General features: G+C 43.4%; 4 protein-coding genes across 6 annotated transcripts; 3 read left to right on the plus strand and 1 right to left on the minus strand.

Moving 5' to 3' along the window:
• Nucleotides 1-50,701: 50,701 nt before the first annotated feature.
• Nucleotides 50,702-60,156, plus strand: acvr2aa (activin A receptor type 2Aa). Its single transcript, XM_072397605.1, has 11 exons — nucleotides 50,702-51,641; nucleotides 55,558-55,792; nucleotides 56,141-56,253; nucleotides 56,378-56,532; nucleotides 56,706-56,849; nucleotides 57,126-57,269; nucleotides 58,026-58,171; nucleotides 58,504-58,618; nucleotides 58,820-58,958; nucleotides 59,169-59,299; nucleotides 59,389-60,156. The coding sequence occupies exons 1-11, from the start codon at nucleotides 51,584-51,586 to the stop codon at nucleotides 59,572-59,574; spliced, it is 1,566 nt and encodes a 521-aa protein (XP_072253706.1). The 5' UTR covers nucleotides 50,702-51,583; the 3' UTR covers nucleotides 59,575-60,156.
• Nucleotides 60,157-61,935: 1,779 nt separating this feature from the next.
• Nucleotides 61,936-81,064, plus strand: epc2 (enhancer of polycomb homolog 2 (Drosophila)). The gene is made up of 14 exons (XM_072397606.1): nucleotides 61,936-62,416; nucleotides 66,823-66,982; nucleotides 70,900-71,045; nucleotides 72,142-72,348; nucleotides 72,418-72,566; nucleotides 72,823-72,952; nucleotides 73,401-73,595; nucleotides 73,695-73,781; nucleotides 77,979-78,100; nucleotides 78,847-79,163; nucleotides 79,243-79,343; nucleotides 79,554-79,710; nucleotides 80,025-80,211; nucleotides 80,595-81,064. The coding sequence occupies exons 1-14, from the start codon at nucleotides 62,264-62,266 to the stop codon at nucleotides 80,662-80,664; spliced, it is 2,181 nt and encodes a 726-aa protein (XP_072253707.1). The 5' UTR covers nucleotides 61,936-62,263; the 3' UTR covers nucleotides 80,665-81,064.
• A 1,163-nt stretch (nucleotides 81,065-82,227) lies between these two features.
• On the plus strand, nucleotides 82,228-107,572 carry LOC140319820 (kinesin heavy chain-like). 3 transcript variants are annotated; one of them, XM_072397608.1, is made up of 26 exons: nucleotides 82,228-82,555; nucleotides 90,208-90,295; nucleotides 90,490-90,563; nucleotides 90,639-90,743; nucleotides 91,348-91,396; nucleotides 91,479-91,534; nucleotides 91,715-91,802; nucleotides 92,089-92,213; nucleotides 93,987-94,091; nucleotides 94,369-94,517; nucleotides 95,107-95,255; nucleotides 97,140-97,309; nucleotides 97,390-97,458; nucleotides 97,540-97,746; nucleotides 97,832-97,978; nucleotides 98,077-98,265; nucleotides 98,967-99,084; nucleotides 99,183-99,259; nucleotides 100,916-101,025; nucleotides 101,150-101,251; nucleotides 101,973-102,033; nucleotides 102,124-102,195; nucleotides 102,838-102,942; nucleotides 103,439-103,655; nucleotides 103,746-103,910; nucleotides 104,997-107,572. In XM_072397608.1, exons 1-25 carry the CDS (start codon nucleotides 82,424-82,426, stop codon nucleotides 103,901-103,903), a joined length of 2,922 nt encoding a protein of 973 aa, XP_072253709.1. In that variant the 5' UTR covers nucleotides 82,228-82,423; the 3' UTR covers nucleotides 103,904-103,910; nucleotides 104,997-107,572. The 3 variants fall into 3 exon arrangements, with proteins under 3 accessions (XP_072253709.1, XP_072253710.1, XP_072253708.1); XM_072397609.1 differs by having other exon boundaries at nucleotides 105,275-107,572; XM_072397607.1 differs by having other exon boundaries at nucleotides 103,746-107,572.
• arhgap15 (Rho GTPase activating protein 15) lies at nucleotides 107,389-120,809 on the minus strand. Its single transcript, XM_072397610.1, has 13 exons — nucleotides 120,686-120,809; nucleotides 117,418-117,592; nucleotides 117,275-117,346; nucleotides 115,160-115,300; nucleotides 113,094-113,183; nucleotides 112,468-112,566; nucleotides 112,214-112,349; nucleotides 111,165-111,299; nucleotides 110,026-110,124; nucleotides 109,679-109,756; nucleotides 108,289-108,423; nucleotides 108,027-108,132; nucleotides 107,389-107,572 (listed from the first exon to the last, which is right to left on the minus strand). The coding sequence occupies exons 1-13, from the start codon at nucleotides 120,697-120,699 to the stop codon at nucleotides 107,389-107,391; spliced, it is 1,464 nt and encodes a 487-aa protein (XP_072253711.1). The 5' UTR covers nucleotides 120,700-120,809.
• Between the last annotated feature and the right edge of the window lie 14,191 nt (nucleotides 120,810-135,000).

Below are 135,000 nucleotides of genomic sequence, written 5' to 3' on the forward strand. Positions count from 1 at the left end.
GGCATTCAGAAAGATGGCGAACGCAGAGCGAGATGAAGCTGCGTCCCTCTCCATCTGTGATGAGCTGGTTATGGAACAGACGATGCACAACGTTCTCCATCGCCTTGTTTGACAATCTTCAGGATTGTCGTCTAGCAGCTCCTACACCACGCCTAAGACAATCCAAACTCTGTTCATGTGTCGTCCCACGATGGTGGAATGACCTACCGAGCGCTACCAGAACAGGGGCGTCCCTGTCTATCTTCAAGAAGCTCCTGAAAACCCAGCTCTTCAGAGAGCATCTCCTATCCCAGCACTTACCTTGTACTTCCCTCCCCCCTCTATCTCTGCACTTTATCTTTCTGCACTTCCTTCTATGCCTGCACCCTATCTCTACTCTGTCCCCTCTGACAGAGTCGGACTCCTGGGTTCCTTCTATGTAGCTTATTGTTAGCTTATTGTTAGCTTTTTATAAAGCTGTTATATCTTCATTTGTAAGTCGCTTTGGATAAAAGCGTCTGATAAATACAGAAACAGAAACATAAACATTTCTGATGGCTGCGACAAAAACAGTAACATCATCTCCTTCGACTTCCGGGTGACGATCGCAGGAAAAAATCTTAATCATGCGCAGAACGCTTGATCCGATCTACTGTCATTCACGTTCAGAGGGCATTTGTATTGAGTTATCTCGGGTCTTAATTCGATCGCAAGTAACCCGATCCGATTCGATTTCTTGTCAGATTAAGGTGTCTATATGAATTGAATAACTCAATCTCATTGTAATTCAGCCATTAATCTGATCCGATGTCCCGCATGTAACATGTTTCCTTCTTTTATAAAGCGCCAGATTACAACAATTGTCATCTCAAGGCACTTCAATAATATAGTCCAATTCAAGCCAATTGGAATTCAATTCAAATAATCATAATCCAATGAAATCCAATTAATTGATTTCAAAATAATCCAATTAATTCATATGGAGCCAATTCAAAAATAATATCCGAGCTAAGGAAACCAACAGATTGCACCGAAACTTGTCTTCAGTCCAATCTCCCGTCCTGAGCCTGAGGGACTGTGGAAAGGAACGACTCCCTTTAACAGGAAGAAACCTCTGGCAGAACCAGAACCAGGAAGAAACCTCTGGCAGAACCAGAACCAGGAAGAAACCTCTGGCAGAACCAGGAAGAAACCTCTGGCAGAACCAGAACCAGGAAGAAACCTCTGGCAGAACCAGAACCAGGAAGAAACCTCTGGCAGAACCAGGAAGAAACCTCTGGCAGAACCAGAACCAGGAAGAAACCTCTGGCAGAACCAGGAAGAAACCTCTGGCAGAACCAGAACCAGGAATAAACCTCTGGCAGAACCAGAACCAGGAAGGGTGTCCATCCACCTCGACCAGCTGGGGTTTGAGAAGACAGAAAAGAGGGAAAAGAGGGGGGAAAAACACCATAACACCATTCAAAGGATACCTGCTGGAACAGGGAAACACAAGTTAATAACCACAATGTCACATGGACAGAAAATCATTTGAGAAATTAAACAGGAGGAAAAAGAGAGCAAAGTGAGGAAAGGTGTGACAGATGAGGTCCTCCAGCTTCCCAGACATTTACTGGCAGCTGGTTCCACAGAGAGGGGCCTGATAACTGTTCTGAATTTAACAGGGAACCAATGAAGAGAAGCTAAAACTGGAGAAACATGATCTCTGCTGTTAGTTCTCATCAGAACTCTGGCTGCAGGGTTTTGGATCAGCTGGAGGCTTTCAGAGAATCTGTGGGACAGAACAATAATAAGGAATTACAGTAGTTCAGTCCTGAAGGAACAGATGCATGGAGCAGTTTCTCTGCTCTGAGACAGGATGGTCCTGATTTTGGGAATATTACGAAGTTGAAAGAAAGCAGAAACCTGTTTTATTTGTGCATCAAATAATAAATTCTGGTCAAAAATAATAAATAATTCCTCCCTGGAGAACTAGAAGCCAAGGACCATGTGCTTAAACCAACCGGTATTTTGACTACAATCTGTTTCATACATTGTCTCGAGTTGTTAAAAAGGGCAGAATATGTCACCTTTAACCATTTTTTGTCATATGTTATTACCCTTGGGATTATTTGTCTCGCTTGTGTTTTCACGCCTGTGGACGCAGCTCCTCCTGCAAACTTAAAATCTGGAGGCAAATGACCAGCTGAAATCACATTGAATCTCCCGACGCATCAGGTATGGTGATGAGCTTACATCAGTGAATTAAATCTGTGAATAGTGATGATTTTTATCATCATATTTCATCAGTTCAACAATCAAACACTGAGAAGCAGTCCAAATACTCTCTGAGATTCATCCTCAGAATCTGGGTTACCTGCCTGTGAGGCGGTGAGGTCGGTGAGGTCACTCAGGTGTAACAGGAAGTGGCTGTGAGGGTTCACCTGACCCTCACAGGACAGTCTGAGTGGAAACCCCCATTAGGAGGAGGAGGAGCGCCTCGGTGGAGCCCATCACATTAATTTAATTAGCTCTTGTTAGTGCTGATTTAATCATGAACACAGGCTGCTGCTGTGCTCCATATTTTCTGAGATAATCAGATTGAGACGTTGCTGCATGAATCATAAAACAACTTTTTTACTCTCACCATGAAGGAGCAGCAGAAGAAGAAGAGGAGACCACCCAGAGTTTGCATAGACTGCAGCTCAGAACAAAGACTAACTCTGGCTTTAATCCCCAGGAGAGGCACAGCAGTTTAACAGCAGTATGGACTCAAACAGGTCTGAAGTGATGACATCAACACGGCATCTCAGTAATCATGAGTTAAAAACCAGAGACTCTGTGGGGACAGAAATCCCGGCAGTTCTCTTACACACCAAACCAATGTCAACAACCAGCAGATACAGCAGGACTTCCTGTTTTGTCTCCTCAGGTGTTTGGAAAAAAATCTGCACCTGAACACATCATGAAAACAGTCACCGACCAACAACTACAAGATACAATCTCCACCTGCAAGGACACAACTCTTCAGAGCAGGATTTCAATTCAGTACAGTTTTATTTATGAAGCACCAAAGCACAATAATGTTATTTCACGGCACATCAAAGATACAGTCCAATCACAATCCATCCATTTTCTATACCTGCTTAATCCGTCGGTCGGGTCACGGGGGGCTCGAGCCTATCCCAGCGATTGGGCGAGAAGTGGGGTACACCCTGGACAGGTTCCAGGGTGGGACAGGTCCCTAGAGTGGGATAGTGTAGTGGTATGATTGCCACCTTTCATGAGGGTGGCCTGGGTTCAAATCCCCCACAGGGAAGGTACTACTTCCAGTAGGGGTCCTTAGGCAAGACCCCCTTACCCTATCTGCCTGCCTGTAAGTTGCTTTGGATAAAAAAGTGTCTGCCAAACACATAAACAACACAACAAACTCACAGGTCACCAGTCCATCACAGGACCACACAGAAACAAACGACCATGCATGCCCACACTCACTCATAAGGGCAATTTCAAAGTTACCAACCTAACATGCATGTTTTTGGACAGTGGGAGGAAGCCAGAGTAGAGAACCCCCGCATACACGGGGAGAACATGCAAACTTCACACAGACTCCACACCACCACCAATCACAATCCAATTCTTTTAAATGTTGTTTATTTATATTATATCAATATATTAATGTTTATATTAATTTTTTAATAATTCATTGTAATGCAATCATAGTCCAATCAAATCCAATTAATCAAATTCCAAATTAGCCCAATTTATACAGAGACAATTTTAAAAAGTAGCCTAGTTAAGGAAACCAACAGATTGAACTGAAACTTCTCTCTGATCCTGAGCTGCAGGAGGCGACTGTGGAGAGAAAAAACTCCCTTTAACAGGAAGAAACCTCCATCAGAACCAGAGCCAGGAAGGGTCCATCTGCCTGGACCAGCTGGGGCTGAGAGGACAGGAAAGAGGGGACAACAAGCAGCGTAACACCAGGCCAGAGACACCTGCTGAGAGAGAGAAACACAAGTTAATGACAGCAATGATGTCATCTGTACATGGAGGGAGGAGAGGTGCATCATGGGAGCTCCCCCAGCAGGCTGGGCCTATAGCAGCAGAACTATGGGATGTTTCAGGCTCACCTGAGCCATCCCTAACTATAAGCTTTATCAGAAAGGAAAGTTTCAGCCTGATCTTAAAGGTAGAGAGGGTGTCTGCTTCCTGAAGCCAAACTGGCAGCTGGTTCCACAGAGAGGGGCCTGATAACTGAAGGCTCTGCCTCCCATTCTGCTTTTAGGGGCCTGATAACTGAAGGCTCTGCCTCCCATTCTGCTTTTAGGGGCCTGATAACTGAAGGCTCTGCCTCCCATTCTGCTTTTAGGAGCCTGATAACTGAAGGCTCTGCTTCCCATTCTGCTTTTAGGGGCCTGATAACTGAAGGCTCTGCCTCCCATTCTGCTTTTAGGGGCCTGATAACTGAAGGCTCTGCCTCCCATTCTGCTTTTAGGGGCCTGATAACTGAAGGCTCTGCCTCCCATTCTGCTTTTAGGGGCCTGATAACTGAAGGCTCTGCTTCCCATTCTGCTTTTAGGGGCCTGATAACTGAAGGCTCTGCCTCCCATTCTGCTTTTAGGGGCCTGATAACTGAAGGCTCTGCCTCCCATTCTGCTTTTAGGGGCCTGATAACTGAAGGCTCTGCCTCCCATTCTGCTTTTAGGAGCCTGATAACTGAAGGCTCTGCTTCCCATTCTGCTTTTAGGGGCCTGATAACTGAAGGCTCTGCCTCCCATTCTGCTTTTAGGGGCCTGATAACTGAAGGCTCTGCCTCCCATTCTGCTTTTAGGGGCCTGATAACTGAAGGCTCTGCCTCCCATTCTGCTTTTAGGGGCCTGATAACTGAAGGCTCTGCCTCCCATTCTGCTTTTAGAAACTCTGGGAACCACAAGGAAACCTGCAGCCTGAGAGCAAAGTGCTCTGTTGGGGAAATATCCAACTGTGAGATCTTTAAGATGTTATGGAGCTTAGTCATTAAGAGCTTTATATGAGAGGAGAAGAAGGATTTAACAGGAGTTCGTAGATTATTACGTATGGTAAGAATGTGGAACAGTGTTCTTGGTCAGTCGGATCACGATAAGTTAAGTTTTTATTCTTTTATTCTATTTTATTAATGACTCATGGTCACATTATCGTTCTCCAGAGGTAATTCAGTTTAGTTAGTAAAGCAGTTTAATCTCCCCTCTGGTTTTTACGGGGATTATGTGTCTGTAGATGAAAACAGAGGATTACTGACAGAACAACAACATGTGTCATCTCTTCTGCTTTTATCAGCACGTTGAACTTCTGTTAGTCTGTTTTAAATCTTTACACCATCAGTAATTTGATGTAAATATACATTATTGTTGATGATCATTAATACAATTTGAATGCAAACAGCACCGAATTCTCTCATTGGCTGAAACCTCAGGATGAGGAGTACTAAAAAAACTTTATTGAACAAAATGTCATTTTGATTTGATGGCCCAGCTTTTAATTTAACTCTTATAGCAGGGCTGTCTGGGAACCACAAGGAAGACATGCCTCAGTGTGTGTTGCGGTTGCCAACTCTCACGCTTCTAAGTAGCTCGGAGTCCATAAAACCAAAGATGAAAGAACACGTGAAATATTACATTTTCAAAATAAAATTACTGAATGTAAATCCAAGCTCAATATGCGGTTACAAAGGACCTGACAGTCTTTGGAAGAACATTGTTAACTAAAATGGAATCCTTAACTAGATGTATTTATCCTGCATATTCTATCTTTAAAGCTACCAGTTGAACTTCAATGTTATTTGGAAGAATCGGGTACATTACATCAAAATGTCAGAAATAGTCCAAGACTATGAAGATGCTGGCTTGAAAGCTATTGATTTTGAGTGTTTAAAGTGATTTAAAGTGGTTAAAATCTTTCATGCTAAACAAAAACTATATTTGGTACTGTCTCCCCAGAGGTATTTTAAAAAAATGGGTGGTATTGAATTTGTCCTTAAATGTGATTTTCAGGTTGGGAAATTGCCAACTAAACTGTCCTCATTCCACAAACAGGTTTTATTATGTTGAAAACTCATGTTCACACACAATTTCGCTCTTCATCAAACCCCAATATGGAACAACAGATATGTCACATGCAATGGCAAGTCTCTCTTCTTGGAACATTGGATGGATAAAAATATCTGGTCTATTACCCATCTAATTAATGACTGTTAGACAGATTTTTGTTTAAAGTATGATTTAACCTGCACAATAGCACAATTTAATAAAGTATATATATATATTTATTTATCTGGTAAGCTCCAAAGCAAAAGAAATCCACTTCAAGATCATGAATAATATCTATCCATCCAATTAATTGCTAAGAAGGAGATTTGGTATTGATCATAACAGCTGTGCTTTTTATGAAACTGAAATTGAGACGACTGATCATCTGTTTTTCCATTGAATATACTCTGGGTTCTTGTGGGAGGATCTGTAGGACTGGCTATCAACTAAAGTCTCACCCCTCTCACAAGAGAAAATGTTGTGTTTGGTGTTAGTTTGAAAAACTCCAAGTGTGATTTGATTGTAAACAACCTGATTCCATCCATCCACCATCTACCGCTTATCCGAGGGTCGGGGGGGCAGCAGCTTTAACAACCTGATTCTCCCAGCAAAATTCTTCATCCACAAATCCAATTGGGAAAAAAACAAAACCACTTTTCTATGCTTTCAAAAAGTGTCTTTTAGACATTCACCTAAGTGTTTTAAAACCGATGGACAGGAAACATGCACGTCTCTCCTTGCATCATGTGAAGATCATAAAATATTCACAGACCCCTGATGGGTATTGCAACCACATGTATTAACTGTTCGTTTTTGTTTTTTCAGTATCGGCTCTATTTTATTTAACAGTTTATTTTTTCTCAATTGTCTGTGGCTTTTATTTTTGTAAATGATTCCTTCTCAATTAAAAAAACAAACAAAAATCTCATGCTTCTGCTGTTGCTATAGACGCAACCCAACAACGTCAACTCCGGTTTCCTGATTGGCTGTTTAGCGTCCAATCAGGCTGCTTCCTCCTTTCCGTTACTGGTGTTATAAACGGTGACAAACCTATTTATTAGTAGTAATAAAAGTATAATAAAAATAGTAAGTAAGTAAATAAACAATATGTTGCTGAAAAAGACAACAACATCAATCCGACAGTCATTTTGCGCTGTTTTGACCAAATTTCTAGATATGGGCGGGGCTGCATGTCCAGTCCAGGCCGCAGCCGTTAGTTCTTGCATTGACTGCTGCCACTCACTAGAGGGGTATGCCAACAGGGCAGCCATCTTGGTACAGTACCACTCGCTCCCACAGTACATTACATCTATGAAGGAATGGTGTTTCTACACAATAAAAGTGATCATAAATCACTCAGTTGTTAAGTTATTTTCACAAGGTTTGTTTGTCAAATATCAGACAGACAGACATAGAACGAAAAGAACCCAGAAACCGTTCAGGTGTATTCAGGTCTTTATTTAAAGAACCTATATAAAATATTCAAATTAGTGTTTCCATTTTACCCGATTAGCATTCAAGCTTGTCTTTCAACTCTTCATTCATGAGGTTTTCTCTCATTCAGATCCTTGAGAGGAGCATGCACATTTTTCTTCGCCCTTCACTCCTGGAGCATGCTTTTCCTCTTCCTGCGCACCAGACTCTCCACTCTAGGCAGAGCTTCACTAAGTCTGGCCTTAGAAAAGTGGGAGAAGCAGGTAAAGCATAATTGTGGTCTTAGTGGAAAGAGGGATGGAAATGCATGGTAAAGTTTCAAACTCATCACTCACCGATGTAGCTGGCCCACATTCTTATTTCATCCCTCAGTCTCACTGTTTGTACCCTGGATATGAGCTAAGCTGTCCAAGTGACATAACACACCACAATATGTTTTAATGTGTATTCATGTGTATTTCAGTGTCTAAAATGAGTGGCAGATACAGGTTTTAATATGACCAGGGCTTTGATGCTCTCATGTGTTTGAAAACAAATATTGCTTTCAGATACTCACAACATTAGAATGAGGTTCAGGGAAATGCTGAGGCAAGTCCACTGGAAGAAAACCAGCATTTTTAAAACATCCAAGCACCCTGTATCATAGCTACATGTGTGACGTTTTTAACAAATCAACACATTTGGAAATCGATCCAAAATTCAGCGAATAATTCTACTCTAAGATTGGGGAGTATCTCTTTCCTTTGTAAGTTCATGCACCGCTGCCTCTGCTGCCCTGTACCAAGATGGCGGTGCTTTAGGTACACCCTTCCACAGTCGATATGTATATATGTCTATGGGCGGAGTGAGCAGCAACCAGCAGAAGTTCATTTTCATTTAAAGGGGCAGACACGAAAACTGAGCGCAGAGTGCGACAGACCGAGAGGTACAGAGAGGGCTGCTGTGCTTGATCCGTGAGGAATTTCACCAAATGATTTCACAGACATGTCATTAAGGTGCCTGGGACTTGTGTGAACTGGTGGAAAAGGGGCATAATTGTTCTCCTTTAAAACGCTTCATGAATAAAAACGTGCTAAAACAAACAAACTGATTCAAAATGGGTCCGATACAGTTTCCATTATCCTGCAGTTTATTTACGCTGAAACAGGAATCTTTACAATGCTGGGTGCTTTTGATAGTTCCTGTTTTACACGCTGTTGAATCGAATGTGTGTTTGATGTTTAAATCAGGAATAATAAAGTATGTGCACACCAGAACAAACCTTAGATTACTGACTGACTCTCAGCAGTGTGTTGCTGTGTTTTCATGTCTTTGCAGCACCTGAAGTTTTAATGAACAGAAACCTCATGAAATTAACTTGATTACTGGCTTTTCAAATAACAGCGCCTCCCAGCAGCAGCACCTCCCTCCTCATTATTCTCATATTAAAAGCAGCAGGATGAGATTAAAGCTGTCGTCCGACACGCCGCAGCTGCTCACTGATCGCTTTATGTCCATGTTTGCTTCTGCAAGGCCTCAGAGGAGAAAACGTTGAGCTGATGTCTCTGAAACAGACACACACAATACGAAAAGAAAGGAGCATGTTTGTCTGTTTCCATCTGGACCAGGTAAAGTGGGAGGTCACGGAGCTGAAAGGGTAGACTTTGTGAGAACAAAAGGAATTTTAAAAACATTTTAAAGGATTTTAGAAAATAAGAATACATTCTTAGACAGTTTAGAGGTTTTTGGAAAGAGTACGTCTGAAATAACAAAACATTTCTACAGATAAATGAGGACTTTTACTGCGAAATGAGGACTCTGGTGATGTGGACTTGTTATAGAAATGAAAATATCTTCAGACAGCCATAACACAAAGTACAGTAAAGACTTTTGAGATGCTTTCAGACTTAGATGACTGTAAAAAGAGGACAGTGGAAATTTAGTGACCTGTTGGATGTTTTAAAGACATTTCAGTGTATTCTATGAAGTTAGGAAGTAAGAACATGCACCATGAGGAGGACATTTCTGAGGAAGGTTTCGGACAGGAGCCCTGACAGAAAAGGTGAAACCTCTCTAGGACGGCCTGTCAGAAATTATATGTATGAGGAGAACCAAAGCTACTAGAGAGGAGAACAACTGAGTGTCATCAGCTGCTGGTTGGTGTCGGTGACAGGCATCCTCAAACTGAGTGACAGCTCCGGCAGCAGCTCGGTTTATCTGCTGCTGACATGGTGTCCTGCAGAGCGTCCTGATGGCTGTGTGGGTTTGAACACTGGCCAAAGGAACTTGGCAGCACAGCTCATGGTTATTAATATTCCTGAAGGCCTGAGAAAATCAACTTCCTGTCAGAGACCGTTGCCATGGCGTCTCAGAGTTGACACAGCAGAGCGACTGTAGTGTCATTGTTAGCAATCAGAGGTCCAACCGTTCTTAATGTTTCAGTTTGTGGTTCCTCCTGTCACACAATCTGAGAAAGACACAGACAGGAAGCATCCCCACTGAGGGACATAACAGCATGTTTGTTTCTGAGGACGTTTCTCACACACAGACGCACAATTCACTGGAGGGTTAATGAGCCAAATCATTTCACTGTTGTTGTGTGGAAGAAAAACATGCAACAGGAGCAAACCCAATGGCTGTTGGTCCAGCTCCTCTGTGCTCCAGCATCTACATCATCAATTATCCACAGAATATAATCTGTTATGTAATATGTCTAATTTATGATCTATAAACGATCATCCATAAACTATTAACTAAACACTATTTTAACAATCTATTAATTATAATCTATAATCTATAAATCTATATGTAGTCCTTCTCCATGGTCTGACCAAATTCCACCCACCCATTCATCCATTTTCTATACCCGTTTAATCCGTCGGTCGGGTCGTGGGGGGGCTGGAGTCTATCCCAGCAGGCAAGAGGCGGGGTTCACCCTGGACAGGTCGCCAGTCCATCACAGGGCCACACAGAGACAAACCTGACAAACAAATACACACAAGCTCAAATTCCACCCACGTCTGAGTTTTAGCTTCTACAACCATTAATGCTGCAGCTGTTCGGACCTGTCAGCTGCTTCCTCTAGTTACCACCACAACAGGAAAAGAAAAAGATCTCACAGACAGGGGCCTGCACCAGACCCTCCCACTCCCATCACCACCCATTTCGCCTGAACTGGTCTGCCCAGCATCCTACCCCATCACCAGGAAATGATCAAGTGACAGCTCTGCCCCTCACTTCACCCTCCTGTCCAATACATATGGCTGCAGGTCTGGTGATACAACCACAAAGTCAATCATCAGCCTTTGGCCTGAGGTGGGCTGATACCCAGTACACTTGTGGACCACCTTATGCTTGAATATTGCGTTAATAACAGTTGTGTTTCCAATCAATTCTCAGCTTAATCTGAAGCAAACTTATTACATCAGGGTTTTACTGAGCTTGCACATCAGTCCAAATGAGCCATATTGTGAAAAACAAACAGACCGGAGTTTGTTAAAGCTGAATAAAGCAGCAACTTAAAGGGATATTTGTTTTGTTTTTTAAAGTGGGGTTAGGTCTAGGGGGAAAAAAGCAGGAAATGAACCCTAATAGCAGTGACTAGAACTCTAACACCTGGAAATGAACCCTAACAGCAGGTCTGGCACTCTAACAGTAGTGCTGGGACCCTAACATCCGGGACTGGGACATTTACAGCAGGTAATGGGACCTTTATAACGGGGCTGGGATGCTAACAACAGGTCTGGCACCCTAACAGCAGTGCTGGGACCTTTATAACAGGGCTGGGATGCTAACGGCAGGGACTGGACCCTAACAGCAGGTCTGGGACCCTAACAACAGGTCTGGCACCCTAACAGCAGGTCTGGGACCCTAACTCTAAAGCAAATTAAGTCTGTCAAACAATTTGATGCAGAATTGACACGAGATAAGAATATTAAATAAAAAATTATAAGAAAATGACTGAGTAGCTCTTGTCCCAAACTGATATGAAAATTTAAGGTTTAAGTTGTTTTAGATTGAAAAGTTTTGCTCTTGTCAGGTCCTTGTTCTGAGTAGATTTTAGCTTGATGTTGGCTGCTTGTTTTAGCTGATTTAATCCCTGGTGTGCTGGTTATAGTTAGTATGGCTCTTTTGGGCAAATGTTCGAGCTCGGCTGCATCGTGTTGGGAATCAAACAACCAAGCTTGTGTCACGTCTGTCGGTTTTGTTGTGTTTTTGGTTCTTGATTTTTCTGTTGGGACTTTAGGTTTTTCATGTTTTAGGTTTCTTTTAAGCCAATGTTTTTCCCCAGTCACTCTTGCCCCGTCGTTAGGTTCATCCACGGAACCTGTTTTGCTCTCAGCTGCACTCCATCACCAATCACCTCCCCTCAGTATTTAGTTTCCAGGTTCCCTCATGTCAGTGCAAAATTCTCACCGTCGTTCATGTTTGTCTTGTTAATGGTTCATGTTCATAGTCTTCGCCATAGATCGTTTTGTTTTGTTAGTTTTTCAGAGTCTCAGTTCAAGTGTTTTTGACATTCCGGCTTTGTGTTTGTCAGAGTCCAGCAGGAGATAGAGGACACAGTTTATTTAACAACTACTTATCAGGAAACAGAAAAAACCAAGGGCTACAGCTAAAAATCACTCCTGAAACGGGGGAGACCAAAAAAACAGGTTATAATCACTGAGAATAATAAACGATTGGCTACAGAATCAAAAACTTTAACAAAACTCTGAACGAGGAACGCTCACTTCAGTGGACACAGGGAATAAATATTTCTGACTAAGACTAAGCAAGGTTCGGAGGGCTAGAGTGACAAACTGAAGGTTGTGACACACTGGCACCGGACACAGGGAGACGAAGACTATTTAACATATGAGGAGCCAAGGGGAACAGGTGGAGACACTCAGGGAATCAGGGAAGACAGTCAGACACTAGACACAAGAGGAAGGGCAAGTTATCTGAAATGAGAGGAGACGTCAGTATTTCAAAATAAAACAGGAAGTGACAAGACAAAACATGAAACAAAACCTAAATCCTGACAGTGTTCTTTGTGTTCTCAATAAATCAAGCTTTTACTTTCTAAAAATAAATCTGCATCCGGGTCCTTACCTTCACCACGCCACGCACCAACCTCACCCGTTGTGACAGCTTGAAGAAGTGGGCTTTGGTTCAGTGTCAAAGTGATTCTGCTGCTGTTGTTTCTGACCATTAGTTAAAGTTCTGTCAGTTTAAGTTCACGCTCTCCTTGCAGTGGAGAGAGTGAGCAGGTTCAAGTACCTGGGTGTCCACATCAGTGAGGACCTCACTTGGACATTAAACCCCACACAGCTGGTCAAGAGGGCTCAACAGTGTCTGTACTTCCTGAGGACGCTGAGGAAGTTTCATTTGTCCACTAAAATCCTCAAGAACTTTTACAGTTGCGTGGTTGAGAGCACCCTGACCAACTGCATTACTGCATAGTACAGCAGCACAACAGAGAGGGGTGAAGACAGCCGAAAAGATCACCAGGAAACCATCGCTCTACAGAGCATCTACTACCATAAAATCCACAGGAGAGCTGCCGGCATCCTCAGGGACCCACCCCAAACACAGACTGCTGACAGTCCTACCCTCAGGACTGGAGTGTATAATGTAGGACCTCACAGCTCAAAAACTCTTTCTTTCCAACTGCCATCAGACTTTTAAACAGCAGATAGCAGTCATACTATAGACAATATTTCACTACTTCTACCTCAGAAATTGCACACATTGGACTTGATCTCTTTATTGCACCTAGTACATTTAAGCTATTATTGCACTCTGCTGAACTTCTGCACACATGCACAGCTACTGTAGTGTTATTTCCTATTGTATATATTTAAGTATGTATATTCCTATTGTATTTTTGCACATGTTGCCCTTTTACTTCATTGGGCCTTTTTTACTTTATTGTGTCCTTTCAATCTGTTGGCATTCTTGCAGACAGCAAAGGAAGAATCTCATTGTACAGGAATATGAACAATAAATGCTTGAATCTTGATGGATGGATGGACCTACCTGCTGAAACTGTGTTAAACTTGGCTCAGAGGTAAGCAGCTCTCCTCATCATATTTCAACAATAAAACCATCCATCCACTGGCTCTGAGTCAATGTGCTCCAAAATTATACTTGTCCTCACAGAAGGGGACAAAATTACTGCTAGAGAACTCGGGCTGACAACCTCTAATTTCAGCTGGAACAGAGGAGAAGAAAGATGTGTAGAAGCCAAACTGTGTGGGCTTGTCTGAATGCTTTGCTCATGGCAGCCAGCAATTATCCAATTTCAAGGAAATGTCAGTAATGCCAGTAAGACTTAGAGCTGCTGCTTGCCTCCGTTTACCAAAATCCAAAGTTTCCTCAGCTTTGATCAGAGTCTAGCAGACTCAGAGGTCAGTCAGTGGACACCAAGTTTGTCCTCTCATAGTTTCTGTCCTGAGGTCTGAAATAAAGGAGGATCCGGTTCTGAGCAAACTGACCTCAGATCAGCCTGAAGTCACAGCTGTCATCTGATGTGTCTCTGTTCTGTACAGCAGAGACAAATACACAACCCTGTCTATAAAGCACTGGATGGCAGTGAAAACTGTTCACAACATATTAAACAATTAAACTGAGCTTCTTAGACTGATATCAGCAAGACGTCCTCTTGTTTGTCCATGCAGGCAGAAATGACTTGTTGTCACATTATAAGCGTCTCGACCTCCAGTGGTCATAAGAACAACAGCAAATGAAGTGTGAAAATAGCATGCCTTAAAGCTTCCATATTGATTGCTTTTAAGTGTTTAAACTCTATGGACCCATCTTATTTAAGTGAGCTGTTGCAGCTTTACACTCCACCCAGAGCCCTGAGGTCCCAGCTCCTGTTGGCTGTTCCCAAAGACAGGCTAAAGACCAGAGTTAATAGAGCCTTCTCTGTGGCAGCACCCAGACTATTGATGTCAGGTCCTCTCAGTCTTTAGGTCAGTTCAAATTCAGACTGAAAACACATCTCTTTTCCCTGGCTTTCAACACTAGCTGAAATGGAGTTTACCTTGTCTTGCTAATTTTATTGTTATTTTATTGCTAATTCTATAACTCATTTTATTTGTGACTATTTTATCTGTGATGCAGATATTCTTATTACTATTTGATTGGTGACTTTCTTAATCTGTGATGCAGATGTCAGCTAGAAATAATTCCTTATGGTATATTTTTTATTTATTTTCTTCCTTTAGCAGCAGCTAACGCTAACAGCTTAGCTAATGAAGATGACGTACACCAACTTCTAAGGAGTTACTGCTGCTCCTTTCTGAAAGATGAACATTATTGTTCCCACATTACTTTGTTATTAGCAGCTAACGCTAACAGCTGAGCTAATGAAGATGACGTACACCAACTTCTAAGGAGTTACTGCTGCTCCTTTCTGAAAGATGAACATTATTGTTCCCACATTACTTTGTTAGCTGAAGCTAACGCTAACAGCTTAGCTAATGAAGATGACGTACACCAACTTCTAAGGAGTTACTGCTGTTCCTTCCTGAAAGATGAACATTATTGTTCCCACATTACTTTGTTAGCTGAAGCTAACGCTAACAGCTTAGCTAATGAAGATGACGTACACCAACTTCTAAGGAGTTCCTGCCGTTCCTTTCTGAAAGATGAACATTATTGTTCCCACATCACTTTGTTAGCTGAAGCTTTCTAGCTGAACGGTTCCGTTCTGTAACTCAGACAACCTGCAGCTGTGTTTAAGGTGTGTTTCCAACACAACACCGGTCCTCTCCTCACTCTCGCTGTGTTAACGTTACATTATCGGCATGTTTCTGATAAAGATGGAGGTCTCCAGGTACAACTGTTTAATGAGGTTAATATATCCAAAATGTTTAAACGCAGTAATTAACGGTTCACATGCATTACTACGAGTTACGCTGTGCACATCTCCGACTTGGTCCATTACTGTTGATGAGAAAGCTTTGTTTGCTAGCATCTGCTGCTAACTTACAGCTAACTGCTAACTTACAGCTAACTGCTAACTGTTTCCCTCTGGGATCAATAGAGTAACTATCTGTATCTATAGAGCTGGAGTGTTTCTGACTGGAGGAACAGCTTCATTATGTCTGTGTTACTGCATTAAATCAGCAGGTGTCCAGGTGTTGATGACAGGTGACATAGGTAAACACACCGTAACTCTCCACAGCACCATGACAGTGTGTCCTCTGCCAGCATACAAACATACAGAAACTAACCCTTCACCAATGTCCTGTTGAGGCCTTGTTCGCTGAACCTCTGGGAGCTCTTTGACTCTGGTTCAAACGGATATAATTACACAGTTCAGTCAGAGTCACTTTCCTGAAAACAGACTATTCACAAATAGGTGTTAAAACAGGGCTGAGGCAGAGAGCCACTGAGCTTAAACCAACAGGTATTTCAACCAAAGTGTGTCTCATATATCTCAATAAGACCTTGGAAAATTGTGTCAAATTGTTAAATTGTGCATGAAAAGGCAGAATATGTCACCTTTAAGGTGAAGGTGGAGTTGTAAAAATAACATGTTTTAGTCTCAACTGGTGATTTTAAACCTGTTTCGCACATAGTGGTGAAAGCTGCAGTCTACTTTTACAGAGTTCTTCCAGCCTTGTCTATTTATTCAGTTGTATTCAGTACAATGTCAACTCAGATGAAAGTTATCAATGATTTTCTTTGAATTTGCACATAAATAACAGTTAAATACAGATAATGATACAGTAGCTGATATAATGATGAATGAAACTTTTAATAAGAGGTTAACATTCAGGAACTATATATAGATCAATAAATTTACTTAGAATTCCAGCTGACTTCAGTCTCTTTATGATCCCGATCAATGAGGCAAATTTCTCATCATCTGTGACTCCAGATATTTAATTTGAGTAACTTTAGTAAATTTGGTTCTTTCTAAAAAATATTTTGGCTTTATCTTCTGGACACTTTTAATTGAAACCATAGGATTAGATTTCCCTGCATCATGAGGTGAAACAATTAAAAGAAGCTCATTGTTTGTTTCCTGACAATATGTGTCATCATTGAATGGGAGCATGTCACTGTGGATAGATCATTTATGTTAAAGGAAAATACAACAACGGACCAAGAATAGATCCTTGAGGAACACCATAAAGTTTCCCCTCTATTTGGATTATCAATAATAGAAACATACTAGATTTTATCATCTTATCATTCATCACGATTATCACTCCTGTCAGTAATGTAGTGATCTCAAGTGTGGATTTAATATGGAACTTAGTCTTTGGGCGGCCCCAGCAACATTCCTGAGAGGTAATGTTTGTTCAAAGACACGGATGGGGGTTTTCCACACCAGGAAGAAACAGACATCACCTTATTTACCAACCGTTGTCCTTTGGAGATGATTTGGGGGACTCTCTCCCACCAGACCAGTTCGATAACTTATGTGGAAAACATTAAGGCTCTAATGCCAACTAGTGAAGCTTTCCCTGAACAATCAAAGGAACCCCTTTATATAAGAGTCAGGAGCTGCTGCTGAGAAACCAGACCAAATGTTTCTTCCTACATATCTGGACAGGTAAATCAAAGTTAACACCGATCTGCTTTGATCTAGCTAAACAGACCTCTCACACATCTACCAGCTATTTTCTTCAGATTCAATCTCAGTTGTTTTTTTTAAACTGTGTTAAATGTGTTGTATAGCTTTTTTACAAGTTCTTTAAGTTTTCCAGTGAAATCACAAGCTGCATTGGATGTAAATGTATTGACTTTGGAGCACTTTAAGCAACAAAATCTGAGGCTGCTTTAACTGAATGAAACCTGATTAACTGGAACACACACAAGCTGCTGTGCTCATATCTGAACCAACGCCCCGGACATCAGATGGAGCAGCAGCTCTAAAGGTGGTGGAGTATCAGATGGAGCAGCAGTTCTGTGGGTGGTGGAGTATCAGATGGAGCAGCAGCTCTGTGGGTGGTGGAGTATCAGATGGAGCAGCAGCTCTGTAGGTGGTGGAGTATCAGATGGAGCAGCAGCTCTGTAGGTGGTGGAGTATCAGATGGAGCAGCAGTTCTAAAGGTGGTGGAGTATCAGATGGAGCAGCAGCTCTAAAGGTGGTGGAGTATCAGATGGAGCAGCAGCTCTAAAGGTGGTGGAGTATCAGATGGAGCAGCAGCTCTAAAGGTGGTGGAGTATCAGATGGAGCAGCAGCTCTGTAGGTGGTGGAGTATCAGATGGAGCAGCAGCTCTGTAGGTGGTGGAGTATCAGATGGAGCAGCAGCTCTGTGGGTGGTGGAGTATCAGATGGAGCAGCAGTTCTAAAGGTGGTGGAGTATCAGATGGAGCAGCAGCTCTAAAGGTGGTGGAGTATCAGATGGAGCAGCAGCTCTAAAGGTGGTGGAGTATCAGATGGAGCAGTAGTTCTGTAGGTGGTGGAGTATCAGATGGAGCAGCAGCTCTGTGGGTGGTGGAGTATCAGATGGAGCAGTAGTTCTGTAGGTGGTGGAGTATCAGATGGAGCAGCAGCTCTGTGGGTGGTGGAGTATCAGATGGAGCAGTAGTTCTGTAGGTGGTGGAGTATTAGATGGAGCAGCAGCTCTGTGGGTGGTGGAGTATCAGATGGAGCAGCAGCTCTAAAGGTGGTGGAGTATCAGATGGAGCAGCAGCTCTAAAGGTGGTGGAGTATCAGATGGAGCAGCAGCTCTAAAGGTGGTGGAGTATCAGATGGAGCAGTAGTTCTGTAGGTGGTGGAGTATCAGATGGAGCAGCAGCTCTGTAGGTGGTGGAGTATCAGATGGAGCAGCAGTTCTGTGGGTGGTGGAGTATCAGATGGAGCAGCAGCTCTAAAGGTGGTGGAGTATCAGATGGAGCAGCAGCTCTAAAGGTGGTGGAGTATCAGATGGAGCAGCAGCTCTAAAGGTGGTGGAGTATCAGATGGAGCAGCAGCTCTAAAGGTGGTGGAGTATCAGATGGAGCAGTAGTTCTGTAGGTGGTGGAGTATCAGATGGAGCAGCAGCTCTGTAGGTGGTGGAGTATCAGATGGAGCAGCAGCTCTAAAGGTGGTGGAGTATCAGATGGAGCAGCAGTTCTGTGGGTGGTGGAGTATCAGATGGAGCAGCAGTTCTAAAGGTGGTGGAGTATCAGGCAGAATTGTCCATCTGCAGCTTCTTGTTGCCACAGATTATCTCATCTGGACGTCAGACTCACAGGTGGTGCCCTGCTCTCAATCCGCCTCAGATCCAGCTGCAGGAGAAAACATCTGTCCACTGATTGCTTTTTTGTAAGACTGATTAATGGGCCTAAAGCCCTGCTGCCAATCCTCCACCTTTCTGAGTAGTTTGTGTAACATGTGCAGATCAAAGTAAATCCTCCATCTGACCACAGATCAGTTTTACCAGACTGATCAGAAACAAGACTTATTTCCTGTATCTGTGTCACATGGCTGAGCAGCACTTTATGAGGCTAAAACATTGTATAACATCCAGGTTTACTCTCATCTCTCCCCTCAGACACATGCAGCACCGGCTGGTAATCAGTCACCTAGTTAGCAGGTCACTGCTCTTAGATCAGTTTGACTCACCACAGAACAGTTTGGCACTTTGCCTCAGTCCATTTTAAATGAGATTTGGCCCAGAGAAGACGGTAGTGTTTCTGGACCATGTTCATGTGGCTTCTTGTCTGCCTGATGGAGCTTTAACCTGCATCTGATGGAGCTTTAACCTGCATCTGACGGAGCTTTAACCTGCATCTGATGGAGCTTTAACCTGCATCTGATGGAGCTTTAACCTGCATCTGATGGAGCTTTAACCTGCATCTGATGGAGCTTTAACCTGCTTCTGACGGAGCTTTTAGCTGCATCTGATGGAGCTTTAACCTGCATCTGATGGAGCTTTAACCTGCATCTGATGGAGCTTTAACCTGCATCTGATGGAGCTTTAACCTGCATCTGATGGAGCTTTAACCTGCATCTGAAGGAGCTTTAGCCTGCATCTGATGGAGCTTTAACCTGCATCTGATGGAGCTTTAACCTGCATCTGATGGAGCTTTAACCTGCATCTGATGGAGCTTTAACCTGCATCTGATGGAGCTTTAGCCTGTATCTGATGGAGCTTTAGCCTGCATCTGTTGGAGCTTTAACCTGCATCTGATGGAGCTTTAACCTGCATCTGTTGGAGCTTTAGCCTGCATCTGATGGAGCTTTAGCCTACGTCTGATGGAGCTTTAACGTGCATCTGATGGAGCTTTAACCTGCATCTGACGGAGCTTTAACCTGCATCTGATGGAGCTTTAACCTGCATCTGATGGAGCTTTAACCTGCATCTGATGGAGCTTTAACCTGCATCTGATGGAGCTTTAAGCTGCATCTGATGGAGCTTTAACCTGCATCTGAAGGAGCTTTAACCTGCATCTGATGGAGCTTTAGCCTACGTCTGATGGAGCTTTAACCTGCATCTGATGGAGCTTTAGCCTACGTCTGCTGGAGCTTTAACCTGCATCTGACGGAGCTTTAACCTGCATCTGATGGAGCTTTAACCTGCATCTGATGGAGCTTTAGCCTGCATCTGATGGAGCTTTAGCCTGCATCTGATGGAGCTTTAGCCTACGTCTGATGGAGCTTTAACCTGCATCTGAAGGAGCTTTAACCTGCATCTGATGGAGCTTTAACCTGCATCTGATGGAGCTTTAACCTGCATCTGATGGAGCTTTAACCTGCATCTGATGGAGCTTTAACCTGCATCTGATGGAGCTTTAACCTGCATCTGATGGAGCTTTAGCCTGCATCTGATGGAGCTTTAACCTGCATCTGATGGAGCTTTAACCTGCATCTGATGGAGCTTTAAGCTGCATCTGATGGAGCTTTAACCTGCATCTGACGGAGCTTTAACCTGCATCTGATGGAGCTTTAACCTGCATCTGATGGAGCTTTAACCTGCATCTGATGGAGCTTTAAGCTGCATCTGATGGAGCTTTAACCTGCATCTGATGGAGCTTTAACCTGCATGATGGAGCTTTAACCTTCATCTGATGGAGCTTTAAGCTGCATCTGATGGAGCTTTAACCTGCATCTGACGGAGCTTTAACCTGCATCTGACGGAGCTTTAACCTGCATCTGATGGAGCTTTAGCCTACGTCTGATGGAGCTTTAACCTGCATCTGATGGAGCTTTAACCTGCATCTGATGGAGCTTTAGCCTGCATCTGATGGAGCTTTAGCCTGCATCTGATGGAGCTTTAACCTGCATCTGATGGAGCTTTAACCTGCATCTGATGGAGCTTTAGCCTGCATCTGATGGAGCTTTAACCTGCATCTGACGGAGCTTTAACCTGCATCTGATGGAGCTTTAACCTGCATCTGATGGAGCTTTAACCTGCATCTGATGGAGCTTTAACCTGCATCTGATGGAGCTTTAACCTGCATCTGATGGAGCTTTAACCTGCATCTGATGGAGCTTTAACCTGCATCTGAAGGAGCTTTAGCCTGCATCTGATGGAGCTTTAACCTGCATCTGATGGAGCTTTAACCTGCATCTGATGGAGCTTTAACCTGCATCTGATGGAGCTTTAACCTGCATCTGATGGAGCTTTAGCCTGTATCTGATGGAGCTTTAGCCTGCATCTGTTGGAGCTTTAACCTGCATCTGATGGAGCTTTAACCTGCATCTGTTGGAGCTTTAGCCTGCATCTGATGGAGCTTTAGCCTACGTCTGATGGAGCTTTAACGTGCATCTGATGGAGCTTTAACCTGCATCTGACGGAGCTTTAACCTGCATCTGATGGAGCTTTAACCTGCATCTGATGGAGCTTTAGCCTACGTCTGATGGAGCTTTAACCTGCATCTGATGGAGCTTTAACGTGCATCTGATGGAGCTTTAGCCTGCATCTGATGGAGCTTTAACCTGCATCTGATGGAGCTTTAACCTGCATCTGATGGAGCTTTAGCCTGCATCTGATGGAGCTTTAACCTGCATCTGACGGAGCTTTAACCTGCATCTGATGGAGCTTTAACCTGCATCTGATGGAGCTTTAACCTGCATCTGATGGAGCTTTAGCCTGCATCTGATGGAGCTTTAACCTGCATCTGATGGAGCTTTAACCTGCATCTGATGGAGCTTTAACCTGCATCTGATGGAGCTTTAACCTGCACATGTGGATGTTACAGTGAGCTGTGTTCACAGACAATGATTCCTGGAAGTGTTCCTGAGCCCATGCATTGATTTCCAGGACAGAATCGGGTCTGTTTATTCGGTCAATGAAGAAAAAACAAATAGAGGAAGATCTTTTTTTTCCAATTTCCATTTTTGAGAATAAAGTCAAATGATAGATAGACTGGATAGTACAGAATGCCTTGCATAAATGAGCTGAGGAAATTGTACCTCAGAAAACATTTTAGTAACAAGGAAATCTCTCTTTTAGTTCATAAAATAAGTAAGTGTGATGATAAGTAGAAGTACTTTACAGAGACTGTGCTGGATAGTGCATCTGTTTGGTAGGAGAAACCAAACAAACCTAAGTGGGTGGAACTGAGAAGTGACACCTTAAACTGAGTGGATTAAAGTGCGCCATCCCCTGCTGCATGTCAGTGGTATTGCACATTTAATCACTTCCACCTCAGTCTCATGGATGACAGCAGATGACTTCATCCATTATTCATACAGTCCACGGGCGGAGGTCAGGACTCTGCTGCTCTGTGGGAAAATGCAACCAGTCTCTAAGTGAAGCCAGATGTCCAACAGTCTCTAAGTGAAGCCAGATGTCCAACAGCTCTGCCTGCAGGTCAGGGTCCACTGGGTCCCTCACAGCTGAGAATGTATGAACCTTAATAGGAGTGTTTGGTGGCAGTTTGTGGTCCTGCTGTGTTTAGACGAGGTCTCTGCTCAGTAAATACTGCTCTGCTTCCACTCTTTGTGTGCACCTGCCCTTCATCCACCTGTTACCCCTGCTCCACCTGCAGCAGGTTGTTGTTCAGGAAGCAGAGAGGTGGAGAATTTAGACTGATTTCTTCTTACTAATTTTATTTTACCATTTTACATCATTCTCATACACATGTTATGTCATATTTATGAATGTTTATTCAGTTCGTCATTTCTTTACTTATTGAAGGTCTCAGTTCTTCTTCTCAGTGTTGCAGGTAAATGTCTGACCTCCTCATGCACCTCACTCAGGTCTGAATTTCAAGTTCTTATTCCTGGCTTCTTTGGCTCCATTTTCCAGGGTTTTTTCCTGGATATTTGGCTCCATTTTCCAGGGTTTTTTCCTGGATCTTTGGCTCCATTTTCCAGGGTTTTTTCCTGGATATTTGGCTCCATTTTCCAGGGTTTTTTCCTGGATCTTTGGCTCCATTTTCCAGGGTTTTTTCCTGGATATTTGGCTCCATTTTCCAGGGTTTTTTCCTGGATATTTGGCTCCATTTTCCAGGGTTTTTTCCTGGATATTTGGCTCCATTTTCCAGGGTTTTTTCCTGGATCTTTGGCTCCATTTTCCAGGGTTTTTTCCTGGATCTTTGGCTCCATTTTCCAGGGTTTTTTCCTGGATCTTTGGCTCCATTTTCCAGGGTTTTTTCCTGGATATTTGGCTCCATTTTCCAGGGTTTTTTCCTGGATCTTTGGCTCCATTTTCCAGGGTTTTTTCCTGGATCTTTGGCTCCATTTTCCAGGGTTTTTTCCTGGATCTTTGGCTCCATTTTCCAGGGTTTTTTCCTGGATCTTTGGCTCCATTTTCCAGGGTTTTTTCCTGGATCTTTGGCTCCATTTTCCAGTGTTTTTTCCTGGATATTTGGCTCCATTTTCCAGGGTTTTTTCCTGGATATTTGGCTCAATTTTCCAGGTCAGACCAGAACCTTGCTGAGCTGAATTTTTACCCTGGTTCCTGCCTGCTCAGGTTGATTCAACTCTTGAGAAACCTTCTATATACCTTCCCTCGCCCCCTGCTCGTCGCCTGGCAGAAAGGCTGGGCGGTGACATCACAGCAGCGTAGCAGCTAGGAAAGGAGCATCGTGTGAAACTCTGAGTGTTGTCATAACATGGAGCGGGCTTGCGATCGCTGTCCTCTGCACATTAGAGCTACCTTGAGTGTCAGTACTTCCTGTATGAGGGATAGGAAGTCTCTACAGGAAGCTTGTCCTGTCTGAGCTCCAGACTTGTGAAAACAGAAGTATTTGGGTTGACGCTCCGTTTCCCAGAGTCCAGGATCTGGTTCGTCTTTTTCAGCCTGTTAGAGCGACCAGGTGATGATCAGGGGAAGAAATGGTTTAAACTTCCTCCTCATTTTCCTCCATTTTGTTCTTGCTCTGCCTACTAGATGTAATTCCAGGCATTATGTGGGGCTTTGGAAAGCTCAGTTAGCTCCAACAGGTTAACAACTTTGCTGTTGCCATGGCTATACATCATAACAGATGGCGTTGGCAGACATCAATGCTCCAGATGTTCCTGAGGACAGAATTTTAGCTTCAGGAACACAAACTCTCCTCTGATCTGAGCTCTGTCCTACTTCATATTTCCGTGTTTTTGTTTTCTATCTTCTGGTTTCTTGGTTCAGTCTCTGTTCTGTGTTCCTGATTCTGTTGAATCCTTGTTTCTTGTCATTACCCCTAGATGTTCTCGGGTGTCTTGGTCTGTCCCCTGGTAATCACTCACCTGTTGTCTCTCGACTCATCAACCCTCCCAGTATTTACAGCTCTGTGGTCACCTCAACCTGCTAGCCATCCTTTATGGTGTCCGCATAACTGTTTACTCTGCGCACTTCTTTACTTGCAGTTTGTGTTTGTTCTTGTTATTCCTGATCACACTCATTCATGGTTGATCTGTCTTCATATGGGGAGGAAAAATAAATAAAAGACCCCAAAAAGCAGGTCTGGGATCTGAGGGAATGCAGAGAACGCATGGGAACAACACACACATCACTAAACCCACACTCCTGCCGTCACACAGCCAGCATGAGAAACGGTGTGTGGGTCAAGTTTGGTGTGTGCTGGTCTCTAATGGTCTTGAGTTTCAAAACATAATCATATTTTACATTTTTATTCAATCTTATCTTTATTGCTCTGATTTAATCTATTGTGCTTGTTTATTTATTTATTTATTTTTATTGTTTAAATTTGAAATCATGCTTTCTATCTCTACTGTTTTAATGTCTCTGTAAAGTACTTTGAATCACCTTGTGTCGCTGTTTCGGGGGCAGTGGAGGCGAAGGAGCAGGACCCAGATGCACAGACAGCAGCCAGAAGTAAACTTAAAGGGTTTATTGCAGGAAATAAGAATCACAGCAATGCTGGAAAAAAACTAGAAACTAAGGAACTAGAAAATGCACTTGGAAGATAACAAAACTAAACTCTGCAACACTCCGAAGGAATACTAATGACAGCAAGGATCTGACAAAGACTGAGAACAAAACAGGAGACTAAATACTGAGGAGAGGATGATTACTGATGAAACACCAGGAGAATTAGCACGGGAGATGGCGGAGGAGCTGGAGACTGACAGGGAACTGAGGGAAACAGGAAATGACAAGTTAAACTCACAGGAAACTAAACAGCCTAGAAACGAGAAAACCAGAATAAAAAATTAACCAGAAAAATACCAAAACAACAAGGATCGTGACACCTTGTTGTTGAATTGTACAAATAAACCCGCCTTGCCTAATGATCTGAGCTGTATCTTTCCTCAGGCCTGGTGTTACTTCAGCATCATGTGACCGTGATGTCAGAACCTTCCACAGAACTTCTTTATGACCTGTGGGTTCACTCTGACTTTTGCTTTCTCAGTTTTCTGTTTTATTCAGTTGGATCCTGATCTTTTCTGCACTTCTCTTAGTCTTATTGCTGCCTTGTCACATCTGGTTTCTTCTGCCGATTGCTCTGATCTGTTCATTAATTTTGTAATTAAACCCTCAGTACAGGTTATGAAATTAAAAAGGATTTGCATTAGAAATGAAATATATTATTATTATTATTGTTATACTGGTTCCCTTTGTTATTGTCTAATACTCTCTTTTTTTAAACATTGTACCACAGCTGACCTGTCAGGTCTTATTTATTCATATCTTCATTCCTTCATAGTTTTCTTCAATTGTTGTTAGTATTGTCTTTACTTAGTACTTAATCTGCTTAATATTTAGACTTTCCTCATTTGGACTGGGCTTTGTAGCTTTTTTATTGTACATTGACTCAACCTGCAGATGTGCAACATGTCAGTATGGATCACAGGAAGCAGTAAGGAGCTCATGTGTGATGAAACAGAGCTTCGTTAAAATGTGACGTCATCAGCGATCAACATGAAGCTGGAAGACAACAACAGAAACAAACCGAGGCTGCGCTAACAGATGACAACCACATGTAATTAACACTTTAATAAACACAGTGTGTCTGAGTTAATTGAAAACCTGGTTTGTAATGGTGACATTAGCAGCATAAACAGCTTTTTCTCCAACATATGACTAATGCACAGTCAGTTGTTCCTATTAGCGATTCGTCTCATCCGGCATTCATTTCATTATCTAAATGAGCTGCAGGCCTCGTCAAACCTCAGCTTTGATCTGTCTTAATTGTCCCGATCATCAAAGAGAGTCACCTCTTGCTGGGAATAGATCTGCCCTCCTCTTCTTCTTCTGCCCTCCTGGAATCCATCTGTCTGTCCATCCATCCATTCTTTATTGTTGGACTGTCCCACAAATTCTCTGGAAAGCCTTCTTTAGTAACATGTTTAATCTTTTATGATGTATTTCTTTGAAGCTTCTGTTTGTCTCATGGTTTAAACGTGAAGCCTCCAGGAAACAATAAATACTAAAAAACTTTCTTCCTGGATGACAGAGTTTTAAACCTTTGAGGAATCATTTGTTCTCAGCTGCAATAAAAAGACAGACAGCAGGATGTCCTGAGTGAGAGGAGTTCAGAATATGACTTAGAACAGCTGCAGATACCCTAAGTGTCAGAAGTATATGGACACCACATCATATCTATGTGCCCACATTTGTTCTGATGTTAAACTCAACTACATCTTTATCTGGCAGATGAACAGATTTTCCCATCATGCCCCTGTTTGTTTTGGCTCTTGATGACATCATCAGGTGAACAGCAGCAGCAGATTGTTTTTTTCCACCTTTTAAGTCGAGCATTAGTATGAAAAATAAGCCTCTTACAGGCTGGAGTGAAAATCCTCTGAATGTTTGAGCCACGGCCAGCAGCCTGTTCAGGTATCAGCTCAGTTTCAGCCACAAGCCGTGATGATGAAACATCCTCCCCCTCTTGTCCTGTTTGGATGCACAGCTTCTTCTGGCTGACTAATTAAATAGATTAATGTTTTCAGGTGGGAGCTAAACGCTGTTGATAAAGCCCAGTTCTGTCGCTCTTCATACACTCGGACAAACATCTGAAATGTATGAGAGCAGGTTGGTGAGAGGAGGTGAGCTCACGTAGAGCAGCTTACAGCATGAAATCCTCTCTTAGTAGAAGCTCTCTGCTCTGTGTGGCAGCAGCAGCATTAGATGCGTATTAAGTGCAGCAGATGCAGCTAAGCTCCAACAGATGTGTTTGGGTGTTGACATTGTTTGTATATAAAATCTGATAGATCAAAATGTTTCACTCCTCTAATAGGCTTTTATTTTCCTACATTTTGGAGCCCCCCACCCCCACCCCCGTCCAGTGGGCCTGCAGGATAATCACAGTCTCCTAGGATGCCTGACCCGGATGACACCTGAAGCTGCATATGGAACAGAACCACCTCCACATTCATCCTCAGGAGTCCCATTTTTGTGTTTATCTCACAGAGTTGTGCCATCTGGTTCTGCTGATCTGTGGACTGACCCAAACCACAGAACCATCCAACCACACAGAGCTTCAGAAACTCCAGCTGCACGTCACTCTGTAAAAAGGATTCAGTAAAGTGTTTTAACGCCAAGAAACTAAGGAAAACCAGAGGTACCATAGCCCAGAGAAGGAACCCACAGAACCACGCCCCCATGTTAAAGATGAACATCAGTCCCCAGGCTGTGAACTGGCCCAGTCCCATATCACCAGAACATCCTGATCCCTCAGTCCAGAACCTGAACTCTCAACAACTGAAGATATGATGCTGTTAATAAACACTGAATGTTGGTTGGCTGAAGTCCAGACCTGACCAGACCCTACAGCTGACACTGAATACAGCTGAAAGAATTTATCAACTTAACCAACTCTGAATTACCTAAAGATTCAATCATGGTGTGAAACATCAGCAAATCAGTGGTATAGGCTGGTCGGTATGAAAGGTAGGTGTGTGCGGTTTGCAGCCAGGTTCTACTGAGCCCAGGTGTTTCTGAGCAGCACCTGACAGCCAAACAGGAGAGCCTTCACGCAGTGGACATGCCACTGCTGGATCCAAGTTTCTGTCACCATCCTCCCTCTGTGTGATTAAAGGCTGTTTCTATTAAGCCGATGAGACCTGTGGGGGCCCGCTGGGAGCAGCAGGTACCGATTGGTGACCCTGTGGGGGGATGAATGGCGGCCTGTCCTCAGAGTGAATCCTCCTCAGTGAACCCCCTTGCAGCTCACACAGCCTCCTCGTTGTCGTCTCTTTATGAGGCCAGAAAAGAAGTGACAAACAAATGTGTTTTTCAGCAGTGAACAGATAAAGATTTGATCCGCATCGCTCCCCGAGGATGCCATTTGGGAGGATATGAATGTGCGTTTGATTTCATAAAGCGGCTGAGGATCCAGCCACACTGAGCTGCTTGTTGAACGTCGTCCAGATGTGCTGCCGTTCAGAGCTGGGCCATCAATGCCACCCTGTTTGCCTTGTCTCCAACACACTAAGGGGCCTCATCTCCACCTCAACCCCCCGAGAGGACAGTGGGTCCTAAGGGGCGGCAACGTGGCCAGACGCTGCAGGGCCAAACACATCATAAAATCTGAATCTGTTTCTGACCTGTTCTGACCCACACTGCCATGCTGCTTCCTGGTTAAATTGTGGTTTAACATTCCTTTTCAACAAGATTGTGAAGGTTTGTTTCTAAACTAAGTTTTCTATGATGGTCGGGGGGCAAGGGTGGAGGGTGTGTGTGTGTGTGTGTGTGTGGGGGGGGGGGGGGGGTCTCTACACCAGGAGCTGCTGTATGGATATAATCGAATATAAAAAAAAAATATAAAAATATAAAAGTGTAAACGGTCTAACATAAAATATTTAAAGACAACATGGAATTCAGCATTTGTGTCAAAGGTTATTGATTTAATGAACTGTGAAGGAGTGAGAGCTGATGGAGGTCAGTTTTACCATCTTTGTAACTTCTGCCTGAAGGTCAGGGTAACAATGACTTCATACGGTCTGAGGGGAAGGACAGTCCTGTTTATGCTTAGGATTTTAGCTGGACAATGAGTGTTGAACAGCCAACCCTTATCTCTTTATGGTTGGAAACATCCACAGTGTGTGTTCAGCCTAACGCTGCAGGAGGTGCAACTCCGAACTAACTCACCACAAATACATGAGCGCTCACTTCAAACTGTGGTCCAGCTGAAGGCTTAAATATGACGATAGTACTCAACATAACGATTTCAACAGGCAGGGGAAACCTCCAGAACAGCCCTGTAGGTTGAAATATGTTTTTACACCACAAAGAGTAGGAAGCACAGCAGAGTGAAGCTGGACCTGACTCACCTGCCTGGCCATGGTCCTCCTCCTCTGATGCAGGGGGTCCACATGCTGAGATGAACTGGATTACAGCTACAGTTGGGTCCTTATCTGAGGGTAATTATCCTTGGATATATGGCGGTGAATGAATGGAATCACTGGCCCAAAGCAGGTCATACCCCGGTACCATAGGTGGCGCTGTCCCCATTTCAGCTATCGCTAATAGAGCCACTTCCTGTTGGCGTCTTCACCGCCAACAGCAACAAACTCAGGCATTCAGAAAGATGGAGAACGCAGAGCGAGATGAAGCTGCGTCCCTCTCCATCTGTGATGAGCTGGTTATGGCACAGAGATGCACAACATTCTCCATCGCCTTGTTTCTTTCTTTCTGACGACAGGAATATCGTCTCCTTCCTTCCGGGTGACGATCGCTGGAAAAAATCTGGAGCAGAACGCTCGATCCGATCCGCTGTCGTCTACGTGCACGTTCAGTGCACGTTTGGATCGAGTTATCTCGGGTCTTAATTCGATCGCAAGTGACCCGATCCGATTTCTTGTCGGATTAAGCTTGTTACATGAGCTGAATAACTCAGTCTTATTGTAATTTAGCCATTAATCTGATCCGATTGCCCGCATGTAACCGCACTGACGGACTCACTGTGGATAACAGAGCTCCATAAAATGAAGTTTTCCTCTTTTAATGACAAAACAGACACATCTAATTGAGAAGAGATGGAGAAAGAAAAACGAGAGATGAGATGGATCTTAACAAGAGGACCTGAACTGTTCTGCTGAATAAAAGTTCTGCTCATTGATCAGACGAAATCTGATCCTCTGCTAAATGCAGCTGTTCTGATCAATGTTTGTAGAGGACCTAGATGCAGAACACAGGTACACTACTGAGGACTTTATTAAAATAAAACCATAAACTAACAAACCAAAGACCGGTGAGTATCTGACAGGACTGAGGGTCGAGAACAAACCAACAACAGCTGTGGTGACTGGGAACAGAAACCTGGTGAGAACAGAGACAGGAAGTAATGCCAAGACAGGGAACAGGAATCTTCAAAATAAAACAGGAAGTCACACTAAGAGAGGGAACAGAAGCCTACAAAATAAAACATGAAGTAACAACAACACTAGGAATAAGGGTCTTCAAAATGATGTTTGTCCTGTTGGATCTCAGAGCTGCATTTGATACGATCGATCACAGCATTCTGTTACATTGACTTGAACATGTTATTGGGATTAAAGGAACTGCATTAGGCTGGTTTAAGTCATATTTATCTGATAGATTCCAGTTTGTTCTTGTAAATGAAGAATCTTCCTCACACATTGGAGTAAGTCATGGAGTTCCTCAGGGTTCTGTGCTTGGACCGATTCTTTTCCCTTTATACATGCTTCCATTAGGTAACATTATTAGACAGCATGGCATAAAGTCCATTGTTATGCTGATGATACTCAGCTGTACTTATCTATGAAACCAGATGAAACCAATAGGTTGGTCAGACTACAAGCCTGTCTTAAAGACATAAAGACCTGGATGACTCAGAACTTTCTGCTTCTAAACTCAGACAAACTGAAGTTGTTCTCTTTGGACCTGAGCGCTTCAGGGAGACATTGTTTAGTTATATAGTTACTCTAGATGGTATTTCCTTGACTTCTAGTCCTACAGTGAGGAACCTGGAGTTATTTGACTTTGACTCACATATAAAACAGGTTTCTGCCTTCTTTCACCTTCGTAATATAGTTAAAATCAGGACCATCCTGTCTCGGTGGAGACTTTAACAGGCTTTAACTTTAACATTCTATTCTGAATTGAACAGCCTCCAGGCAGCATCTCTGACCTTCCACTGAACCGGGAGCATCAGTCTGTTTCGGTCCTCACTTCTGTCTACGCCACTAGAAAGCTGACATGACTCTGAGCTGTATCGATGCAGAGGGGAGAGAATCTCTGCTCCTCCTGAAACCAGATGCTGTGAACAGAGCTGTACAGTTTCTCTGAGGTATTTTAACCAGATCTCAGAGGTTTCATCCAGTCCGCCGGGGCAGAATCCTCCTCCTGAAACACATCTGTGTGCAGCTCCTGTGTGTTTTTGTTTGGTGAACCTTTGGATCTCATACAGATTAACCCCCCCACATCAGCTCCCGTGTGTCACCGAAGATGAGTGTGGTCTGATAATCTTCGTCCTAATGCAGAGACACCTGTCGTTGCTGCGGCAGCAGAGTGCATCCCATAATGTCTGTAAGCAGATTATCCTTTAATGCAGGTATTTGAGGAAAATTCATGCAGCTGAGTGCTTATGTAAGGTCTTCCAGCCTCCTGCCTTTTTGTTTTGGTTTCCCCTGCTCTTCATCCTCCTCCTCACTGAGGAGCCCCGAGGCGTCACACACACAGTCACACGTGCACAGATATCTGTGTCAATAAAATGCTGTTGTGCTCGCAGATTATCTGCTGCACACGAACCCGACACAACATAAACAGAACATAAAGACGACACATATAAACACAGAAACAACACAACATTAAATCTACACAACACATTAATAAAGAAACACAAAACAAACACAACAGAGACGTCTCTCTGTCTTTAGTTTCTGGGTCTCTGGTTGGTTCCTCTCTGCTATTTGTTGTGTAAACTTCCTGTTTTGTGTTTGTCTGCCTGTTCATTGACCAGCAAACTATTTTGTAGAGCTGAATTTCAGCTGAAACTTGCCTAACCTACATGGGTCGAAAGAGACCATCATGTACTGCGCACAGGAGCCACCAGCTGGCTGTTCACAGCTCAGTATTCTGATGTTCTGACTCATGTAGAAAGTCTGGTGAGAAGATTAAACTCTTCAAATATCCAAACCATGAGACTGAACCTGGGTCAGTTCAGTTGTAATACAGTTTGCTTCATAAACGTTTGAATTTAAGCAAAAACTTTGTGGAAACTGTAGCTTTGAAAATAGGTTTTAGTAGCATCCTCAGTATCCAAGCAGCTGTAACCCACACTGCCACATCTGTGATGACCGGTGAGGGAAGGGTGCTCTGAGGATCCCTGTATTCCGTTTTCAGACAGGTAGACACCAAACATCTTTTCAGACACACAGGTGGGCACCGTGACTGGTGGAAACGACTCAGGGTGGTGACATCGCCTTAAATCATCTACATGTGACTTCTGTTTCCTGTTCATCTCTGTGATATTTCAGTTTCAGAGTCATGTGAAGAAACAAAGAGATAAAGAAACAAACAGTAACTAAGAGCAGAGTCACAATGAACTCACAAGATGTAATCATAATGAGAAGGCCTCACACACACACAGTTAAGTGTTTGTGTTCTCTCACCTGTTCACCTGCGTACCTGTCCTCTAAGTGAGAAGTAAGGACCGTGTGGTCCACCGTATCAAACCCAGTAGCACCAGCACAACAGGAGACCTAGCATCAACTGTTAAGGTGATGTCATTGTGAACTTTTAAAAGAGCTGACTCTGTTCTGTGTTGAGATCTGAAATCTGACTGGAATTTCTGACAATTGAGTTTGCTTCGAAAAGGATTGTAATTGTATATAAAACACTTTATCAAAAAGTGGGCAGAAAAGGGCCGAAGCATGTTTGAAAGCAGCTGTGACCGACCCTAAACTAAGACAAATGTTAAATATGACAAAAAGACCTGACCCAACAGCAGTCAAGACCTCTTTAAGTATCTTTGCTGGAAATAAATCCAAAGGACAGTTTGTAGGTTTCATCTCTTGCAGCAGCTCAGAAAGAAAGGGTAGAGAAACTAGCTTAAACTCCTCTAACACAGCTGGATCTGTGGGAGCACCAATGTCAGGTGAAACTATGGTTATAACCAACATTTTGCCTGACCGATGTCACGTTATTAAGAAAGTAATGAAGAAAATTTAAACGGCTTGTGTTTGGGGCATCTGTTGGAGCAGTGGTATAAGAATTTAAAACATACGGATTGTTATTTAAATCAGTAGTTTTAAATGGTGAAATTAGTCCATTCGCAGTAGAAAACTGGGAATCCATTAAAGAGGCAGCAAAATAGCCAGCCGTTGAGGAAGTGATGATCTGGTGGCAATGAGCTGGGTGATGGGATGTCTCTGCAGACAAACAAACTGTGAATTGGTGGAAAAGTGGTCTGAGATGGCAGTGTCAGATATTTCTCTAAGGAAGACACAGAGCCCACTGTAATAAGTCCAAAGTGTGCCTGAGATTATGTGTTGGACCAGCAACTGATTGGATTAAATCAAACAACTCTAAAAGTCTTTTAAAGTAATCAACCAGCTGATTGTCAGGGCAACAAACGTCCCCACAAATTAAGAATTTGTCGTATCTGCCAGAAACTCAGACCGTAAAGTTTGGAAAATCTGCAAACCGTTTGGAAATAGTCTGGAAATAGCCTGGAAACCGGCTGGAAAGTGAGGATAACCTGGAATCAGCCTGGAAACAGGCTGGATAAAACCTGTAAAACAGCCTGGAAACAATCAGAAACGGTCAGACAATAGCAAGAAATCAGTCTGGAAACAGCCTGTAAAGTCTGGAGACTGTCTAGAAATAGCCTGGAAACCATCTGGAAACAGCTACTGCTACGCGCTGATGTTTCTCAGTATAATGTATTTCATCACTTCCTGTAACCTTGTTTGTGTTACATGGAACTTTTTGCGTCTTCGATTCATAAATATCACTGAATTTGTTCTCAGAAGTGACACATCGTCAACCCCAGTGCGCGATATTTCTTTTATTCCAGCACCCAATTATTCAGATCTTTGGTGTTTTGACACGTTTTCATTTTTCTGGGTTAGGGACACCCCCCCCCCCGTCTTCTCTTGTTCTGTGTGTCAGATGTTTAGTTACTCCGCTGCCTCCTTTAGTGACAATAGCACATGTAACAAATGTAGTCTTTTTGTTGTTTGGAGGCAAATTGTAATACCAGCTCCATACCGTTGAAAACCACCCAATATCAAGCCAAACCCCGTGTGGAGCCACCTACTGTAGATGATCCCGTTAGCTTTCCCCAGCTTGCCCCAACCGGCCAGGAACCCAGGCTGGCAGGGTGACGGTCAGGAATATGTGGAATGTTCTGGAAAGATAGTCTAATAATATATAAGAAACCTCTTCTTAAAATTAGAACTGCTTTTCATTCATCGTTGATTTTAGGTCAATGGTTTTATCAATCACACGTTTTATCCCCTGTCACTTAGTCTCACTCAAGTCACCTGTTTTCTGTTCCACAGCTGCACCAATCGCCTCCCAACAGTATTTAGTTTCCAGGTTCACTCACAGTTATTGTGAATTCCTCCCTTACCTTTCATGTTCACACCACGTAACATTAAGCCAGGTTTTCGCCACCATAGTCTTGTTGGTCATAGTCTTGTTTTGTTTTGCCACAGTTTAAGAATTTTTGATAATCCGGCTCAGCCACATCCTCTGTTTTTGTCTTGTCCTTGTTTTGGAATAAACCTTTTGATTTTAGAGAAGTCTGCATCTGGGTCCTCCCTTCCTCGCACCAAAGACCCTTACAGTGTTTCTCTTTCTCAGTATCTTTGAAGTGCCTTGAGATTACGTTTGTTGTAATTTGGCAATATATCAATAAAATTGAACTGAAAATGGCTGGATCAAACCTACAAATCAGCTTGGAAACAGCCTCGATAAAAACATTTTTAAAAACTGTAAAATAGCCTGGAAATGGCCTGGAAACAAGCTGGATAAAACCTGGAAAAAGCCTGGATAAAACCTGGAAAAAGCATTAGTATTGAGGTATTGAATACTGAGCAGAAAGCTGTACCTGAACAAGAGTTCAAGGATGAACATTTGAACAGTTAAAGTCCAGCTGAGGGTCCGTTGCCTGTCCTGGGGGCGTGGCCTCGGACTGCATGGTGTCATGTGACTGTCTGTGTCCCTGCCTCATCTCTACAGGAATTGTTAATTCCATCAGTACTTTCACATCAGATCTGATGTTTCTAAACTTTTCCCGAAGAAACCTAATTTCTTCCCTCCACCCCAGATTTCCTTCATGAAGTCAGATATATGGCATCCATCATGAAGCTCACACACACTGGCAGAAAGTTAATATTTGAGGTAAAACTCTGAACCTCAGTCATTAAAATCTCTTCTGGTCAGATAACAAAGTTCAGAGTCTGATGAAGCAGAAGATTCAAAGACACAGATTGGACTCATCTCTCGAACAATCTCGCTAATTGGAACGCATCTTGTTGGTCGTGTTGTTTTTGGCGACCTGTTTTAATTTTAGTCTTAGTCTAGTCTTTGTGTCATTTTAGTTTCTATTAGTTTTAGTCACTCTTTTTAGTCTAATCAAGTTTTAGTCAACTAAAAGTCTTAGCATTTTAGTTAGAATTATCTGTGGCTATTTTCGTCTAGTTTTAGTCGACAAAAACTGATGACATTTTAGTCTAGTTTTAGTGAATGAAAATTGTATTTTAGTTTTTTTTATTAATGCAATTCTATCTAACCCAGTCAGTATAGTATAACTACCTAGTAGTATAGATGAAACCAAAATTTTCTTTTAGCCAAACCCATTTCACAATTCAAACAAGGTTATCTTATTACTATATTATTGTTGCCTTATAGACTCAAGAATACATCCATTCCAGACACGGAAGATACTCTGATTTGAATATATATATACATATATAAATACATATATATTTTACCAACCAAAGTTGTTAGAAGTAATCACGAAACCCGGCTGACCCGCCATCACTCGATTTCTCTGTGTCAGTTGATTATCTGTCAACCCACTGCAGCTGCATTTTCTAAATAATGCAGCGCAGTGAGACACAGGAAACAGAAATACTGCAAAATAATAACAACAACACGACTAAATACGACGAGACGAAATTACGTCTAGTTTTAGTCAACAAAAACAGACATTTTAGCATATTTTTATTTTCTAAACCACATTTAGTCTTGTTTTTATTCGTCAACAGTATTGCATTACATATTTAATTATAGTTATCGTCACGACCAACATTTATGCTGCGTCTCATCTCGTTGTCGTCATGTGAGAAAGGTTCGTTGACGATGATATTTAGTCATAATTTTCGCTGACGAAAGCAACACTACTTGTTGGTTAACATCTGTGGAGCAGTCAGCATGCACACTCTGCCAGCAGGTTAGTCAGACTCTCAGCTTCTTGGCGTCTCCAAGAGACTTCCTGTCAGACTGTTTTCCGAGCAGTAGAAGAAGAACAGTGACAATGTCTCTTCAGGGAGTCCGGCTGAAGGTCTCTGTGTCACATGATGTTTGTCCCTCATCTGTGGAGACGCTCCCGGTGTCATTTGGAAGAATGAGGAAACAAATGTGGAAATAAAACCAGACCACAGAGAATAATTAAAGTGGTTATGCTCCATCTTTAGATTAATTTTTCTTAAGATTACTTTTTTTCCTGTTGTCATTTCCTTTTTTGTCTTTGTCTTTCCCTCAAGTTTTAGCTCTGCCTCGTCTGCTCTTCAGGAGAACTTTTTTGCCTCTTTTTGCCTAAACATCCACCAGAATCTGTCTGAACAGCTTTAGGGGAGAAATCATCTGGAGAAGCAGCAGATTCTGTGAGCAGAGGTCAGAGTGATCCAGATGTTTCATGTTCATCTGAAAGTCATGTTTTTACCAACATTTTAACTTTTCAATCACACTTTTTAAGGTATAAACTAATTCATTCATTTTGCTGTCTGTTATGTTGTTTGATAGCAGAAGTCTCCACTTAGATAAAACGGTTGTGTCCACATCCCCTCGTTCTCTCTCTAACTTTGGCACCAACTGATTTAATCAGAGTGCTTTTATTGTGGTGCTTTATGAGAAAGCACCAAAAACTATAGAAAGAGGTGAAAATCTTCCTCATGTAATGCTTCATCTCCACCACAAAGCAGATCTTTGATCTCAGAGCAAAGCTAAAGGACCAACAACAGCTCCATGTGGTTTCCAAGAGCCTCTACCTCTCAGTATTTACCTGCATGGGGTGCTGTGTGTGTCGGGGTGATGGCGCCGCCTCTACTCAGCAGCACCAACAATGATCTAATCCTCACCAACCACCCGACCTGTAATCAGCTCTAAACATTTGATGTTCTGTAATCTGACCCTTTTATCAGATTAACACAGATTTCATGCCTCAGTTCTCTGATTGCTTCATCACACTGTGTCTCGTGACCCCCCACCCGCCCCCAGCAGGTTAACGGCATCATGGAAATGTAAATAGGTCAACCTTCAGACAAATTGTGGGGATCTAAACGCTGATGGTTTCCATCAAACTTCTCCAACACAGATGCAGCATTACAGCACAACACCAGCATCCAGAAGAAACACTGAGGTATCCCTGGACCTACAATACCACACATGATGGACAATCCTCTGCTGCAGTTAAACCCCGCCCCCCAGCACTAATTTCCTCTGAGTAACATCGAGAAGTTCGCTTTCACAAGTAACCAGAGATCTCTAACCAGCCCTCAGAAATCCTTCAGGGATCAGACCAATCAGAAGACACTCTTCCCCAGGACAAAGCGCTCCCTCTTTTAACTAATTACAAACTATTTTGAGACATGAAGTGTGCAGAGCCAATGCAGATATACCCAAGATAAAGAGCTACTGGAAATAATCTTATCCAATTTAATGTGTTGTGCTGTGATGTATTTACTCCACATAGCTGTAAAGAAGGTCAGTAACTTCCAGCTCAGATATTAGCAGACAGAGCAGAGGATTTCTGTCCTGAACTGTTGTGTTATATCTTCTTCTGGTGACCCTAATTAATCCCAGAGTTTTCCTCAGAGATAAGTTAACCAGCTGACATCTGATGGACCTCTGGATTCATGGTTACCTTGAAAAACCTGATGCGCTCAGTTGTGTAAAGCTCACATTGATGTATCCAGGTTCACCTGAACAGGCGGGTTTACCTTAACGCACCATGGTGTGACCATGCAGGACTCCCTCCTCATAGTATGTTCTTTATTTGTGTTGACTTGTTTCTTTCTATGTTTTCTAAGATATGTTCGACCTCTAAAGTGTTTCTTCAGGTATGTGTGATGACGCTCTAAAGATGTTCTCTCTTACGACACTGAGGATGCTGTGAAGACGCTGCCTCTGAGAATGCTGTCTCTGATCGAGCCCTTAGGACGACTGTGAAGCCATCCACTCAAACACAGCTCTGAAGTTTGCAGACGACACCACCGAAGTGGGACTCATCACAAACAATGACGAGACCCACTACAGAGAGGAGCTCCAACACCTGACCCAGTGGTGTTCAGCCAACAACCAAGGTCCAAGGTCAAGGCCCAAGGTCATAGTGGACTACAGGAAATCCAGGAAGACAGAACACTCTCCTCTCTTCATTCATGGGGAGGTGTTAGAGTGTGTTGACAACATCAGATTCCTGGGCATTCACATCACCTGTGACCTGACCTGGTCAGTGAACACCTATTTTCTGGTGAGGAAGACCCAACAAAGAATCTTCTTCCTCAGGAAACCGAAAAGGGCTCTCCTTACAGCTGCTTGTGAACTTCTACAGAGCTGTGATCGAGAGCATCCTCTGTCTCAGTATGACTGTGTGGTACTGCAGCTGCACAGTTAAGGACAAAAAAGACTTGGCACGGGTGGTGAAAACTGCCCAGCGGATGGAGGGGAGTCTGCTACCGGACATGGATTCAATATACGCTGGCAGACATCAAAGGAAGGCCAGTTGTATTGCTGCTAAGCCCACCCACCCGGGATTAGAACGGTTTGTACCGCTGCCGTCCAGGAAATGGTACAGGTTCATAAACTCCAGAACCACAAGTCTGAGAGACAGCTTCTACCCAAGAGCTATGAAATCCATCCGCCCACCCCTCCTCCCTTCTGCTCCCCCTGCCCCCCAGCAGACCCTCACAGACTCCTGGACCCCCTGCAGACTCTCTCACACCGGGTTGCTGCACCTCAAAGATTGCTAAAGACTCTTTGCACTAATGGACCAACTGCACTTTATATTGTTTTTTTAAACGTTGATGCTGCTCTATCATCAGTGCAATAATTCTCACATTCTTAATCATTCCAGTGCAATAACTACAAGTGCAATATAAACAATCTGTGTAATCTGTACATATATTTTTGCATTTATACTATATCTTTTTGTACATAGGCCTTATACATATTTTTATTCATTTTTATGCCTTTTCATTTTTCTTACCGAGAGCACCACTGCAATTTTGTTAAGTTACATATTTAATTGTAACATAATGACAATTAAAAATCTTGAATCTTGAGGATGCTCTGAGGATGCTTCCTCTGAGGATGCTTTGTCTGAGGAAACTCTCCCTGAGGATGCTTCCTCTGAGGACACTCTCTCTGAGGATGCTTTCTCTGAGGATGCTTCCTCTGAGGACACTCTCTCTGAGGATGCTTCCTCTGAGGATGCTTCCTCTGAGGACACTCTCTCTGAGGATGCTTTCTCTGAGGATGCTCTCTCTGAGGATGCTTTGTCTGAGGATGCTCTCTCTGAGGATGCTCTCTCTGAGGATGCTTTGTCTGAGGATGCTTTCTCTGAGGATGCTCTCTCTGAGGATGCTTTGTCTGAGGATGCTCTCCCTGAGGATGCTTCCTCTGAGGACACTCTCTCTGAGGATGCTTTCTCTGAGGATGCTTCCTCTGAGGACACTCTCTCTGAGGATGCTTTCTCTGAGGATGCTTTCTCTGAGGATGCTCTCTCTGAGGATGCTTTGTCTGAGGATGCTCTCTCTGAGGATGCTTTGTCTGAGGATGCTCTCTCTGAGGATGCTTTGTCTGAGGATGCTCTCTCTGAGGATGCTCTCTCTGAGGATGCTCTCTCTGAGGATGCTCTCTCTGAGGATGCTTTCTCTGAGGACGCTCTCTCTGAGGATGCTTCCTCTGAGGACACTCTCTCTGAGGATGCTTTCTCTGAGGATGCTTCCTCTGAGGACACTCTCTCTGAGGATGCTTTGTCTGAGGATGCTCTCTCTGAGGATGCTTTGTCTGAGGATGCTCTCTCTGAGGAAACTCTCCCTGAGGATGCTTCCTCTGAGGACACTCTCTCTGAGGATGCTTTCTCTGAGGAAACTCTCCCTGAGGACACTCTCTCTGAGGACACTCTCTCTGAGGACACTCTCTCTGAGGATGCTTTCTCTGAGGACGCTCTCTCTGAGGATGCTCTCTCTGAGGATGCTTTGTCTGAGGATGCTCTCTCTGAGGATGCTTTGTCTGAGGATGCTCTCTCTGAGGAAACTCTCCCTGAGGATGCTTCCTCTGAGGACACTCTCTCTGAGGATGCTTTCTCTGAGGAAACTCTCCCTGAGGACACTCTCTCTGAGGACACTCTCTCTGAGGACGCTCTCTCTGAGGACGCTCTCTCTGAGGATGCTCTCTCTGAGGATGCTTTCTCTGAGGACGCTCTCTCTGAGGATGCTCTCTCTGAGGATGCTTTGTCTGAGGACGCTCTCTCTGAGGATGCTTTCTCTGAGGACGCTCTCTCTGAGGATGCTTTCTCTGAGGATGCTCTCTCTGAGGATGCTTCCTCTGAGGACACTCTCTCTGAGGATGCTGTCCCTGAGGATGCTTCCTCTGAGGATGCTCTCCCTGAGGATGCTTCCTCTGAGGACACTCTCTCTGAGGATGCTTTCTCTGAGGATGCTTCCTCTGAGGACACTCTCTCTGAGGATGCTTCCTCTGAGGATGCTTCCTCTGAGGACACTCTCTCTGAGGATGCTTTCTCTGAGGATGCTCTCTCTGAGGATGCTTTGTCTGAGGATGCTCTCTCTGAGGATGCTTTGTCTGAGGATGCTTTCTCTGAGGATGCTCTCTCTGAGGATGCTTTGTCTGAGGATGCTCTCCCTGAGGATGCTTCCTCTGAGGACACTCTCTCTGAGGATGCTTTCTCTGAGGATGCTTCCTCTGAGGACACTCTCTCTGAGGATGCTTTCTCTGAGGATGCTTTCTCTGAGGATGCTCTCTCTGAGGATGCTTTGTCTGAGGATGCTCTCTCTGAGGATGCTTTGTCTGAGGATGCTCTCTCTGAGGATGCTTTGTCTGAGGATGCTCTCTCTGAGGATGCTCTCTCTGAGGATGCTCTCTCTGAGGATGCTCTCTCTGAGGATGCTCTCTCTGAGGATGCTTTCTCTGAGGACGCTCTCTCTGAGGATGCTTCCTCTGAGGACACTCTCTCTGAGGATGCTTTCTCTGAGGATGCTTCCTCTGAGGACACTCTCTCTGAGGATGCTTTGTCTGAGGATGCTCTCTCTGAGGATGCTTTGTCTGAGGATGCTCTCTCTGAGGAAACTCTCCCTGAGGATGCTTCCTCTGAGGACACTCTCTCTGAGGATGCTTTCTCTGAGGAAACTCTCCCTGAGGACACTCTCTCTGAGGACACTCTCTCTGAGGACACTCTCTCTGAGGATGCTTTCTCTGAGGACGCTCTCTCTGAGGATGCTCTCTCTGAGGATGCTTTGTCTGAGGATGCTCTCTCTGAGGATGCTTTGTCTGAGGATGCTCTCTCTGAGGAAACTCTCCCTGAGGATGCTTCCTCTGAGGACACTCTCTCTGAGGATGCTTTCTCTGAGGAAACTCTCCCTGAGGACACTCTCTCTGAGGACACTCTCTCTGAGGACGCTCTCTCTGAGGACGCTCTCTCTGAGGATGCTCTCTCTGAGGATGCTTTCTCTGAGGACGCTCTCTCTGAGGATGCTCTCTCTGAGGATGCTTTGTCTGAGGACGCTCTCTCTGAGGATGCTTTCTCTGAGGACGCTCTCTCTGAGGATGCTTTCTCTGAGGATGCTCTCTCTGAGGATGCTCTCTCTGAGGATGCTTCCTCTGAGGACACTCTCTCTGAGGATGCTGTCCCTGAGGATGCTTCCTCTGAGGATGCTTCCTCTGAGGACACTCTCTCTGAGGATGCTTCCTCTGAGGATGCTTCCTCTGAGGATGCTTCCTCTGAGGACACTCTCTCTGAGGATGCTTCCTCTGAGGACACTCTCTCTGAGGATGCTGTCCCTGAGGATGCTTCCTCTGAGGATGCTTCCTCTGAGGACACTCTCTCTGAGGATGCTTCCTCTGAGGACACTCTCTCTGAGGATGCTTTCTCTGAGGATGCTTTCTCTGAGGATGCTCTCTCTGAGGATGCTTCCTCTGAGGACACTCTCTCTGAGGACACTCTCTCTGAGGACACTCTCTCTGAGGATGCTTTCTCTGAGGATGCTCTCTCTGAGGATGCTTCCTCTGAGGACACTCTCTCTGAGGATGCTGTCCCTGAGGATGCTTCCTCTGAGGATGCTTCCTCTGAGGACACTCTCTCTGAGGATGCTCTCTCTGAGGAAACTCTCCCTGAGGATGCTTTGTCTGAGGACACTCTCTCTGAGGATGCTGTCCCTGAGGATGCTTCCTCTGAGGATGCTTCCTCTGAGGACACTCTCTCTGAGGATGCTCTCTCTGAGGAAACTCTCCCTGAGGATGCTTCCTCTGAGGACACTCTCTCTGAGGATGCTGTCCCTGAGGATGCTTCCTCTGAGGATGCTTCCTCTGAGGACACTCTCTCTGAGGATGCTCTCTCTGAGGAAACTCTCCCTGAGGATGCTTCCTCTGAGGACACTCTCTCTGAGGATGCTGTCCCTGAGGATGCTTCCTCTGAGGATGCTTCCTCTGAGGACACTCTCTCTGAGGATGCTCTCTCTGAGGAAACTCTCCCTGAGGATGCTTCCTCTGAGGACACTCTCTCTGAGGATGCTGTCCCTGAGGATGCTTCCTCTGAGGATGCTTCCTCTGAGGACACTCTCTCTGAGGATGCTTCCTCTGAGGACACTCTCTCTGAGGATGCTTTCTCTGAGGATGCTCTCTCTGAGGATGCTTCCTCTGAGGACACTCTCTCTGAGGAAACTCTCCCTGAGGATGCTTCCTCTGAGGATGCTTTCTCTGAGGATGCTTCCTCTGAGGACACTCTCTCTGAGGATGCTCTCTCTGAGGATGCTTTGTCTGAGGACGCTCTCTCTGAGGATGCTCTCTCTGAGGATGCTTCCTCTGAGGATGCTTTCTCTGAGGATGCTTTCTCTGAGGGCATTGTCCATGAGGACACTCTCTATGAGGATGCTCTGAAGATCCTCACTCTGATGATACACTGAGGTTGCTCTGAGGACGTTCTCCACCTGTTCCCCTTGGCTCCTCTTGTGCTCAAATAGTCTGCATCTCCCTTTTCTTGTGCCAGTGTGTTGTTTCTACCATGAGCCTCACCCTCGCGTCTTTGTTCCACAGTGTCCACCGCCATAGCTCCCTTGAGCCTGCAGTCGAGCGATTCTCCTGCAGAGCGTATCCTTTGTTGTAATTTATTCTTTATCCATAGCTTTAGTTTTATCACAGTAAGTTTCATAGCCTGGTTTTGTTCCTCCGGTTTTTTGGAGTGATCTTTGTTGTCATCTTTTATGGTCATCTCCGTTAGCGGAGCTTTTGCATTCGTTCAATGTTAAAGTTTTATAGTTCCTCCTCTAGTGGAGCCATTTTGTGTTTTGTTCGTAAAGATTTTTGTGCTGCAGTCATAGGTGTGCTTATAGATAATTGTTAAGGTTTCATAGTGTCTCGGTTTTTGTTTAAGTCCGCCTCAGTTGGAGAGTGAGTTTATTTTGTTACCTTTAATAGTGGAGAGGTTTTGTTTAATTTTCATAGCTGCACTCTCTTCATCCATAGCTATTGAGGAGCGTGATCAGGAGTTTCACAGCCTCTTTGCTTTGCTCTGTGTGGAGATCCTCAACCTGCTGTTGTTTATTAATCAACACTTTTGCCTTGAAAAGACCCTGCATTTGTGAACGCGAGGCCTTGACAATAAATGGTGTGAAAGTAGAAGAGTTCAGATTCTCTCGTGTCACAGAAGCTCTGATCCGTAGAACCTGAAGTGGGTTCTGGAAGCTGTAAAACTGTGGACTGAGCTCCTTCCTCTGTCTTCTGAACTTTCCTGGTTCTGTCAGAAGGTCAGAATCTTTTCAGGGGTGGCTCATTAAAGCCAGAGAGGGGTTCACATTTAACCATGGCCAGAACCAACTCTGAACAGAACCAGAGTTCTGCTCAGAGACCAGAGCTGCAGCCTGTCCATAGACTGAGATTGAAATCCGGGTGAGAACAGGTTTGACTGTCCTTTGTTCTGTCTGGGGGGGTCTTCTCTGTTGGTGGCAGGTCTCAGACTGGATCAGAATCTCTGTCATAGATCCTCTCCTCACCTCTCAGCCAAACTTCAGCAGGGTGACTTCAGGTGTGACACCTGAGGGCAGGTGGGCTCTCTGAGCTGACCGGGCCCTCAGGTGTTCTGGGTCATGTGGTTCTGGGCTCTCAGGTGTTCTGGACCCTGCGGTTGTGGGCTGAGCTGGAGCAGAGCTCCGACGTGCTTCATCATGTCTGTGTGATGAGGAGACGCTTCTCACTGCAGCTGTTATCTTTAATTTCAGCTTCTTCATTATCAGCCGGCAGAGCGCTGCACATCCTACTCTGGTTGGATGGCAGCACAGCGGCCACATAATGAGCTCGCTTTGAAGTAATGAGACTCACAAAGACAACTGATGGGAGGGTTCAGGATAGAGGACAGGGGGTCAGGAGGTCACAGATAACAGCATTATCGCCTCCACTGCGATAACAAGCTTGACCTTGGACGCTGAAGAGTGAAAACAGAAGGCCTGAACTCCTTCAGAGGAAGTTTCACTCTGACTTCCACCTCATATAGAAACATTCGAACCTGACAATGTCAGCTCTGCCTGGTGTTAAAGAAGAAGATGAAGATGAGCCTTGGCCTGACACCTTCTCTCTGCTGTAACACATTAAACCAACAGACAGGAAGCGTAGCGACAGGAATACAAAGGCGGTGTGGAGCCGCTGATGCAGAAACAAAGAGGATGTTTAAAGGCCTCAAATGGCCTCTCTGCCCCAGCAGCCACTCGGCCTCACACATAAAAACCCTACATGGTGTCCACTGGCTGCCAGCTCACTTCCACAGACACCGGGTCACTTTCCTCCGTCCTGACAAAGCCGCCGCTCTGTCAGAGCAGGTCTGCACCAGGAGCCCGCCAAAGGGCCCCCGGGGTGCCGGGAGAGGGAGCAGGAAGTGTCGCTCAAAGTGAAGAATGGGCGTGTTTGGAGAGCCCTCGGGTGCGTTTGATTTTCATGTTGGCTATGGAACCAAGCGGCCGGCGGGGATGACACGCTTCCAGAACGAAGCAGCGTCTCTTAGCAACATCACCTCCAATGGGAGGAAGCTCAGGGCGCCGCCACAAGATTCGCATAAAGATACATTCACCATTTCACACTGAACGGGTCCCAAATTTAGCTTTATGCATTCCTAAATCAGAACCTGGTCCAGTTCTTCAGAGGTTCTGTTTATTGTGGATTACACATCCCTGCTGACAGTTTTTATCCTGGGGGATCACACCAGCTTTCACCCAAAACTGACACTTACTGTACTCCTTAAAAAGAACCACAATGCTGACTCAAACCATCACAGAACTGCCTGCATGTCTCATGGTTTAGGTCAGAATTCTGCAAACATAAACTCACCCTTAACAAGAAGAAGTTTTTCCTCTGTTCCTTCATCTTCTTGTGTTCTACTCAGCGTTGATGAAGACCAACAGTCTGTAGCGTCAGAACCTCTCTGCACGGTTGTGCTGTGTTGTAACATGTTGGTTTATCTCTGCAGACACTTCTCAGCATAGTGAGTTTAATATTCTGTAGTCTGATGGGTCAGAACATTCTGAAAACAAACTCATGTCACACGCTGAAACTTTCACATATTTAGCTCACTAAAATACATAAAGAACAAGTTAAAAACCAAAAATTAACTACTACAAGTTAGTTTGAATCGGAGACGAAGGATGATGGATGAAAAAAGACTGAAGTTAAATGTCTGACCATGATTCTTTAAATGAATTGAGGTTACAAATGATGAATGAATAAAAGAAAGCCTCAACATGATGTCAGACAGGAGAACAGCCTCCCATTGGCTCCCACAGAGCTCCGTGTTATGATGTTGGCAGCCTGAGCTGAGCGTTAAACAACGGTGGTCGACCTTCGGAATTATTCATTCATCTGAGCTCAGCTGGGGCTGCAAACTCACTTCCTATTCACACAGGAACAAACCAAACATGGAGGGTGTTGGTCCTGTGAAACAAACCCAGCAGAGCTCAGTGTCTCCTGCTGACCGCTGACATCCAATCAGATCTGATCTCTGATCAGAGCTGATCTCTGATCAGATCTGACCTCCAATGAGTTCTGACCTCTGATCAGATCTGACCTCTGATCAGAGCTGATCTCTGATCAGATCTGACCTCTGATCAGATCTGACCTCTGATCAGATCTGACCTCCAATGAGATCTGACCTCTGATCAGATCTGACCTCTGATCAGATCTGACCTCCAATGAGATCTGACCTCTGATCAGAGCTGACCTCTGATGAGATCTGACCTCTGATCAGATCTGACCTCTGATCAGATCTGACCTCCAATGAGATCTGACCTCTGATCAGATCTGACCTCTGATCAGATCTGACCTCTGATGAGAGCTGACTTCCAATCAGAGCTGACCCAAGTCCACACAAGTCACCCCCTGATGCATCCTGGATAATATGGGCAGAGCAAGAACAAATCCATGCACTTGGACCGTACTTTGAACTGGAACAGAATCTGGGCTGCAACTGACGATGTTTCACACAGGTGAAACCAACATCCCATTTAGATTTTACTTTCTGATGATTCGGCACAAACAAACTATTGTCTTATTGAGCGTCATGCTGAAACTGAGACCATGAAGCTGTGAGAAGACGCCACTTGTTCTCAGTTCAGCTATGGTATAACATCGCCCTCTGCTGGACATGTGGCATCAATGCACCTTTATCTGAAGGCAAGGCAAGACAAGTGTATTTGTATAGCACTGTGTTTCTCAATTCCGGTCTTCATGACCCACTGCCCTGCATGTTTCTTCGATGTTTCCCTCCTCCACCACACCTGATTCGAATGATCAGCTCTTCATCAAGCTCTGTAGTGGCCTGATAAGGAGACATATCACGCTGGTGATAGTAGGCTGACTTTGTTATTGCCTTAATGTGTTTTTCCAAATTTAGGTCTGAGTCCATCGCTAAACCCAGATTTCCGGCCTGGTTGGTAGTTTTTAGGTGTATAAATTGAAGCTCTGTGGTGGCCTGCAATCATTTCTCTTTGGCTCCAAAGACAATTATCTCAGTTTTGTTTTTGTTTATCTAGAGAAAGTTGTGGGGCATCCAGTCATTAATCTCCTCAATGCATTTACCAAGGGCCTGTACAGGCCCTCGGTCTCCTGGCGACATTGTAATATATATCTGCGTGTCATCTGCATAGCTATGGTAGTTTATTTGGTTGTTTTTTATAATCTGTGCCAGTAGGAGCATGTAGATGTTAAACAGAAGAGGTCCCAGGATGGAACCTTGGGGAACTCCACATGTGATTCTTGTCTGCTCAGAAGTTACCTATTGACACAAAGTACTTCCTGTTCTCTAAGTATGTTTTGAACCAGTTTAGTACAGTTCCGGAAAGACCAGCCCAGTTCACCAGTCGTTTGAGTAATATATTGTGGTCAACTGTATCAAAAGCAGCACTGAGATCCAGTAAAACTAAGACTGACATTTTTCCACCATCTGTATTGTTTATGTTTCTGTATTTATCAGACGCTTTTATCCAAAGCGACTTACAAATGAAGATATAACAGCTTTATAAAAAGCTAACAATAAGCTCCATAGAAGGAACCCAGGAGTCCGACTCTGTCAGAGGTGACAGAGTAGAGATAGGGTGCAGGCATAGAAGGAAGAGCAGAAAGATAAAGTGCAGAGATAGAGGGGGGAGGGAAGTACAAGGTAAGTGCTGGGATAGGAGATGCTCTCTGAAGAGCTGGGTTTTCAGGAGCTTCTTGAAGATAGACAGGGACGCCCCTGTTCTGGTAGCGCTCGGTAGCTCATTCCACCATCGTGGGACGACACATGAACAGAGTTTGGATTGTCTTAGGCGTGGTGTAGGAGCTGCTAGACGACAATCCTGGGACCAACGGAGGGACCCAGTTGGGACAGAAGCCTTTGCAAGAGCATCCAAGTAGATGGAGCCGTTCCATTAAGCTCTTTGTAGCTAACATCAGGGACTTGAATTTTGTAATACAGATCTGCTCATAAATATTAATGAACTTTGTTTATTTATACTGGTAGTTTTTTACCACCTAAAACAGCTGTTATAATAAAGTCGGTCAAATAAAATGACTTCAGTGTTTGATTGACGAGAGTCTGGCGGATTTCTTTAAATCATCTTTTTTTTTGTTTATTTATTTATTTATTTTTTAAACTATGTAAATTTATAAAAAGCATGGCATACAAAAAAATTGTACAGATATTTTTATTGTTGAGCTAGCTCTAGAATAGACATATCAATATGAAAGACTAATATACAGAATAATGAAAATAACAAGATGGGGGTCTCAGTATAGCAACATGAATAGGTCTATCAAGGAAAAAAGTCTTTTTCATATAGTGAAGAGATTTTGTGAATGTTCTGAGTTCATTCTTCCATCCATTAATATGGAGTTCAGTCTTTGCATATTTACATCCATGAATAAAATGTTTGGCCAACAGAATCAGGTTGTTCAACAGAAATTCCAAGTTTTTCTCCTTCAACAAGACACCAGTTTTAATTAAGCACATGTGAGCGTGCATTGAGATATTTTTCTAATAAATTCATATACATATTCACAATGGAAAAATAAATGTTCTGTCATCTCAATTTCTCTTTCAGAAAATCCGCACGAGTAATTATCTAAAGACCCTGTAAAGTGAATTCAGTCATTTTCTTCTAAACACATTAAATAGGTCATAAATGTAAAAAGTGTAAAAAGCATTTCAACCATTTAGATTGGAATTGTGGAGCTAGGCTTCACAAACTGCGTTTCGGGTCTGAAATCAGCATAAACCCCCTGCTGCTGCAGCAGAATAAATACATTCAGCGCATTAGCCTCGGTTAGCATAGCACGGTAGTTTGCAGCTAGCTAGCTAACTAACTAACTACTGTAACTAACTCCTCGTGTCTCCTCCTCGTTTGTGCATCTTCCCTGGATGCCACAGTGTCCAGGTAGTGGCTCCATAACTTTATTTAAATTTCCAACTGACAACGGCATCAAGAAACGGTGGATCGATTTTGTTAGGAGCTACTGTGGAAAGGTAATAACCACCACCACCACTCGTCTCTGCAGTGTCCACTTTACCTCCGATAGTTTCAACTATCAGCAGGTAAAGTCTGGATTCCTGAACAGTCCGTTGAGGCTGGTCAGGGGGGCCTTACCTCCCTGATTTACGCCCTCTCGTCCCGCCAGCAGCAGCTGCCATCATCACAGCCACCATGTGCCCATCAGAGAGTGGAAGTAAGGTTACGGTACGGTACATTTAGGCAATTAAATGCATTTTGCTGAATGTGCAAATCCTGAAAGTGATTTCACATGTGCACCCTGTCATGCCCATGTAATATTGGCATGAATGTAATCATGACATAATTTGGCCTAATTCCTAATCTGGCAGCACAATGGTAATCGACAGGTAATACATATTGCTAACTTGCATAAATAGGAGAACTACGTTACTATTCTGTTGCAGATGGTGAGGCACGAGGTTGTGCATTTTCATTGTCTGACTCAGAGTCAGAGTCTGGCTCTGACGGCTCAAACATGTAGGACCGCGTCACTGCCATGCTGTCGTTAACTCTGGCGTCCATTGCTGCTGTTGCTACGTTACACGGAGGCGGCCCCCCTCCCGCACGTGGTTCCAGCGGTGTTCCCCACAGTCCTGGAGCTGACAGTACTGCTCATTTTTACCTCATTTTGATATCCATATTTTATCAATTTAGCGTTATTCTTAATCATTAAAATTTGGTTGGGTGGTTAATAAAACTTTATTCTTTAGTCTGACAAATTAAAAAATATTATTTTCACTTTGTAGGAAGTTTTTAGATGGGTAGATTTAATTTAGAATTTTAAATGCCACTTCTTTGGTTTATTGTCTATTGGTCAATTGTAATATCAGAACGCACCTTGATCTGTTGAATGATTGTTTTAAGAAGGATGGGAATTTTCGTTGTATTATAGGGCTTGGCAGTGAAAGTTGAATTTTCCACAGAAATCTTGATAACTTAATATAATCGTCCAATAGGTGGGTGACAGACCAAATTCCCTTTTTCATCCAGGTCTTATATAGTGGCATTTATTTTTTCAAATGAAGTTAAAATGAACACTGTTAATTAGTTGGATCATCTTGTCAGAGATTTCCAGTTAGAAGGAAGGATATATAACTCTTGACAGGCTTTCCAGTTTAGTTAGGAGTACCCTTCCAAATATAGTTGTATCCCTTTGCAGCCAAGAATTAAGAATTGATTTAAATGTTTCTATGTTTTCACAAATGTTTTCTTTTCTTTATTAATAAATGTATTACCAAAGCCAAATTGAGTGACTGTTTCTAGAATTAATGTATGTTCTGCATCGAAACTGAATCGAGGAATAAAAGAAAGCTTCTCTCCGCAAACAAATCACTGTCGTCGAGTCTGTTGGATTAACTAGTTAACTAGTTCACCGCGTTGAACTACCAGCTCCATAGGGGGCGGGCCTTCAAGATGCTATCATTGGGAACACGGCTGCGGATTGGTGAAAAAAAGGCAGTTGGAGTTCCTGCTGCGCATCCCATTGGTTCCTGCTGGCGTCAGTCACGTTGAACTCGCAGCTGTGACAGATTATATGAAGGAAGGTTAAAATCAGAATAATCCCTGTACGGCAGCCATCTTTCCTCATCTGGTTCTAACAGGGGCAGCGGAGGTGAGCACGGAACGGAACCGGGCAAGAGGACGCAGACCCGGGATGTTTATTTGATCCCAGTCGGAGATAATCTCGCCGCCAGTTTTGGTCCCACTCCACGGTCTGTGCTTTTCATTTGGGCTCAGTTCTCCGTCAACCAGCACCAGAGCTAAGCTAACGGCTAGCCGGGTCAGCTAGCTGTCTGTTGACCAAGTTCTGGTGGTCAGCGGGGGACTGTGGGCTCCGGCTCTGGTTGGTGACACTGCTGCTGGCAGTGACAGCTGTTTTCAAGGGGTTAACTTCTTCGTTTCAGGGAGAGGCGAACCGCAGGTTTACCGAACATGGAGACGGTGTGCGGTCGGTTTCACACTCTCCCAGCAGTGTGACGGCTGTCCCGGAGAAAGGTTCGGTGTCAGCGGGGGAAAGTGGAGATTTTACGGAGTCAGAGACGGAACTGTAAACCCCGTGTGAAAAGTAAATCACTGCCGGGTCCTGATCAGAGGTGACCTGGTTCTGAACGGTTCTGACTGTATCCAGAACCGAACCGATCCCTGCCGGTCTCCCCGATGAAGAGAGCCGACTGTCGGACCATGATCCAGGCCTGTGCCCACTTTCACCGGTTCGATCCGCAGGTCTGGGCTCAGGGTCCGGCTCGTGTCACCGAGTCACGGTGAACGGACCGGGCTTTCGGCGGCTTTGGACCGGGACATGGTTCTGGACCTCCGGGTCCTCCGTCACAGACAGCTTCAGTTTGGGTTTTAAATCAGATACAGGACTGTGTCCGGAACCAGGATGGGACCAGCGGCCCTCAGCGTGTTCCTGATGTCCTGCTCACTGTGTGACGTCAGAGGTGAGTCTGCGCATCTGTTATCAGTATGACGTCAGAGTCGCCACAACAGGTTACTCTGACTCTTTGTCACTGAATGATCAGCCTGTCGGCACATGACATTCACAGCCTCATGACATCACAGCAACTACTTTAAAGATTACCTGAGGAACCATAATCAATACATTAACAATCAACCCTGTACCGGTGGGATATCCAGGCACAGCGCCACTCACTGCTGATCAGGGTATTCTGATTCAAAGGAGTGGGTTCGGCTCTGGGTTCTGAACTCCGATTCCTGTTTCATTGGATCGTTTTGAATCAGCAGAAATACGTAATCGTATCAGGGATTGGTTCTGGGCCCACTTCTCATTAATCTCACGTGCTCCCGCTGGGTTTCTTCATGATGCTGCACAGCTGGTTCTGTTCACTAACTGATCGGCAGAATTGATTATTCTAGATGTTCAGAAACGTGTCGCAGTGAGCAGGACGGAGAACCTCCGCTTAAGTATAATCACATCTTTCTAGGACTTTTAATTTAGAATTGATAGATTCTGTTTTTCTAACTGAGCTGGTCCATGTCGGCCCGTTTAGACTGCTGGATAATTCAGCCCACTCAGTGTTCTTCTATCAACACAGAACTTTTCTCCAGCTCTGAAGTGCACGTTATTACATTCCTGGTGTTCAAGTTACCAACATCAGTAGCTGACCCGGCTGCTCTGTCCAGAACCAGATGTTCTTCCAAAGTCTGGATGTCAGAGGGAGCTGTAGGCATTCTGGTTCTGTACAGAGAACTGTACTAAATATTTTATTCAAACTTCTGGGATGGAAACTGTCAGCAAGGATGACATCACAGTAGGGCTGCAGCTGTGGAATATTCCATATTTAATCAGATAAAACGCACTTTTGCTTCATTAAAGCCCAATTAAACGCTGAAGTTGTACTGTTACGGTACGCCAGCTCCATCTTGCAATGGGCGCACACCACAATGTTGGCCTTAATCTTTTAATTTAAAATGATCCCACACCTTCTGTCTGTTCCTGTTATTATTTTCGCTTTGCTGCGTTTGCTTATTTTCGTTGTTTTGGGTCCCGGCGTCTGCTGTTCTGTACATCAACGCTGTCCACGCACGTCACCGAAAGCCCGCTTCAGTCTTCTTCCCCTTTGCAGGGAACGCCTAGCCTGTGATGCCTAGGCCCGCAGGCCTCTTCAAATGCCGGCCTGTGGGCCACATGTGGCCCAGAACCAACTTCCGTGTGGCCCAGAACCAACTTCCGTGTGGCCCAGAACCAACTTCCATGTGGCCCAGAACCAACTTCCGTGTGGCCCAGAACCAACTTCCGTGTGGCCCAGAACCAACTTCCGTGTGGCCCAGCGTATCTTTTGACGGAATAAATTAATAAATAAATCTCTAAAAATCAGAGGCCTTCAGACATTTCTACACTGATGGATTAAGTTCCTACAGTAGTACGGACTATGAATGCAACACTGGGTTACCTAGCAACATTAAACCCATAATGTAGCACATTGTTGTTCTGAATAGGGTCGGGACTTGAACGCGTTAATTAAGATGAATTAATTAGGCAAAATTAACGCGTTAAAAAAATTCATGCATTTTAATCGCACTTGTTTTTGCACCGCGGAACATTTCTCACTGGATGAGTTTCAGGCATACCGATTATGCTGGAGCACCAACTGCTGAGCTCGCTGTGGATGGGAGACGGGGTGGGATGGGCGCAGCGTAGCAGTGGGCTATGGTCCTCGCTGCAGGTTCGAATCCGGCATCGGACGCCTTTTACTGCGTGTCATTCCCCCTCTCTCTGCTTTCTGTCTCTTTATCTGTCCATTAAAAAGGTATAAAAAAAGTATTAAAAAATACAAACAGATGGATGAATAAGAGCAAGGTTGGTTAAGAAAAACCTTGAAAAAAAACAAAGAAAAAAAAAACACCCCAAAAACAATGTTTTGTTGCTTAAGCTTATTATTCAGTCATTATTCAATGTTATACTAAAATCCATGTGAAAGAAATTGCTTCTCACTGTTCTCGGGTCAAATATTTATGTGATTAAAATGTGATTAATTTAGATAAATTAATGACAGTCTACTTTTGAAGTTGTATAAGTAGAATTCGCGTTCTGCCAGCATGTCTTTTTCCACATCATAACAGAAAATTGACAACGAAAAGCGCAGATGTAACCCCGCCCCATTCAAACCGATGCAAAACCGATGTTTAATATGTAATGAGTGCGTGGCGGTGTTAAAAGATCCCAATGTGCAGAAGCACCACATCAAGGAACGCCAAACTTCCTCCTCCCGAGGGATCAGCGCAGAGGGCTGCTAAAGTGCAGTTTGATTGCATGTTCCAACAGGAGCCGTGCAGCCACAGTGCGGTCATGCACAGCCCAAGAAAGAGCTACAGCAGCATCGTGGATAGCATTTTCATTATTTTATTATGTGCATTTTTAATTTGCCTTTGTCAGATCTGACTAAATAAAGAATAAATAAACTTTGGTTATCTTTCAAAACATAAATTTGTGTTCGATTATCTATCGATTTATTCAAGTTGAAACTGCTACTGGTCAAAGACCATTTCTGGCCCCATTCATTTTTTGTTTTGGTCTGAAAATCTGGCCCACTTGAATATGTAAGCCCTGCTTTAACCGAAGCACATTGTGTCACACTAGAAAGAATTTGTGCGAAACATGAGCTTTAAATTGAATTAAACGAAGCTTCGATGTGTTTCAGGAACACTTTCAGCTACTTCATGCTGCTCTCTGATCAGCTTCTTATCCTTTCTAACTCTGGGAACCATCTGATATAAAATCTGATTTATGAATCTGTTTGTTTTCCTGCCGGTCAGACAGTTGGCTGTCATTGGGTCACATGTCTGATGTTACATGTAAAGTTAATGTTATGAGCTGCTGTGGATGTTAAACCCGAGACAGAGAGGGAATACCTGACCAATCAGAAACGTTCAGCATTGTAAGCCCCTCCCCAGAGGTTCAGGGTGATCTCCAAAGTCCTAGCTCTGTGCACAGGTTCCTTATGGGTGTGAAATTCTTCTCTCAGAACTCTGGAGTTCTTGGTTCGTGCTTTTGAAACAGAGCAAGAAACGGCCCACTTAAAAACTTGGTTCCTTGAAAAGGTTCCTGCTGTGGAAATGCAGCAGATATCAATCTCACTGGTGACGATGTTCATAATGTTTTAACACCGTTATCAGAGTGTCAGTCGTGTACAAAGGAACATCGCAGCCACACACCAGGTAGCACCGTAGTTACCGAGCTGGGTCACCGCCTGACCAAACTTTGTTCTCTGAAACTGAAAACTAGTCACAATGCAGGTTGTTTCAGAACCGAGACAACACTGCTGTTCAACCCCCACAGCTGGAGTAAAACTGATCCCTGGGCAGATCCAGATGAAATGGATCAAATTTATTCTTTGACTCGCTTGGATGCCGAACTGAACTTCAGTTGGACCAGAAAGAGTTCTGATCAGCCTTTGTGCAGCTCTTCTGGCTTCATTTATACTAGTTCCTCTGGTTGTTTGGTACCTCGCTTCATCTCACGCTGATGGGCTTTTAAAGACAAACAGACAAGCAAATATAACAGCCAAATACACCTACTGAACAGTCACTGTTTCCCCCTTAAAGAACCAAACTGAACCCACCTGAACTCCCTCCTGACAAGCTGTGGAATAACTACTTCCCCAGTGTGGGGGATGGTACCCCTGCAGTACCTGTTGAGTAGTTCCAGGGTCAGTATGTGCTGATAAACCCTATGATGATTTATTTTAGGGTTAGGTGTTCCTGACCTTTGACTGTTGTCACTGTGGTTACCATGGTGAATCAGCTTATGTTACCAATGGTGATGCCCCAGGTTACAGTTGATTTGTTGGAGAACCAGAAAACCCAGAACCTGACAGAACCTTGTCTGCTCCACAGGTGCCATCCTGGGCCGAACAGAGACTCACAGGTGTGTCCACTACAACTACAGCCCTTCATCCTCCCCCTACTCCTCCTCGGGGCCGGACAGCCATGGGAACGCCAGCAGGGTGGTCACCTGCTCCGAAGAGAAAGACAAGAGGCTGCACTGCTTCGCCACCTGGAGGAACGCCTCTGGAACAGTGCAGGTGGTCCAACAGGGCTGCTGGCTGGGAGACCGCAGCTGCTACGACAGGTGTGTCTCTGATGGAATTACTTCAGCTCAGGCTGGGGTAGGGGTGAATGCTCAGGAAAACAGTATTAGTTTATATGTACAGAATCGGTTTGAACAGCATCAGTTTATACTGAAGCAGTTTATTTGAACTGAATTGGTTTATGCTGCGTCAGTTTTTCTGGAATCAGTGTAAATCGATTAGAACAGAATCAGTTCACAGCAGACGTCAATCCCTCCTTGGAAAGTTTACAGACAGTGAACAGGTTAACATGAGTATTGAACACACCTGTTGCAGTGGGAGCCCGTGTCCTCAGCCGCCACCTTGTCGGTGGCTCCTCATCACATGTTATACTGTTGTTCTGCTGACAGGAGTGAGTGTGTGGAGACAAAGGAGGCACCTGAGGTCTTCTTCTGCTGCTGCGATGGCAGTTTGTGCAACCAGAAGTTCTCCTACAGCCCCAGTAACCTGACCCCTACACCCAGTAAGATACACCTGACTGCTTACCTGTAATCTACACCTGTTCTCCTGTAATCTGTACGCCCCGACTGCTCTCCTGTAATCTTTATACACCTCACTGCTCACCTGTCTACCGTGTGTTTCCATAGCGACCGTTACCCCAACAACAGCGGCACCCCCAATGTGGCCTCCTCTTATATATCTGCTGGTTTCCATCATGGCCATCTCCACCATCGCCGTTGTGTCCTTCTGGATGTACCGGTACCACAAACTGGCCTATCCACCTGTCCTGGTGCCCACACAGGTGAGTCTCTGTGGTTTTGATACTAACGGGACCCGGATTCCACTGCTCTATTGATCTGCAGTTAGTTGTTGATCAGATACAGGATTCCAATCCAGTTAACTGTGGATCATCATCACCATCTCCTCCTCCTTCTTCTTCTTCTTCCCCTCTTCCTTCTCCTCCTCCTGCTGCAGGACCCTGGTCAGCTGCCCCCCTCCCCTATCCCAGGTCAGAAGCCCCTGCAGCTGCTGGAGGTCAAAGCCAGGGGGCGCTTTGGCTGTGTGTGGAGGGCTCAGCTGATCAGGGAGCAGGTGGCCGTCAAGATCTTCCCCATCCAGGTAAGAGCTACTGCATAGGTAACATATAGTCATTGATATGCTGCCGTTTCAGAGCGACTTCACTGTAACTATGATTTCCAGTCCACCTTAAAAAGCACCAAACACTGTGTGTGTGTGTGTGTGTGTGTGTGTGTGTGTGTGTGTGTGTGTGTGTGTGTGTGTGTGTGTGTGTGTGTGTGTGTGTGTGTGTGTGTGTGTGTGTGTGTGTGTGTGTGTGTGTGTGTGTGTGTGTGTGTGTGTGTGTGTGTGTGTGTGTGTGTGTGTGTGTGTGCGTAGCATCGACAGTCCTGGCAGAACGAGTATGAGATCTTCAGCTTGAGTGGGATGAGACATGAGAACCTGCTGCAGTTCATCGGAGCAGAGAAAAGAAGTGGCAACACAGAGCCGGAGCTGTGGCTCATCACTGCGTATCATGAGATGGTAACACTGCCCTGCCCTCCTCTAGGCAAAGAGGGAACTGCAGCTAGCACCTTAACAATAACACTGGCCCCCTCTGGGCAAAGAGGGAACTGCAGCTAGCACCTTAACAATAACACTGGCCCCCTCTGGGCTGAGACAGAACTGCAGTCAGCACCTTAACAATAACACTGGCCCCCTCTGGGCAAAGAGGGAACTGCAGTCAGCACCTTAACAATAACACTGGCCCCCTCTGGGCTGAGACAGAACTGCAGTCAGCACCTTAACAATAACACTGGCCCCCTCTGGGCAAAGAGGGAACTGCAGTCAGCACCTTAACAATAACACTGGCCCCCTCTGGGCAAAGAGGGAACTGCAGTCAGCACATTAACAATAACACTGGCCCCCTCTGGGCAAAGAGGGAACTGCAGTCAGCACATTAACAATAACACTGGCCCCCTCTGGGCTGAGACAGAACTGCAGTCAGCACCTTAACAATAACACTGGCCCCCTCTGGGCAAAGAGGGAACTGCAGTCAGCACATTAACAATAACACTGGCCCCCTCTGGGCAAAGAGGGAACTGCAGTCAGCACCTTAACACACTTAACAGACTGGAAACATCTGGAGGAAAGGAAGCTTTCTGTTGACACAAACATTTTTGTTTTTATATAATTTTACTGCTGAATTTTACAAGTGTAAACACAGTAAATAAGATCTATATTCTGTATTAATAGAATGTATGAGTGTAAGAAAAGTTATTTATTTATTTTTTTCCTCAGGGCTCTCTGACTGACTATCTGAAGGCCAGCGTCCTCTCCTGGGCTGAGCTGTGTCTGATTGCTCAGTCAATGTCTCGGGGCCTCGCCTACTTGCATGAAGACATACCTGGACACAAAGACGGACACAAACCTGCCATTGCTCACAGGTACCTGAAACACAAGTGAAAGAGAGAAGGATTAAAGCAGAGCTCCACAAACAGGAAGTGGAATCTGTCAGACTGAGGGTAGTACTGAAGTCACAGGGTTGTTTCTGTTTTTTCATTCCATTAAACAAACTGAATGATGTTACCTGTAATGTGATGTAGAAACCAGCTGTAGAGTGGTTCCTTATGTAAAGAAGGTTGGCGCATCTCCTCATTGGATGGGTCACACCACAGGGTCAGACTGGGATCCAGCCGGACCGACACCGGCCTCTTGGGCTGTCACCTGCAGGTGCACAGATGGAAGATAGGAGGTCTCACTCTGTGATCTTTTTCAGAGACTTTAAGAGTAAGAACATCTTGCTGAAGTCCAACCTGATGGCCTGCATTGCTGACTTTGGCCTTTCTCTCAGTTTCTCTCCTGAAAAATCTCCATCAGATGCCCATGGACAGGTGAGTCCATCTGTGCCCCCGTGGTGACCCTGTCCTCTCAGGACCAGGTGAATCGGTGGTTATTAAGTGTGAAATTGTTCCAGTTCTAGTGAAGGAGCCTTTGTCTGCTTATCTTCAGAGTTTAACTCAAACTCCACTTGAGAAACCTAACCCATGACGACAAACTAGTTTGATCCTGGATGTTTACCTTCTGTGTTTTAGGTGGGGACCAGGCGCTACATGGCCCCTGAGGTCCTGGAGGGGGCCGTGAACTTTCAGAGAGACGTCTTCCTGAGGATCGACATGTACGCTGTCGGCCTTGTGCTGTGGGAGCTCGCCGCACGCTGCAAAGCTGCTGATGGTAACGCACCCATAAGTCAGGAGAGAGATTCATGTTGGTTCTTTGGTAGCTTCCTGGTGGTTAGCCTTCAGACTGAGAAACTTCCAGAGAAAAGGTTCCTCACGCTGAGGCTCTGGCCGCTTCCAGCTTCCTGTTAGAGTCAAAGGAAGTCTACACTTGGTTTCAGAGCTATGTACCACTGTGCTGACTCTGATCCTGTCTCTGATCCAGGTCCCGTGGACGAGTACAGGCTACCTTTTGAGGAGGAGGTGGGTGAGCACCCGTCCCTGGAGGACATGCAGGAATTGGTGGTCCACAAGAAGCTGAGGCCCACAATCAGAGAGTGTTGGCAGAAACATGCTGTGAGTGACACTATATAATCCACCAAACCAGGAAGTCCAGGAACTGAAAATGTGTTCTGTCTGATGCTGGCGTCTCTGTTGTCCTGCAGGGTCTGGCGCTGCTCTGTGAGACCATTGAGGAATGCTGGGATCACGAGTCAGAGGCTCGACTGTCGGCCGGCTGCGTGGAGGAGCGCGTCTTACAGATGCAGCGGCAGATGAACGTCATGTTGCCCGAGGAGGTCGTGACCACAGTAACCAATGCTGACTTCCTCCCTAAAGAGTCGACCCTATGACAACGCTGAGGACCAATCGCTGAGGACCAATCGCAGCGGAGCAAGAACTGCAGATTCTGTCTCAGATCAGACTCCGTGGATGTTGCTGGTCGGGTGTCTGTGGCAGGTGGAGCACCATCTTCAGGCTTTGACCTCCGCTCCCGTTTTTTACAGTGAAAACGGCTTGTGTGAAACAGAAGGTTTCTGCTGTCATGTGATTGAATGAGCCAATCGGAAGCAGAATGTAGATCGTCCATGTGGTTATGTATTGATGAGTCCCAAGAAGCAGAGCAGCCGTTACTGCAGCACCTGGATGTGACAGCAGCTCCATCATCCTGAACAGTTTCACCTATTATTGATCAGCTGTGAAAGACGCGACCCATTCGGGTGGAGATGCTCTGCTGCTTCACTCTGAAGAATTGTCTGTTTAGTGTCTCATGGAGACGTGTGAGGACACCTGATGATTCATGAACTGATACATTTAATGATCTGCTGATCCTAATCAATAATGATCCTTAGTGACCTGACTTTGTTTCTTAAATTCAGCATCCTGACAATCAAGTGTTTGAATGTTTGTAAAAGATAAAAATACTTTTTCTAAAACGTTGAGTTGTCCAGTTTTGCATTGAAGAGACAGAAACAGCTTATTTCTGCAGTTTCAACTCCACTTTCTCTGGTGCCAGTTTGCCTCATTGCACCATATCATACAAAAAAAAAAAAAATCCAACAAATTACAGGTACACGAGGCGACTCGAAAGAGGGGGGAAAAAAAAACTTTTAACAGAAAGGAACCTCCATCAGAACCAGAACCAGGAAGAAACCTCCATCAGAACCAGAACCAGGAAGGGTCCATCTGCCTGGACCAGCTGGGGCTGAGAGGACAGGAAAGAGGGGACAACAAGCAGCGTAACACCAGGCCAGAGGGGACAACAAGCAGCGTAACACCAGGCCAGAGACACCTGCTGAGAGAGAGAAACACAAGTTAATGACAGCAATGATGTCATCTGTACATGGAGGGAGGAGAGGTGCATCATGGGAGCTCCCCCAGCAGGCTGGGCCTACAGCAGCAGAACTATGGGATGTTTCAGGCTCACCTGAGCCATCTACAAGGTTCTTCTCTTTAGTACATGAAGCCAAGAAAATTCCATTCTCGAGTAACTATATCGCTAGACAGTTTCTCCCTGAAGTGCTCGGGTCCAAGGATAACGACTGAAGTTTGTCTGAACTGAGAGTCAAAGTGCTGAGTCATCCAGGTCTGTCTTTAAGACATAAGTATAAGTGAAACCAGGTGAAACCAACCTGTTGGTTTCATCTGGTTTCATAGATAAGTACAGCTGAGTATCATCAGCAGAACAATGGAAATGTATGCCATGCTGTCTGATAATGTTACCTAATGGAAGCATGTATAAAGTAAAAAGAATCTGTCCAAGCACAGAACCCTGAGGAACTCCATGACTTACTCTAATGTGTGAGGAAGATTCTTCATTTACAAGAACAAACTGGAATCTATCAGATAAATATGACTTAAACCAGCCTAATGCAGTTCCTTTAATCCCAATAACATGTTCAAGTCTCTGTAACAGAATGCTGTGATCGATCGTATCAAATGCAGCACTGAGATCCAACAGGACAAGCACAGAAACAAGTCCGCTATCAGAAGCTAACAGGAGATCATTGGTAACTTTCACCAGTGCTGTTTCTGTGCTATGATGCACTCTGAATCCTGACTGAAACTCTTCAAACAGATTATTTCTATGTAAATGATCACAAAGTTGAACTGCAACTATTTTTTCAAGAACTTTAGACAAAAAAGGGAGATTGGATATAGGTCGATAATTAGCCAACACTTCTGAATCAAGAGTAGGTTTTTTTAATGTTTTTAATTACAGCAACCTTAAAAGTCTGAGGTACATATCCTGTCAACAAAGACAGATTGATCCAATATGGAAGTCATAGACACAAGTCCGCCATCGGAGGCCAAGAGGAGATCATAGGTTCAGTCAGGATAAACCCTCACCATGAACAAAGTGTACTGATAAGAACCTTGATATCAGTCAGGTCAGATGTTTACAGTGCTGATCCACTGGAACATAGCCCCTGACTTAAGTACTCATTGGTTGAATTTTAATGATCTTATTTTCATGTTGTGAACCGCTGTCATAAATTAACTGAACAGAGATAATGTAGGGGACAGATGTGGGAAAGTTGTACGGATGATGAAGGACTCAGAACTCTTTCATCAGGTCCAGTTTCACGGAGCTCAGGGGATGAAGTTCTTTTTAAGGGATTTATGTGTTCACTGTGAACTCCTGAAGAATTTTACTCTGAGAAACTTGCCGGCTTCCATACTGCTCAGGTAGAACGGTACCTATCTCACTGTTGAACATACCATCGTTGCATTGATCTGTCTGATTGATCAACTTGATCAGATTCTATCTGACACAGCCGTCTCCTTCTGCTGCGCGTGCACGCTCAGTTGGGTCTCGCATGTTTTGGGTCGCACCGCGGTGGCTGATGGGACGGTGGACATGTCCTCCATGTTGTTGGCGGCGCCGGGATCAGAGCAGTCCCGTGAAGCGGCCCCTTTGTCCCGTTAGAGTCGCACCGAGGAGCCCTCCTGCCGGATACCGGAGTGGCGTACACGTTCACATCCGGAGCGGTTTCGGGTCGGTATTGGTGGGCTCGTGGCGGTTCCACGATCCCTTAAACAATGAGTAAACTCTCGTTCCGGGCGCGAGCGCTGGACGCCGCCAAACCTCTGCCGGTGTACCACAGCAGAGACCTGCCGGACCTGCCGGACAGCGTGTCCATAAGCCGTGCCGTGCCGCAGATGCCCACTGGGATGGAGAAGGAGGAGGAGTTGGTAGGTCTTGTTTGGTTCTGGTTCGGAACACTTAGCTGTTAGCATTTGCTGCGCTGCAACGGGATACTCGACGTTTTTACGTAAACTTCTGTCGGTGCAAGTTGCTCCAAGAGCTTTTGTACGTAGTTTGCGTAAAGTCTATGAGCAGGAAGCGTAGATGACATAAAGTTAGTGACGATTGAGCGCTCAGTACGGCAATGATTATAAGTTTTGTGCGCAGTTCCTATGGTAACGGGGGACGCAGCTATTTGCGACAGTTAGCTCCAGGCAGCTACAGTTAGCTTAAGCATGCCATAGTTAGTATAAGTTTGCTACAGTTCGCTTCACCTTGCTACAGTTGGCTTCAGTTAATTTCAATTTAATTTATATACAACAAATTACAACAAATGTCATCTCAAGGCACTTCAAAGATACAATCCTATTCAAGCCAATTAGAATCCAATTCATTGTAGTAAAATTATAATCCAATCAAAGCCATGTCATTAATTCCAAATAAGTCCAATTCATGCAGAGCTCATTTTCTTTAAAAGTAGCTTAGCTAAGGAAACCAACAGATAGAACAGAAAATTATTTTTGATCAATCCCCCATCCTGAGCATGCATTAGGCAACCATCAGAACCAGAACCAGGAAGAGGACAGGCAAGAAGGCACAACACACACCATAACACCAGGCCAGGGATACATGCTGAGGAAGAGAAACACAAGTTAATGACAACAATGATGTCATCTGTACATGGAGGGAGGAGAGGTGCATCATGGGAACTCCCCCAGCATTCTGGGCCTATAGCAGCAGAACTATGGGATGTTTCAGGGTCACCTGAGGAACAAGCTTTATCATGTTCCTGATGCGGTTCTTAATTTTAACAATATTACGAAGGTGAAAGAAGGCAGTCCAAGAAACCTGTTTTATATGTGAGTCAGAGGACATTCTGGTCAGAAATAACTCCAAGGTTCCTCACTGTAGGACCAGAAGCCAAGGAAATACCATCCAGAGTAACTATATAACAGGACAGTTTCTCCCTGAAGCGCTCAGGTCCAAAGAGAACAGCTTCAGTTTGTCTGAGTTTAGAAGCAGACAGTTCTGAGTCATCCAGGTCTTTATGTCTTTAAGACAGGCTTGTAGTCTGACCAACCTGTTGGTTTCATCTGGTTTCATAGATAAGTACAGCTGAGTATCATCAGCATAACAATGGAAATTTATGCCATGCTGTCTGATAATGTTACCTAATGGAAGCATGTATAAAGTAAAAAGAATCGGTCCAAGCACAGAACCCTGAGGAACTCCATGACTTACTCTGGTGTGCGAGGAAGATTCTTCATTTCCAAGAACAAACTGGAATCTATTAGATAAATATGACTTAAACCAGCCTAATGCAGTTCCTTTAATCCCAATAACATGTTCAAGTCTCTGTAACAGAATGCTGTGATCGATCGTATCAAATGCAGCACTGAGATCCAACAGGACAAGAAACAAGTCCGCTATCAGAGGCTAAGAGGAGATCATTGGTAACTTTCACCAGTGCTGTTTCTGTGCTATGATGCACTCTGAATCCTGACTGAAACTCTTCAAACAGATTATTTCTATGGAAATGATCACAAAGTTGAGCTGAAACTATTTTTTCAAGAACTTTAGACAAAAAAGGGAGATTGGATATAGGTCGATAATTAGCCAACACTTCTGAATCAAGAGTAGGTTTTTTTAATGTTTTTAATTACAGCAACCTTAAAAGTCTGAGGTACATATCCTGTCAACAAAGACCGATTGATCAAATCCAATATGGAAGTATTGATTAAGGGGAAAACCTCCTTGAACAGTCTGGTTGGGATTGGGTCTAAAATACAAGTTGATGGTTTAGAAGAGACTATTGCTGTTGTTAGCTCAGAGAGATCAACTGGGCAGAAGCCGTCTAAATACAAATCAGGTTCTAAAGATACTTCTAAAGCTGCTCTACTTGATGATACATCAGTGATAATAATGGGAAGGATTCCATCAATCTTCTCTCTGATAGAAACAATTTTATTGATGAAGAATCTCATGAAATCATCACTGCTGAGAGTTAAAGGAATACATGGCTCAACAGAGCTCGGACTCTTTGTCAGCCTGGCAACAGTGCTGAAGAGAAACCTGGGATTATTCTTATTCTCTTCTATCAATAATGAATAATAAGCAGTTCTAGCTTTATGAAGGGCTTTCTTATACGTTATTAAACTATCTTTCCAGACTAAGACCCCTTTTCCACCAAATCAGTTCCAGGGCTCGTTTGGGGCCAGTTTGGGTTGGGTTGGTGCTGGTTCACAATTCGTTCAACTTGCGAACCAGCTGGTAACCAGTTTGCTTTTCCATAGCTCAGGGTGCTAAGGGGAGCCACGTCATTACGTCAGTGTTTATGTCAGTTACGTTGCTGCTTTTCTCCTCTTCAGGTGTTACTGATGCTTTACTTTGGCTTCTCTGGATGGAAATCCCATTTCCTGCAGCTGCTTTCTTACAGTTCAGACAAACACCGACTCCTGCTTCTTTAGTTGAACATTTTCTACTTTCAGACATGTTGCTTTGAGTTTTCTGTCCTGACTCTTTGACCTGAATGTTTCCCTTTTCCAACCTTCCTCTTTTGTTTGTTATTGATCCACATTTAAGACCACATTTATGACTGGGAACATCCAACATCTTTAACCATCTGAGCTGAGTTTCCTCCTTGGAGGAGTTTATAATCCTTTCCTTTGCTTCCACTGGCAGCTCATTAAACTCTGCAGGAACTTTAAACTGCAGACTCATTTAAATCTGTGCAGGTGTTTGTTTTAGAAAAGTAAATTACATGCTGATTTTGTCATATTTTTCTCAACTTCAGCCAAAAAAGCTACAACAATTAGATGACAAATTCTGAGGTACGTTTTATAAAAGGCAGAATGTTTAGCTCGTAATTAAAACAGTTCGGTGTCATATTTTTGATTTATTTATTTCTCAAACTGAAAAAGAGATGAATGAAAATGCTCAGTGTTGATTTGCAGTCGTGATGTTGTGGAGTTTCAGAGAATATTAACCTTGGTGACTATCTTACATGTGAAGTGTATAAATGCGAGTTAAAAAAGCCAAATATATTTTACTACAACTTAGAGAATGAATTTAAGGATAACATCATGTTATCTTATATGTTACACAGTATTACAGATGATTTCTAAGAACTGTAGACTATAACACACACATATATGAACAGAAACTGAAATAGTGTTGTCATACCGGTGCCAACATGTATTTCGATTCTTTTTGATATTTTTCCAAATAAAAAGACAAAAATGCCATTATTGACTTTATTTTAATAGAAAATCTTACTACGCATCAGTAAATAAAATAAAATACCCCAAAGACAGGCTTTTCTAATGCACAGACAACAGGATTTTAAACTAAATAAAATATAACATTAAATAATATAAATAGGCTATTTAAACCAGAGAAAGTGGTAGCTAATTGCAATGCAGCTTTAATTTTTTTCCAGAGCTACTTTTGTGGAGAATGAAGGGTGCTGACGTTTCTTGCTTTTAGCACTGAATGCTGTTTTCTTTGTTCTTGGGTATATAAGTTATTACCTGTCGTTCTCTGACCTGCTTATGCAGCTCTGGGGGCTTGTCCTTTAAGTGTTTTGCCAAGTTGGAAATGTTTCCACCCTTGGCCAGACATGATTTGTAACACCGTTTGCACAGTGGTGCTTAATGGCTCATTTGTTGTAAAGCCGAAGTAATTCCATAGAGCACTTCGCGCACCTGGTTTATCTACTAGTTGCGGCGTGGTAGAGGTTGCAGCAGCTGCCTTTCTCTCCCTGCTTCTGTCTCTCTCTTTCTCTGCTGAAACTCTCTCTTTCGCTCCAAGATGTTCGCTCGCCTGCTCGCTCCGGCTGGCTGGCCCCGGCTGGCTGGCCCCGGCTGGCTGGCCCCGGCTGGCTGGCCCCGGCTGGCTGGCCCCGGCTGGCTGGCCCCGGCTGGCTGGCCTCGGCTGGCTGGCCCCGGCTGGCTGGCCCCGGTTGGCTGGCCCCGGCTGGCTGGACCCGGCTGGCTGGCCCCGGCTGGCTGGCTGGCCTCGGCTGGCTGGCCCCGGCTGGCTGGCTGGCTGGCCCCGGCTGGCTGGCCCCGGCTAGCTGGCCTCGGCTGGCTGGCCCCGGCTGGCTGGCCCCGGCTGGCTGGCCTCATGGTCGTTTTATATAAAAGAAAAAGAAAAAACATAGCGGTCTCATCCAAGCGCAGTACAGTACCGTTTTAAATGCCTCAGTACCCTGGTACCAGTTTAGTACCACACACACAGACCTGAAATCACAGCGTCTTTATAAAACATTAAACCAGAAGATGATCACCAGCAGCTCTCCTCTCAGTGAGGATTCAGGGTACAGATGTCAGGTGATGGTGTCTCTGTGTTCCAGGAGCACCACCTGCAGAGAGCGATCTCCGCCCAGCAGGTGTTCAGGGAGAAGAAGGAGAACATGGTGATCCCCGTACCTGAAGCAGAGACCAACAACATCTACTACGACAGACTGTACAGAGAAGAGTTCAGAATTCCCAAACAGCTCATCCACATACAGCGTGAGTCCAACACCCGTTCTACACCTGAACTATACTCGGCTGAACTCTGAGAGTACAGAGACACAACCATGAATATACGAGCTACTGCTAATCAGAGTAACCATGAGTCTGAGCATGGTCTGAATGTCTGGAGTACTTCATCCCTTGCAATAATAATACATTTTATTTAGAGGCACCTTTCATGGCACTCAAGGTCACCTTACAAAACAACAACAACAAAAATAACTAAAAATAATTTAAAAAATAAAAAATCACCAAGAACAAAGAGAGTTAGAGAGAGTAGGCCTGTTTAAAAAGGTGGGTTTCAGATTTAAAGTGGAGAATGAGTCTATGTTCCATTCAAAGGGAGAAGCACTTGACAAGCCCTTAGGGTTTTTTTGGTTTATCCTGCACATTTGCGTTATCTACTGTATACTTTGTATGTTGTTTTTTTGTTGTTGTTATTGTTTTACTTTTTAAATATGCTGTTTTATATATCTTTCATGTACTAATAAAATAAAGTAAAAATTCAACAAGGAATGGAGGCCATCGTTGTAGTGGGTAAGCAGTTGATCAGGAGTGGACGAGTAACTGAGACTAGGGAGGCTGTTACTGCTTGTGGGGAGAGCTGCTAAATTAATATTTTTGATGTTGCGAAAAGAAATGAGCCGTGATTGTTTGACTTTGGAAAGTGTTAAACTAGCATTGAATGATATTAGCATGTGATCAGAAATGGGAAGGTCATCATCAAAACAGTTTAAAGGAGAACAGCAAACAAGATCTAAAATATGGTCTTTAGAGTGGGTTGGGAAGTAGGGCTGAACGATTAATTGGATTTGCGATAAAATCGCTTTGCGATTTAAGTGAAGTGGCTTTCAACACGCAAAGGGCCAAAAAAAAAAAAAGACAAGATGAAGATGGCCTCAGGCACAACCACGATAGCAGCCGACACTAAAGCAACTTTAGCGTCTAAGAGGAGTGGTACTTCAGTTAGACAGCAACAAGAGGATGCTGCACAGCGCCAGGTATCGTGAAAAACAACCCGACAAACTTGTTCCAACATTTTAACAAAACACCATAAAGTCTTATATGATAACTGCACGGCTCAAATGGCGATTAGCAGCGTATCGCATCTTCAACACAGCACCCGACAGGGTAAACAGCTGAGTTCGTCTACTATAACAGAAAGATACAGTCCCTGTATTTGCTGAAAAATACAAAAAGACAAGGAACTTAAAATTGAATCGCATATTAAATCGCAATATTTAAAATTGATTTGCAATTGCAATTAGATTATTTTTCCATATCGATCAGCCCTATAGGGAAGTCAATGTACTGTTTAAGATCAAAACTGTCCAGGCATGATGTAAAATCCTTGGAGAGAGCCTGATTGTAATTGTCCATATGGATATTAAAATGGCCAAGCAAAATTATATTGGTGGAGAGCGAGGTGAGATGGGTGATAAAAGCAGAAAATTCATTAATGAAGTCCTTGTTTGGCATAGGTGGACGATAGACAGTGGCTAAAATAGTTGGAGTTGGGCCATTCAGTTGAAGAGCCATGGATTCAAAAGATGAACTTGCTGTCACTGTGACAGACGAGACCTTCCAGGTCTCGCGGTAGATTATCGCGATACCTCCTCTTCCGGTGAGGCGGGGCTGACAGGTGCAAACAAACCCAGGGGGTATAGCTTCGTTAAGCTGGGAAAAATCATTAGGTTGTTGCCACGTCTCAGTTGGACATAAAAAGTCATAGTTGCGGTCGAAGAGGAGGTCCTGCAGCAGATGTCCTTTGCTTGTCTGGGAGCTGTAGCGTTCTAGATATGAAATTAATTTTTCTAATCTCGATAAGGGGCAGTTGGAAGGGACGTATCAAAGTATATATCACTAAGAGTCGTTACTGAAGGATAGAATTCTCTCTGAATTGACCGGGATTACTTAAGAAACATGAAACACGGATCGATTATATGTGGTCATTTATTTAACATGGAGCAGCACTCGGGACGTATGGTAAAGAGGACATAACACCAGAGACCGTTAAATAGCCCAGGGATAAGAGAGATGTGGGACTTAATATTTCTACAGCGGCCTCTGGCTAAATATAGGGATAACTTATTATATGAATATTGCTTATTTTAACTCGGCCCTCTTCATTACCAAACCACAGCCCGAGGTTTCTTGGGAGGGAGACATGGGTCTATCGGCCGCTGCCTTCCAAGAGCTTCAATCGCCGGATGACCGAGTCCCAAGGGGACATAGATTCTCTTTCTCCGGTGAAGTGGTTGCCGATAAAGCAGTAAAGGATCCTTGGAGCGTGCGATCCAGTCTCTGGTTCGGCTTGAAGGCACCTGATGCTGGGTATCGTCTCCCCTTTTGACCGAAGAATGTGGGCCTGTGGCTGAGTGGCTTTTGAGCGGGGACGAGTCAAAAATAATCCCAACAAAAATTAGATTTTCAAATAACTTGGTCAGCAAGGGAATTATTGGTTAAGTCTGCCCTGTGGATTTTGCTTAGGAAATGAGAGTCCCAAAAAGGTAACAAAATGAGATAAGCAGAGTCAGGGAGAAGTTACAAAAACCCATCCCAAGGATGGGTCATATAGGGCAGAGAGCCAAAGAGAGTATAATAATATAAAGGCAACTGAAAAGCAAAAGTAAGTGAAGTAGTTTCAGTAGAGGGTAAATAAAAAGTGACTAAAAGAGTCTAGAGTCTGAAAGTGCAAAAGAAACTAAGTAAACGTGAAACTAAAATTGAATAGCTACGCGCTGAGCTTTCACTGGCGAGGGCGAGTTTCATCACTGGTTTCCAACCAATGAGATGGCGGGTTTGCCTTTGGGCGTCACAGAGGGGCCTACGGCGGAATAATTACTTTCCTTGTGTTTTACGAACAACGTCGTGGAGAGTCTTAAAATGATGCTTGAGCTGTCCTTTTAGTTAGTTTAGTTAGTAGATAGTTATATAGATAATTTGGTAACAGATTCAATAATCCATCTGGAGTTGGCTCTGAAGACTTTCCTTATTTCCAAAAAGGGTCTTTTGTCCGTCACGTTTTAATTTACAACTCTTTAGATAAGAATGGTAATGTTCTCTCTCGGTACGCACCACACAGAAATCTGATTCCAGAGGCTTTCAAAGGTGGAAGGTCCTAAGTTGGAATGTTTTTTCACCCCGTTTCTCATGATTGTAAATGTTTGTTATTTTTAAACCACTCCTAACAGATCAAAGCAAAAGGGTTTCTTTGGGTCTCCCCCCTTTTTACCGGTCATCATGAGTACGCTACAGAGCGGATGTTGAATAATCCTACTTTGACGTTGCGGTGCTCATTGGAAGAGCTAACATTAGCCGCCACTCTGGGTAAGCGAGCCAACATACTGCGGTCCACTTTGAGGCCGGAGTTTCGCCGTTGATGGCGAGTTGTGAACCAGATGGAGTTTATGGCAGGGGTGTCATCGATGTGGTAACTTCTACGGGAACCGTGGTGGGTGTATTTCTGATATGGTGGACGAGGGATGTCCAGGCAGAGACGCTGTGTCGGTGCAGGATCAGGTGGATGGAACCAAAGCTCGAGGAGCTCAGCAGCGGTGTATTGGAGTAAAGCTGACGATGGATTTAGTATGATAGACAGGACAGTCCAGAGGAGCACAAACCTCACATTCAGGTAAATCCACATGATGAGCGAGAGAGAGGCACCTGGGGACAGCAGTAGGGAGGAGAAAAAATTAAGAACGGGAGAGCAGCGGCAGCTAAATGTGCCAGCGTTCACTCAGCCAGTAAAAGCTATTGTTAGGATGACTTCAAAGCAGGTTATAGATATCTTTGTGCTACAATAAACTTCAATATGAAGGCAGAATGACTTCATGCGATGATGAGTCTGGCTTGTAAATGTCCAGCAGCTATTCAGACGACCTAGAGGACCGATGTATGTTCTGTGTCTGCAGCTCTGGGTTTGGACCAGGAGCAGCCTGACTACGACATGGACTCTGAAGACGAGACGCTGCTCAACAGACTCAATAGGAAGATGGAGCTCAGACCTCTGCAGTTTGAGATCATGGTGGACCGACTGGAGAACGCCAGCACTCACCAGGTAGGTCTGACCACTGAACAGAGAAGTGATGGTTTCCTGTGGGACGTTCTCAGTCTCTCTCATGGTTCTGGAGGAATCTCGGCCCTCTTCTCTCCAGCGCTGCTTCAGCTCATTGAGGTTTGCAGCTTTGGTTTCTGCACAGCTCTCTTAAGGTCCCACCACAGCATCTCAGTCAGGCTGAGGTCTGGACTCTGACTGGACCATTGCAACACCTTGATTCTTTTCTTTTCCACACATTCTGCTGTAGATCTGCTGCTGTGTTTGGGATCTTTGTCCTGTTGATGAGCCAGTTTCAGCCCAGCTTTAGCTGGGGGACAGATGGCCTCACATTTGACTCTAGAATACTTTGGTATCCAGAGGAGTTCATGGTGGACTCAATGACTGCAAGGTGCCCAGGTCCTGTGGCTGCAGAACCAGCCCAGATCATCAGCCCTCCACCACCGTGCTTGACAGCTGGTATGAGGTGTTTGTGCTGATCTGCTGTGTTTGGTTTCCTCCAAACGTGCTGCTGTGCATTAGGACCAAACATCTCCACTTTGCTCTGGTCTGTCCAAAGGACATTGTTCCAGAAGTCTTGAGCTTTGTTCAGATGCAGCTTTGCAAAGCTAAGCTGTGCTGCCATGTTCTTTTTAGAGAGAAGAGGCTTTCTCCTGCAGCCCTTCCAAACAAGCCATCCTTGTTCAGTCTTTTTCTAACTGTGCTGCCATGACCTTTAACCTTTAACATGCTAACTGAGGCCTGTAGAGTCTGAGATGTAGCTCTTGTTTTTTTTGTCTGACCGTGTGGTGAACTTGCTGCAACATCCACTTCTGGGATTTGGTGTAAAACGCTGACACTCGGTCATGTGACCATGAGGCAGACTTTCAGCTGAACTAACGGGTCATAGAAAAGCTGTTTCAATCTCACATGGTGTAACCACAGTTTAACAAATGAATCCAGTCATGCAGCTATCTGCACAGTGTCTCTCCCTGTCAAGTTATTGATTAATTGTTAATCAGTTTGATTAATGATCTGATAGTGGCAGCCAGGTCTCCTAAACAAAGAGTTTCCATTATTGTATGATCCCTGATTCTGACGAGGATGGTTCTGGTTTCAGCTGGTCTCGCTGTCAGAGGCAAAGCTCCTGCTAAACGAGGACGACTACCTTCTGAAGTCAGTGTACGATTACTGGGTGAGGAAGAGGAAGAACTGGCGAGGTCCATCACTGATTCCTCAGATCAAACAGGAGCGGAGGGATGGATCGACCAACAGTGACGCCTATGTGGCCTTCAGACGGAGAACTGAGAAGATGCAGACCAGGAAGGTTAGATAACGGCTTCACCCAAACATCTCTGAGCTCTGCTGGGCGTCTCTGATCTGTCTTTACTTTCAGAACCGGAAGAACGATGAGGCGTCATACGAGAAGATGCTGAGACTGAGGAGAGAGTTTAGCCGCTCTGTCACCATCCTGGAGATGATCAAGAGGAGAGAAAAGTCCAAGAGGGAGTTGCTGCACCTCACCCTGGAGGTGGTGGAGAGGAGGTGAGGGGGGAGAACGAGGCCGTCAGATAACTGAGTAGATTCAGGGACGGATGATCTGAGGTGGTTTCTTCATCAGGATTAAACTGTCTGTTAATGTGAACTGATTCACTTATCAGAAACATGTGTGATGTCAGCAGACAGTTAGTTACCCAGCATGCACTTCTACAGGGGTCAGTTCATGTGGTACGGTCTGTTATGGTTAGTACCAGTGCAGGTGTACCTGAACCTCTGATCAGCTGAATTTTCTTTTCCTTAGGTATAAGATGGAAGACTTCAGCGGGGAAGTCCTCAGAGAGCTGGCCCTCCCCCTGGTGGACAAACCAGTAAACAGCTCCCCAGTTACTCTGAACAGAACCAACCGACACAAACCGGAGACCAACATGAAGGTACTGAATCTGTTTGTCGGCGCGTTTGGTTCTTACAAAAGCTGATGTCCGAGGCAAGTGGTTGTATAAGGACAAAGGGCGACATACAGGTAGAGCGTGGCATATGCAGCATAGGGCACTGGACGGGCAGACGGTGGTATAGAAGGGATAGAGGGTGGTGTATGGGCAGAAAATGGCGGGTGGGGGGATGGGGTCAGGGATGCAGAGGGTGGCACAGGTGGGGTACAGGTACACGGTGGCATGAGTGTGATATAGGGCGACATTGAGGGTGGCGTGGGAGGCGGGGCCGGTGTACAGGTACGGGTTAGTGAACGGGCACAGAGTGGCGTATGGGGGGGCAGATGGTAAAGAAGAAGACGACTTCACCTCATTAAAGGCTACAGTTTTTGTTCAGACTAGGGAAACCAAATATTGGTTTCAGCTTCTTCTCTGTTTTTTTCTGCCCCAGAAACAGCAGCTGTCAGTCAAATACGAACTGCCCTTTAACCTCATCAGACCAAAGAAGAACGTCAGACAGGACAGATTACATCCCTCTCAGAGGGAACCTGGCAGGCCGCTCGGTTCCTCACCCATCAGCCAGGCCGACATCAAACAGTACGACTTCCACAGCTCTGGAGAGGATGAAAGTCCAGCAACACCACAGGTCTGATCAATACTCACACTCACTGATCAATACTCACACTGTCTGATCAATACCATCTGATCAGTGCGTTCATATCAATAATCTGTTCCTCCTTTTCAGTCCACTGCGTCCTCTGATGACGATGAGGAGAACATCGCTGACGAAGGTTTCTTCTTCAGGAGGACGGCGGGCTGCCAGTACCTGTCTGTAAGTTACTGAACCAGAACAAGAGCCCAACTTACCCTGACTGAACCAGAACAAGAGCCCAACTTACCCTGACTGAACCAGAACAAGAGCCCAACTTACCCTGACTGAACCAGAACAAGAGCCCAACTTACCCTGACTGAACCAGAACAAGAGCCCAACTTACCCTGACTGAACCAGAACAAGAGCCCAACTTACCCTGACTGAACCAGAACAAGAGCCCAACTTACCCTGACTGAACCAGAACCTAAATAACCTTGACTGAACCAGAACAAGCACTTATCTCACATTTGACAAATTGGACTCCACAGGTGACTCTACTCATCTTCGTGTCAAAGATGCTGAACCCCACCTATCAATGCGTTCATCGGTGTATGAATGAAGTGTATGTGAATTAATGGGTGAATGTGGCCGTAAAAGCAGCTATAAAAGCAAGTACAGTACATTTACCATTTAAATTCTAACCAGCAGGAGTCATCTCAGACAGTTTATGACCAGCAGTAACACAGGTTTCCTCTAAGTTCTGATTAAATACACAGCTACCCCGGCTGCACTTTCAACCAACCACTCATTCTCCCACACCTCTCGTACATCTGGGAGAGGTGGTGGAACGGGCCTGCCATGGAAATACACCCAACTGCTACCTGATGCTAAATACAATACCTTTGAATACCACGCCATCCTGGTAACTGCACCGGTCAAAACCTATATGGTTGTCGTATATCGCCCACCAGGACAACTCGGTGACTTTCTAAATGAACTCGACACCTTGCTCTCTTCTATCCCGGAGCATGACTGTCCCATAATGGTCCTTGGTGACATGAACATCCACCTGGACAGTCCTAACTCTTCTGATTTTCTGACAGTAATGCACTCATTTGAGCTACAACTACTCAGCAGTCCTCCGACCCATAAAGCTGGCAAAGTGCTCGATCTCGTTTTCTCAAGAAACTGTGCCACAGAGGCCCTATCTGTCACACCTCTGCATTTCTCTGACCATCTGCTTCTACCCCTTTGGTTTCCTTCCTCTGCAACCTGTCGCCCACCCGCTTCTCCTCCGTTGTTGCCTCCGCTCTTCCAGCCTCCTGCACATTCTCCTCCCTTCAGGTTAATGATGCCACGGAGTCCCTTTGCTCTACACTGAGCCTATCTCTGGATAGTCTGTGTCCTCTATCCACCAAACCCTCCCGATCCTCCCCCTGGCTTAATGATACTAACCCTAACCCTCCGCCTCCTCCACCTGCTACCAATCTAACATCAGACACCTTCGCCTCATTTTTTACTGACAAAGTGGCAGCTATAAGCAAACAGTTTACAGAACCTGGTACCAAAAAATCTGCATGCAGAAGTCCTACTGCAACATTTTCCTCATTTATCCCTCTGACTCAGAGCAGTGTGTCTAAACTTCTCACATGTAGCCGTCCTACTACATGCCCGATGGACCCTGTACCTACAAATCTTTTCCAGTCCATTGCTCCTACTGTAACTGCAGCAGTCACGCATGTGATTAATGCTTCACTGATATCGGCCACATTTCCTACCACATTCAAGCAAGCTCAGGTTACACCGCTGCTCAAGAAACCATCCCTCCCTCCAACTCATGTGGAGAATTATCGGTCGATCTCTCTCCTCCCGTTTCTGTCTAAAACCATTGAAAAGGTCTTTAAGCAGGTCACCGATTACCTCTCACAGAACAGCCTCCTTGACCCAAACCAATCTGGGTTTAAAAGTGGACATTCCACCGAAACAGCTCTGTATCCTGAAGTATCCTGGCTTGGTCACACTTCTGCAGCGCACCACCTCGCCACAGGGGTCCCCCAAGGTTCAGTACTGGGACCTCTTCTCTTTGCCATATACACCAACTCACTGGGACAGATCATCTGATCACATGGCTTCTCATACCAATGTTATGCTGATGATACCCAGCTCTATCTGTCATTCCCACCTGACGACCACACGGTCTCAGCATGAATCCCAGACTGTCTCTCTGACATATCAACATGGATGAAAGCCCATCACCTCCAACTTAACCTCCCAAAAACTGAACTGCTGGTCTTCCCAGCCAAACCAACCATACACCACTGCATCTGCATCCAAACTGAATCCCCATCTCTGGCTCCATCAAAGGTTGCTAGAAACTTGGGTGTCCTGATTGATGACCAACTAACCTTCAAAGATCACGTTACCTCGGTTGCTCGTTCGTGCCGCTTTGCATTACTAAACATAAGAAAGATCAGACCATACCTAACCCAACATGCCCCCCAGGCCATGGTCATCTCCCGCCTTGACTCCTGCAACGCTCTCCTAACTGCTCTCCTAACTGGTTTCCTAACTGGTTTCCTAACTGGTCTCCTAACTGGTTTCCTAACTGGTCTCCAGCCTGTGAAACCTCTGCAGATGGTCCAGAACGCGGCGGTGCGTCTGGTCTTGGATCAGCCTAAAAGAACACGTCCCCCCTCTGTTCATTGAGCTCCTCTGGCTGCCCTTAGCCGCCTGCATCAGATCCAAGTCCCTGATGTTAGCTACAAAGAGCTTAATGGAACGGCTCCATCTACTTGAATGCTCTTGCAAAGGCTTCTGTCCCAACTGGGTCCCTCCGTTGGTCCCAGGATTGTCGTCTAGCAGCTCCTACACCACGCCTAAGACAATCCAAACTCTGTTCATGTGTCGTCCCACGATGGTGGAATGACCTACCGAGCGCTACCAGAACAGGGGCGTCCCTGTCTATCTTCAAGAAGCTCCTGAAAACCCAGCTCTTCAGAGAGCATCTCCTATCCCAGCACTTACCTTGTACTTCCCTACCCCCTCTATCTCTGCACTTTATCTTTCTGCACTTCCTTCTATGCCTGCACCCTATCTCTACTCTGTCCCCTCTGACAGAGTCGGACTCCTGGGTTCCTTCTATGTAGTTTATTGTTAGCTTTTTATATAGATGTTATATCTTCATTTGTAAGTCGCTTTGGATAAAAGCGTCTGCTAAATACAGAAACAGAAATATGTAGATTAGGCCTTATTTTGTCTAGGAGTGACCTGTGATGTCAGGCAGGTGTTTCTGCCTTGTTGCTGTGGAGTATCAGATGAATGCAGGCCCCAACACATTGCTGATGACTCTGATTCTGTCCAGTCCTGTTTGTGACCACGTCTCGGACAGACGACGACGTCTTCTCTTACATTTAAGATGCAGATTTTAAAACAAGCAAAATGTTCATGGAAAATATGTATATTGTGTTTCCATATAAAACACCAGTCGGGTAAAAAGGATCACGAGGTGTTATGAATAGAGTTGCACGATACCCATGGTACCCCGCAGTGCCAAATCCTTACGGTTCCTGCTATACTAGAAATTCTACACGACGGTACTACCGTGGATTACTATACTAACGGTGCCAGTTTCCGCTACACAGCGGCCGCCTCGACCAGCCTCCCGGCTTCTCACCGCTTGCTACTCCCTTGTAAACAAAGCCACACAGCAACCACTGCAACCGAACTACACAGCTGCTGAATGATTGGCTGTTTGCCCGTTACTGGTGACTTCCGGGGATATGATAGGCTGCTTCCGCACGCTGGGTCCGCCCATCTGTTCGCTGATTGGCTGTTCGTGTGTTTCTGACAGCTGGAACGAACTCCATGTAGACAACACACACACACTCACCATGGCAGAAGCACCGGGCCCGAGTGGCGAATCCGTTTTTAGTGGCACCACTAAAAACAAACTCCAAAAGCCACATTTGGAACTATTTTGGGTTTAAACAAGGCACAGACGGTAAAGCAATAGACGATGGCATCCACTGCGCAGGCGCTGCCACTGAGCTACAGGAGCCAAAGAGGCAACACATCCGACCTCATAAAACACCTGCAGTGTCGTCACTCACATTTATGTCAAATACCAGCTTAGTATTTCCTGTTTATTTTCTAATTGGCTAATATTACGCTATATGCTCTGTGTAGAAATTGAAGAATGAAGAGTTAAAAGATGTTAAAGCTAGAAAATACATAAAAATATAGTTTTCACAGGGAATCGGTTCCTGTTTGTTGTATTTTGTCCTCTATGGTTATGAATGGGTGAATGATGAACTCTGACCTGTCCTTGTCTTTCATCTCAGTAGTTTGTCAGGGTCTGACCTTCTGCAGTGGCGTGATGACCGATGTACCTGTGGCTTCATGGATGTCTTTGTTCTCTGTTTGTGTTTATTTATAAAGCCTTGTACGGAGCAGGTGGGTGGAGATCTCCACCCTCGATGTCTCCGGCACCGTCTGACTGAACTGTCTCAAGCTCCTCATTGGATGGGACTTACCCGCCGCAGGATAGGACGAGGGGGCAGGTAACGTTTTCACATGAACAGTCTGACTCTGTTTAACTGTCAGGGACGGCCCGACACGATAAGGCCTGACAGGACTTAGATTGGATTCAATCTTTACTGATCCCTCAGTGGGGAAATTCAGGTTTTAAGGCAGGTCACAGGAAACTAAGTAAAGTGCATGATCAGGCATGCACCGACCCGGCACCATCGGCCATGACCCGGCACCATCGGCCATGACCCGGCACCATCGGCCATGACCCGGCACCATCGGCCATGACCCGACACCATCGGCCATGACCCGACACCATCGGCCATGACCCGACACCATCGGCCATGACCCGACACCATCGGCCATGACTTGCTTCCTGTTCTGTTTTGTTGTTCATTTTAGAAATGGGATCATGGAAATGTTCCTGTAATTTTGGGGCATCTTCAGTTCTGTGGACAGTAATCGGGTCACTTCTCATGCACCTGCATGGGCCGTGCTGCATTCAGGGTCATTATGGAACTGCTAGTATCTGTTGTTATTTGTTTCTTATCAAAGGTATTTCTTTGTTTATTCCTTTTTCTTCTGAACTGCTGTCTGAGATTCTGTGACCTGACTTAAACAACAGGACATCTAACAGCCCCAACGGACCGGAAGCTGCTGAGTCCTTAAATCAAAACCCAGAGCTGATGGTTCTTGACTCAGCAGGTCCAGGTCCAGACTGTAAGTTTGGTTCCATCTTATCATCACTGACTTCTAATGTCTTCCTCCCTCTGATCAGGATCATCCTGGACCGAGCCTCCTCGGGTCTGGATCCAGTTCTGAGGCAGATGGACTCTTTAGCACATCCAGTCTGGAGTGGCAGCACCTGCCTCTTCAGGGACCAGCAAACAACTGACCTGAAGTGTCCTCCGAGCTTCAGAACCATCAGAACCTCTCTGACAGAAGTCCTGAACAACATCCAGACCCTGAGGAAGTTCTGCTTCAGACCCAGATCGACTCAGAACCACAGGGACGAGGCCAGGAGGTCCACAGGATCTACACGGCTGGACAACAGAACCACCTGCTGTCTGCCTCCACACCTTACCTGTGGACCAGGTGAGTCCTGCTCAGTGATCTCATCGGTGTCATCATGTTGCTGCTGTGAGTGCTCAGATGTTCCTGTGTCCGCCTGTAGGGGGCATCACTGAGGAGCAGTATCAGAACCACCAACAGCAGCTGGTCCAGATGCTGCAGAGCAACAGAACCACAACTCTGCCCTGGACACAGGGAACACAGGTAACACAACAGCGTGTCTCAGTCTGATCCCTAACTTGAATGAATTTATCGCACCATGATGGTAGCGCTCAGATCTGCCCAGCTGACCCTCACACAGAGGTGAACCCACCTGACGCTCTGAGGTTTACCTGTGTGTGATGTCACAGCTCCTGTTGTGTTTGCTGCTGTGTGATCCAGGTGAGTCACACCTGTCCTTCTCTGGTCCTGCAGTGCAGCAGGTCAGCTGAGTCCTCCTCAAAGACTCTGGACTCTTCCAGTGCCCAGTTTGCAGCCTCAGCCGTGGTCAGCGCTGCTGCTCTTCCTCCTCCTCATCGTCACAGTGACAGCGGATCGTACAGGAGCAGCGTGAATGGAGTCCACCCCCCAGGTGAGCCACCACCTGTCAGGAGAGGCATAGTGTGACACAAACGTTACTGTGGTGGAATTATGGGATGTAGGCTCTCTCTGGGAGGAGGATCACAAGGTTTAGTCATGTGACTGTTTGGTTGGTCCAATCTGTTCCAACACAGCCGAGGTGATGGGACTTCATCCTCAGAACCTCGTACCTGTCACACCACATGACCTCACACTGTTTTCCTTTGAATCTCCATCGTGTAGAACGGACTGTAGGTGATAATGAACTTTACCCATGTTCACTTGTTCTAATGTGTGTGGCTCTGATCATGTGACCTGCTTCCTCAGGTGTCTCCAGGCCTCCGTATGCCTCGGCTTCATCACATCGGTCTCTCCCCAGCCAGAGGAACCAGGTGGGGGCTGTCTGCGTCGCCCATGCCCTCCCTGCTCGGCCCTCTGCCTCCCCAACATCCACCTTAAAGCTTGCCACTGTTGCTGCCCACGTTGACGAAGTGTCTAAAGTCTCCACCACCAGGTAAACTCCGTCTGAAACATCTTCATCTTGAGCCTGAATCAGAGGCTTATTCCTCTGAAACTTGAAGGATTTTTATTTTATTTAAAATCTCTAATCGATTTCTGTTGATAAAATGATCTGTTTTCATCGTCTGAGAACAACTGAAACCAACGGGAACATTTCAGACAGGAAGGGTTAGGGTTACACTGATCCGGTTATTGGTCGTCTTTCCTTCTGGCTTTGCCTGCAGCAGCTGTATTACTTTGAGTGTGAGAGCAAGAAATGATTCTGACTGGTCAGCTGAGCTCACCTCCACCTGTTCCATCAGCACAGATCCAGTCACAGAGCTGTTGGGTTAGATAAACCAGATAACTAGTAGTGCCTCTCTTTGATTTTGCTCACAGAGACTCCAAGGAGTCGCAGAAACTCCTGAACATCCTGACGGAGACCACACTGGCCATGGAGGTCACATAACGCCTCCTCCTCCTCAGTGTCTGACTGGTGAATGTGACAATCTGTGACCTCAAGAACAGGAGAAGACCGAGTCTGAACTTTTCTCATTGGATATCTATGTACAGTTTGTAAATGTTTCTGATGGAAAATAGTTTTTCATCTGTATCATGTGACTGCAGAATCAAGTCCTTTCGCCATATTGATTATTTATTTTCATATTTACATTTTATACTTTATTTCCCCCGAAAAATATAAACTGATCACTTTGCTTCCACAGTCTGACTCTGTTTTTGTGTCTGTATCAGCATTTTTTCACATCTCGAGCATTTGTAAAACCCTCTCGTCATTTGAAGCTGACTAAAATAAAATGTTGCATCCTGTGACAGACGAGGATCTGCAGCAGGAAGTTTTTATATTTAAAGAGATGCAGCCAATCGTGTCAGCTCACTAATAAAAACAAATGCACTTAAACTCTGGTTTAGTTAAATTTATTTCAGTTTGAGGAAGAAACTGAAACCAGCTGTAGCTCAGGAGGAAGAGCAGCCCACCAATCAGAAAGTCGTTGGTTTGACTCCAGCTGCCCAGGGCCACATGGCACTGAACCCTGGGTGAATGAGTAGAAAGCGTCTAGTTCTATGATGTGAGTGAAGGTGGCATGTAGTGTTGCAGCGGTTTGAGTGGTCAGTTTGATTAAAACGCGCTTTAAGTACAGTCCATTTTCCACTGCCGTGTGGTACGACAGTCACTGAAGTACCGCAGCCGCCCTCCCAACATTGGCCCCCACGCAAGTCCCCACACCAGCCACATAATGATGAATGCATCAGCAGCAACGTCACAGAGGAGCACACGGATGCCTTAATAATGACCTCTCTGTGTAATTATTAACTGGTGTATTTGAAATGCAGAACCCTGTAATGTCGGGTCTGTTCTGTTAACTTTCAGTTAAACTGGTTCCTCAGTGATGTGAACAGTAGTGATGTGTCACTCTTTTAAGCCGGCTCGCGGACGAACATCGTTTTTCTTTTACTTTTCGCTTTCGGAAAAGTACCTGTGGGCGCTGTGGGCGTTGGCTACGGGTGTCACGTGCATACTTTGCAGCCATTCATGTGAGGGTTGACAAGGATCATACCACCAAGCAGGGAGGGGCGGGGGTAGCAGCATTGAGAGGAGGAGGGGGAGGGAAGAAGAAGGCGTATTTGGATGCATTTTAACAGTTGTATGGATAGCTCTCCTATTTTAATTTCTATGCTTAAGTTTTTATTGGCATTTTCTGTCTGCTTTGTGTAGCAGAGTGGTTCTTCCAGCAAGTTAGAGAGTTACAAGGGATTTTTCAACCGTAAATGCAATTGGCTACAGCAATTTATTGAAATTTAAGTGATATATGTGTTCAAATATAAATCAGAAGTCAAAACAGCGCTAAATTTGGCTGAATTCTAAAAAGTCTAAGTGGTAAAATGGGAGCCGGCTCTTCTCGGTGGGCTGAGCCAAATAATCCGGCTCACTAAAAAAGAGCCGAAATTCCCATCACGACTGAAAATGACTCCATGTCCCAGCATCCCTCGCGGCTCAGTGGTCCAGGGTGGACCTGTGGGGTGGGAGTGTCTCAGCATCCTGACGGAGACAATCCGAACGGCACTGGAGCTCCGTCACCCTGACCGGACTCTTCTGTTTCTGCGGCCCAGTAAACTGTTCAATCTTTCTGTCGGACACGGACCGCGCGGACTTGTACTGAGCCCGATTCGGTGCTGTTTAGTTCTTCGTGTTGCGGGACGGTGCGGTGATGGATGCGGCGGAGTGCGGGGTGTGCGGTGTGAAGGTGATGTGTCGCTTCCGGCCGCTGAACGACGCGGAGCGGAGCCGCGGAGACAAATTCATCCCCAAGTTCAGCGGAGAGGACACGGTGGTGGTGGCGGTGAGTGTTGGACCGACACCGAACCGAACCGAACGGCACAACGTGGGTGCGCGTACACGCGCCTGCAGCAATAACAGATCCACTATAACAACACAATGAAACATCAGAGTCACCGGAAGCTGAAATTTAATGAAAAGAAAAGCGCTTGTTTTGTTTTTGTGGGAACATTTGTACAGATTTAACGAAGCTGATCATTTCCATCGATCAGTCAGTTCTCGTCTTTGTATCGATCGTTGGGAGACAACAGGTAAATCCAGGGGAGGCTCATTCAAAGAATATCTGACCTAGTTGTTTACAATCAGTCAGATTATTGATTGATGATCAATTTCAAATCATTTAAGGAGTTTTGATTATTTTCATTTAGAGAGGATCAACAGGAATTTATTGTTGATTTGTGTTTGTAAAAAATGTAATCTGATCAGCCATCAGTTAATCAATCATATTGTGCACAAAACAAACACAACAGCACAATGTGTGGATATGAAATTAAAACTGGAAGAGGAGCAGAAGTAGTGGAGAAATGAAATGATTACAGAGTTTAAAGTAGTGTCCAGTAAGTAGTTTTTATTCAGTGACATAGAAAAAACATGAAAATCTAGAGGTATATATGATCTAAATATGAACTTGATGATTAAATCTAACGAGGTAGATGGAGGAACATCTTTCTTCTGTAATGAGATCTCATTAGCTCCATAGAACATTCAGACATTTGTTTCCAGCTGAAACGATTGATTTGTTTCTAAAAGTTTTCAACAAAACAACTGAAAACAGAACAAGCTGCTCTGAAAGCTGATTGTTGTTCAGTCAGCCTGAAATTAGTCTCTGTGATCTGTCCTTCATTGTTTCACTTCCAGGTTTCCTTCAGTCATTTTGGGGGATGGAGCCTCTTAAAGACCTCATGGGAAATATGTTGTTTCCATGACAGCAGCTGAAGGCCAGCAGAGGTCATGTGATTGGCAGCAATAGGTCAACATAGGTCTCCTAGCCCGGTTGTGACCATCAGAAGTTAAAACTGATGAATACATAAAATGTTTGAATGAAACAGGATCAAAAGATTCAGAACAAAAACACAATCAGATCCACAGATCGTGCACGAGACCGGCCAGCACACTGTCTGTGTGTGTGGGTGTGTGTCATGCAACAGCAATCATCTTTCTTCCGTCTCATTGGTCGAGTCATCTTAGACATCTCCCGGTGGGATACAGTCACCATAGCAACAGGCTTCCTTTTGAAACAGACTGAGACAGACTATGGCTCAACGTTTATCTGAGATTCTATTATTATTATCATTATTATTATTATTATTATCATCATCTTCATTATTTAGTATTATTAGTATTTATTGTTATTATTATCATCTGAAGTCAGGAGAACACCTGCTGCTCTGCTCCGACACATCTGTCCATCCACAGCTAATCTTTCCTCGTCTTCCAGGTATGCTTCTGAACCTGTTTCTTGTTGCTGATGAAACCATCAAACTGTCCTCAGATCACTTTAATGTCAGCAGGTTAAAGTTCTGATGAAGCTCCTGAAGAAGCCTCGGGCTGTTTTATCAGACTAGCTGCAGATGCACACGCACACATTTATATGCACGTAAACATGAAGCTGTGTGAGTGTTACCTTCAGTTTTACATAGATTACGGATGAATTTCTGGTTCTCTGAAGGCTAATTTTTTTCCTCAGAACATGCAGAGTTATGGTCAGGTACAACCACGTCTTCACGAGTAAAGGTGTAGTACAGGTGTAATACAGGTGTAATACAGGTGTAGTACAGGTGTAATACAGGTGTAATACAGGTGTAGTACAGGTGTAGTACAGGTGTAATACAGGTGTAGTACAGGTGTAATACAGGTGTAAAATCACTGTTGCTGCTCTGTGTATGGGTGTGGTGATCGTTCTTGTTATTAAACTTTTAAAACCTGTTCAAGTTCAAGTTTTAACATTCTTAATGTTTTATCATTTGTGTGGGACTGTTTAGTCATGGCTCACCTTCATTTTACTGTCCTTCTGCTCACTCTGATGCTGGCCTGTCAGTTTCTTAGAAGGCTCTGTGAATATCCTCCAATACAGTCAAGACTTCCTCCAGGTACTCAGATATTCGGGTGTGGGAGATGCACAGATCATGTCAACCCTACCCACCAAATTTATGGATTGTTCCTCCATGGGGGGCAGGTGTTGGGGATCCAATGGCAGTGAGGAAGAGGAGCAGATGCAGAGCTGTGAGGCAGAGACTCAAGAGGCAAGGTTTTTGTAAACCTCTGAGGCTACATCCGTGAATCTTTAGAAGCAGGAATTATCAGACCATCCTTTTCCCCAGTAGGAGCCGGGTTTTTCTTTGTGCAGAAGAAAAATAAAAGCCCTCGGCTCTGCATTGACTATCAGGGTCCTAATATAAATCACTGTCAAAAATAAATATCCTCTGCCACTCATCTCATCCACCTTCAAACCCATCCACAGAGCCACCATCTTTACCAAGCTTGATCTCCACAACGCATATCATCTGGTCAGAATTTTTTGACGGCGATGAATGAAAGACAGTCTTCAGCACACCATTAGGGCACTTTGAGTATGTGGTCGTGCCTTTCTGCCTCATGAATGCCCCTGCAGTCTTCCAAGCCCTCATAAATGACATCCACAGAGTATCTAAATCTGTTTGTGTACCTAGATGACATTGTGATTTTTTTGTAAATACCTCACAGAACACAAGCAGCATGTCCATAAGGTTCTCCAAAGACTCCTGGAGAATTGTCTCTAGGTTAAGGCTGAGAAGTGTGAATTCCATGCATTCCCAGTCACCTTCCTTGGCTACATCTTCCAGGGCAGGCAGGTGAAGACAGACCCAAACAAGATAAAGGCTGTGGCCGAGTGGCCTACCCCCATGAACCGTAAGCAAGTACAAAGATTCCTTAGGTTCGCTAACTTCGCCGTTTCATCTGCAGCTATAGCATCATCACTTCTACTTTAACCAAGCTGACCTCAGTTAAGACCAGCTTCCATTGGAACCCTGAATCTGCCCAAGCGTTCCAACAGTTAAAGGACAAATTCACCTCGGCATCCATTTTCATCCAGCCTAACCCCGATCGGCAGTTCATTCTCGAGGTGGACGCATCAGACTCAGTTGTGGGAGCTGTACTGTACCAGAAGTCCGAATCTGAGGGTAAACTGCACCCCTGTGCATTTTTCTCCCAGCGTTTATCTCCAGCAGAATTAAATTGTGATGTGGGCAATGTGGAATTCTATTAAACTAGCTTTGGAAGAATAGAGGCATTGGTTAGAGGGAGCTAAGAAGCCTTTCATTGTGTGGACTGACCATACAAACCTTTTCTTAAATCTTATCCTCAAAATGCTTAGAGGTTAAACTCCCACCAAGTATGTTGGTCCCTGTTTTTTGGTAATTTCTCCTTCTCCATTACCTACCATACAGGCTCCCGTAATGTCAAACCAGATTCATTATACCGACAGTTTGCTTCTTAGGAGGAGTTGGAGGGACCAGCACGGACACTCCCCTCAACCTGCTAGTTGGGTTGCGTAACTTGGCAGATCAAGGACAAGATCCGCCGAAAGTTGGTGATGGACCCCCCCAGCCATTGTTTTGTCCCTTCAGTAGCCCACTCTGCTGTCCGCAAGTGGGCTCATAAATCCACATTTGCATGCCACCCGGGAATTCATTGCTCCATCACTCTCCTCCAACAGTACTTCTGGTAGCTACCTCTGGCTGACACCTGGGAATACGTCTCTGTCTGTTCCACATGCACCATGAGTAAGAGCAGTAATTGACCACCACTAGGTCTCCTGCAGCCTCTGGAGGTCCCTGGTTGTCCCTGGTCCCACATTTATTTGGACTTTGTTCTGGGCTTGCTGACCTCGCAAGTTAAAACCACCATTTTCACCATTGTGGACCATTTTTCTAAAGCTGCCCACTTCGTCCCGTGAGACAATCTCCCGTCATCCTCTGAGATAGCAGACCTTCTGGTGCATCATGGCTTCCGCCTGCATGGCATTCCCCCAGAAGTGGTGTCCCACCGGGATCCTTAATTTGTCTCACAAGTATTGTGGTCTTTTTGCACTGCTCTGGAAGCCAAGGCCAGGCAGATGAAGTGGTGGATAAATATATATACCTAGGTACATTAATCAGTGATAAACTGTCATTTGAAGCAAAGCCTGACGCTAAAGTTAGGGCTATGCAGAAGGGAGCAAGGATTCTGGAAGATTTCCTACATCTGTTTTCTGATTATCAGCTGCTGCCTTCAGGAAGGGGATTTTCTCTGTTCCGATGTTGAACAAAAAGATTTAAGTTCTCATTTGTTGAAGAAGTTCTCATGTGAGAAGTTTAGACACACAGCTCTGAGTGAGAGGGGTGAATGAAGAAAATGATGCTCTAGGACTTCTGCATGCTGACTTTGTGGTACAAGGTTCGGGTGTGGACAGTTTGGTAAACTGTTTGCTTATAGCTGCCACTTTGTCATTATACAAATGACGGCTGTAGCTCAGGAGGAAGAGCAGTCGCCCACCAATCGGAAGGTCGGTGGTTCGACTCTGGCTTCCCCAGGCTACATGTCGAAGCGTCCTTGGGCAAGACGCTGAACCCCACGTTGCCTCCTGATGTATCCATCAGGGTATCTTAAGACGTGCTGTATGAGTGTGTGTGAGTGGGTGAATGTGGCGTGTAGTGTTAGAAGCGCTTTGAGTGGTCAGTTTGACTAGAAAAGTGCTATACAAGTACAAGTCCATTTTAGGCAAAGGTGTCTGCTGTCAGGTAGCAGGTGGTAGAGGCAGAGTTTCCAGGTGTCAGTAGTACTGTGAATCTAGTCAATGTAGAAAGACTTTTTTGGCATCAGTAACAGTGGATCAGAATGATGACAGTCGTGCCTGAAATTTAGTTAGATTTGCAGGATCTTTTGATTTTACGCACCAATTAACAGTTCAGAGTACCCACCCTTTTTGGAGTCCCTGGAGGCACTGGAGAGTGCTCCTGCTGGAGACTCCCTCGTTCTGCTGGGGGACTTCAATGCTCACGTGGGCAATGACAGTGAGACCTGGAAGGGTGTGATTGGGAGGAAAAGCAACTGAACCGGCGGTGAGAGAAGCCGTCAAGCTGAAGAAGGAGCCATATCAGGCCTTTTTGGACTTTTTTGAATTTCTAGACACAGACAGGGTGTTGAGAGGGTCCAATTTTGTGACCTCAGAATCGGGTCTCTACTTTTTGCAAAATGATGTGGTTCTGCTAGCATCGTCGGGCCGTGACCTTCAGCTCTCAGTGGAGTGGTTTGCAGTCAAGTGTGAAGCGGCTGGGATGAGAATCAGCACCTCCAAATCCGAGACTATGGTTCTCAGCCGGAAAAGGGTGGAATGCCCTCTCCAGGTCAGGAATGAGATCCTTCCCCAAGTGGAGGAGTTCAAGTATCTTGGGTCTTGTTCACAAGTGAGGGACGAATGGAACAGGAGATTAACAGGTGGATCGGTGCGGCGTCTGCAGTGTTGCTCTGCACCGACCCATCTTTGTGAAGAAGGAGCTGAGCCAAAAGGCAAAGCTCTTGATTTACCGTTCAGTCTACGTTCCCATCCTCACCTATGGCCACGAGTTGTGGGTAATGACCGAAAGAACGAGACGGCGAATACAAGCGGCCGAAATGGGTTTCCTCCGCAGGGTGTCTGGGCCTCCCTTAGAGATAGGGTGAGAAGCTTGGTCATCCGGGAGGGGCTCGGAGTAGAACCGCTGCTCCTCCGCATTGAGAGGAGTCAGATGAGGTGGCATCTGGTTAGGATGCCCCCTGGACGCCTCCCTGGTGAGGTGTTCTGGGCACTTCCACTGGGAGGAGACCCCGGGGAAGACCCAGAACACGTTGGCTGGCCTGGGAACGCCTCGGGGTCCCTCTGGAAGAGCTGGAGGAAGTGACCAGTGACAGGGACATCTGGGTTTCTGTGCTCAAGCTGCTGCCCCCGTGACTCAACCCCCGGAAAAGCGGCAGATAATGGATGGATGGCATTTCCTTTCAGCAGCTCTGAGGTTGGTGCACAACTCTCGGAGAGTATCATTAAGCCAAGGGTGGGACTGGGAGGATCGAGCGGGTTTGGTGGATAGAGGACACAGACTATCCAGACATGAGCTCAGTGTAGAGAAGAGGGACTCCGTGGCATCATTGACCTCAGGGGAGAAAAATGTGCGGAAGGTCGGAAGAGTGGAGGCAACAATGGAGGAGAAGCGGGTGGGCGACAGGTTGTGGAGGTTGTGGTGGAAGGAAACCATAGGGGTGGAAGCAGAGGGTCCTTGTGGCACAGTTTCTTGTGAAAATTAGATCTAGCTCTTTGCCAGCTTCCTAGAGTCGGAGGCCTGCAAACCAGTTGTAGCTCAAACGAGTGTATTAATGTAAGAAAATCTTTAGAGTTAGGCCTGTCAAAGGGGATATTCATATCACCAAGGACCATTATGGCACAGTCAATGCGCAGAAGTGGAAGAGAGCAAGGTGTCTAGTTCATCTAGAAAGTCATCGATATACGACAACCAGTTTCGTGCAGTTACCAAAATGGTATGGTATTCAAAGGTATTGTATTTAGCATTAGATAGCTGTTGGTTGTATTTCCATTTTTTAGAATTGAGCAGGCCCTTTCCACCACCTCTCCCAGATGTACGAGAGGTGTGGGAGAATGTGTGGTTGGTTGAAAGTGCAGCCGGAGTAGCATTGTTTCCAGGTTTAATCCAGGTCTCAGTGAGAGGCAGGATGTCAAGTGACAGGTGATGGGAATAAGCTGCAATGAAGTCTGCTTTGTTTACCACAGATTGGCAATTCCACAACCCCACAGACAAGGGAGTGCCACAGAGTAAAGTGTGTTTTAGAGATGGGAGGTTGTTAAGGTTACGGTGGCGTTTGGTTGTGTGAAACCTTCTGTGGGAGCCGGAGGCAACAAGAATGGGATTGAGGCACATTTTAAAAGCAGGTGGTGAGGCCAGAGCGACATGGATGAGGCAAGTAGGACAGGTTTGCTTTATTCAGTGGCCTTGCTCGGTGGACACACGTAGGTAGACACGCTAGTCTTTACCCAAGAATGTCTTCACCCAAGAATGGCTGACGCTTCTGCTTCAGGCGTAAACCCCTTATTTTATGCTGTGCACACAATGGGACACGGCCGTTCACGTGTTAGCTAATTGTACTTGGCTGAGACAGCCCACCGAGAGTTGGCCAAGAAGTGGTTTCAGAGAGGGGAGTGACCACCCGTTCACAGCCCCTGATTACTTTGATTGATTTCTGATTTCTGATGGCCCAACCGAGGCTAAGTTTTACCCACGGTAAAACCAATGAGTTTCAATCTCTTGCTCAACAGCAAATATTGATTTTAGCAAAGAAGCTTAGAAAAACTTACACTAGCAGACACACAAGGCTCTTTCCGTGCAGTTCCGTCACTTTCAGTGTGCTGTAGTGAGTTTCTAAAGCTCTTGCTTCAATGAGAGGACCGACAGTTGACCAAGTTTTGGTGGTTTTAGAGAGGGAAGTGACCGCCCGTTTACAGCCCCTGATTACTCTGATTGAATTTACTGGTGTGCACAGGTATGTACAGGTATATACAGATGTTTACAGGTGTAGTACAGGTGTAATACAGGTATATTCAGCTTTTACATGTGTGTTCATTTTGATGGTGTGTTTCCTCTTTTTCAGGGGAAGCCGTACATGTTTGACAGAGTCCTTCCTCCGAATGCTGAACAGGTTCAGGTGTATGACACCTGCGCCAAACAGATTGTAAAAGGTCAGATCACCTGAGCAACAACACCCACAGTCAGAACATTATTGATCCTTCTTACAGTCTGATAATGTATTGACTCCCCTCCAGTTCTGACATTTTTATCGTGCTTTACATAAACAGGAAGTTCAGACATTTGTCTTTGAAGGAAAACAGAATCTGTGTTTCTGCTGATGAAGAGATTTCTATTTGTGTCTCAGATGTGTTGGGAGGATACAATGGCACCATCTTTGCTTATGGACAGACGTCGTCAGGAAAGACTCACACCATGGAGGTCAGTGTGTTGGTGTGTGCATCTGATATCGTGTTTGTTTGATGTTTGTGTTTGTAATGTTGTGTCGTTTTTCAGGGGAACCTTCACGACCCTCGCCTGATGGGGATCATCCCTCGAATCGCCAGGGACATCTTTGACCACATCTACTCCATGGACGAGAACTTGGAGTTTCATATCAAGGTGATGACATCACACATGACGTCACAGTTTTTAATCATATGCACATTAAACTGGAAACAATGTTTCTTCTTGATCTTTTGAAAAATTCCAAGACTGAGCAGGGAGTTATTTCTTGATTTTAGTTCTTTTATGTAATAATCAATCAGTCAATCGGTTTCTTTATTTAGGTGATCAGCTGTAAAACAGACAGAAAACTTGAGAACAAAAATCTGTCAGAACCAGTCGATATAATCTCAGACTATATGTTAGGAGGTAATCTGGCCTGACATCAGTTCTGCAGCATCAGAAGCAGCGATGCGTTCACTGACCCACCTGCTCTCCATATGTTCCCTGTTCCCCTGCTGGGTGTACAGGATGTATTAAATCTGTATGTTTCGCACAGTGACAACATGTTTTATTCACAGAAATTGTTTCACCTGAGCATTTATTGATGATTGATTATGCTGGGACAGGATCTGAGAGATGATGTTCAGAAGTTAGATGTGTTTCATTATTTAAAACTTTTCATTTACTTTAGTTTAAAATGATTTGTTCATCTTCTGGTGAGAAACGTTGAAGACAGAATGTCCATAGAGTGCTGAATATCATGTCTTTATCTCTGCAGGTTTCATATTTTGAAATCTATCTGGACAAAATCCGAGACTTGCTGGATGGTGAGACATTTAATATATTTAATAATAAAAGTCAAATGTGTGAGAGTCAACTCACGTCTGCTGGCTATGTTTCATGTTTCAGTGTCAAAGACCAACTTGGCAGTTCATGAGGACAAAAACAGGGTTCCCTTTGTCAAGGTACCAAAGTTACAGTACAGCAGATATATGCGGTATGAGTATTACAGCAATACTAATATTACAGTACTAATACTGATACTAAAATACTACAGTCTTATTAGAACTGCAGTATGAGCATTACTGTAGTATTAGTATTTATACTGCAGTGTGGATGTTTGGCTGATGCTCTCTTGCCTTCAGGGTTGTACGGAGCGTTTTGTGTCCAGTCCTGAGGAGGTGATGGACGTTATCGATGAAGGGAAAGCCAACAGACACGTTGCTGTCACCAGTGAGTCTGATTCTGCTGAATTATTCCACTTCAACATGTTGTTAGTTCTTTGCTATCTGGATCCTGACTGTGAGCAGGTGAGTCACACATGAGATGTTATGTGCTCTCTGGGTCAGTGTGTTAGTCGGTGATGCATCCTGCAGCACCCCCTTCAGGACAGACGGTTGGTTTGGGGTCTCTGTTCCTGCTGTGGTTGTAAAGATGTAACCGACCTCTGTGAGGCCCTACAGTCACCGTGTGGCTTATTCAGAGCACCTGTCTCACCTGTCTCGTGTTCCTCCTACAGACATGAACGAGCACAGCTCCCGCAGCCACAGCATTTTTCTGATTAACATCAAGCAGGAGAATGTGGAGACGGAGATGAAACTGTCGGGGAAACTTTACCTGGTGGACCTGGCAGGCAGTGAGAAGGTCTCACTTATTTATTATGGTTTATTTTGGTTACAAACGAACAACAAATGAGAGGAGATCTATTTATATTTTGTTTATAAAACATACAATTGATACACATTTGGAGATATTTGTATATTTTAATTATAAAACAATAAAATGTTTGGAGAGCATCACTTTGCTCCGTTAGGTATTCCACACTAACAGACAAGAGGCTCATCCCTGTACGAGTGCATGAATATTTCTTTAAGACACACCTCGATACGCCCTGTGGTTTACCTTTAAAGCATGTGTGTAATTAGGGATAGTTAGTGATAGATGTCCACCTGAGTTAAGATGCAGTGCATTAGAATCCATATTAAAGTGTAGGAGTGTGTCTGGGATACACCATCACGCCCGCTTACCTGTGTATAAGTTCTGGGTTTATAGTCTGCGGTTACATGAGTTGATGAACTCAATGGGATCCAGTTGAGAAACAGATGTTTGAGTCAGTTGACAGCGGTTAGAAGACTTCTCCATCCAGCCGCGCAGCATCTCTTTCCCTCGTTTTGCTCAGAGTATGGTGAGCTTGTGGACCCATGCTGATGCATAGGTAATAATCTGCCGACAGTGTGTACAAAACTAGAATACAAAAGCTAGCGCCTAACTGATAGAAGGTGCAGGCCTGATCCCACCTTCATGGCGTGGCTGTACCATACTAGATATGGCAAGCCATCTTTAGACATAAAAGGGAGCTTGGATATAGGTCGATAATTAGCCAACACTCCTGGATCCAGAGTAGGTTTTTTTAAGTAAAGGTTTAATTACTGCAACCTTAAAATTCTGTGGTACAGCTACGAAGACAGATTGATCAAACCCAATATGGAAGTATTAATTAAACGGAAAACCTCCTAGAACAGTCTCGTTGGGATTGGGTCTAAAACACAAGTTTAGAAGAAGCTATTGCTGTTGTTAGCTCAGAGATATCGACTGGACAGAAACTATCACAACCCCTGCTGTGGCCACCACATTGGCTTTGTGGAGCAGCGACATGGTCATCTTAATCCACATTTTCTCTAATTGACTATCTGGCAGCCAGCCCCTCCTTTGGGGAGTGTGTTCTCAGTGGGGTTCATTGAAGACCGAGGAAGTCCTCTCCTCCAGGGTTCCTGACTGTCTTCCTTGGCTTTTCTAGTCAAGGGTTGGTCTCAGCGAGCCCTTCCTTTTTGTTCCTTGGGTTAGTCAAAACCACACAGTCGTTTTATATGTAAATCATAGGGGGCGTGTCCAGGCAAGCTGCTGTTTCTTAAAGAAATAGCCACGCACTCTGATGGGGAATCAATTTCATACATATGGAATATGTAACAGAGTGGAGAGAAAGTCTCTCCACCTCCTCATTACAATATAACCACATGATCTTAGCTCAGTTTGATTTCTGTTGATCAACTGTTCAGAATACAAAATATATGAGTTATAATTTTACTTTTGCTTATGAAGTAATCGACTAGAGGAGGTCTGTTTATATTGTTTATAAACCAACAAAAGTAAATCTGTTTAATCATGATTTTGTTTCAGTTTGATTCTGAAACAATAACCTAGAATAAAGCTGACTTTGCTGCTGAAATAATTAACCAAAGGAGATTTTAGTTTTTTTTGACGAAGAAAAAAAACTTGAGATTGTCACTGTTTATACCTGAAAAAAATAAAACTCAATTTTCACCTGTCCTCCACAATTACCTGCCCCTCATTGTCCCATCATTTGCCCCTCACCTCTCTCATCTGTCTCTCACCTGTCCCTCACCTGCACTTAATCAGGTGAGTAAAACAGGAGCAGAAGGCGCCGTATTGGATGAAGCTAAGAACATCAACAAGTCTCTGTCTGCTCTCGGGAATGTCATTGCCGCTCTAAGTGAAGGAACGGTGAGTGTCCACCAAGTAAAACACTGCTAAGGATTCACAGTCTTGCTGGTATTTCAGGTGAGAACAGGCTAGATGTTTCGGTGCAGACAGGGATCCTTCTGGTCTCCTGACCTCTGAACCAGCTGAATCTGTTCTTGGAGATCCCCACAGGTTCTTTTGTTGGTTTCAGAGATGGTGCTATCAGAGAGCTGCCTGAAAAAAAAAAAAAAAAGAAAAACTCTTCTAAACCTTCTCTGTGAAGTCATGGTGAATATCTGAGTCCTGTGTCTGTTTGCAGAAAACCCACGTCCCGTACCGAGACAGTAAGATGACTCGAATCCTGCAGGACTCTCTGGGAGGAAACTGTCGAACCACCATCATCATCTGCTGCTCACCATCAGTTTACAACGAGTCAGAAACTAAGTCCACCCTCATGTTTGGACAGAGGTAGTGCACAGGAACACATCTGAATCCCGTATGAAAATAAAGTTCCTCCAGTTTGCACAGTTGGACCTAAAGAACTGTATTTTCAAAATGTTTAAAGTTGAAATATATATATTATAAAGAAAATGTTTTAAAAGCTATAAAATGTAGGTGGATTTATCTCTCACTGAGGCGTTGAAATCTGGGCAGCAGTTTGTTGTTTGTATCTAATGATGTCGAAGACTGAGGACAAACAGGAGGGACAGAACAGGATATCTGGTGGAACTGGGCTGATCCAGATCTTACAGGGCTTAAAGGATCTCCTGTTGGTACCAGATCATGCCAGGCCAGCATGAGGTCTGAGCTTTTAGAGGTCGATTTAGTGTCACGCGTAGGTCGAGCAGCCTACCAGGTAGACAGTGTTTTTAGTTAATCTGATTATGACACTGGAACATTAGGTTCATTAGTTTGAAGAATGTTGTTAATTGGGTAGAAAAATAACATCCTCCAAAAATGTCCAAAAAAACCAGCAATGGGATAATTAAATCAGCAAATGATAGTAAAGTTTTGTCTGTGTGTGTTAAACCATGTCCACTGTGATGTTTTGCTTCAGGGCTAAAACTATAAAGAACACAGTGTCTGTGAACCTGGAGCTGACGGCTGAGGAGTGGAAGAAGAAGTATGAGAAGGAGAAAGAAAAGAACAGGAGTCTGAGCATTGTAATCCAGAAACTAGAGAATGAGCTGAAGCGCTGGAGGAAAGGTCAGAAACAGTCAGCACATCTACATCACCCTCGAAAAAAATAATTATTGTGACAGGCCGACCAAAACGGAAGATTTAAAATGCATTTAAACATTGAATCTAGCTTCTCAAACCAGACCAACACACCCACATAATCAAGATGGGTTTGAATCCTTCCTGCATGGAAACACTCAGCTGGACTCAGATGGTCTCAGCTGCTCTGTTCATGCTCCAAACTTCCATCTTTCTGCATTTTTTAGTAAAAACAGTCAAATGTATATTAATCCACCTGAATTCTCTATCAAGATGCTCTCATTCACATATTTTTGTTTCTTTTGTCAGAAACTGCAACTGAAAATCAGCCCATTAAGACTATGTGTCAGCTGGTGATCACTTAAAGCATTTCCAGACTTTCTCTCTGCTCTAATAAAATCCAATTTTTTTTAACCACAACCCCATCTGACAAAATCTCCCTTTAAGTAACCTAAAGACAACGTCTGTGCAGTAGATTCAGCTGTACTCACGTTTGCCATGATGTCTCACAGAGTAAGTTAGAAGCAGGTTTTCTCTCACGGTCTGCAGCGTCGCAGACGAACTTCAGTCAGTACTGGGACAAGGTCCAGTTATATGGACTGGTCCAGCTGAAACTGTAGCTCGATTCAAATGTAGAAATGAATAAACTATCTTCCAGACTAAGTGAGATTCTTCTAAAATACTTGAATGCTATTTTCTTTCCAGCTTTATTGTAGTCTGCTTTAAAGCATGCAACTTTGACTTAAACCAAAGAGTTACCGATCAACTTCTTTCTCAGAGGGACAACATTGTCCAATACTGTACACGTTGACACAGAGCTTTGTTAACAAGACAATCAGGTTCTGCGGGAGTACATTTTAGGTAGCTTCCCTCTGTTGTTGCACATGGCAATGAAGAAAATGATAATAGAATCGATTATTTAAATTTGGTTACAGCATTCTCTGATAGACATCTACTATAAATGCATTTTTTCTCAGATGCTGTGTAGTCAAGAATTGTAAACTCAAAGTTTATCAAAAAATGGTCAGGTAAGACAGGGTTATTTGGAAAACCCATGACCCTGAGTTGGATTAAGTATGGAAAATGGATGGATAGAGGGAGCTGATCCATTAATGCAAACATGATTCTACTGCTGCAGCCATGTTTCTGTAAGACTAAATCTATCAATATAATGATCATCAATCAAGTCATTTGTTAACAGAGACTTAGAAAAGATATTCTAATATTCAGCAAAGCACATGTAATAGTTTTATCTTTTTTTTTTAGATTTTCTGAATTTGCTCCTCTTGTATTTATTGATTTATTTAATCTGGGTGAGACAGTCATTATGGGTTTTTGGCGGGGTGTAGGTGGGAGGCTGCACATAGGTGTGTAAGACTACAACTTTGCGTCCTTGCCTCAACCCTGGGTTGTCATGTTTTTGATGACGAAAAAAATTTGCCCCTTCCAAAGTAGGATGGATGCTGTCTTTCCTAATCCACCAGGCTTTTTCCAGAAAAATGTCAAATTATCTATGCAGCCCATGTTGTTAGCTACACATCACCTAGACAACCAGCGGTTGCTGTCATTGCTCAAATTTGGCAGGGGGCCAGAGTAAACTACGAAGTCTGACATTATTTTGGCAAAGTACTTCCTGTTTGTCAGGAAGTCTTATCTCACAGGGGGTGGAGACACCGGGTCAGGCATTGGTTCCTTTCTGAATAAGTTTTTTAGACTGATTCCCTTTAATGTATTCACTTTTCAGCTCTTTGTAGGGAGTCAGCTTCCCAAATTTTGTGCTCATCTTAACTGTGGAAGCTTAATTTTCTGGAACCCATCAAAGGGAGTAACAGCAGTTGGCGGATGTCTCTTGGTGTCCTCTGACCCTCTCAGGTGAGTCTGTCCCTTTGGAGGAGCAGCTAAGCAGCAGAACCAAAAAGAGCAGCAGTGAAATACCAACAGTGATTGACAGCTTAGCCCCGCCCACTGCCCCTCTGTCCGAGGAGGAGAAGACTCAGTATGAGACGCTCATCACTGACCTGTACCATCAGCTGGACGACAAGGTGAGTCTGACCCGCACCTGCAGCTGGATTGTAACCCATTAAAATCTGAGACCTTAGATATGAGCTGAGTCGTGTTTCAGGATGATGAGATCAACCAGCACAGCCAGACGTCCGAGAAGCTGAAACAGCAGCTGATGGAGCAGGATGAGGTCAGTCTCACCTGTTTTGTGATCACACCTGTCAGGGTTCAGGTCACCAGTATTCCTCACACGTGTTGATTATCCACACAGCTGCTGATGTCCAGCCGCCAAGACTATGAACGACTTCAGGAGGAGCTGCTGCGGCTGCAGAGGGACAACGATTCAGCCAAAGAGGAGGTGAAGGAAGTGCTGCAGGCACTGGAGGAGCTCGCCGTCAACTACGACCACAAGAGCCAGGAGGCAGAGAACAAGAACCGCTGCAATGAGCAGCTGAACGAGGAGCTCGCTCACAAAACTGTGAGTCCTCAGACACACAGAAGGGAGAATACAGATGTTTGGGTGGGAGGGTACTGGTGAATTCAGGGCTGTCCTGTGGTTCCAGGTGGGTCTGGAGGTGGCCCAAAGGGAGCTGTCCACTCTGCAGGAGCTCAGCTCTCATCATAAGAGGAGATCAGCAGAGATCCTGGGCCTGCTTCTCAGAGACCTCAGTGAGATTGGCAGCGTCCTGGGAACCACTGAGCTCAAAGCTGTGAGACTCCACTCTTCTTCTACTGTCCTCCACAAACACTCTACCACATTGTCATAGGAGAAGGCTGTCCTCCATGTTTACCGCTGTTCTCTCCTCAGATGGCGGAGGGCAGCGGCGTGATGGAGGAGGAGTTCACCACCGCTCGCCTTTACGTCAGTAAAATGAAGTCTGAGGTCAAATCTCTGGTGACCCGCAGTAAACAGTTGGAAGTCAGCCTGACGGAGAACACTTGCAGGATGGAGGCCAACGAGAGGGAACTCAGCACTTGCCAGCTGCTTGTCTCACAGGTGAAATACACTGGCTGTAAAAATCAGAGCACATAACACATTTCACGTTTTATGATGTGGTGATGCTTTTTGAACAGCCTGTGCTGGTTATCAGCAGTCAGCCCAGGGTCTCTGGTTCTGAGTGTCCTCACAGGTGTTCAACTAAATTAACCTGATGCATTTATAATAGAAAATTAGGGTTAGGGTTAAAACTTTTTCTCTCAGCTGTGGCTCTGAAGTTTTAAAGGAGTTAGTGATGAAGAAAAAAACAAACAAATAAAGATAGATAAATAAGCACCTCTTTGTTTTTTATAAGTAATTTGAATAAACATAGCAACAATTATTATTAATTATGTTATTGTTCATTTCCACATCATCTGAGAACAACTAGAGATACCTATCAGGTTATTGAGCATCTTTTCTTTGCGCTTTGTTGTGTTACTTTCAGTCCGAGAGAAAGAAATGATTCTGATTGGTCAGCAGAGCTCACCTCCACCTATTCTACATCAGCGTGCACAGATCCACACTCACAGTACCTGGTGACTCACAGAGCTGCATCATGTTGTTGGGTTAGTTAAACCAGATAACCAGGAGATAACCAGTTGGACCTGCTTCAGAGCAAAGTTCAGATTCAGGCCTCAGATCTGCGTTTTTGCATCAGAGCTTCCGTGTAAAATCTCATGTTTGTGTTGCTTTCTTTATTTTCATTGTTGTTTGTGTAGCTCCGAGCAAAGTTGGGGTCTTTGACTGATGATCTGCAGAAGATGGAGCAGAAGAAGAGGCAGCTGGAGGAGAGTCAGGATGCTCTGATGGAGGAGGTTGCCAAGCTCCAAGCTCAAGGTCTGACACATCACCATGCTTACTGGAAGCACTCTGATTGGTGTGTAGGTTAGAGAAAATAAGTCATGTTAATCCAAGTAAAAATGTTTCTGGTTCAGGTCAGATGCACGAGCTGACGGTGATGGACAAAGAGAAAGAACATATGAGCAGACTAAAGGATGCTGTGGAGATGAAGGTCAGTTCCTTTGGTGGCCCCAACAGATGGCTGCAAAGCAGTTTGTATTCTCCACTACAGACTTACAGACGATATGAAACATCTTGGTGCAGACAGGGAAGGGACTAAGCTTCCTTAAGAAATACATTCAGCTCGATCCTTTCTTGTAGATGGCCTCAGTATTGCATTTATAATCCAGTCTGCTGTCCAGGTAGAGTCCCATGTATCTGTATTCCTCTTTTTCCTCCTGCGCCCACTCCTGGTCCTCCTAAAATCCACAATCATCTCTGTTTTTTATTTCAATGGGAGGTTTAACCTCACTGCCCACAAGTGACATGATTCACCTCATGAAAGTTTGTCTGAGAGAAATAAGATCAGTAACAGGAGCAGTAAACACAGAAGGATGAACTTCAGGGTGCTCTCCTTTACTTCAAATCACTAACTCTGGACAGCCTTCCAATAACCTCCATCATGACAACTTCTGCGATTTTTGCTGGGATTTGCATCATCTTCCAGTTTAGATTCAGATTTAAATGGGACAGGCTTCTCTGAACGGTTTTCATTCATCACAGTGCACTTTCTGTCTTTACAGATTAGATGTTTATTTAGTTATTCAGTTATTTATCTTCATCTTGTATATCAGATTCCTCACTTCCTGATTTATTTTGTTGCGTTTCGCCCCTTGTCCATTCTATTGAGTTTACTTCTACTCTTTTTTCAGCCCACGCCTTTGGTTTCTGATTGCTACACTTAATCCTTGTTTGTTACCCCGTCCCTCTGTTTAAATCCTCCAGGATTCGGATTCATGTTTCACTTTATTGCATTTTATTTGGTTAAAATCTGTTCTCCTTGTTTCTCAAAAGTTAAAACTTGTGTGGAGATAGAAAGCTTGCTCCTTTATTAACGTTTGAATGTGATTTTTGTGGAAAACGTCAAGAATAGTCAAATTTCAACTGCACACATGACACCACAAAACAGAACCAGACAGCAGCAGTGAGTCCCGCCGACCACCTCAAATAACTCCTCAACCAGTAAGGAGATATTCCACCAACTACCTCAGACCAATATCACCTCCCTCAGTATATATCCTACTCATATTTCCTTTGTTCAGAGCCAGATCATTGTTTTGTCATGTTTTGTTGTTTTTTTCCTGCTTCCAGTTTTAATTCATTAAAGTTTCCTAGTTTACCTGCTGTTTTTCGCCTCTTCTTACCGGGGGTCCTGCATTTGGGTCTGGAGTTCAGTAAAGCTCAAATCATATACTGTACCGACATTTCTCCCACAGTCCAAAAACACACTGTTAGGCTAAATGGGGTTCCTGTATTGACCCAAGGAGTGAGCGTCAGTGTGCATGGTTGTTGGTCTCTGTGACGGACCTGTGTAGGATGTACCCCACCCACCCCATTGTGACCCTGAGTTAGATTAAGTGGGTGTACAAAATGGATGGATGGATGGAGTACATGAGTAATGAGGGTTAGTGTGGCCAGTGTCATTTGATAAGAGTTAGATATGAATAGAGATTGGGAATAAAGTTTGACCATATACCAAAACAATATGTCCAACTTGAAGCTCTTTATAACAGCTGGAACTCCTCCTGGAACTGCTCCGTGAACACAGATATGTTACCTGGTGAAGACGGACCGTTTGGTTAATTGGTTGCTCTGTATTGGATTGTAGAGAACGCTGGAGGAGCAGATGGAGAACCACAGAGAAGTTCATCAGAAGCAGCTGAGTCGACTAAGAGATGAGATTGAGCAGAAACAGAGAGACATCGACCAACTCAAAGAGTACGTCCCTGATAACTGATTATTATGGTCTGGAAGTGATTGTTTGTTTTTTGGCTGTTTGCTGATTCACTTCAGACTAGAATGAGTTTTTTAAACATGAAGTGAAATGCTGTGTTTTTCTCAGTGTGAGTCAGGCTCTGCAGCTGGAGAACAGGAAGCTTCAGTCTGATTTGGACAAACTGAAAACTGAGGACCAGAACAAAGACCAGAAACTCCAGAAGCTGCAGTAAGTTTCCCTCTCACTGCTCAACAAGTGGGATAGTGCTTAACTGGGATAGTGTAGTGGTATGATTGCCACTACATTGTGAGGGAGACCTGGGTTCATATCCCCTGCATGAAAGGTGCTGTCTCCAGTAGGGGTCCTTAGGCAAGACCCCCTTACCCTACCTGCCAACCTGTAAGATGCTTTGGATAAAAGCATCTGCTAAATGCATAAAAATAAACAAAGCAACAAGAGTTTATTTAACTATTATACAGAGACCCCTGTTGATATTTAACTGTTCAGTCTGTTTCTACCCACATACTTTTATTTACACTCAATAGGCTATCTCAAGGATTCAAAGGTTCTTTATTGTCATACCAGCTCACATGTACATGTTTATGGTGCAAAATTAGATCTCATGTCCCAGTTTAATAAGCCTAATAAATAAGTGTATAACACATGAGAAAAAATAAAATAAAATAAATAAATATATATATATGTATAAACAGCAATAAAACAGCAATAAAAATTTAAAAAAGCATAAACCGAGGTGGTGGGAAGGCTGCTTCCCACAGTCCTCTGTTGAGCCTTTACCACCCTGTGCAGTGCAGCTGCTGTGCCACACGGTGACCCTAACCCTCACCACCCCACAGTGCTAGAAGCTCCTCTCAACACTGTAATGTAAAAGCTGATGTTTCTGTCATGTTTTCTTCTTTTTTCTTTACCATTTGCTTCTGTGATTCAGGTTCCTGAATGAGAAGAGAGAACAAGCCAAGGAGGACTTGAAGGGTTTGGAGGAGACTGTGGTATGGCTGTTATTCTTCTACATTCATCATGTCTAAATGTTCATTGTGGCGGATCTAAGATCAACTGAGTTATTCTGTTTCATCTAACAGGCCAAAGAGCTGCAGACGCTGACCAACCTCCGTAAACTTTTCATCCAGGATATCAGCTCTCGAGTCAAGAATGTAAGAATGAAATCAGCCAGGCCATTCAGAGCTGATATTCTGTTATTTAGGAATAGGTCCACAAATAAAAGATGTTCCCAGAGCTGTAATTTTAGTCTTTTTAGGTTTTAGAGCTAATTCACTGAGAGCTCTGATGTCCACACTGAGTGTTTGTTGCTGTTTGGAACTTTGGCATTTTAAACAAGTCCATTCACAACAAAAAGTCCTGTCAGAACAAAATTCAAGTCCAAATACACAGTATCCAATATCAGATACCCGTGGTAATCATATCTACACAATATTAATCTCCAAGGAACCCCACCAGCTGTTTTCCACTACTTAGAATAAACGTTTTGCCTCCTCCGTGCTGTCGATGGATGCTCGCCTGTAGCCCCTCCCTCATATTTGCTGCTGTGAGAGCACCTCTCCAGCAAAAAAAGACCCCCCCCCCCCCCCCGAGGTGCTTTTCTGAACAGGAATTCTGGAAAAACACTGAAAAAAACAGCCATATATTTTACTGAACATCTCCGGCGGTCATGTGTAAAAATGGCTGAGGCCTCAGGCAGGATGTCAGTAGATTGAATGGAGGCTCTTTGTGTTTCTTAGTCTGTGAGTGATGAACGCAGACATCACCATTAAAGTTTTATCCTCTGCTATGATCAGAGTTCGGAGAATGACTGTGATGAGGCCGGAGGCAGTTTGGCTCAGAGACAGAGGATCATATTCCTAGAAAACAACTTGGAGCAGCTCAGCAAGGTCCACAAACAGGTCAGTTATGGCACCACCAGGAGCCACTCACCCCTGCTCACCTTTGCTTGTGTTCACCTGTCAGACTCTCATTCAATTGACATTTGGTTTATAATGGTCACAGATTTACCATAAATTTCTTATTTTAAAGGAGACATCCCCAACTTGAATGTTATTTAACTTTTTTAATGAACAATGTAACGTGTATCAATGCTTCAGGTTCATGTTTTGGCTTTCTTTTGTTTACACTTTATATATAAAAAAACAGCCATGTTCCTTCACTCCCTCCAACCTCAAAATGACACGAAGCCCATAAGTCTGTTTAATATCCATCAGAGGTGGTGAATTCATTGTTGTTAAAGGAAAGAAAAACTCATATCAGCGTGGAGTCCAAATTTAATAGTAAATCCATTGAAACTACTGATTGTCTTTCAGTTTTCTGTTGTTGGGCCTGATGTTAGCACAGCCCTCACAGTAAGAGCTGTGATTGGATGTTATTATCATCATTGTTTTGCAGCTGGTTCGAGATAATGCAGACCTTCGGTGTGAGCTACCCAAATTGGACAGGCGTCTGCGGGCCACAGCAGAGCGAGTAAAGGCTCTGGAAACTGCCCTGAGGAATGCCAAGGAGTCAGCTGTGAGGGACCGCAAGCGCTACCAACAGGAAGTGGACCGGATCAAAGAGGCGGTCCGATCCAAGAACGTCTCCAGAAGAGGACACTCTGCTCAGATTGGTGAGAGATGCTGCTTCCAGCCCAGAGTAACAGTATGCTGAGCCCATCTGTGGTGTGACACTGACTCATCTGTTACCTGTGTCTATGCAGCTAAGCCAATCAGAGCCGGACATCAGTACAATCACCATCCACCCTCTTCGTCATCCATCAAACCTGTCGTCAGAGGTGGGGGGGTAGCATCCAATCCACGCCATCACTCAACCCGACAACAACCCCAACAGCAGCAACAACAGAGCCTCAGCAAGTAGGCTCCAGGTGAGTTGCAACAACAACAATGCAGGCACAACAACAAACCCCCCCAGCTTTAAAACACAACCCAACCTCACAGGGGGTCAGAGATGCTCTGACAGAGGAACATTGAGAACAAACGACGTACGCCTGGCAGTTAGTTCTTATTATTTTAACATTGTGTAACGTTACTGAAACATTGTCTGAGGCATTAAGAGACTTGGAGTTTAAAAGACTGAATCATTGTTAAAGACAGTGCTGCCAACTGGCTCTACACTGTGGATTTCATGGATTGCCTGCACACACTCAATTTAGCCTCTCACAAAGCTCTCAAACTCCTTTGCTTCACCCTTTCATTGCTGTACTATGACAAGCCATGAAGTTAAAGAGAAACAAAAACATTCGTGCATTCATTCTCTGATGTTGCTGGACTTTGGGGGAACCCTTCATGCATTGCAAATCATTTTGTGTCTTGACATCAGTGCCTCTATCCCCTCCTGTGGCTTTCTGTCTATTTCATCTGGGTATCCGATGAATGTTCTAGCTTATGTGTTGATTGCTTGGATCTTATTTCTACCGCTGATTTCTAGGCATTCTCTGGATTTATTCCACTAACCGGCTTTACATCTTCATGGGGGGACATGTGATTAATTTTGTTGTCACCTGGAACTATTTCAATAATTCTTTAATAAAACCTTTAAAATTAGATAGATTATTTGGTGTTCTAGTGACTAAAGTGACTTTGTTAGACTTCCACTGGCTGTGCAGAACAGAGCCCTTTCAGTCAGGAGAACTACGGGACAGCTTATGTGCCAACTGTCCTCAGCTGTGTGGGTGTAGATAAAAGGTTTGCCTGGTGAAACCTGCATGCTTTTACCACTGGGGTGTTTCTGGAGCTCAACATAGAGGTCTCATGGCTAATTAAAGTCTTTATTTTATCCCCTAAAATTAACCTAATATAGTTTTTATTGGGAGAAAACCTTTTTAAAAATGACTGTCTACATTATTTTGATGCACGTGTCAGACTGTAACAATCAATTTATTTAGTAAAATGAACACTGTGATTTACTGTGGTGACATTAACTCTGTGACATTAACATGTTGTGAATGCAGGACCCAAAGCCTCACAGCAGAACTATTGTATTCACTTCGCTTGTCGGTGGTTTTAATGTTGTGAAGGATCAAATTTGTATAAGTTTACTTTAACTTTATTTTATCCATCCATCCATTTTCTATATCTGCTTAATCCGTCGGTCGGGTCACAACTTTATTTTATATGTACTTTAAATATTAAAATGAATCAAAAACATTATTTTCTAATGTTAAAACATTTTCACGATAATTTCTGGAGTGACTTTAGCAGATTAACATATTTCTCCCTGTCGTCATAGGTGGCACCTGACTATGGATCAGAGTCCATTTCTGAGGATTCAGGCCCCTGTTTTCACCAATCTGCCTTTAATGAAACCAGACTCCTTGTTTACGCAATTTTCCCTTTTACAGCAAATAAGTGCTTTCTTTGGTGCTCTGACTCAGTTAATCAGTTTGCTCTGATGATTTCAGCCTGATGTATTCAGAGTTTATTTAAGGTTTTCATATACAGATAACACAATTCCTCATTAATATTAATTTTCTCTACACTGATGTTATTGTTGCCTGTCTTTAGTTAGGAATGATTAAAAAAATGTCCAGCAGGTCAATCAACACGATGAAAAACTTGTTACATTTAATCAAAGTTTAGATTTGAGTGAATAACAGTGTGTGTATTTCACAGTTAGAATCAACAATATTTTTGTCCATTTTAGTTCAAAATCAGAATATGAACATCTGCAAAATCTGTAATCAGGTAATCACATTAAGCTCGAAATTCTGACGAATATTTTTGTCTGTCTTCTTATGTAGCACATTGCTTTATTTTTTCCACTGATTATCAGTTCTGATAATTATCGTTATGATTATTATGATTAAGTCCACATTAGAGATTAATTGAACAGTTGTTCTTGAGGTTACATGTTACATCTATTGTAACGTTTTTCTCATTATACAATTTAAGAATATATATATTTTTAAAGTTAAAGGTTTTGTTCATGTCCTCTGTATTTAATAATAATTTGATACAAGTCATCACTGTTGTAAAACTTCAATCTTGTTCCTTCTGTTGATATAATCTTAATGACAACTATTTAATTTAAATGATGTGTTTTGACCTACAGTCATTAGGCTAACTCAAATAATCTTGACTCGGCAGACTCATGTTTTTTTTTATAATATTTAAATCAACATAGAATTATGATGGTAATATTATTTTTGCTGTGACATTTTCCTGATGTAAATGTTTTGACACACTGATGACGATTGTGTTGTTTCAACTTTAATTTTGTATATATTTTTTTTACATTATTGTTGTAGCAGAACTCTTTATCACCTCATGAATGTTTCTACACATTCCTGCAGTAAAAACTGATTTAATCTGATCACAAAATAATGAATGTATTGATAGAAGCTCAGAGTGTGTGCGGTATGCAGTGTTTGTCTGTTTGAGGGTTTCTTGTGTTCGTACAGTGTTGTGCAGTAGCTGTTGTGTTTCTTTAAGTCACACAGAGTCTTTGCTAGGATTGTGCCCAGCTTCATCACAGATGAAGCATCAGTGTTAATATCACTGGTACATTTTAAAGTCACAGTATCAGCTGTGTTTCACAGCCATCTGACAGGAACTATCAATTTACTGAAAGTCAGAACCCCATCATGTCTACGATAAAGTGTAACTGCTGTCTGTGTATTTTGTAAAGATGAAAATGTTCTGCAGATTTGTGCACAGAGTTACATGTGTCATTTTGACATCAGTGTTCATGGAGGAAATCAATGAGATTTGTGAGGAAGATAGAGGGATAAATGGCTCAAACTCTGTTATCGTTCGAATAAATGTTATCAAGCCTTTACTGGAGCATCTGTCTGTGTGGGTTTTCTTCCACAGCCCAAAGAGATGCATGTTGGGTTATCTGTTGATTCAAAATCAGCTGTAGTTATGTATATTGTTGTATTTCTCTGTGTCAGTCCTGTGGTGGCCCATCCACCTCATGCCCCATGTTAGCTGGTATCACCACCACCTCCCGAGCTTTAAGTTATGAATACACACCTCTTTTCCAAATGTGCCTTAGAACATTACATGTGTGATATGGATCGCTTAAAGTTTATGAAAAAAAAAATATTTTGATTATGTTTAAAATAGAGATTAAATAAAAAATTTAAAACTTGTTTTAAAGATTAGGTTTGGCAGAATCAAACAGATGATCTCAGGTTAGAATATGAGTAAGATGTAAAGCTATAATTAATCAATTGTAAATCTATTTTTGTCAAAAAGATCATCATCATTCACTCAGATAAAACAACATACCTTTGTTCATTTATTTTTTTCATCACAGCACAAATAAAACACTGCATGAATGGGTTGTTTTAGCTGTGATGAGTAAATGTGAGTTCATCAGACAGTCATACTCATGACCTGCTAATTCCCGTCCATATTGAAGATCTCCCGGCTTTCAATTAGGATGAACTCCACAATCTGGTTCTGGTACACCATGTTGACTGCCATGTTTCCTGCATCCAGCTCAGGCCACATCAGCGTTGGGCCGAACACAATACCAATACCCTGAGTGGACATCAAGTTCTTCTTGGAAAAGACCAGAACTCTGTGACCACAAGAACAGAACAGAGCATAAAGTAGAACATGTTGCCTTTATGCTAACAACTGTCTGAATGTTGGTGTGTTGCAGTACACAATCAGAAACATAATTTAACTTAAAGATGAAACCCTGTATAACAGACACATACCCATGGTAAGTGAAAAACATCCCATTCATGAACATTTTATACCAATGTAATATAAAGTTTACCATCTGCTTGCTTTATGAATGATCAAAAATGTAATTCAGTTTGCTGAAAAGAATCTGTCGATCACTGTGAGGGATCAAACTGTGGTTATATTAGTATAATTTTATTATTGATTAATAAAAATACTTTTTTAAACATTTTTTTACTGAAATATCACAAAGCTTCCTGTAAGTTAGAAATACTGTCATCATGTGTGGATGAGCCACCCTTCAGGTGGTGGTCAAGTATGGCTCAGAAATGGATCAGGTGTACCTTTGCAGGTGGGTGAAGAGAAGCTTCAAGGTGTCGTGGTTGGGTTTGGGAAGTTTCTGGATGAGTTTCTTCACAGCCTGAGTTTTTTCATTGGAGTCTTTGATTTCTGTTCAGAGAAACAACATCAGTTTAATTTTTTTGACAAAGTTTAACCACTTGACAGCCACAGTTTCAGTAGTGTAAAGATTCATTATTGTTTGTCTTCATATTCTGAAAATATGGTTGAAGGGTATGTTATCTAACTAAAGTCAGTGTCACATACTGACTGCATCCACAAATGACTGGAAGAACTTGAAGGGGAACAGCGGCTCTGGCAGCTCACGGAAAAACATCTTCAGAGCTCCAGTGACAACATGAATGTCTTCCCACTGACTGTGATCCAGGTCCAGATCCTCCTCTGAGGGGGCAGAAAGAAGACAGCTTAAGCCACATGACTCAGGCTTTATATCTGGCAAAGGCTCTGTCATTTGACACATTTCAGTCCAGTTTGTGCCATATTTCTTTCACAGTCTGAAATATAGTCTGCGTCTCCCTATGTCCTGTGCCAGTGTGTTTCGTTACAAACCTTTCATCAGTGATTTTTTAAAATATTTTTTTATTTATTGTAACCTTTTGACTCATAGTCCGAGCCCAGCCTTGTCTAAGTTTATAGCCTGTTTTGTTTTCTCTGTAAGGAGCGACTTTGTTTTGCTAAATTTCATAGTGCCTCCGTTTATTGGAGTGTTTGATTTCTTATTGCCTCTTCAGGAAGAGAATGTCTAAGTCATTTTGTTAATATTTATAGCTTTTTTAGTTTTCCTACTGGAGTGGAGAGAATATTATTTTGATAAGTTTTATAGCCACACTGGCCTCACTATAGTTATTGGGGGAAGTGTGTTAGACTTTCACAGCCTGTTGATTTCTCTGACCTGGAATTAGAAGTGGTCAAAAAATAAACTACTTGTTCTGAAAATCCCTGTGCCTGTGTCCTGCCGGTTCCTGACAGATCTACCCCTAACCCACAGCAGAGGTGGTTGGAAGCACCTCTAAAAATCTCAGTTTTCAACATATTTAAATGTATTGGACAGACAGTATTAAAACAGAGCTTTGAATTGTACGATTGTAAACTTAAAGTTGACACTAACAGTTCACACTATTAGAGGAAAATGTAGACGTTACCCTATTCGGACTGTCATTACTAGCGGTTTCAGAAAAACATGGGTCACAAACAAGCGACCAAATGCTGGCATAAAAGTGTAAATGTAAAAACTACTGAATTAATTTAGTACTCTGTGAAGATGATTGTTCATGAACTTACCTTCTAACCTCAACATATTTAAACATGACACTAAGAACTGCATTTTTAACCCATTTAAGAACCCATTTCTCTGTAAATTGCCCTGAGACGAATTTAATTTAATTCGTGTTCCATTAGCTGCAGTATCATCATTGTGAACCTGACTCATCATTTTATTTTAACCAGACTCAACAGTTTTTAACCTGACTCAGCACAAAGTAATCAACCTGACTCAAAAACTTGAAACCTACTGAAAGTTCTCTGTAAAAACTGTTGGGACATAAACAGACTCGCTTGGTAAAATATATTTAACAGGTATTTTTTAGTTAAAAACACATTTTCTGCTGTGAATTTAAGATAATTTCAGATGACAAACCTTGATCAATGATGAAGCGAAGTTTCTGAATTGTGGCCAGATTTCCGCTAACTCTGTAGATCCCATCAGCCTCCAGACCTGAAACGTTTAATGCAAAAATAAGCCCAATTCAGTCAGTGGATTCACACTGAAAACATATGCTCTGTTGATAAACGAAGGGTTGAACCGGCCACAACATTAAAACCACTGATGAGTACAGTAAATAACTGATCCTCTAGTAAATTGTTGCGTGAAAATCTGCTTCCTGGCATTCACATGGGTCACCTACCGTAACATTTAAACTGTCCTTTATATATGTTGTCTATTCTTCTCTGAATTGAAAGTTAATCAGCTTTTAGTGAACCCACCTCGTTTTTCAACGGCATCCACACAAATTTGAACAAACTTTGGTACTGTGGTTCCTTCTCGTTCACAGAGAGTCAGCAGGTGGCAGCCAAACACTCGATCTGAAACGAATATGAAAACCGACAAAATATTATTTTGTGTTCTCATTAGTTTGGTGGACCATAGTTGACTAGGTTGATACCAGCTTGAAAGATCTAAACAAATATCCCTGAAGTCACGTGGTTTCACACCTCCAGAATTCAGACATGTGAAATGATTATTTGTCAAAAGTAATTTTATCATAACGCATCACATAAAGGTGTAGTTAATTTCTTTAAAAGGTAACAATGCCTCTCAAAACTTTGGACGCATTTACTTATTAGGCAGGTATGAAGATCTGTACTTTAGACCAGGGTCTGGTCCAACAGATCCTTAGCGACCCCGGTCCAACAGTGTATCTCGGATCATACCTAAGTAAAATGAGCTGGCAGTATTTGGGCAGCTGCCATGGTCAGAGCTGTCTAATTCCTCCAAATACTAAGGAAAGGAGCTCCAATGATTCCTTAATGATCTCCTTTAGGAAACACCAAGCCATCCTTTGAGAGAGAGGTAATTCTGTCTCACAATATCGTGTGGGATCACATTTATCCAGTTGTACTGATTTATGTGGATCAATATGATAAGAGGAGTTGGCTTTTTTGACTATTTACTGATCTTTTGCAATTTCAGAGCTGCAGACCCACATCACAGCTGGGAGTCCAACACAGTCATCTGTCCCTGAGTCCTTAACTCAATTATGTTTTCCAACAAGGTCAAGTAAAATAACTTAGAAAAAGATAACAGGAGGACATGGATGATACCCCAACATCTCTGAACTGTCAGTGATGTTATTGGTCCAAACATTTGTCACACCCTCTCCACTCTGAAAGTAGATTTGTGATTTAAAGCTCCACCAGATGGGTTTACATAAACAAGTTTTAAATTACACAGTAGATGTTAAAGACATGAATATAACGAATATTACACATTGAGGATGAAGGGTTGAAACAGCCATATATGAGTTGCTGTGTAATACAGTCAGGTACAGAAAAAGTTCAGCAACCTGAAGCTGCCTCTGAAAAACATGGAGACATCTTTATTAAATGTTTAAGAAAGCAAGAACCTTTGATGAGGCCTTTTTCTTGTAGCGTCTTCATGGATGGACGTCTGATGATGAACTTCTTCAGTCTGTTCTTCACTCCATTCTTGTCGGCGCTGTCTGAGGCGCTGTGCTTCAACTTTGAGTTGCCAAACATATCTACCAAAAAAATATCAAACATTAAATAAACTGAGTTGCTCATCACTAATTTTCAACACAGCACCAGTAAATGCATTTGAAAAAGTACAAATGAGCCACATTTTCTTAAATGCTTGTTTCTTTGAACATCCAGCAGTTGTGAAGCAACATGATCATTCGGGTGAAGAATAGTTGTCCTCAACTCAACCGCATTAAAATGTTTCAGGTCTAATTTTCTGCTATGTCCCTGCTCACAGAGATGCCTCCATTGTCTATCTCTTTGGATGATATCATGTTCTGTAGATGATGTAATATTCAAAATCTTCACTGTTTTACATTCAGAATCATTATTCTGAAGTTAATTCCAAGGTTATAGACATATCGCCGAACCCCAGTCCATCTTTTCTTCTGAGAGTCTCTGCCTCTCAAAGGTGCTCTTTTTATAGCCAATCGTGTTACTGATATGCTGCTCATTAACCTAATTCTTTAAAAATTAGGTTAGTTTGGTTAATATTCTTTCCTCTGTGTGTTTCTTTTTAGTACCACTTACTTTTCTAGCCTTTTCTTGCTCTTGTCCCAACACTTTTGAGATGTGTTGCAGCCATCAAATTCAAGATGAGCCAATATTTTAAATGAAATGTTAAAGTGTCTCACTTTCAATTTTTGATATGTTTTCTAAGTTCTATTGTGAATGAAATATTGGAATTTTTTTGGAATTGGATTCGTACTTTACTCCCCTAACGGCTGATTTGAACTGATCTATTCACATTCTCATAACTGTCACATCCAGGTTATTCACAGAGGACACAATCTTCTTTGTGCAGCATATCAAATTCACTCTTGTTAATTTAAACTTTGTGTAACATAATAAAAAAAAATGTTTAGTCATTAATTGCAATTAAAATCTGCTTTGAAATTGGTTTCGAAGCACTCACTGATGGATCGTCTGTGGACTGGGTTTCGCTGCTTGGTGTTGGGGGAGGCAGAACCATATCCGGGTAGGGAGCTGTGTCTGGGCAAGTACTCTGTACTGTTTGACCTCCGCAGAGGAAAACGTTTGTCTTCTTTAGTCTGAAGAGAAAAAGGTTAAAACCAACCACAGAAAGATGTTTACTTGACTCATTTTAGTAAATTGTCCTTTAAAAAGACATTGAATTGACAAGTTTTACAGTTTTGTGTGATTTCTTACTGAGGATTCAACCGTCTTTTTGATGGCATCATACCATTTGCTGGCAGTGGAGTAGCTGTCATTCTGGACAAGGTATTCACTTCCTGTGTTTGTTGTAATCTAGGACAGATGAAGTTGATGAGTGGATCTGTATTTATTCTATTTAAAAAGGGACTATTTAAACTTTTTAAAACATTTTTTAAACATCAATTTTGCCATTTGATGCACCATACCAGATGATAGCTCTAAGCTAATTTGTATCTATAGTCCTTGGCATGTTGGAGAACAAACCACCAGACTAATAAATCATTCACAGCACATAAAGAAGTATTACATACTGTATGTTAACATAGTCAAAAGGTATGTTTTTCAAACAAAGTAACTCATGACAATTTTGTAAGTAATTGCAGCGCTGAGCTCCTTGAACACGGACCCAGAGCTATGAGGAGTAGGTCCTTTTTATAGGGTCCCTCTACAAGTCCTCAAATCAAAAAGTTGGCTGTTCCATTGATTAGTGACTATTATAAAGATTTTATTAAATATTGGGCATGTCAGTGGATGATGGAGTGTAAAGTAGTTACTGTGCAATGACTTCAATACAACATGTGTTATCAAAAGTCTAATATTGAGAGTTTTGCATTCCTTACCTGAAAAACGTTCTTCTTGCTGGATTTCTCTGTCGTCCACTCAATAACAGCCCCACATAGCTGAACCACATCTGTCTTAGCTCCTGGTTTCTGAACACAGAGACAGTGGACATAAGGTTAAAAGGTCATGTGTTTCCCAGCTCCAATAGTGTAAGATATTTTCAGTGTAGAGCTAAAGAAATAGATACAGTTGAAACCAGAAGTTTACCTACACTGTATAAAAAGACAATCTTTTTTCCCCTCACTGTCTGACATGAAATCAGATGAAACTTTTCCTGTTTTAGGTCAGTTAGGAGTACCAAAGTTATTTCTATTTGCTAAATGCCAGAGTAATGAGAGAGATAATTGTTAAGACTTTTTTTTATTACTTTCTTTACATACATTTCATTATTATTTGGTAGCATTGCCTTTAAACGGTATTACTTGGCTCAAACATTTTGGATATCCTTCATTGAGCTTCTCACAATAGTTGGCAGGAATTTTGGCCCATTCCTCCTGACAGAACTGGTGTAACTGAGCCAAGTTTGTAGGCCGCCTTGCTGGCACGTGCCTTTTCAGCTCTGCCCATACATTTCACTGGGATTGAGATCAGGGTTTTGTGATGGTCACTCCAAAACACTGACTTTGTTGTCCTTAAGTCACTTTGTAACCAGTTTGGCAGTATGCTTCGGGTCATTGTCCATTTGGAAGACCCATTTGCATCCAAGCTTTAACTTCCTGGCTGATGTCTTGAGATGTTGCTTCAGTATTTCCACATAATGTTCTTTCCTCATGATGCCATCTATTTTGTGAAGTGCACCAGTCCCTCCTGCAGCAAAACAACCGCACAACATGATGCTGCCCCCCCCCCCCCCCCCCCGTATTTCACAGTTGGGATGGTGTTCTGAGGCTTGCAAGCTTCCCCCTTTTTCCTCCAAACGTAACGATGGTCATTATGGCCAAACAGTTAAAGTTTCGTTTTGTCCGACCACACGACATGTCTCCAAAAATGAATGTCTTTGTCCCTGTGTGCATTTGGTGTGTATTACAGGACACGTTTCACTGTGGATACTGACACTCTCTTACCAGCTTCAGCCAGCATCTTCACAAGGTCTTTTGCTTTGGTTCTTGGGTTGATGTGCTCATTTCGGACCAAAGCAAGTTCATCTCTGGGACACAGAATCCGTCTCTTTCCTGAGCGGAATGATGGCTGGACATTCCCACGGTGTTTATACTTGCGTATAATTGTTTGAACAGATGAACGTGGCACCTTCAGGAATCTGGAAATTGCACCCAATGATGAACCAGACTCGTGCAAGTCCACAATTCACTTCCTGATATCTTGGCTGATTTCTTTTGACTTTTCCATGATGTTACACAAAGAAGCAGTGTGTTTCAGGTGTGCCTTAAAAGACATCCACAGGTGTGTCCTTTATTCAATCAAATCTTGTCAATAAACCTATCAGAAGCTTCCAAAGACATGACATCATCATCAGGGCTTTCCCAAATTGTTTAAAGGCATAGTAATCTTAGTGTATGTAAACTTCTGACTGAAGAAAGTAATAAGAAAATGTCTAAAAAAATTCTTCTGTCATTATTCTGGCATTTAGCAAATAGAAATCATTTTGTTAATCCTAACGGACCTAAAACAGAAAAAGTGACTGTTTCATGTCAGACAGTGACGGAAAAAAGCTTGTCTTTTCATACAGTGTATGTAAAGTTCTGGTTTCAACTGTATAAGGCATTCAAAGTAGAAATGAAACATGGGTCCCTGCTGGCTCTGATAAATCCAGAACAGAATTTTAAATGCTTGTCCTCACACATAAAACCCTGAATGACCAAGCTTCCCTGTATTAGACGCAGTTTGGTCTCATTGAAAAACGGGAAACAATTTCAAACCAGAATTTTTTTTTTCCATGTTGTTGAAGATGAAATCTTATCATTTTCACTTTATATATCTGTGTCAGCATTCCTTTTCACTAACTTTGTGTCCCTTCCCCAAACATTGTGCCTTTCCTCTCAGTAGGTTTTCCGGTTTATTGTTGAAAGGGGTTTGTGAACTGAATTTAAATAACTTATTTTCATACCACAGCAGTTTCTTGTTTGTCTTTATAAAACAGCAGCTGGTCTGAGGTCAGCACAGTCCACATCAAAGCCCAGTTCTTCCTCTGTTTCTTACCCCCCTCAGAGATTTTAGCCACATTCAGGTGTTCACCTTTCAGATCCCCCTGGAAATAAACAGAGCAACAATGAACTTGTAAATGTATTCAGACCACTTCACTGTGGATGATACGACGTTTTTTCTCAGGGTCACAGCCCCTAAATTTCTCTTTCTTCTTTCCATTCATCCATCAATCCATATATTTTTTATACCCTCCTAATACAGTTCAGGGTCTCTCTTTCAGTCCTTATTATTGTTTGAGTTTGGCGTGTTCCCTCTTTTTGATGCTGCTCTCATTTAGGATTGCTACATCTATCACTGCTGCCTTCTTCTGTAGGATGTTGACCATCAAATGTCCGGTTGGTTAGCCATCAGCAGTTTATCATTCTGGAGCTGGATGATCTACAGGATAACTTAATCTCAGTCCATGTGGACAGCTGTAAGAGGGTTTGATTAATTTTTGTGAATTTAAAGAAACATTTCTATACTTGACATCACTGATGCTCAGTTTTGTAAAAATTATTTTCCCAATTTTGCTTTTTATTTTCAATCCCGAAAATGTTGACAGACTTTTTTTTTTAATGCTTCTTGGATACATTGTTGTAATTCTTTATATGCTGGTGTAGCAAAGCTGTTGTCTTATCAGTCACTGGTACAAAATGTGGTACAAAAAGGTTTTAAATGGCCTGCCCCCAACCCTATCAGTTTAGAAGTCATCATCATAACCTGGTCAGAGAACTGGGGTAAGTTAAACCCAAACCCTTTGAAATGTTTGTGGGCCATGATGTATGTTGACCTACCTCTTCTCATCGTTGTTCAAGTAGAGCTCGTCACCCAGAGCTAATCTTTCTACTTTGTTGTAACCTCCTTTTCTTATTATTAATTTGATCTTCTTATGTTTTGTGGGACAATGTTTATTCTTTTCTTCAAGAAAGATTTTGAAATTGTGGTTGAGGTATTTGCTGTGTTTTATGTTATATAATGTTTTAGAATTTCTAAAAAATTTTAAATTCTTTAAGTGTGGTCTGCAGATAAAAATTCTGCTTCTCAGCACCACGGCCTGGAAGACCAGTCAGAACTAAAGTATAAATGCAGCCAAATACAGAAATTAACCAAACTTTTTTTTTTCAAATATTCAAACAGGGGGCTGCATGTTGAAAGAGGGTTCCAGGTTCAACTCCCAGCTGGGGCCATTCTGTGTGGGGTTTGCATGTTCTCCCCGTGTATGCATGGGTTCTCTCTGGGTACTCCGGCTTCCCCCCACTGTCCAAAAACATGCATGTTAGGTTGATTGTTTTATCTACCAAATTGTCCTTAGGAGTGAGTGTGACCGTGTGTGGTTGTTTGTCTGTCCAGGGTGTACCCCGTCTCTCATCCGATGACCATTGGGATAGGCCCCAGCCCCCCCCACGACCCGATCGACAGATTAACCGGATGATAATAATGGTACAATAGCTCAACTGTTAACACCACAATGACCCAAAGATAAAAGTTCATAGAGCAACTGAAGAAAGACCTAAAGACTGAAGTTCTGACTCCAACACCTGCAGATAATCACTAAGCCAAACAATCTGGAGACAGATTGCTGCTTGTTTGGCTTCCCTTGGCCAAAAAAAAGACAGGCAGCCCCAAAAGAAAGTCTTTGTAATGATGGACAGAATTCTTGTAAATGAGAGAACAAAAGAAAATCAATTTGCACACATTTCTAAATGTCTAAAATAAACTTTACAACAACACAGGTTTTTGTGAGGCATCTTAATACATTTTAAAGTAACTAAATTTTGAAAGAATATTAAATATTCTTTCTATTTTCTGTTTGATCATCTGACACATCTCTATAACAGTGATTGTTATGAATGTGTAATGTTGTTTTAATCCTAATAATATAATATAAAAAATGACTGACATTAGAAGAAATATAAAAATGGTGAGCGAGGTTGAAGGGTTGAATGTGTAAAGTCCCAACTCAACCTGTAAAGAGACTTGGGCTTTTAGAAAGACATGAGGAAAATCTTTGTACTCGTTAAAGTTTTTCACCTACCAGTGGTTCAACTGTGTCAGCTCCTGCAACAACAACACTGTGTTGAGACTGATTCCTGCGATGTCGAGAGATCTGAGAAACAAAATTGAATTAAAAGTTGAATTATAATGGTCAAGGGGAGTAGCTCTTTGTGCTCTACATACAGGTTTCTGAGGAAGGTCTGTCTCCTGCAGAACCATCGACTTGGACTGACTGAGGCGATCTCCGGAGCTCTGAGAGTTCTTTATACGCATCTGTACTGCGCCCTGTGCCACTGTGCTGCGATGGGGAGGCTGAAGCAACGGCACTTGTTTCACTACACCCTGAAGATTTGTTATTCTGTGAACAAACAAAGCAAAAACAAGGACTGAAAGATCAGGTTGAGTTAGTGGCACATTTGTAAAGATGTGCACAGTTTGAGTGAGCGTGTGGCAAGCCCACCAGCGCAGAGAAAGTGCTTGTGAGAAGGTGCGAAATGGGTTCTTATTGCACGTTCATATTGACCATAGCATTTTCGCTTGTGTTTGATTTTACCTTAAAAATCTGATTTGTGTTATTGCACAATATATTTTTCTGCGTGCAAAGTTCCCCATTGCTTGCTCAGAGGCACAAATATAAAGCCCTACAGATCAACATAACAGAATCTGACTACCAGAGGCATTAACTGTGGAGATAAAGACCTGAGCTTTGGGTCTGCCTCAAGTCTGAACCATTGCATGCCTGAATAGCTTGTGACAGGGCCTGATGGCGCACTTACTGGGTGGTTTGTTGAACATCCACTTATATATTGATAGAATCATCCTTTGTATTTTATTTTTTACTTTAAGATCAGTTCAAGGAGACATGATTAAATAATGTAGTGACTGAGACTTTGAAATATTAAGTGCACCCGTCAGTGTTTTATATAAAGTGAATGGCAAGACTAAAACTTATTGGCTTCTCTGTATCTATAATGGAAATGACAGAAAGGTGACAGAGAACAGTTGACTTTGAGACCTTGATTTTCTTTTTATTATTATTATTTTTATTATTATTTTGTACAAGGTTATGTCTCACATAATGCCAACACTGAAACAGTTGGGTTTTTGTTTAAATTTATCACGTACTTAAACAGAATTTTATTAATATCTATAGCATTAAATTGTCAACACGTCTGAAAGCTAGATGGTATATTCCTGTTATTGATGTTTGTTTAATTGTTCTGGGTCAATGATTAAAACAAGTTCCATCTGGAAACTCTGAAGACAGTTGTATTTTTTTTTATTTTAGGTTCCTGTTTGCTACTTTGATTGCTCAACTGTAGTTACACAATATTCTTCTCTCTGAAAGCCATCTACTAAGAAACCCCAGCAAAAACTCTGTTCATTTTTAAAGTAATTAAGATTTAAAAATAGAAAGAAAAGAGATCAGCAAAATGATAAGAGGAAAAACACAAGTCCAACATTTGACTGGCTCACGATGGTATGTTAACATGTCACCAGGTCGATTTAACGGAAAAACACCCGCTGTAAAAGGCAGAATAGGCCAACCTAATAGAATTAAATCCCTAACCCTGGACTTTGAATCAGTATTGTGTGTTTAACAGACATAAACACAACAATGATACAACAAATATAACTGGTTCAGTACTATCAATAACTCCTGAGTTTTTTTACTACTGATTTTCAGTTGTTCCTTGTTGGATCATTTCATGTTGCTTTTCATTTTTCAGTTTATTTAAATAATTACAGTATTTTGAATATAGTCAATACTGACTTAGAATTTTTTCTTTTATCATTTAAGTAAAAACTAACCCATAATTGTAAAAGAAGTCTGAAGCTGTTTTGTCTGTTTTTGGCTTACAAGACTGCAATGAGGAATGAGGATTCTTACTATTCTCTGTCCTGCAGTGTCAATGGGCAACATTAATCCTGCTTCCAGCAGCAGGTAAAAACTTGCATGGCTACGCAGTCTGATCTGGAAACACACACACCAAGTAGTATGATGTGTTATTATTATGCTTTATTGTAATTCATCATTTTACACTATGAGAGGATGACACCTTACCCTGAATTTTATCCTAGCTGAAACTATTAGGTGTGTTCTTTTAAAAGCAAAATATCATAAGCTAAAGCCTTAAAAAGTGCAGAAATGACATGCAAGAAGAGCCCAAAGTGGCATTTATATGTATTGCCATGAGATTATATTTGGGTATCTTTGTGTGGCTAAATAAAAACCACACTGAGAACATCGCCAAAGCCGAGAGACACAATGTAAGCACAGATCATGACTATTCATGTTCATACAGTTTGGTTATTTCTCATTCTTGGTTGCAAGCTTCACTCCTATGTGCAATTTTTTTTCTTCTGTTATACCAACAATGTAAACTAAACATAGTTATGATTTAAATAAAAGACTGCATTGTGTCTCAGAATCCCAATAATTAGATAAACCAAACATTTCGTTAAAAACATTCTGTTTTGTATTGCATGGCCTGCAATAGTCTTCATTAATAAGACTATTGCAGGCCATTTTGACAGTCATTCTGAACTTGAGTGTATGTTTTAAACGTCTTGAAACCACATTTGTGGTAATTTGTTGCTCTTATAAACTAACCTAAGGAAAATGAATTGTTTTTGTTAGTATTTGAAAACAGCCTCATTTCACAATGTTCTTAAAATAAAATGTTAACTTTAGTTACATCGAGCATCGTTCTGAAGAAAGCGTAAAATTTCTGAATGATCTGAATTTAAACACAGCTTGATAGAACTTATTACATTTCTCTGTAGAGTGACCTGAGATGAGTTCTGTTGTGAATTCATGTTATGTACATAAACCTAACTAAAAAAGGAAATGCTGCAGTTCAAGCAAAAATTTAAGCAGCAGAGTTTATCACCGTTTAAACCTAAATAAAACAACAACACTTATTTGTAGCACCTTTTATATTAATGTCAGACTTTTACAATTCTGTGGGTATGGGCTGTATTCATAAATAATATAATATAGGATAATATACTTTAAAACGGTGCAACAGTTGTAAATGAAATAAAAAATAAAAAAACATGATTAGAAAAGAGTGTCCATTAACCGGAAAAAACTGTGAAACTAAACAACGGAAGCTTGAGGTGCAGTCATGCGTGAGGCCCTAACAAAACATCTTGCTATTAAGACAACCACAGAATATAAACTGTGTATCTATTTCACAAAGTGAGAAAATGTTATTACATTTTCATAATCCTTAAAATTATTTGTTTACAAGAAATAATTAGTTTATGTTAGTCTAAGAAGATATTTAAAAACAGATTGGTTTTCATTAATCATACAGTTACTGGATTCCTGCAGAGAAGTGCTGATGATGCGGAGAATACTGAAGACATCAACCCAGAATAGTAATTTAAAATCTAAATTAAGTTAAAAAGTCAGTACACGACAAACTGTTTAATAAATTCTTACCTTGAGCTCGCCATCTCTTTCTACCTCCGAAGCAGAGACACAGAGAGCCAAGGCCTAACTGTTAGAGGAAGTATGATTCATCACGTGGTTTCTTCAAACCAGCCGTCTCTCACACTTCAGTTGCTGCAACCTCCCCATTTCCTGAAATAGAAAAAGACAAATCTACCCTCATTTTCATGAGACTCGACCTGAGCAGTTTGCCAGTTTTTATTTTATTTATACTCTGGTTTTTATCAACCTGTTACTCAGGAAACCTGTATGTAGATTTTTGGAGATAGATGATAGAAACAAATCAGTGTGAACCCAGAGATTTGTGATCTACTCTGCAGCTGTAAAGGACCAGATTGTGCTTACTTCTTATGTGTGGTATTCTGTTTCTTTGTAGCTAAGCTAAAATATTTTTTCAAAGAAATTTGATCAAAATAATTCTTACAGATTATTTAAATGTTTTGGGTTACTTTTTCTTACTGCACAATCTGCACAATTTCCATTAACTATATTGTATGTTATCAAATGTTTGTGGAAGTAAGGTGTGGAAAAGGGACACTAATCCCACCCTGATTGGGTTTGGGAGGAGCATTGTCCATCCCTGGGCAGGACAAGCCCTCGGACTCCCAGATATGCCCACGGGGGACGGTAATTAACTTAACCTAGCGTAGCTAGCTCTGTTAGTCGTCCCCGAGCAGCCGGGACTTAAGAGTGGCTGGGTGACTGTCAGGAAGAGGAGTCATAGCCCTAAAGTCAAGCCCGTGGTTCACCATCAACCTGTCCACGTTTCAAATACATTTTCCCCACTCAGCGACACACCCGCTGAGGACAAAACGCTGGTAATTGGCAGCTCTATAGTCAGAAACGTGGCATTAGAGACACCAGCGACCATAGTCAAATGTATTCCAGGGGCCAGAGCGGGCGACATAGAATCCTATTTAAAACTGCTGGCTAAGGATAAGCGTAAATACGGTAAAATAGTTATTCACGTCGGCGGTAATGACACCCGGTTACGCCAATCAGAGGTCACTAAAATTAATGTTGAATCGGTGTGTAATTTTGCCAAAACAATGTCGGACTCCGTAGTTTTCTCTGGACCCCTGCCAAATCTGACCAGTGATGCCATGTTTAGCCGCATGTCCTCATTCAATCGCTGGTTGTCCAGATGCTGTCTAGCAATCAACGTGGGCTACATAGATAATTGACAATCTTTCTGGAGAAAACCTGGTCTGATGAGGAGAGACGGCATCCATCCCACTTTGGAAGGAGCGGCTCTCATTTCTAGAAATATGGACGAATTTATTAGTCATCCAAAAACATGACAACCCAGGGTTGAGACCAGGATGCAGAGTTGTAGTCTTACACACTTCTCTGCGGCTTCCCACCTGATGCTGATGCTAATTCTATATTAGACTCTATTGGACTGTTCACAGACCTACTCACTGCCTTAATCATACCCTTGACCTTGTGCTGACTTATGGCATTGAGAGTGAACAGTTAACAGTGTTCCCTCATAACCCTGTCTTGTCTGATCATTTTTTAATAACTTTTGAATTTACATTACTTGACTATACGGCTTCTGAGAAGAATTCTACATATAGAAGGTGTCTGTCAGAGAATGCTGTAACCAGATTTAAAGAGTTGATTTCATCATCCTTTTCTTCACTGCCATGTGCTGATATGACAGAGGACGGCTACCTAAACTTTACTCCAGTAGAACTTGACTCTCTTGTTGACAGCACTATAGCTTCAATGCGTACAACACTGGAAAATGTTGCCCCTCTGAAAAGGAAGGTAATCAGTCAGAAGAAGTTGCCTCCTTGGTATAATTCACAGCTGCATGTGTTAAAGCAGACTGAAGACAGCTGGAGAGACAGTGGCGTTCCTCTAATTTAGAAGTCTCAATTAGTCTTGAAAGATAGTTTAATAACTTATAAGAAAGCCCTTTGTAAAGCTAGAACTGCTTATTATTCATTATTGATGGAAGATAATAAGAATAATCCCAGGTTCCTCTTCAGCACTGTAGCCAGTCTGACAAAGAGTCCGAGCTCTGTTGAGCCATGTATTCCTTTAACTCTCAGCAGTGATGATTTCATGAGATTCTTTATCAATAAAATTGTTTCTATCAGAGAGAAGATTGATGGAATCCTTCCCACTATTATCACTGATGTATCATCAAGTAGAGCAGCTTTAGAAGTATCTTTAGAACCTGATTTGTATTTAGATGGCTTCTGCCCAGTTGATCTCTCTGAGCTAACAACAGCAATAGTCTCTTCTAAACTATCAACTTGTATTTTAGACCCAATCCCAACCAGACTGTTCAAGGAGGTTTTCCCCTTAATCAATACTTCCATATTGGATCTGATCAATCTGTCTTTACAGGATATGTACCTCAGACTTTGAAGGTTGCTGTAAGTAAACCTTTACTTAAAAAACCTACTCTTGATTCAGAAGTGTTGGCTAATTATCGACCTATATCCTATCCAATCAAGTTCTTGAAAAAATAGTTGCAGCTTAACTTTGTGATAATTTATACAGAAATAATCTGTTTGAAGAGTTTCAGTCAGGATTCAGAGTGCATCACAGCACAGAAACAGCACTGGTGAAAGTTACCAATGATCTCCTCTTAGCCTCTGATAGCGGACTTGTTTCTGTGCTTGTCCTGTTGGATCTCAGTGCTGCATTTGATACGATCGATCACAGCATTCTGTTACAGAGACATTGCTATGCTGATGATACTCAGCTGAACTTATCTATGAAATCAGATGAAACCAATAGATTGGTCAGACTACAAGCATGTCTTAAAGACAAAGAACTGAATGACTCAGAATTTTCTGCTTCTTCTTTGGACTTGAGTGCTTCAGGAAGAAATTGTCTTGCTATTGTTAAGGGTTTAATATTACCTTTTATTGTACATATTTATAATCCATTGTGCTTTTACAGAGTTGATACACTCCTTTTTGAAGGGAATAAGCATTGATCCCACAGTGAGACGGGTTGAAACAGGAAAGAGACTGAGTTGAGTGTTGAGAGAAACTGCTACATGCTGAATGTTAAAATGTGTTATAAAAAATTAGACAAACCAATTTATTTGGATACAGTACCATTAGTACATGACATTCTTAACAAATTATGTAAAAACTAAGTGATTAATAAAAAACAATTAAGTTGTTTAAAAGGTGAATTGGACCACGACCTGGGCGGTTTTATATCCTACCTAAAATCCATAAAGAACCAGAAAAGTGGACCATACCTTTCAAGGTTCCCCCAGGAAGGCCAATTGTGGCCGATTGTGGCAGTGAGACATATGAAACTGCAGAATTCATTGGTTATTTTCTGAATCCCTTATCTGTTAAACATCCCTCTTATCTAAAAGATATTTAACATTTCATCAGCATTATTAAGGACTTGGACATACCGATAGATTAATTGTTCTTTACAATCAACATAGACAGTTTATACACAAATATTGACACGGAAGCTGGATTAAAAGCTATTAAGAAACTGTTTATTAGCTACCCTGCAAGAAAAAGACCTGATAAAGAAATTTTACAGCTATTGGAAATAAATTGAACAAAAAACGTTTTATCCTCAGCGGGTGTGTCGCTGAGTGTGGAAAATCTATTTGAAACATTTGGAATATGTGGAATATGTGCTGAATATAAGAAAGAAATGTATTTTAAAAATTCCACAAGTTTTCAATTTAGACACAAGAAATTGTGTGTACATGATAACTTGCCAAAAATGTGGAATACAGTACATTGGTGAGAATAAAAATTAAATCTAAATTAAGATGAATCAACATAAATACAATATCAAACATAAAAAGGAGACACACATACTCTTTTAGTTAAACATTTTATTGAGCATGGCTGGCGGAATTTGAAGATGTCAGGAATGCAGAGTAATTCTTCTTGGTCGGATCAGGATAGGAAGATTAAAGAGAGGCAGTGGATTTATCTTATGGAGACTAAAAAACCTTTTGGTTTGAATATTAGATATTCTTGATTCAAAATTTATTGACTGTCCTATCTTTATCGGATTCCAACCCTCAATTTTCACTTGCCCTCTCTTCTTGAGTCCTGACCCTGTCATTAGTCTAACCCTAACCATCACTCCTTTTATGACTTCTAACCCTAACCCTAACCTTAGAGATTAAGCATTTTAGAGTCTTATTGAAGCCTGACCTGGTTATTATCCTATCCCTATCCATCAGTAGTTTTATGGGTTTTAATTCTAATCTTGCCTAACCCTAAATTAAGCCTAATCTGGCTATCATTCTAACCCTAATTATTAGTAATTTAGGAGTTTTAATTCTTATCTTGTTAACCCTAACTAAGCCCAACCTGGTCACTATTCTAACCCTAACCATTGGTATTTTATTCCTTTTATTTTAATCTTGCCTAACCCTAAAGGGAGAAATTTAAAAACATTTTTTATTATAATTGAATTAATTTGTGTAAACCTTTAAGGAAAAGAAAAAATTAGGATTTTTTATGGGGGTTTACAAAGGAGTAAAGACAACTTCAAAAGTTAAAATATAATTTATTAAGATTTAATTAGGAATTAATAAAATAACTCATTCCCAAAAAAGGAAGGGAATACTTATAATTGTTTTGAAACACCAAATTCAAAAAGTAATATTGGAATATTCCCTTTAAAAAAACTCAGGGCTTCGAAACATTGGGTTTCGAAGAAAAACAGGGAAGGGAGGGGCTGGTATAAAGGGAGCGGAAAGAGGGAGAGCTCATTATGCTTCGAACTTTCATACAGATAACATCTCTGTCTCTGCATTGCTTGCCAGCCAGCCTGTATTTGTTTTTTGTGCTCTAGTGGCCTGAAGAAAACCTTTTAAGGTCGTAACGTTGCCTGAGCACATTATTTATTTTGATCCATTTGAAATTAAAAATAATTTTTTTCTATTTGTGAAAAACCAAGATTTTAATTTGTATATTTTTCTTTTCTTTTCTTTCATAACTATTTACTTCATAACATAAAGTTTAAAAAGCATTTATGGATATATAACAAAGGCGAACCAGTTTATTAATTAAATAACAAAAGCTAGAGAAAAACTAATTGGAGGAAAAACAAAAAAGTAACACCCAAATGGGTGACCAGTGGGTCACGGTGCAGTATGGGAGGAGGCTTCAGCGCCCTCCCCAACGCAACTGTAGTTGGGATGGTGGCTTCCACTGGGGGATGGCCCGTGCCCCGCCTGACCTCTATGGAGGAAGAGCCCAAACCTTTCGCCCTACCCCTACCCCCTACCCTAAAAAAAAAATAAATAAAAAATAATAAATTACAAATTGGATACTTACCCTTTACCTACAAAATTAATACAAAACACATTTTGTATTTTACAGTTTTGGTTGATGGGACATTATAAAACATTGCATTACAATCTGTAAGGAATTTTGTTAAAATGTAATTAAAATGGTACTCACGTATTCCTTCGTGGATGTTGGGATGTTCTGTTAAAGGAAAAGAAAATTGTTTGTATTATGGGTTAGGGTTACTGTATTTCAAAACAAGTTCATGTTCCATTTTTAATGTTCTATGTAAAAAAATGTGTCATATTTATTGTTAAAGCTGTAAACACTGTTTTTTATACCTACCGTAAACATTCGGAGCCCAGAGCTGAGCCGAAGGGGGCGGAGTCTGGGGAGGTATATAAGGGAGAGGAGAGCAAAGAGCTCATTTCTCTCTGGAACCTACAAGAGAAGGACCTTAATCAGAGAGGGGTTAGGTTTGAGAGTTTTTACTCAGCGGTCTCCCTCCTATGCAACCAGCTGGTTACCATGGAGTTTGGTGTAGAAACCAAGGGGATGAACGCTCAACTCGTGATCTGGCTGGGAGCTGCTGCGTGTAGTGTCATGGTCTTGGAGTAACTCAGTGGACCCTGGGAAACTCCGTGCAATTTGAGTTGGGTACCAATGTGGGTGTAATAGACTCAGGGTCCTTATGGTGTATGTTATGTGCTGCTAGGAGGAGGAGGAGGGGGGGGGGGGGGGGGGGGGAAGGAAGAAGAAGGGATGGGTTATGTTTTTGAGTTGTGGTGTGCTGCGGGTGCGATAGGAAATTAAATTTCCCCTGTGTTTGAGTGTGGGCTGTATGCAGTGGGCTTGAGGCCCTTGGTTTGTGTATGTGGAGGAAGTGTGTGTGTGTGTGTGTGTGTGGGGGGGGGGGGGATAAGGTAGGGAGTGTACAAGAAATAGGAAATATGAAAATTATGAAAATTAATTTTCCCGTGGTGGAGCCAGGGGAAGGATTATGGTTAGAACATTAAAATGTTTGAACCCCCGCCATCCATGACGAAATAATTAGAAATTATTATAATTAGGATCAGGTATATGATTATTAATGACTCTTAGGTTTAGGCATAAGAATATTAGTAACTGTTAGGGTTAAGTATATGAATAATAATTGTGATTAATGTCAGTTATGAAATAATGTCATTCACTTATTGAAATTATAGGAAGGAGAGTGGAAGGACTGGATCATGGGCGGAAGAACATTCTCTCATTGAGGCCCTGTGGGTTAGTTGTACCTAGTTTGTTGATCCAGTCCCTCTCAGCTCTCCTCCTTTGAGCCTCTGTCCAGTGCGGGTTGCACTCCAGAACCGAGGCTTGAATTGATTCCCAGCCGTGGGAGACAAAATGCTGTACCACATGATGGTGAGTGTTAAGCTCCCTGGTTATATTCTGCCTGTGGCCCTGAAATCTCAGGTGTATTGTTCTCCCGGTCTCACCCACATACTTAATACCACACACTTTGCACACAATAACATATACACAGTTCTTGGAAGAAACACTGCCCCGTGGGGGAATCTTAAAGACCCTTTGCGTTTGTGAGTTGTGGACCCAGGTTTGCTGTCTGAAGTAGCTGTTCTTGGAGACAGACTTATCAGTCTCTCGGGGCTTGACCTTTGCCCTGATGAGGTGATATCTGTGGTTGGTGTTTTTTCTAAAAGTGGCAATAATCCTGTAGTCGTTTACAGGGTTATTATTTGTGAAATAGGTTTTAAAATTATGCTTAATTTTTCCCACCAGGGTTACAGTGGACGGTGAGTAGGTGGTGATGAAGGGAAGAGCAGTTGAGACCTGGAAGGGATTGGACTGAAGAAAGGTTTTGAAGCAGGATCTAAGAAAGGTCCTTGAGTACCCTCTTGTGGACAAAGAAAGGTACAACACCCTAGTGGCCTGTTTGAAATCTTCTGACTGTGTGCAAATTCTGTGAAATATTAATAATTTGGATTTAACAAGTCCTGCAAATGTGTGCTTTGGGTGGAAACTAGTTTTATATAGTAGTGCATGTGTGTCTGTGTCTTTGAAATAAACTTTGATGTCCAATTGGTTTTTTTGAGTGAAATTTGGTCCTTTGAATGTTGTGTCTAAAAAGTTAATCGAATTGATGTCTGTTGTGTATTTTAGTTTGATTGAGGGGTTATGGTTGTTTAAAATGTCTAGAAATGTATTAAAATCATCTTGGGAGTAGGTCCAGATGCCCCAGATGTCGCCCAGGTACCTGTAGTAGTAGAGGGGCTTCTTGTCACATTTCTCCAGTGCAGCAGTCTCCCATTCATCCATAAAAATATCTGCATATGCAGGGGCAAATTTCTTGCCCATGGCTGTGCCTTTTATTTGTAGGAAGTAGTTTCCATCGAATTCAAAGTCATTTTTGGTCAAATTCATCTCTAATAGTTGTAATAATTCTTTATCTGGTCTTTTTTGTCATGAAATTTGAAAAATATGTTTCTTTTTTTTTTTTTTTTTTTTTTTTTTTTTTTTTTCCCCCTTGTCCTGTTCAGCATTATGGCAGCAGAATTGTAGTCTGAATACCTTTGATGCCAAACAGATTTGCTTTGCCAAGGGAAGTTTTATAAATGTAAAGCTCCCCTTGATGCCCATTTATTTATTTCTGTTTACAATATATGACATGTAATAGAACTGAACCGGACCGGGGGACAAGGAAAGAAGAAGAGGAAAGAAGAGGAAACAGAACAAAAATAGAAACAAAAACCAGACAACCAGCTGCTACACCTGTAAAAAACAAAACAGACAACAATCCATGGCCTCTGAGGGGAATCCAGCCTTAGCGCCACCAGGAGCACCTGAAAGCAGACAAGCAGAGAAAAAACAAACACACAAACAAACAAAAACAAGCACAAGAAGCGGTAATCGCATACAACACAGCTGTGGAGAGATGACCTGAAACCACAGGATAACACATAAACTGCTTAGCGAGCATGCTACTGGGCTAATGAATGTGTGTGTGTGTGTGTGTGTGTGTGTGAGAACATGCAACACCCATGGCACAGGATCTACATGGTAACCGTGGTTAGTTATGAGTGTATAAGTGTACAGGGCCACAATCCACAGCCCCCCCCCAGCAATCAGAAGCAGGCAGAGAGGGCCACAAGACCCAGGCCACCAGCAGCCCCCACGGAGCACAGAACCCACGAAGCCCACCGCAGGGACAACCACGCATCCACCCAGAAGACTGCAGAGGAAGCCCCCGGATAGAGCCCCCATAAGCATAGGGCAGAGGCCCTCAGAGAGCCAGGGGCAACAGCCCACCGACCCCGCCAGGTCCCAGCCGCCCAGACATGGGCCGTGCACTGGACCCGGGCCCCGGGAGCCCGAGCGCCCCCAAACCCCCCGGCAGAGGCCCCACCCAATACCCAGGAGGGCCAAGTGCCCCAGACAGCCACGCAGTGGGTCAGCGCCTGCCCCAGCGCCCCTGGCCAAGTGCCCTGGGAGTCAAGACGTGCCCACAGGTGGGTGAAGTCGCGAGCAGCGGGGAGAGGCAACGCCGCCCCCCCATCGGGAGAAGCGCAGGCAGGCCAGGCGACAGCAAGTCCCAGATCCAGGCCCAATCATCACCACACACACTTTCACGTCCCATACATCCACACATCCACACATCCTCCCTCCCTCGACTCCGCTGGGGTGTAGCGCAGCGGGCACACCAGGGGGCCAGCAGCCCCCCAGCCACCACAGACCCCGAACCAGCAGAACAATTAATTAATCCTCTTGGCCCCTCCCGCCCCGAGCAGCAACCAGGAAGCAGGGGTGTGGGAAGAAGACCCCTCCCCTCACCCTTCTGGCTCTTCAATATTTTCTAATAGTGAGCGATTAAAATTGAGGGGCAGCCCAACTTGTAGAACTGGGAGCGCGGCCCTCTGGGCAGCCTACATACCCAAAGAGCCCCGCCCACCAGATGCCACTCAGTGTAACCACCCCCCAAGACCTAATGTGTGTGTGTGAGTGTGTGTTTGATAAGTAGTAATGTCTAAGGTGTAATTAAAACAGGGGCGGGGAACTGCAGAGTGCAACCAAAGGGGACCACCTACGTGGCCCCATCCACTACACCCCACCGAACACACACCCCCAAAACCCTTCATGTGTGAGTGTGTGCTGTGTACAGGAGCCAGAAGGGAGAGGGGTATGGGGATATACACCGGGGGGAGCTACTCTCCCCCGGAGAAGGCAGCCAGGGACTGGCTGCAATAGGCATCCCCGCTACCTGGGAGCCAACCCAGGGCAGGAGGGGCTGATGTCCACCAGGCTCGGGGCCTGCAGCGACCATATTGCGGGAGCTACTGTACCCCCAGAAGGTACCCATCCCGCCCCACCCCACCCCGGAGGACCTCTACAAACAACAAACAAACAACAACAAAAAACAAACAAACAAACCTCCCGGTCACACAAGTCGCAGCAGCCCGGGCCTGAGACCCACCATCACACAGGCCACCCCTCCCCCCCCAACAGGGGAAAAGCACCGCCCCCCCCCACCGCACGCCCCAACACCCTGAAAAAAAAACAACCATCTGCGGACACCTTGGAGGTCCCAGAGCAACAAGCCCGGCACCAGGACCTGCACCAACCCACCCATACTGTGGCGCGTCCAGGACAACCCAGCCCCTCCAGGCACAGGCAGGGCCCCCCCCCGGGCGCAAGGCAGCGCCCAGCCACCAGGGCCCAGGCCCAGCACCACCACCCATGCCGGAGCGGCCCAGCCACCCGGCATAGAGCCAGCAGCCACCACCCCAAGGCCTCTAAGTGACCCCGCCCCACACCGCAAGACAGTCCCACCCGCAAGCCCCCAAAACTGCCCTCCAAGCCCGACACACAGTCCCCCCCAGCAATGACCAACCCGGTCCCCACGACCCGCGAGACCACCAGACGCCCGAAGCCACACAGCCCCCCCCAGCACACACCCAACCGCCCAGAGCGACGGGACAGCAACCCACCACCACCACTATGTGATAAAGCTAATCAGCGGGAACCAGAGAGAGTTAAATTCAGCCAATTGATGTTTTGAGGAGGCAGACATTGTTTCCATGCTAATATAATCTAAAAGAAAGTTTCTAAACTGGTTAATACACAGATTGTTCTTCGCTTTCCAGTTCATGAGAATAGTTTTCTTTGCGATACATAACACTGTGAGAACCATGTGTGCTGAGTTAATTTCCATGTTGATGTTGTCTAAGTCACCCAGTATGCACAGTCTGGGGCATGCAGGAATGCTACACTTTAGCCATGTTGATAGGTCCGCACAGACTTCAAGCCAGAACTTCTGGACAGGCGCACAGAACCACAAAGCGTGTGCATAATCATCAGGTGTGTTATCTGTGCAATGTGAGCAGATGTTTGAGTGTGTCAGACCCATCCTGAACATCCTTTGTCCTGTATAGTGTGTTCTATGAAGGATTTTGTATTGTATGAGCTGTAAATTAGAATTCTGAGTCATTCTGAAGGTGTTCAAACATATTTGTGGCCAGAAGCTATGACTAGAACTGATGGATAAATCTGCCTCCCATTTTGAGGATGGAAGAGACATTGTGTCATCTATTTTAGACAATAATTTATATATTTTTGATAGTAGTTTTGGGGTGCAGATGCTTAGAAATTCTGCTACCCTAATCGGGAGTTGTAAGTCTGGTTGGTGGAGGATATATTTCTTTGTTATTATAGACTTAAGTTGTTGATATTCTAGGAATTTATTGCTGCCTATCTCGTGTTGTGATATGAGCTCATCAAATGAAATAAAATGTCCATTTTGGATTATATGTTCCAGATGTTTGATTCCTTTGATCTTCCACAGAGTAAAGTTTAGCATTTTTTTGTTTTGCAGTATGTCAGGATTGTTCCAGATGGGTGTAAGCTTACATGGGACAATTGAAGACTTTGTTATTTTAAGAAATTCCCACCAGGCTGTCAGAGAGGTGCTGATGTTAATGCTTTTGAAACATTTGTGATGTTTTACGTTTTGACTAATAAGTGGCAGGTCAGAGATTTCCAGATTATCACACAATGCTTGTTCTACATTTATCCATGGTTCATCTATCGGGCTAGGTTTAAACCATTTTGATATATACTGTAACCTATTGGCTAAGGAATAGTGCTGAAAATTAGGTAAATCTAATCCACCACAGTCCTTGGTCTTCTGTAGGGTTTTTAAACTAATACGTGGTGGTTTGTTTTTCCACAGAAATTTGGAGATGCAAGAATCTAGTGACTTAAACCAAGTAGCAGATGGTTTTATGGGGATCATTGAGAACAAATAATTAACTTTTGGTAGTATCATCATTTTAATGGTTGTAACTCTCCCCATAAGTGATATAGGTAAGGACTTCCAACGAGAGAGATCGTCCTCTACTATCTTTAATAATTGCACATAATTTAGCTTTGTTAGCTCTGAGAGCCTGGAGGAAATGTTTATGCCTAAATATCTGATATTTCCTGACTGTAAAGTGATTGCAGGTATATTCTGGACTCTGCAGTTAATGGGCAGAACTGTGGTCTTAGACCAATTGATAGAGTAGTCAGAAAGTGCTGAGAATTTATTTATGAGTGTGATCGTGTGAGTGAGAGACGTTTGAGAGTTCTGAAGGAAAAGTAAAACATCATCAGCATAAAGACTTATTTTATGCTCAATATTTTGGGGTTGGATGCCTTTAATATTTCTATCTTGTCTGATAGCAGCTGCTAAAGGTTCGATGAAAATAGCAAAAAGTGAGGGAGAAAGTGGGCAACCCTGTCTTGTACCTCTCTGCAGACTGAAGTTTGGAGAGGTTTGATCATTTGTCCTAACACACGCATTTGGGGAGCTATATAATATCCTTATCCAGTTGATGAAGTGTGACCCAAACCCAAATTTGTTTAATGCTGCGAATAAAAATTTCCAGTTCACTCGATCAAATGCTTTTTCTGCATCTAGAGAGACTATTGTGGTTTCCAGGTTGTTGATGTTAGAATAGTCTATGAGATTAATTAGCCTGCGAGTGTTAGTGGATGAGTGTCTACCCTTTATAAAACCTGTCTGGTCAGGATGTATTATAAGTGGAGTTATTTTTTCTATTCTTTTGGCGAGGGCTTTACAAATTATTTTGAGGTCTGCATTTATTAGAGATATTGGGCGGTAGCTGGATGGAAGTATGGGGTCTTTTCCTGGTTTCTGTAGCAAGATAATGTTAGCAGAGTTCATGTGTGGGGATAATCTGCCATTCTGCTTAACTTGTAATACCATTTTGTGAAATGCAGGTGCCAAAACAGTCCAAAATTCTTTGTAGAACTCTGCTGGAAAACCATCTGGTCCCGGGGCTTTGTTACTAGGCATATGTTGAAGGGCTTCATGGAGTTCTCCTATTGAAAGAGTTGAATCCAGAGCCATTGCCTGTTCGGTTTGTAATTTTGGAAGGTTGATATTACTAAGAAACTGATCTTAGATAAACTTTGATGTCCAATTGGTTTTTTTGAGTGAAATTTGGTCCTTTGAATGTTGTGTCTAAAAAGTTAATCGAATTGATGTCTGTTGTGTATTTTAGTTTGATTGAGGGGTTATGGTTGTTTAAAATGTCTAGAAATGTATTAAAATCATCTTGGGAGTAGGTCCAGATGCCCCAGATGTCGCCCAGGTACCTGTAGTAGTAGAGGGGCTTCTTGTCACATTTCTCCAGTGCAGCAGTCTCCCATTCATCCATAAAAATATCTGCATATGCAGGGGCAAATTTCTTGCCCATGGCTGTGCCTTTTATTTGTAGGAAGTAGTTTCCATCGAATTCAAAGTCATTTTTGGTCAAATTCATCTCTAATAGTTGTAATAATTCTTTATCTGGTCTTTTTTGTCATGAAATTTGAAAAATATGTTTCTAATTGATTGGATTCCTTCTTTAATGTCAATATTTGTGTATAGGCTGCCAACGTCAATTGTGAATAGGATCGAATTAGTGGGGATCTTTATCTTTTTAACTTTATCATTGAAATCGTAGGTATCTTTAATATAACTTGTGTGTTTAGTGGCCAATGGGTTCAAATAGTAATCTATGAATTCGGCTGACCTATAGGTCTCACTGCTGCAGTCAGACACGATAGGCCGCCCGGGGGGAATTTGGAATGGTTTGCTCCAATTAGCTGGCTCCTTATGAATTTTGGGAAGTAAATAGAATTGTCTCGGTCTGCGCTCAGAATCTCCAATCAGATAATTTCTTTGTTTAGCATTGATGAATTTTTTCTCGTATAATTTTGGGAAAATGGGGACAATTTGGATTAATGTATCTAAATATATGGGTTTCTTTAATTTGGAATAGTATTTCTCATTTCTTAGTTGTTTGTAACCTTCCCACAAATACTGCTCCGTGTCCATCACCACTACTACGCTGCCCTTATCGGCCGGCTTAATAATGATATTTTTGTTATGTTTTAGTTCTATGAGGGCTGGGTTTTCTTCGGGGGTTAAATTTGGTCTAATTCGAGGGGGTTTGAAATAATTTTGAAAGTAGGAGAGGTCTAATTGGATCAGGTGTTTGAGATTTTGGGGCAGATTAACATCAGGGGGAGTCCAATTGGATGCAGGAGTAAAGGGTAGCTTTGGTGAGTCCGATTTGTCTTTATAATAATCTATAATTTTTAGTCTCCTGTGGTAGTTTTGCAAATCTAATCTTGTTTGTTGTTTAATGTTTTTGTTACTGCCCCTGGTGGGAATAAAATTCAAACCTCTGTTAAGCAGAGTCAGCTGGGGGATTGTCAGTTTGCTGTTTTGGGCTAAAACCATGACATTTTTAAACCCCTCCTGATGAAACAGGCTATCGGGGACACTCAGTTTACCTGTTTCAACCAGTGATCGAGCATGCTGCAGGCAGTGTGGTGAGTCCAGTGGACTCCATCCCTCTCAGTCTTAAAGTCCTGGGTGGGGAGTGGAGGGATGTAATCACAGTTCGTGGTGATGTGCTCGTTCAGGATCCTCAGGTTTGATTTCTCTTTCAGGGAGCTGGAAAAGTTCAGGACAGGGACCAAGATGGTGGCCTGGGGAAATTTATTTTTCGC

The sequence above is a fragment of the Leuresthes tenuis genome, unplaced genomic scaffold (genome assembly GCF_036924035.1).
Source record: "Leuresthes tenuis unplaced genomic scaffold, fLeuTen1.0.hap1 SCAF_12, whole genome shotgun sequence".
In the NCBI taxonomy this organism is placed as follows: Eukaryota; Metazoa; Chordata; class Actinopteri; order Atheriniformes; family Atherinopsidae; genus Leuresthes; species Leuresthes tenuis.

What these genes read in the sequence shown, in the direction of transcription:
- arhgap15 (XM_072397610.1), bottom strand. An exon ending in TCGCTTCATCATTGATCAAG is followed by an intron (nt 108,424 to 109,678) that starts GTTTGTCATCTG and finishes CTGCCCCCTCAG; the next exon opens with AGGAGGATCTGGACCTGGAT. An exon ending in CTCTTCACCCACCTGCAAAG is followed by an intron (nt 107,573 to 108,026) that starts GTACACCTGATC and finishes TTGTGGTCACAG; the next exon opens with AGTTCTGGTCTTTTCCAAGA.
- epc2 (XM_072397606.1), top strand. Translation starts at nt 62,264, where the DNA reads ATGAGTAAACTCTCGTTCCGGGCGCGAGCGCTGGACGCCGCCAAACCT. An exon ending in TGGAGAAGGAGGAGGAGTTG is followed by an intron (nt 62,417 to 66,822) that starts GTAGGTCTTGTT and finishes TCTGTGTTCCAG; the next exon opens with GAGCACCACCTGCAGAGAGC. An exon ending in CGGGCTGCCAGTACCTGTCT is followed by an intron (nt 73,782 to 77,978) that starts GTAAGTTACTGA and finishes TTATTTATAAAG; the next exon opens with CCTTGTACGGAGCAGGTGGG.
- acvr2aa (XM_072397605.1), top strand. Translation starts at nt 51,584, where the DNA reads ATGGGACCAGCGGCCCTCAGCGTGTTCCTGATGTCCTGCTCACTGTGT. An exon ending in GACCGCAGCTGCTACGACAG is followed by an intron (nt 55,793 to 56,140) that starts GTGTGTCTCTGA and finishes TTCTGCTGACAG; the next exon opens with GAGTGAGTGTGTGGAGACAA. An exon ending in AGTGTTGGCAGAAACATGCT is followed by an intron (nt 59,300 to 59,388) that starts GTGAGTGACACT and finishes GTTGTCCTGCAG; the next exon opens with GGTCTGGCGCTGCTCTGTGA.
- LOC140319820 (XM_072397607.1), top strand. Translation starts at nt 82,424, where the DNA reads ATGGATGCGGCGGAGTGCGGGGTGTGCGGTGTGAAGGTGATGTGTCGC. An exon ending in GCCAGCTGCTTGTCTCACAG is followed by an intron (nt 98,266 to 98,966) that starts GTGAAATACACT and finishes TTGTTTGTGTAG; the next exon opens with CTCCGAGCAAAGTTGGGGTC. An exon ending in TCAGCAAGGTCCACAAACAG is followed by an intron (nt 102,943 to 103,438) that starts GTCAGTTATGGC and finishes ATTGTTTTGCAG; the next exon opens with CTGGTTCGAGATAATGCAGA.